This window comes from Panthera leo, chromosome A2, assembly GCF_018350215.1.
Source record: "Panthera leo isolate Ple1 chromosome A2, P.leo_Ple1_pat1.1, whole genome shotgun sequence".
Lineage (NCBI taxonomy): Eukaryota > Metazoa > Chordata > Mammalia > Carnivora > Felidae > Panthera > Panthera leo.
Window position 1 is genome coordinate 143,865,089 of NC_056680.1, and position 144,179 is coordinate 144,009,267.

The 144,179-nt window shown below is 42.0% G+C and overlaps 2 protein-coding genes across 8 annotated transcripts; one reads left to right on the forward strand and one right to left on the reverse strand.

The window, feature by feature from the left end:
• The first annotated feature begins 5,781 nt into the window (after window positions 1-5,781).
• On the forward strand, window positions 5,782-17,183 carry IRF5 (interferon regulatory factor 5). 4 transcript variants are annotated; one of them, XM_042924204.1, is made up of 9 exons: window positions 5,782-5,806; window positions 10,593-10,798; window positions 12,834-13,023; window positions 13,441-13,505; window positions 14,010-14,043; window positions 14,211-14,480; window positions 14,751-15,143; window positions 15,229-15,347; window positions 15,620-17,183. In XM_042924204.1, the coding sequence occupies exons 1-9, from the start codon at window positions 5,794-5,796 to the stop codon at window positions 15,866-15,868; spliced, it is 1,539 nt and encodes a 512-aa protein (XP_042780138.1). In that variant the 5' UTR covers window positions 5,782-5,793; the 3' UTR covers window positions 15,869-17,183. The 4 variants fall into 4 exon arrangements, with proteins under 4 accessions (XP_042780138.1, XP_042780146.1, XP_042780153.1 ...); XM_042924212.1 differs by lacking the exon at window positions 5,782-5,806 and adding an exon at window positions 6,438-6,540; XM_042924219.1 differs by lacking the exon at window positions 5,782-5,806 and adding an exon at window positions 7,308-9,284.
• Window positions 17,184-17,205: 22 nt separating this feature from the next.
• Window positions 17,206-94,779, reverse strand: TNPO3 (transportin 3). 4 transcript variants are annotated; one of them, XM_042924179.1, is made up of 24 exons: window positions 94,324-94,405; window positions 83,360-83,520; window positions 66,402-66,602; window positions 65,365-65,438; window positions 63,727-63,883; window positions 58,448-58,591; window positions 55,853-56,028; window positions 55,249-55,387; window positions 53,461-53,607; window positions 51,197-51,304; window positions 49,371-49,462; window positions 47,298-47,437; window positions 43,667-43,858; window positions 41,133-41,224; window positions 40,337-40,413; window positions 38,574-38,634; window positions 37,622-37,762; window positions 34,607-34,723; window positions 33,429-33,523; window positions 31,711-31,867; window positions 30,598-30,765; window positions 26,807-26,919; window positions 20,178-20,269; window positions 17,206-18,546 (listed from the first exon to the last, which is right to left on the reverse strand). In XM_042924179.1, the coding sequence occupies exons 3-23, from the start codon at window positions 66,522-66,524 to the stop codon at window positions 20,209-20,211; spliced, it is 2,574 nt and encodes an 857-aa protein (XP_042780113.1). In that variant the 5' UTR covers window positions 66,525-66,602; window positions 83,360-83,520; window positions 94,324-94,405; the 3' UTR covers window positions 17,206-18,546; window positions 20,178-20,208. The 4 variants fall into 4 exon arrangements, with proteins under 4 accessions (XP_042780113.1, XP_042780110.1, XP_042780127.1 ...); XM_042924176.1 differs by lacking the exon at window positions 83,360-83,520 and having other exon boundaries at window positions 94,324-94,779; XM_042924193.1 differs by lacking the exons at window positions 83,360-83,520; window positions 94,324-94,405 and adding an exon at window positions 65,821-65,910 and having other exon boundaries at window positions 66,402-66,488.
• Between the last annotated feature and the right edge of the window lie 49,400 nt (window positions 94,780-144,179).

The following is a 144,179-nucleotide window of genomic DNA, read 5'->3' on the forward strand; positions in this document are numbered from 1 at the left end:
ATTGACCCTATTTTTCAAATGAGGACACTGAAGGCTAGAGAGGGTGAATACCTCTCCAGGCCATCCAGTTAGGACCTGAACCCCGGTGTATCTGACTCTGGCATGATCAGACGTCACTTATGGTTTAGTGTGGTTCAAATCCCAGACTAGTTGCTGTGTGCCTTTGGGTGAACCACCTAACTTTGCTGAACTTCAGGGTCTTCGTCTGTAAAATGAATGCGATACATTCTCCTGGCTTCTACGGTTGCCATGAAAATCAAATGTGACCCCAGTGTTTGGTGCAAAGTAGGTTACATGTTAAATATTGGTAGGGGGTGCATTATTTCCCCTCAAATCCGTACGTTAAAGTCCTAACTCAGATCCTCAGAATGTGGCCTTATTTGTACATAGGATCGTGGCAGATGTAATTATTTAGGTTAAGATGAAGTCATTAGGGTGGGCCCTAATCCATTATGACTAACATCCTCATGAAAAGGGAAATTTGGACACAGGACACAGAGATACGACATGGGGAAAGGCACCATGTGAAGATTGAGGCAGAGATCGGGCCGGTGCTTCTATCAGCCGAGGATGATACTAAGACTACAAAGAAGTTCATAGATTAACTTGTCCAAGTTCACGGGGTTAGCAAGTCTCTCAGCTTGCCTCTTTGTAAAGGGAGATACTAATAATGCCCACTTCATGTTGGCTGCTCATGGCAATTAAATGCAGTAATAACATGAAACGTGCTTAGTAGCGTGTAGCATGTATTAAGGACTCATTAGGATCGTCTGGTTGTAGCTGCTCCTCAGGTCAGCCCAGCATGGGGCCTGCCCCCTCCACACCACATGCATTTCCAACACCGCCTTGACCCAGCATTCCCCCCTCCCTGGTGCTGCAGTGGGGCGGGCGGTGACCGCTCCTGGCTCTTCTCCAAGGCCTGGGATAGGCTGTTCCTCTGCAAGGGGCCTGCGCCCTACCGTCTCTCCCCTGAACCCCGGGCCCCGAACCACAGTGAGGATGCAGGATTGAGCGCTTGCTCTCTGGATGGCCAAGTCCCAGGTGGGACCCAGGAGCCCTGGGATCACTGTCCCCCTGCCCAGTTCTTTTGGACGCTCTGTGACCTGCTACTTGCAAAGCCAAGCCTTTGCAGTGTGTTGGGGGGTGGGGGGTGGGCATGATGAAGAAGCCCCTGGGAGCTCTTTCCTGCTTGAGCAGGTAGCTCGTTCTTCCTGTCTCCGTGATGGGCCCCGGATAACTGTCAAGTCATGTCAGTCCCCCTGCAGATCTGGAAGAATGCGCTGCCCCAGCAAAGAAGAAGGAGGATAGGCTGAGAGAAACAGGACATACGTGGCCTTCCAGACTGGCACAGATCAGTGGAGACTCCTGAATCCCACATGCCCACCAGCATCCATGTGGCTGCTGTCGGCCTGGCATGGGGACTTGGGCGGGCATCAGAGTTCCAGTTGGCTCCTGGCTTGGAGACCTGTGAAACAATGAGGTTCCAGAACACTGGCCTGGTAAGAACCACCGCCGGACTCCCCTTCAGAGAGGCCTGACAGCCCCCTCTTCTCTGGGACCCAAGAGAGCAGGGTAGGCCTGTCCTAGGAGCCTCTCAGGGTCCTTTAGCCCCTAGAACTTTGTGCTTTCTTGACTTTTCACTGCTGGCATCCGAAGCTACCAGAGCAGTAATCTGGGGACACCCCAACCCAGCACCCCCCCCAGAGGCCTGACCCCCAGGAAATAGTCCAGAAGTGTCTGCTTGGCAGGAATCAAGCACCTGTTCCCACAGTTCTGTTTGGCTCCCACCAGCCCCCAAGAGCTCCAACTCCTCCCCCCACCTCTAGTGGGAGGTGCTCAACCCACACCCCCCCACCCAGCCTGCCTTGTAGAAGGCCAAAGAGGGGCAGCGGACATCTCCCTTCCGCGACGAAGTGTTGACAGCCCCATCCCATGACCTGCTTCAGCTGCTCCAGGCCAGAGAGCACCTCTTCCGGAGTCCCAGAGCCAACCCTAGTCCTCTGTCATCTGCCTACCACCCTGAGGGCTAGATGTGAGTTGGGAGCACCCCTATGCCTTTGGGTTGACCCTGACATCCTAGACAGAATTGACTCCCTCCCTCACTTCTCACCTCAGATGGACACCAGTCCTGCCCCAGGCAGGGGGCAGGCAGTCCCATGCACTGACTGGTTCTAAGCTGCAGGGACTCGAGATGGGTCTGGCTGATAAACCCACTGCAGCCTGTGACCACAGAGTCCCCTACCTGCCAACCAATGATGGGTGGGCCTCATGGACCTGGATGGGACCCCTCTCCCTGGTGGGGACATATAAAGAGTCTAGGCTTCAGTCAGGTCTTTTGGGGGACAAGAGAGAACACCAAGGTCCACAGCTGGATCCTATGAGGCCAAGTGGCGTCTGTCCCCATAAAGCAACTATTTGCACTGCAGAAGCCTAGAAGGTTTCTTCCTCTTTCTTTTCCTTCTTGTCCAGGTGCCTCATGCTCTACCAACAGGCAGGAAGGACGGGAGCCCTGATCTCTTCTGTGACAGAGCCCAGCAGTGGGGACGGAAGTGGTTTGAGTGAAATGCTGAGCTCAGCAGATTTTAAGAGTGCTAGAATCAGCACCTGTGCTGCAGTGGGGGCGGGGGTGGGGGTATCAGGATGTCTGGGTGGGGCATTCTGGCGTCTAGAAGGATACGAGTGGGGGAGGGGTCAGCAGAAGAACCAGTGACAAATGCACTGAGACGCAGGGCAGTACCAAGGAGGGGGGACGACAGGAAGGCTCTGAGCTGAGCTAGGAGAGTCTCCACCATCTTTCTTTAAAGAGCTGATGAGACCTCCTGGCACTAATGAAATCCCAGGCAGGATCTGAGAGTCTAAGTGAGAGAGATGCTGAGACTGGAGTTTCTGAGGCGTTCCCGGGAGTACCAGGGCCTGCTTGAGCTGTGGAACCAAGGTCCAGAGCAGAATCCATGGGAAAGGCGTGGAAGCCAGGCTACAGGGGGTCAGGGTGAGGAAAGGTGCTGACCACGAAGGAAAAGGGAAGTAACATTTGTTCTTAAAAGGGCCAAGGGAGCAGAGAGCTGGGGCCTGGGATGATGGATGCAGGAGACAGCGCAGGCGTCTTAGGCCTCAGGCCATGTGAAGAGGTAAAGAGAGCTGCAAATTGGGAGACGAGGGGACATGAGGTCTAGAGACGTGCATGTGACTGTGCTGGCCAAGTGGGGGACTTCCAGGTCATGCCCCAGAAAGCTCTGAGGAGGTGGCAGTTGGTAAGAAATGGAGAAGAAGGGGCGCCTGGGTGGCTCAGTCGGTTGAGCGGCCGACTTCGGCTCAGGTCACGATCTCACAGTCCGTGAGTTCGAGCCCCGCGTCGGGCTCTGTGCTGACCGCTCAGAGCCTGGAGCCTGTTTCAGATTCTGTGTCTCCCTCTCTCTCTGACCCTCCCCCGTTCATGCTCTGTCTCTGTCTCAAAAATAAATAAACGTTAAAAAAAAAAATTTTAAAAAAAAGAAATGGAGAAGAAGCCCCGATATGGCCTCCTGGGCGTCACTAATAATAAAGCTACCACTTGTGTGTTTACAAAGTCAAGAGTGGCCAAGTTAAAACCTAAGTCCGGTCATGTCGTGCCTCTGTTATCCTGCACAGTGACCCACGAGGACCCCCGATTTTGTTACTTAAGCATTTACTATCTCTCACCATAGATAGGGCAGGGTATTAGACAGAATCGACTTTTGTTCTCTGTTTTATCCTGGCCTGAAGAAGGTGCTCACTGAGCATTTGTTGAATTTAGGCCCCACAGCCAACCTGCTACAGTGCTGTTATTCTCGCTTTACAGGTGGGAAATGGGGGTTCCAGGAGAGTTGGTGGTTTGCTCGAGGTCACACAATGCCTCAGTGGTAGACTGGGGAGTGACTCGCGCCTGTTAGACTCCAGAGCCCGGTGTTTAGCCAACAAGTTTCCAAAAACAGGGGATATCCGAGGAGAAGGCCAGCCTGGGGAATCCCAAGGGCTGGGCCTGAGGGGGTGGGTCTCCTGGAGGGGAGGGGAGGGCAGCTGTAATTTGCACAGAACTGCATTGACGGGGGCGGGTCCAGAGTTGGGTGGGAGGTCTTGTCCCACTTACCCCTTACACCTCTATCTTCTCTCCCTACCGCTCACACTAGGCTTCTTTCAGTTCCCTTTGGTGACACAGCTCCCCCCACCCACATACTCATGCACCCTGGCTTCTACCGGAATCAAGCCTCTCACCACACCCTCAGTATGCCACCCCAGTCAGGGGAAGTGGGGGCAAGGGCTGGCTTACTGCTGGGAGTAAGGCTCCTGGGGCTGTGGAGGCCAATTCTCTCTGCTCCCGCGTGGCCGGGCCCCGGTGGGGGGGTGCGGAGGTGGGGTGGGGGATGGGGAGTGATTGCATGGCAGGTGGTCAGGTGCACCCTCACTTCCCCTTTGCTTTTTCTTCACCACAGACAGCGTTGGGAGGCAAGGGGACCCTTCTGTTTTGGAAGAGCCTGAATGATGCTCTCTGCCCCTGCCCCTTCCTCGCCATGCCATGTCTCTGTCCCAGAGTGGTTCTTCGTTCAGGTTCCCTCGGTCTGGACAAGGCAGGACCCTAGTGGAGCTCCCCTATTGCTGGAACCTCGCGCCAATGCTATGAGCTTGGTAATATCATCTCCCCTTTACAGACAGGGAATGAGATTCACAGGACCTGCCCAAGGTCACTTAGCAACAGAGATAGATGCCAGCTCAAGCGTGGTGAACTTCAGGTACACATAGCCCCCGCATGGTTCCTAACAAAGTCAGAGTCTCTAAAAGTCGGGTCCTCACCTGAGCAAGAGGGACAGTGTATAGGGGGCAATGTGCAGAATCCTAGAGTCTCATGGTCCCTCAGACTCTGTGTGGGGCATCTGACAATAAAAGAATTCTCTTGATGGCTATTGTTCCAGATAATTTTTTCTGGACCAAATAGAATATTGTTTATCGAGCATAACTGGTCTCTGGTAAAAAAAAAAAAAAAAGAAAAAAAAAAGGTTCCCATTTTGTGATGGCCACTTTCAATTAAATGGCAGTTTCATTTTTACAGAAAAAAATATAAAACAATCTACCTACCCACATTTTCCCCATCCACACTTTAAATTTTAAAAACTATGAAATAGTGAAATATGCAGCAGATACTATTAATAAAACCCTTGTACATAATTAGATTTCCATTTTACATTAGGGCTGGGGGTTGGGGGAGAGGGAGAGAGATGCAGAAAAGAAGAAAAAAGACAACACATAGTAAGTAATGACACAGATTAGTAGTAAAGACAAACCCAGGTATTCCTAGAGGGAAAAGGGGAGGGGAGGGGAAGGCCAAAGTTCTGATGCATCAACTAATACTGGATTTGTGAAAAACACAGGAGCCTCTAAACTATAAAGGGCAAACAATACTATCTAGAACTTATATATTTTAGTTGCTATCTAAAATTTGGTCAGTTAACTCGGAAATCTTCATTTATAAATTTTTTTTTAATTACTATAGAAAACAATGAAAAAACAAGAGTAATCCCCGAGTAAGCTGATTCCAGTGGGAATCAGACTTTAAAATAAGAATTTCATATGGGAAACCAGTGAGGATGAACTCTAGAGCTCAGAAACCCGAGGAAGGAGAGGAAGTCAAGGTAGGCTTTCCAGAGGAGGCCATGCTGAAACAAAATTCGGAGAACAGTCATTATCAAGCAAAGATCGCTCCAGGAGAAGGAACAGGACGGATGAAGTTTGGGGCCAGTGAGTGAGACCCACTTGTGAAATCAAAGAACGTTCAGAAGACAGATGGATGGTCAAGGTAGCAGTTAAGTGTGGGACAAGAGACCACGCACTGATCCTGAGAGGTCCCAAAGGCAACCAGGGAGGGAGAGCTGGGGCAGGCAGGTTGAGACTCAGAAAAAGGGACAGAATGGCTTGAGGATCCTTGTCTGCCAGCACGTCGAGGAGGGGGGTGTCCGGATCCAGGTGCCAGCAGCTTGGCCCTGGAGCGACCCTCCAAGGAGCGCGGGCGGGCAGGGAGAGGACCGAGAAGCTACCTATCGGTCGGCCCTACCGCGCCCTCGTTCGTACTTTGTTGACGGCCTGTGTCTGACCCGAACTTGAACTCCCGGAGGGCGCAGGCTGGGGAAGTTCCCGGGCCCCGCCGAGCACTTTGGCTTCGTGGGGAGGGGGTCTGGGGCTGTCAAATGACTATTTTGCGGTTCCAGATTGCCGAAGGAGCCCAGTAGTCGGTCCAGGCCACCGCTCGGCCTGCCGTTTCCCCCAGAGGCCTTGGGCAGCCCTGGGGGGCCCGGCCTGGCCCGCTCTGCAGCCCTCAGTCGCCGGGTCAGAGCCGGGGGCGCCCAGGGTGGTCCGGAGGGGCAGGGCGGGGCGCCGCCGGCGCGCAGAGGCTCGGCGGCCGCGATCCAGGGGCGGGGGCGGGTGATGCGGAAGTGCCAGGCGAGCGGGAGGCGCAGCTCCGGGAGAGCGCAGCTCGGCCCCGCCGCCCGGCCCGTGCTCCCGGGCGCAGCCACGCGGGTGCATCGGAGACAGGTAGGTCTCGGCCGCCCGCGCTCCTCTCCGCGCCCTGCGGGCACCGGCCGGCGGCGGGCGGGGAACGGAGGTACGGCGGGCGCGCGGGAGGGGTCCGCGTCCGGCTCCTCCGGGCGCTCTAGCTCCCGCGGTGGCGGGGGGCAGAGGGGGCGCCCACGGCAGGGCGTGCCCCTCCGGTCTGGCGGCCTCCAAGGTGCTTCCTACGTCCGGATCAGTCTGGGGTGCCTCACACCCGCAGCCTTCGTCCCTCAGGCACCCGGGGAGCCCGGGGACCGGCGGAGGGGTCACCGCTGTCAGGAGCCCCAAGTCAACTCTGCTCTCCCTCCGTCTCGCCGCCGCAAGGATGGGGAGCGCCCGGGCGCCCGACAGCGGTCCAGCTTGGGTCGTAGAGGGGTGAGCCCCTATTCCCCCCTTTTGCACGCTTCGCATCTCTTCCCCGGGCACCTGCCAATGACAGGAATTCGGGCAGAGTGTGTGGGAAGATGGTGTCGGGTGGAGGCGCCGTCTTTTGACTAGTGGCCGAGAACAAGAGGCACTGACCCTCGTAGCAGAGAAGAATCACGGGGCGCACTTCTTGGACTAGTTTCCTTACATACTTCCCTCGAACTTAAAAACAAAACGAGTCTAAAAGTAGAGGGAAAGTGAGATGACTGTGGCCGACGCGGGTAGAAGGTGCCCGCCACCGCGCGCGGTACTCTCTGGGCAGTCTCTGAGCAGGGGCAGGGGATGGGCGGCGGGCACGGCAGGGTGGGGGAAGAGACAGGGGGCGCCATCAGCCCGCGGAGCGTTCCAAGAGGCAGAAGCTGAGCCCGCGCCCCGGGGGTGGATCCGCGGGATTGGCCGGGGCTCCCCGCGCGCCCCAAACGGGGATAAGTGACCAGGACCTGCCAGGACGCAGGCGGGGCCGATGGAGGAGAATAGAGGGGCAGCAAGGCCACAAGCATCGTCCCGCCCTCCCTGGAACTAGCCGGTGGGGGCGCTAAGGCTCCGTCAAGTGCAGGGAGGCACTGGGAAACCACCCTTTTTTGCCTAAAGGCCTTACTTTGGGGTTTCCCCCTGCGCCCTGGCCTTCCCCTGAAGGAAGCCTAGAGAGGCATCTGGGCCTCAGCTTGTCTCGGGATGTGGTCAACTCACCTGGAGGCGGTGGGATTTAGGGTCACGCCAGGCGCAGGGAACCCTTTGCCTTAGCCCTGAACTTCGTGTGGGATTTACCGGGAGGCTGTGTGAATCAGACAGGTAGCAAGGGGCTTGCTGCTCCTCCCACTACCGGGCTGCAGAGCTCCTCCCCTAGGGGGTCCCTGGTCTCCGCAGGGTTCCGGGCTCCTCAGGTGGTTGGCTCCGGGGATTCCAGGGCCTTGGTGTGAATTGTGGGGCTTTCCTACCCCAGCAGAGGTTCCTGGGCTGCCCTTCTCGATGCTTCACTGTTACAGAATTCACCCATAAGGGCTTTCTCAGGTCCTCAGCAGCCCACACCTTTTCCTTATTTCCATGGAAACTGATGCAGGTTCTTCTGGCTTTCCCCACTCTCCGGGGCTCAAATCCTAGGTGTGGGGGCCGCAGAAATGTCACCCCAAGTCTCCAGAAGGCACACGTGTTCAGCTGTCAATGAGTCAGGGCAGACCCCCTAGTCAAGCCCCGCCTCTACTGAAAAATCAAGTCCTCCCACCGGCAGAGCACAGTGTGGATGGACTTTCTGAGAGCTGTGCTATAGCTCCTGAGGTGCCCGGGAAGTCTGGGCCACTATTTCTACCTGGAGGGAAAGTGGGACGGGGCCCAAACGCATTGAAATTCAGAACTCTTGGCATTAGGATAGTCTGAATCAGATCTAAGCCCACCTCTAGGCAGGAGGAAGCCTCGTTGGGAAACACACTGAGCCTGGGCCTGGTGCACCCGAGGCAGAAGATCTTTCTTTGGCCTGCCTGCCGGATACCCTCCCTTGGCCCTGGCTGCTTGTTATGGGAGCCTTTTCTCCATACTCCCCTCCTTAGAATACCCGAAGCGATTGTGCATTACTGCCGTGAATAATTTCAACATCTTTCTACTGAACAGCACTGCTGGGCCAGGCTAGGCGGCCGGGGAGGGAGTCACCCTAACTTCCTCCTTGCCCTGGGCAGAGAGAGGAGTAGGCCTGTCTGGTGTCCCAGCTCCATCACCCCTGGCGCAGCTGCGGGCCTGACCGTGTCGGGGGCTGGTCGTCAGGGAAGCTTGCCTTCCCCTCTGGGTCACCAGAGCTTTCCTCTGTCCACTTCACATAGCCAGAATGGCAGCTCTTGGTGGCTATCACCGGTCATTCTAGGACCACGGCCTCTCGTCTGAGGATGCGGGTGGGAGCTACAAATACAAATGTGGGTGGGGATGGGTGAGGCCATCCCCAAAGCTGTGAACCACACCAAATGTACAGTGACCGTCAGCGGGGGACTGGGGAATGGGCTACGGGGTGAGGGATTGAGAATTTGGTCTTGGGGACCCAAACGTGAATTTTTCCATGTAGCTTTCCCCCAGTTCACAGTGAGTCAGATTTCCGAGTTGTCTGTTCTGGCCACTTTCATTTCCCCTGGGGCTGGGTGGAGGCTGGTGTAGAAAGGGGAACTGAACCCTCAATCTTTTAAGGCCTGGGGGCAGGGCTGGGGGCTCTCCTAAACTCCCTGTCCTAGCCCAGAGCTGGGCACTGCCCTGAGGAGAGGCCCGCAGATGGAGACGTCTTAGCAGCGTGGAGGTGGCGCTTAGCAACCACAGCCAAAAAGGTACTGGGCAGGGAAACCGAGGCCAGGGCTCCCAGCAGGCCTGGAATGATAGGGTCCAGGCCTGAGAGATCATCTTGGTCAATCTGCCACCTAGGGCAGGCCACCTGGAAGCCCACCTGGGCGTAGGTACCCCCCAGAAACCAGTGGCTCCCAGGCCGAGCCTATTGATTGCATAGCTTTAGCTGTTAACATTTTTTTCAACCTGGGTCTAGTCTGCCTCAGTGGAGGCTGTCCAGGTATTGACTCAAACCCTAGTCCTTTTGTCACATGGTGGTGCCACAAAGGATAGCTCTTGTCCCTACCCACTAATCCAGACGCCCTAGTTCCTTCAGCCATTCCTTCCCTGACAGGCCTGCCCCCCCTTGGACCCTCGCCTGTGTCACAGCCCCAGCGGCCTTCCTCTTATGTCTGGTCTTAACCCCCCTCAGAGGAGAGAGCAGGGCTGGTCGGGGAGAAGTAGCTGGAGGACAGAAGCTTCCAACATCTGAGGTATATCAGTTGGCTGGTATTTCTCAAGTCCCACTTAAGGCTGCTGCCCTGGTGAGGCAGGAGGTAGACTGAGTGGGCTGATGGGATTTCTCTCAAGATGTCCAGGTGTGGGGAAGCTTCATCCTTGGAGGGAAACTGAGGAAGAAAGGAAGCTCTGAAGAGTGGGTGTGAAAACCCTTCCTCCATTCACATGCTGGGACTTGGTCTTTGGCCAAGTTTCCTAGAAGGGGGCATAGTGAGGGAGTTCTCCGGATAAGGACAGGGAGGGCAGAAGGGGTGGGGAGAGGAGGGGAGCAGGGTGGGGCAGGAAGAAAGCTAAGCAAGGAAGTGGCATCGGCTGCAGATGGCCTTCGGTTTGACCCCACACAGAGCTCTGGAGCGCCTGTTGCACCGGTTTGCCCCATCTGAAGCAAGGGGACTGGCTTTTTGTCCCCGTGTATCAGTCACTCACCGGCTGTGGGCTGCCTAGCCGTGGAGTGAGGCAGCAATGGGCCGCCCTGTGCCTTTTGGGCCGCTGCGGCCTCACGGCAGCTGGGGAATTGATGCCCCACCTGGTCAAGCATGCCTGGCCGGGGCACGCATGCATCCCCTCTATCTGAACCCCACCCCCTCTCCCACCTCCCAAACACAAAGCAGATGCAGTGACCCTGTGACCAGAAAGCTGACAGCTGGAAAAGAGAATTGGCCGTGAGCATCTGGGCAGACCAGAGAGGAAGAGGAAGCCAGCAAATCCCTGGCTTGGCCCCCTGCACATCTTCCTGCTGCAGGGAGCGGCCAGCTGCAGAGCTTCTGATGTCCCCCTCTGGCTTTCTCCTGCAGATCCCTTTGCCATGAACCAGCCGGCCCCCAGGCCTCCCCCTCCACCCCGCCGTGTGCGACTCAAGCCCTGGCTGGTGGCCCAGGTGAACAGCTGCCAGTACCCAGGGCTTCAGTGGGTCAATGGGGAGAGGAAATTCTTCTACATCCCCTGGCGCCATGCCACACGGCACGGCCCCAGCCAGGACGGAGATAATACCATCTTCAAGGTAAGCCCAGGATGGGGGTACTCCTGGACTTCTGATGCACCCCCTCCCTAGAAGAGGACCTCCCCATACATCTTAAACTGACCGCTGTCCCAGCTGCCTTGCTGCAGGCGACCCCAGGCTTGGACTAAGGGGATGCAGGCATAACCACCGTGTGCCTTTTTTTTTTTCTAATGGAGCCAAGAGGAGCCCCTAAAGTGTGCTTTAAAAAAAATTTTTTTTTTATGTTTATTTGTTTATGAGAGAGAGAGTGTGTGTGTGTGAGAGAGAGAGCAAGGGAGGAAGAGAGAGAGAGAGAGGGAGACAGAGTATCTGAAGCGGGTTCTATGCTGACAGCAGAGAGCCCGATACCGGGCTCAAACCCATGAACTGTGCAATCGTGACCTGAGCCTAAGTCGGACGCTTAACTGACTGAGCCACCCAGGCACCCCTGCAGTGTGCCTTTTTTTAACCTTGTGCCCAGAGCAAGGTGGGGACTGAAAGGCCCCCAGGAGACCTTCCTGTAACTCCTCCTCCTCCTCCTCCCTTTTCTTGTCACTTTCTCATCACACGAGTATGTGTGCAGTGTGCGTGTTTGGAGTGCACATAACAACTATGGATATTTTTTGCTTGTATGTTCAGTTTTCTGCATGTGTGTCTATAAAATTCAAAAATGGAATCAACCTGGAATATCCTGCACTTTTCACCATCCAACATTGGAACCAGCTTTCCTCTGCCCTAAATGCCACGTCACTTTCCGTGACCAGTGCGGGGCTTAGCAGTTTAGATATCCAAACCCAGTTTTTGGACACTTCACATTGCTTAGTGCTTAGTGTTTCAGTGTCGAAGACCCGTTGCCACGGATACCCTCTAAACTCTTACCCTTTGTACATCTTAAATGATTTTCTTTGGGATTAGTTCCTAGAGTTCAACATTGCTGCGTCGAAGAGAATCCTTATTTTTAAACATTTGGATAGGGTCTCCTTAGTCTTTGCAGGTTGATATTTACCCTTTGAAGGTTCTTTTCAAATCCGTTTCTTATTTTTGACGAGGTAACACAATTCAAAATTTAAAAAGTGTAAAATGGTTTGCAGCAAAGTCTCCCTCCCACCCCTGTCTTCAGCCACCCATTCCCTCCCTGGAGGCAGTTAGTATTGTCAGTGTCTTGTTTATCCTTCCTGAGAGATTTTTGTGCATGTGTGCAGATATGTACCTATCTTTTCTCCTGCTTTTCACAAAATCATAGGTGTATACATACCCTCTGGTACCTCGTATTTCTTGAAAATTATGACGTTAGGATATCAAAAGCCCCCCCCTCCTTTTTTTTCTTGCTGCCCACTATTCCGTTCTAAGGATTGGCCATAATTTAACTAGTTCCCATTGAGGGACATTTATTTGGGGTCTTCCGCTTTTACAAAGAGTGCTGCAATGAATAAACCTTGTTTATGTGCAGAATTTTGTGCGGATGCTTCTGTACCCCTAGGATAAATTCCTGGAAGTCGAATTGCTACGTTAAAGGGAAGAAACCTTTGTAATCCTGGTATTAGCCAACTGACCCTCAAAAATAATACCAACGGCTAAAGTGTATGGAGCCCATCCAAAGTGCAGGCACAGTTCTGAGTGCTTTATGGGCCTTGGAGTCTCTGCTACCACCCTGTGAGGTGGGCACTCTGATGAGGACATCACAGCAAAAAGAGGCAAAGTGACATGCCCCTGGCACAAAGCTGGTGGGTGGCAGTTTCCAGATTCAAACCCGGTCCCACTCCAGATCCTATGTTCTCATCCACCATTCTCCTTAGAGATTTTACCTTATTTACCCTTGCAGGAGCAGTGGATAAGATGCCTTTCAAAGCACTTGGGTTTCCTTTAGTTTCTTGGAGCCCTAAGGGCTGGGAAGGCCTAGAGTCGTATCCCTACCTTGCAGAGGGACACTCAGGTCAGGCTGTGTGTCCCTGAAGGTCTCACTGGCTCAGCAGTGACTCCCAGAGGCCAGGAGGAGCTGGGGCTTTGGTGAGGGTCGAGGTTCTCTGTGGTTGCCTTATCTTTTCTTCCTGCCCAGGCCTGGGCCAAGGAGACAGGAAAGTACACCGAAGGGGTGGATGAGGCAGACCCGGCCAAGTGGAAGGCCAACCTGCGCTGTGCCCTTAACAAGAGCCGTGACTTCCGCCTCATCTATGATGGACCCCGGGACATGCCACCTCAGCCCTACAAGATCTACGAGGTCTGCTCTAATGGCCACGCTCCTGCAGGTATCACCCCTGACCCCATGGGCCACCTAAGGAAACTGTGCGGGAAGGCCCAGGGCCCTGGGCCTGCGAGGTCATTACACCCCGGGCTTCCAGGAGTGGCCTGCGACGGACCATTTGTGAGGCCCGGGATGGCTTGGCACAGACCAGGCTTTGTGTCTATCTTGCTCACCTTGCCCTTGTTCTTGGCTCCAGTGAGTGTAGGTCTAGTGGCCTAAGGAGCTTAGTGCCATGGGGTCGGAGAGGTCCTTAGTGATTCCTGGTGGCTGTGTGGCCTTCCACCTTCCTGTTTGGGCAGCTCTCGGCAGGGAAGAAGCCACAGCAGGAGCTGCCCCATGGAGCCCTGATGGCCTTCTCCCATCTCCTCCTCCTCCTCCACTGACTGCGTTTCTGTTTTTGTTTTCTCTCCCTGCTCTGCAGAGTCACAGCCCAGTGAGGATTACGCTTTTGGTGCAGGAGAGGAGGAGGAGGAGGAAGAGGAAGAGGTGAGCTCCGGGCCACTCTTGGCAGTGTCTGCCTGCACTGACATGCTGGGCCTTGTTACGGCCTTTCTGCTGTCCTGCTCTGCTTTAGGATTAAGCGGCCCCTTTCCTCCGGGGCCCTACTGCCCTTTCTGTAGCTCTTCTCTGGAGCTTCTTCTTGGGAGTTCTGATAGGAACACAGTCAGCACCCTGAATCTCCTTAGGGTTTTGTTGGTACAAAACATGACCAGATGTCATCTGACACACCCTCAGGAGTTGGGGCTGAGTAGGTATTACTACCTGTAGAAGGCAGATGAGGAAACGGAGGCCCTGAGAGCTCACTGACCTGCCTGGGAGGGCAGAGCTGGGACTGGAGGCAGGGTCTGGCCTTGCTAAGCTGAACACTGGGGAATTGCCTTTTGTGGTGCTCATGTGTTATTTCTTTAGCATCAGATCAATTCATTAACCTGGCCTCCCTTCTCTCTCTCTCTGGCCTCTTCCCTTCTCCTTTGCCTGTCTTCTCTTCAGCTCCAGAGGATGTTACCAAGCCTGAGCCTCACAGGTGGGGCTGGGAGGTGGTGTGGTTGGGGGCCTAGAGTAAGGAGAAGCTGCAGGTACCACAGGCACCTGGGAGGGGGCTGAAGGGAGGCCCAGGGCCAAGAGTAGGTGGGCCTAGGGGGCAGTTACCAGAAGTGGCATTAAAGCTCTGTTTGCCCCCACCCTCTGTAGAAGCAGTGCAACCTGGCCCCCCCATGGCACCCTATTCCTTACCCAAGGAGGATGTCAAGTGGCCACCCACTCTCCAGCCACCTGTGGTGCTGGGCCCTCCTGCACCAGACCCCAGCCTCCTGGGCCCCACCCCTGGCAACCCTGCTGGCTTTGGGGAGCTTCTCCCTGCGGTCCTGCCGAGCCTGCAGCCTGGGTCCCTGGCTGCCAGCCTGCCCCCCACAGGCGAACAACTCCTGCCCGACCTGCTGATCAGCCCCCACATGCTGCCTTGTAAGGACCCACAGGAGAGCGGGGGGGGGGGGGGGGGTGGTGGTTGCTGTGTCCAAAAACAGTGCTGGGGGGGGGGGGGGTTGGTTTGCAAGAAGGGTGGAGGATGAAGAGCAAAGATGCTCAAGCCAGTCCCTCCTTGGGTTGGGGGGGAGATCTAAGTGGGAGAGCTGACGAGATGGCCTGGCTGCTGGGCAGAGAGCAAGTCAGTGGGCTGCAGAATGAGGCGGCACAGGGCTCACAGACTGGGTGGGCCTGCCCTCTGCCCCACAGTGACTGACCTGGAGATCAAGTTCCAGTACCGGGGGCGGCCACCCCGTGCCCTCACCATCAGCAACCCACAGGGCTGCCGGCTCTTCTACAGCCAGCTGGAGGCCACCCAAGAGCAGGTAGAGCTCTTTGGCCCCGTGAGCCTGGAGCAAGTGCGCTTCCCCAGCCCTGAGGACATCCCCAGCGACAAGCAACGCTTCTACACAAACCAGTTGCTGGATGTCCTGGACCGCGGGCTTATACTCCAGCTGCAAGGCCAAGATCTGTATGCCATCCGCCTGTGCCAGTGCAAGGTGTTCTGGAGCGGGCCCTGTGCCTCAGCCCACGGCTCACAGCCCAACCCCATCCAGCGGGAGGTCAAAACCAAGCTCTTCAGCCTGGAGCATTTTCTCAATGGTGAGGGACCCACATTATGTTCCTCCTGGCTTCCTGTCGCCCGGGAGCATGGTTCTAGCCTCTAAGGGTCTTGATCTTGCTGCAGAGCTCATCCTGTTCCAGAAGGGCCAGACCAACACCCCGCCACCATTTGAGATCTTCTTCTGCTTTGGGGAGGAGTGGCCTGACCTCAAACCCCGAGAGAAGAAGCTCATCACTGTACAGGTATACCACCATCTCCTCTCTCAAGCCCCCACTCTGCTTTGGCTTGAATATTGGGAAATCCTGGGGCTCAGCTCTTGCCCCAGGGTGGAGGCTCAGGGCTCTCTGAGCAGTGTGAACTTGGCGGCCAAAGATAATCAAGGCCCAGGGCTGTCCACACGTAACTAGCCTTTGTATGAAGGAGAAATTGGTAGCCCTTCTTCCTGATGGATGCCTCAGGCACAACTAGATTTGACAGTCCCGCCAAGGTTCTCCTGTCCCTCTTTGCCTCCCAGGTGGTGCCTGTAGCAGCTCGGCTGTTGCTGGAGATGTTCTCAGGGGAGCTTTCTTGGTCAGCTGATAGTATCCGGCTACAGATCTCAAACCCAGACCTCAAAGACCACATGGTGGAACAGTTCAAGGAGCTCCATCACATCTGGCAGTCCCAGCAGCGGTTGCAGCCTGTGGCCCAGGCCCCTCCTGTGGCAGGTCTTGGTGCTGGCCAGGGGGCCTGGCCCATGCACCCAGTCGGCATGCAACAATGAGACTGCGGATAGTGACTGGCATGGGCTTCCCAGGTGTCTGTGTGGATTCATGTGGAGGTGCAATGGCCCCAGTTGGCACCTGACTGGCTTGCAGGTCCTCTTTCTGGGTCTTCTGGAAGTGGATTTGTGCTAAGGAGAGGCAAGAGAGCTCTGTGTTCCAGGCTCTCCTCGCAGCATCTGAGGGAAGCTAGAAGCCACTTTTGCTTTCAGGGCTCAGTCTTCCTGGATGTGCCTCGCCTCTGCTCACTCTGGAGGAACTCCGCCATCAGCCCCGGTGAGCAGAGAACTCCCCCAATCCTAGGGGCCTAGCTGAGAGGGATCTGTCCCAGAGTGGCCCACCCTTGTGGTTGCCCCCCAGTTCCTCAGGCAAAAACAGTCAAGTGCTGTGGGCCATGCTCTCTCAACAGGGCATGGGCCTGATCTGATTTGGGGGTTCCCTAGTTTGAGCCTCACACCCTCCTATCTGAGACAGATATGCACATAGGTATTATACCAGATGCTTAAGGCTGGCAGCTACCTCCTTGAAAGAACATGGAATAGAAGTGGAATTTTATGTATTTTTCAGTTAATAAATATTGAAAAGATCCAGTCGCTTCCATGCTGTTCTACCAGACCCGATTTCTGATATCAGCTGGCTCTATTTCCCCTAGCACCTGCCCTCCATCTCTGGGGCCATGACACAGGGCGGGTCTGCCTTCTAGGCTGATGAGTCAGTAGGGCGCCAGGAGCACTGAACTGGCTGGCTTTGCTTTCCAGGAGGAAGCTAGCTGAAGTAAGGGTGTGGATTTTTAAATGTATGCAGCCCAAGATCCTGTCCAAGTCAAACTCTGAGTACAACCGATGTTATGCAGGAAGGTTTGTTTCGTTGGTTTCAATATTAGATAGAGCTCTGCAGTCAAGCTTATTAGCTTAAAACCCAATTACTTTAACATACTGAATGATCCTATTGATATAAAACTAAAGAAAATGCAAACTAATCTACAGTGACAGAAAGCAGATCAGTGCCTACTTGAGCATGGGGTGGATGGTAAGAGGCATGAGGAAACTTTTGGGAGTAAAGGTATGTTCACTATCTTGTGTTAATGGTTTCATGGGTGTATCCTATGTCAAAGCTTATCAGCTGTATAACTTCAATATGTGCAGCTTATTCTATGTCAAGCATACTGCAATACAGGTTTCTTTTTTTCAAAGACCAAATATTGTACTCAGTAGGTTAGGAATTAATCCATCTACTTGGGTGGCCACAGGAGAAAGAATATACGTACCACAAATGTAGCATGAGCTTTAGGGTGAACTAGAAGAATAAAAGATGCAGAATGAGCCACTCCCCTGAAATATGAAGGGTCCGTGGCACCAAGAGCAGGGGCCTGCTGTTTAAACTCCATAGGCAGCCGTCTACCAGGTAGTGGCTAAGACTGCTCACTCGTGTCGTCTAGCTGTGTCATTTCAGAGCTCTGAGGCAGTAAAAGGAAGGAAAAACAAACACTGATTAAATTTTAAAAATTTATTTCTTTTCTTTTTTTTTTTTTTTTTGTTTGTTTTGTTGCTGTTGATTTGTTCTTGAGATGGCTGTAACACCAGACAGAACAGTGCCCTCAAATCTAACACCTGTGCAGGGCTACAACTCCTTTAAAACATTAAGATCAGCTTTGGGCTTCCCTCTCCCGCCTCACCCCCCAACAAAGTCAAATAATTTCCACATTTTTTAGTAAAATACAGTTAGCCCTGTAAACACTTTCCCTCATATTTCCCACCCACCCTCCTTTTTCCCTCTCTCCTGTCTGTGGGTGAAAAATTAAAAAAAAAAAAAAAAAAAAAAAAAAAAATCTTAAAAAAACCTAAAACTCAGAATATACATTTATATCCCACTCACCCTAATTTTGGCTGATGACAACCCACTGTGGATTGGAAGTGGATTTAGAGATTGGACAGAGTCAGGGTTGGGATATACATGAATTTTGGCCCTCACAGGTCCTGGTATCACTGATGTGACCATGATATAAAACAAACAGGCTCCTCGTCTGAGCAACTCTAGAGGTGGGAAGAAACGCTGGGAGAGTGCGATAAATTTCTACTCGTTTTCGTTAAAAGAGGAGGGGGAAAGGGCAAGAAGGGAGGGTGGGAGAGAAAGAGAGGAAAAAAACAATAGAAAACCTTAAGAGAGGATCCTGACCCTTTTCTTCCAATTGCAGCGATTTCATCTGAATTCCCATTTTCCCTAAGTAAATGGTTTCTGCTTCATAAAAATTTGTACTTTTATTTTATTGTATGTGCACATGCATGTTAGCATGTGTGTGTAGGTACGTGTGTGCATGTGTGCATGTCACTGCTGCCAAGTGAACGTTTCAGTTCTGGTTTCAGTTTAGTTTTCCTTTTTTTTGTTTCCTTTTTTATTTCTTTAAAATTACTTTTCCTTTTGAAACAAGTTCACCAGGAAACCAGCTCCCCTCCCACCACACCGGACAGGCCACAGCCATCTTTTTTTTAAACCGCGCTGATTTTCCCTCACACCCCCAAACAGGAACTCCTCAGGATGGCCTCTGAAGGCTGGAGTCTCTCCCTGTCTGGCGGGACGCCCTGGTGGCGGTGAAGGCCCCTCTGCCACAATGGAGGTTTCTGATTGTGGGACACAGTCTGGTTTTTGTTTTCTTCCTGTCTTCTAATTAAAAAAGACATTCCTGACAAAAGAGAGGAAACAGTCAATAATTGTGGTCCAGGACATAGTAAGCTTCTTACAAAGTCAAGGCAGACGTTTCTCTACTTGCTCAGGTACCTCATTCTACCCTCTGCAACAAGGACTCAGTTTAAAAAAAAAAAAAAAAGAAGTTGGATGTTTTACTTGTGATTTCAAGACAGCTTCTGCTTTAACGATACAGTCTGCAGCCCTTTTCTGATTCTGAGTGTGCTGTGGAAACTAGGGAATGTATGTTGGGGGTAGAGCGAACCAACAGGTCCAGGCTGCCCACCCCAAACCAACCACAAAATATCGATTTCAGTCTGTTTATATACTGGGGTTTCATGCAAGAGTTTAGCCTGAAGGAAGACTCTGCCTGCTCACAAAATTTTAAAAACCACTGTTTTAGTCTGTATGAAAAGGTACTATGTAAAAGTATGAAGTACCATGGTTAAAAGTGAGGACTCTGGCACCACAATGTCCACACCTGAATCGTAGCTCTATAAATTACTGACTGTGACAATCACGCAAATCGTTTAACATTTGGAACCTCTATTCCCCTGTAAAATGGGACTAAAAACGGTCACTAACTCACAGAACCGCCAGAGGATTATCTTATAAAGCACTGGAAACAGTATCTGACCCACAGTAAAGGCACCATAAACGTTAGCTATCAACATTCATAGCTGTCCACTGAGAAGCCTGAGTGTATCAATGTTAGCTATTCCTGACACTGCAAAACTTGAAGATCCCAGATGATATCACTACTTATTAAAGAACCAAAGTTTAGAAATAATTTCTGGTGTGGTTAGGCACTGCTGAAGAGTCCCTTAATCTACTGGTGCATTTAATAACAGAAACCGCCAGGGAGGTGCTGCACATTCGTTGAGAATTGCCTCCTGGGAGAATAAATTCTGCCTAAGACATCAAAGGTGGGGCTTAAGAGGAGAGCTGCCTTTCTTCTCTCAGTGAAGAAATTGGCACCCAAATCCCACTACCCAGTCCTTTCTGTCCTCAGTTAAGCTTCTTGCTTTACCTCAGAACGAGTGTTAGGAAGCACATGGGAGAAAAACTGATGATCAAGAGCTAGACAAAGAGGCTTTCCTACACCTTTCCTATACCTCTGGCCTTGGTCATTTCAGCATTCAGACGATAAAAGTGATAAAAACCTGGCATTTCAGCATCTAGACTATAAACGTGGTAAGAATAAGTATCTTTGCTCATTGATCTAGAAGGTCAATTTTAGGAAAATGGTGTCAGGTAATCACAGTCGAAATAGGTCAGCACTGTTTTCACCAAGGTAGCCAGGTTAAAAAATACTTAATTCGTTTAATATACACATTTACCACCCTAAAATGTCTGTAAGAAGATTACAGGAAGATTTTTATTTATTTATTTATTTTAGCTCTTCTATAATAACTTTCCTGTGGGGGTGAAGACGGCATGCAAAAGCAGCTGACAATACTGGCTGCCTTAGCCCAAGAAAATCAGGGCCCTGCATTTCCTAGCTGTTCAGCAGTGTTAAACTGTTAAGTCCTTCCCTGACCAGCTATAGTATAAGTCCCATGATGGGCATTAAAACCTACGTCATCCCCAAGCATTCCTGACAGCCAGGGAAAAAGGTGAGACACTCACCTGGGTGACAGGCACAGTGCAGGAGTGTGAGCTATCGAAACAACCTGGTGAAGTCTCGCAAGGCCCAGCAAACTTGTTTACATTCCTCAGCACTGGAAAAGAAAAGGCAGGATGGTTCCCTGACTCAGGAGAAAGATACAATATGCTGAAAAACAACCGCAACACTGAAGTACACAGAGAAGGATCTCAGCTCTGCTTGGAGCTCTCTCTACTGTCTCTTGACTGCTTCTGATCTTTCTGTAACTCAAAGGCAAATACTAACTACTGCATATGAGAATAATTATATGCTGTATGCTTTCCAAAGAGTGTATGGAGAAAAACTGCCAAGGTTTGAATCTTGGGTCCACCGCTCTTGGGCGAGTTACCAAGCTGCTTCAGTTGCCGCATCTATTACTGACCTCATAATGTCTGGAGGATTATATCAGTTCGACACTTCGTTGAAGTCCCTGACATAAACACAAGAAAGCCAGAACTCCCAAGTAAAAAAGCAAGCATATCCACCTAAGGCTGATAATTTTAACTCTACGAGCTGAACTAAGAGACCCTGGTTTCCTCGTTCTCTTCCAAAGGCAGATTTTGTTTACAAAGCCCAGTCCAGCAACTAAGCCTCTATCAGTCATTGATTTTCTAGTTGAACAGGCTGCTCAGGGTTTCCTCCTGTGGGAGGAGAAGGGAGAGGAGATAGGAAAGGCTTAAGACATGTAGAAAGGGAGAAGGAGGAAGCAGGACTTGGTCCTTAGGCAAGCAGTGAGATGGGGTTTGAATAGCCCAATATTCATCTGACCCTGTTTTTTCAAAAGGCCTCTTTTGTCCAAAACAGTCACCAAGACATCAGTTGATGCTCGCTTCATTCTTTTGTTGTCAGTCTGCATAACCAGTGTTGGTAACTAAACACAAAGCTAAGCTAAAAACAGTGGAAAAGGAAGTACTTCCTAATACGCTCATCCTTCTGCAACCCTCTCTTTGGCTCAGAAAAACTTAGGAACCACAGACTCCCACCTAGGGTTCATCTTCAGAAGAAAAGTGCTCTCTCCTTCTCTTAACAGTTAAACACCCGGGAAGGAACTGCTAACAATGACTCCACAGAGAAGAAGGTGGAATGAGAACTATCCCCTTAGTGCCTACATCTGGATTTCCCCACCTATTATAAGGTCTGAAATATCATTATGAACCTTGATTTAGACTCCAGGATTCGATTCGACAGAATATTCTAGAAACTTTCTTCCAGTCTCTCTTCATCTTAACAATGTAATGAAAATGATGAAGTCTTCTGGGTTTATTGGAATTCTGCCATTTGTGAATTTAACATATTTCAAATACAACCATTACCTTCCTCAGTCTATTTCCAAATCAATACTGACTACAAAGGAGGTAGTTGGGGCGGCGAGCACATATCACTCACGCTTCCACTGTCACAAAGGAAAAAGATGTGTAACCCAAAAGAAGCCACTGTGAGGCATTCTATTGTAACGAACTACGATAACAGGAAACAGTTAAACCGTGGGACAGCAATGGGGACTGAAGATTCTTTTGCTATCCTAAAGCCTTATGTGTTTTAAATTCGACCCTTCTCAAACAGACAGCTTGGTTTAATCTGGAAGAGCACGATAACTCCACTCCTTGCCTCTCTTGTGACACAGGAGGAAAAGTGCCGAAACCAAAATGCAAGCACAGAGATCTGTGGTGAGCCAGGGTGAAGGAGGGGTAAGGCCAGCATCTCGAACCAGCTCAGCTCCACTCCTAGTCCTGTGGGCAAGTGCTCTGGTGTCCGGAGCTGCAGCCAAATGTTTAATGTGTCCTTCCTTGGTGATTAAGCCCAAAGAAATGAATTTTTTTAAAAAAGAAAAACGTAAAAGCCAGAAGTATTTTGTTTTCTGCCTCAAACCTTCTGGCAATTATTTTCCATCTCATTCATTTAAAATGGCCACTATTTTTCTAGGTTCTATTTTCTGGCTTCCAGTCCCACAATTCCAATCCTTTCACCATACTTCTGAATACTTTTATGGTGACCATTCCTCAAACCCCATAATCCTAGTAGCGGTTTGCTGAGAAATGCAACCCTTTTCACCCAATGTTCTGGTGCATAATGGAGAGTAACCAGGCTCTAACTAACAACTTGAGCAAGAAGACAGCCCCATACTGGCCTCTAACTCTAGTGTCCATGCTTCCTTTTATTCAACATCTTCTGACCTTGAGATCATCATGCAAGTGATAAGAGTCAGAGAATAAACACCAACATAGAGAAATGGGAAATGATGGCAGGATTTCTTCTAGTCATAATTAGTGGTGCTTGGAGACCAAGAATGATTATTGCAGAATGAAAAGCCCCAGCAGAAGCTGACCAACTAAAGATGTTAGGGAATTAATTAATTACCAGTACTATGTGAAAAACAGGCTTGGACTTGCTGAAATGAAACTGAACCAGTTTACCTTCCCTGCTAGAATGGCAAACAAAGCAACATGTTGAGGCAGGAGTTACAGGACCTCAACTTCAAAAGGGAGACTGAGTCATGCATGGAACAGAAGGTTCAAGGGCAACGTGCATACTAGAGAAAGAGAATTACTATGAGGAGGTGAGCAATCTCAAACCTTTTCTCTAGCACCTTAACATTACAACTTCTGTTCATTTCCCACCACTGTCACAGCCTACTATAGGAGGAGCTGCAAAACTTGTTCAGCGGTGAGAGATCAAGTAGGCCAAGTTGGTAGTGCATCTTCATTTCCCCCTATCACAGGGCAAAGATCACAGATGTTTTTGTTTGTAACACTGCATTGTCTGGGTTCCTTTTCCGTGCCCCTCAGTTCTCCTTAAGTTAGGGAATTCCATGACTTTTCTGACTTTCTCTATCATTCTATTTGTCACAGATTAGCCCAGATAAGGGAATACAGGTTTGGTGGAGACTTATTTTAGAATGTGTGGGTGGTTGCCTTAGAGCTGTCAGGAGACATGCTCCGGCTAGCTTTGTAAGTGCATAATGACATTCCAGCAGGTTCTTTTCCATGGAGAAAGTTAACATTCACTGATCACCTACTACGTGACAAATCTTCAGATTTCCATGTGGTATCTCATAATAACCCTTGTGAATAAGATAGGTATTACTAACCCTATTTTGCAGATGAATAAGCTGAAGTTCAGTGACAACATTCAAGCCAACAGCCTTGACTGTAAGCCTAGTCCTTTGAAGGTTCTCTCCCCAGACTCCCATTTGCTTTATGGAAATTAGAGCCAGTCTGATCCTGCTCTTCTACTGACCAATACTAGATGGAATACAGCAAAAAATAGCAGAAAGAAGCCACACTCTTTCTCCTGAGGCAGCTTGTAGGTGGAATTCTACTTCTACTGTGAAGACTCATAGTGAAAAGAACATAATTTTGTGAAGTTATCCCAGTCAATACACACCTATCTAGAAAAGGGGAAATTCCCTTCTTCTGCCAAAATGTGGCATGAAGGTAGTCACATGCTATGTTTCAGTCATGCATGTCACTTGATCTGTGGCTAAAAGTCAGTTACTTTGGGGACATGATGTTAAGACACTTAGTAAGCTGCAAAATAACATCACTCATAGGTTTGGGATTTTAACAAATTAACACAATTACTGGAGAAACTCCGGGAGATGAGAAAGTAAACCATTTTGCAAAGTAAGATTAAGAAATCAAGTCTCAGAAAAGAAAAGTAACCCCTGTACCATCGCCTAACCTTTATTTTCTTCCCCCTTTAAAAACTAGGTCTGGGTTATTTATAAAAGTATATCACATGCTCCTGAAAAAAAGTAGAGAAAGTTATGAAATAAAAAGTGAAAAGTCTTCCCTCCTCTCCGATCCTGGTCCTAGCTGTGTATCTTTCGAGAAATTTACTATGTATATGTATAATATATACAATAAAACAGCTTTTAAAAGTGCAAGTTGGGGGGTGCCTGGGTGGCTCAGTCGGTTAAGCATCCGGCTTCAGCTCAGGACACGATCTCGCGGTCCGTGAGTTCGAGCCCCGCGTCAGGCTCTGGGCTGATGGCTCAGAGCCTGGAGCCTGCTTCCGATTCTGTGTCTCCCTCTCTCTCTGCCCCTCCCCCGTTCATGCTCTGTCTCTCTCTGTCTCAAAAATAAACATTAAAAAAATAAATAAATAAAAAATAAAAGTGCAAGTTGAGGGGCACCTGGGTGGCTCAGTCGGTTAAGCATCCAACTTTGGCTCAGGACATGATCTCACGGTTCCTGGGTTTGTGCTAACAGCTCAGAGCCTGGAGTCTGCTTCAGATTCTGTGTTCCCCCCCATCCCCTGCCTCGACCCCTTCCTGACTCGAAAATAAATAAACATTAAAACAATAACAACAACAACAAATAAAAGTCTTTAGGGGCACCTGGCTTGCTCAGTTGGTGGAGCATGTGACTCTTGATCTTGGGGTTGTGAGTTTGAGCCCTACACTGAGTGTAGAGATTACTTGAAAATACATACATATCATACATGAAAATTATATTAAAAAAAATAAAGTACAAGTTTGTTCATTTATAGATGCATCAAAAAGACTATAATACTTAAACTATAAAATGTTACTGAAAGAAATTAAAAACACCAATAAATGTAAAGACATCTCATGTTCATGGACTGGAAGACTTAAATTGTTAAGATGTCAATACTACTCCAAGCAATCTATAGATCTGATGCAATCCCTATCAAAACTTCTAATGACTTTTTTTGTGAAAATAAAATAATCTACCCTAAAATTCACATGGAATCTCAAAAGACCCCGAATAGCCAAGATAATCTTGGACAAAGAACAAAGTTGGAGGTCTTACACTTCCCAATTTCAAAATTATTAGAAAGCCATAGTAATCAAAACAGTATGGTACTGACATAAAGAGATCAATGGAATAGAGGAGAGGGCCCAAAATAAATCCCTTGCATATATGCTCAAATGATTTTTTTTTTTTTTTAAATTTTTTTAATGTTTATTTTTGAGAGAGAGAGAAGAGAGCGAGCGAGCACAGGCGGGGGAGGGGCAGAAAAGAGAGGGAGACATAGAAAGAATCTAAAGCAGGCTCCAGCCTCTGAGCTGTGAGATCATGACCTGAGCTGAAGTCAGACGCTTAACCGACTGAGCCACCAGGCGCCCCTCAAATGATTTTCAATAAGGGTACCAAAGACCATCCAGTGGGGAAAAGGACAGTGTTGAGAATTCTTCTCAATCCAAAAGAACTGAAAGCAGGATCTTGAAGAGATATTTGTACACTTATGTTCATAGCAGCATTACTTACAATAGCCAAGAGGTAGAAGCAGTCCGAATGTCCATCAACAGATGAGTGAATAAATAAAATGTAGTATATACATAAAATGGAATGTTTTTCAGCCTTAAAAAGGAAGGAAATTCTGACAAATGCTACAACATGGATGAACCTTGAGAACATTATGCTAAGTGAGTCACAAAAGGACAAATACCATATGATTTCACTTGTATGAAATATCTAGAGTAGTCAAATCATAGAAACATAAAGTAGAATAATGGTTGATGGGGACTAGGGGACAGGAAGAGAGGGAGCTGTTTAATGGTTATAGTTTCAGCCTTACAAGATGAAAAAAAATTCTGGAATTGTGCAACAATGTGAATGTATGTAACACTACGAACAGCACACTTAAGAATGGTTGAATGGCTGAAACGGTAAATTCTATGGTATTTTATGACAAAATGTTTTTAAATTGTCAGTACAAGTTGGGTTATATGATACTGTTATTTTTTCCCCTGTATCATACACTTTCTATATCATCACATGCATATTCTTGCATCTTTTTTTAGTGCCTGTTTAGTTACATTCTATTAATTATTCTCTCTTGATGGGCAATTAGAATATTTCCAGTGTTTTCACTATCACCAAACCTTACTGTAACACACATTATCAGACCTATAAATCATTCCACCACTGTATGAATATAAGTCAATACCTAAAGGAGTGTCTGGGTGGCTCAGTTTGTTAAGCAATCTCACTCTTGATTTTAGCTCAGGTCATGAGCTCATGGTTCGTGAGATGGAGCCCCACGTCAGGCTCTGTGCTTACAGTGCGGAGCCTGCTTGGGATTCTCTCTCTGCCCCTCCCCGGCTCACGTACATGTGCACGCCCCCTATCTCAAAATATTAGAATTTCAGTATCTTTAGGCGTGGCGAAAATTTTCCAACTCACTGCAGCTTACATCATCTACGCTTCACAACTAATGCTTCACCTATTCACATCTGCATTCCTGACACCTGAATATGGATGAGAACAGAGAAGGACTTCAGAAAGATAAAGACAGATCTTATGAAGGGCAGTGGGCTGCTCAATGCACTTTTCTTTTGGAAGAAATAATGCTTCCACTTACCCATTAAGATCTGATACCAGTTAATACATTTGTACAGTAAAACTGATGCACACCTATACAGCATGATGATATGTCCCCCCCAGACTGGTTTCTTTCTAATGCCAATTTGTGCAATTCAATGTAAACAGACAGTAAATTGTGAGTTTACAAAGGCACACAAGAAATATACTCTTAGGTAAATTTGGTATGAGAAACAAAGATGTATTTTTTCCTGCACACCTCCAGCTTCTGTTTATATTCCTTAAAAAGACAAAAAAAAACCCCAAAACCCCACATCACTCACCTAGTGACTTGTTTGTGGAAATCTGTAAGTTGTTTGTGTGTCACTGTGACGGCTCCCACGGTTGTCTCCTTTGGCAAACCTTTCAAGGAATTCTCTAACCATCGACAAAAAGTCTGTGCAGAGAAGAGGGTTAAGAGTTATAAGAGGAGACAGGACTTACTCAACTGGACCCTACAAGTAATAACAAAGACTCACAGGTTTTTCTTAGCAGCATTAGTTCTTCCAGACTTGGAAGCAAGTAAAGGAATTAACAAAGCAGTACTATCTTTAGGCCTTTCAAACCTCTGGGGTTTGGAACAGTTTGCAAAGGAAGGCAAACCTAGACTTCCATTCAAAGAAGTAGTAGCAGGCATCATTTCAGAAAGAGCCCTTCTACTTTGGAAGTGAAGTCTTTTCTGGATGATGCTACTGCTCTATTCCTATCATTAAACTTCTGCCAGAAGTTTAATGATAAACTTTTTAATTTCAAAAAAATTAAACAGCTGCCAGAAAACTCTTTGGTGAAAAGGTCAAAGGCAAAAGTTCAGTACCACAAAAAGCAAGGGCAAAAAGTACAGTAAGTAAACATGTCAAAATTATATATACATAATATAATATAAATCCAGAGCCCTAAGGATTTTAAGGTCATCTCTCTTAGGAGAACAGTCATTTCCAGTCACTTCTTTATGATACCTACCTGTACTCTGAGTCAGAAAATTTTGTTGCTCACTCTGGTTGCTATTTAAAAGAATATTATTTACTATCTGAGCATAACCTGATAGTAACCTGTCTGCCCCTATTCCCCTTACTTCCTTCCTCTTCAAACTAATAATCAAAATTCTAGAGACTTCCTCTGGGTTCTTATTTTCAATGAACTGTTTTTCTTTGAGTCCGCTCTAATTTTTCATGCCTTTCTTAAATAGGATGTATACTTTGGTCAGTTTTCAGCAGTAAGATAACCTTTTTTATAACTAAACTTTTACATTATATATTCCCCCGATATGTTGACTTATGATAACAAACCAGAGCAAAAGTAAATATTCCATTATAAATGCTTAAGAAGTATCGCTCTCCAAATGCTGCCCCCAAGAAAGACAACACTCTACTAAAGATAAAAACACACAGGGAAAAGAGATACAGGAAGAACGCTTAATTGATAGTTTTGGCATCCAAAAATAGCCTGTGAGTTAACTACAGTACACCCCCAAACAAGAACAATAAGAAACAGAGCACCTGGGTCCATTAAGCGTCTGATTTCGGCTCAGGTCATGATCTCGAAGTTCGTGAGTTCGAGCTCCACGTCAGGCTCTGTGCTGACAGCTCAGAGCCTGGAGCCTGTTTCAAATTCTGTCTCCCCTCTGCCCCACTCTGCCCCTCCCCAGCTTACACTCTCTCTCTCACTCAAAAATAAATAAACATTAAAAAAAAAAAGAACAGTAAGAAACTAAACTAAAAAGCAAAAACTAGCTAGCACACAATGGGTTTCAGCATCATCTGAAAAATTTGGTTGGAAACAATGAATAAATTTGCCAGATGGGTATCCAACAAAGAAAAGGAAGAACAGAGGTAAGAGTTTAAATAGTTTATTCAAGTCACAAGCAAAGATGATATGCCATCTTCTACTGAAGAATTTGTGTGAATTTTGGAAACGGTATGACTATGAAAGTGCTCAAGAATGCAAATTTTCGGGTGCTTAGGTGGCTCAGTCAGTTGAGCGTCTGACTTGATGTTGGTTCAGGTGGTAATCTTGCAGCTGTGAGATGGAACTCCATGCTGGGCTCTGCTGAGCGTGCGGCCTGCTTGAAACTCTTTCCCCTCCCCACCACTCGTTTTCTCTCTCTCTCTCTCAAAAATAAATAAACTTAAAAAGAAAAAGAATGTAAATTTTCTTTGGGTTTACATCATTAGAATTTTAATCAGTTGTTGGGGTACAGGCAACCCAAATTTATGTAAGAGTTCCTTTACAAAAACTCCGTTTCAGGTTGATATTTATATAAAACAATCACTTTAAATTTCTTGACACACATTCTGTGGGTATCTATACAGTAAACTCTTAAGAGCCTATGGCTATCTGGTTTTTGTTCCTGCTTAACCTTGCTGTTCTAATTTTCTTCTTCTGTTAGCACTTAACCACATGTTTAGAAATCAAGAATGTTTTTATAAAGTTAAATTTACAAGTTTTGTTAGTTGGGAACCAAGTATATTTGTAAAAAAGTGAAAAGAGCATGCAAATTTTTTTTCTCATGTCAATGACTTCTGGAATTAAACTTGTTGGTCTTGAGGGGCCCACTGAGTACTTTCTTCAGAAAAATACAAAAATATTGCTGTATAAGATTGAAACAGAACATACTGAACAACCAGCAACAGGAACTGTAGACACTATTTTATTCCTGAAGCAAGTTCCCATGGAAGAACTGCAGAGGTATCTGATGGAACCAAAGTCACATAGAAGTCTCAGAGTTTGATATATAGGAATTAAAGTTCAAGTGGCTATTTCTGAAGTATAAATATAAAGAAAATGTTAAAAATTTATTAAGCATCTGCCCTATATATGACTGTCTTTTGTTTGATTGAGCCAAAGATCAAGTAAAGCAAATGCTAAGGCAATATACATTAATCGCTGAACTTTGGAGATGAACACATAAATTGAAGGCAGAACTTTCAGCTCAGTGATAGAGATTTTTTTAAGTTAAAATAATGTTTTTAGTGTTTACTTTTGAAAGAGAGAATGCAAGTGGGGGAGGGGCAGAGAGAGGGAGGGAGACACAGAATCTGAAGCAGGTTCCAGGCTCTGAGCTGTCAGCACAGAGCCCGATGTGGGGGCTCAAACTCATGAATTGCAACATCATGACCTGAGCCGAAGTTGGACCATTAACCAACTGAGCCACCCAGGCGCCCTTCAGTGACATGAGATTCTAACAGTAAAAGTATACTTTGTTTTGTGAAATTGCTGAAACTGAGGCTAACAACTGCCATCAATGATACAAAGTAGGAGACAACATTGAGATGTAACAGACTTAAAGGTTACAATAAACTTGTATATCTGGAATTTTCTGTGGTTCTGGAAGACAGCTAGCTCACTTTAACTAGAACCAACTATGCACTTTTCTGAACTGCTTTTATATTAATATTAAAGATTACATATCCTAGTGTACAGGGTATATATATACTTTACCACTATGCTCAAAACTTTCATGCAGTACACATAACCCCGATTTATGATCATGTGGCCCATACTGAAATTACTTGGACATTACTTGGAAATTACTTGGACATTAGGCTATCCTAAAAAAACATTCTGTGCTCAGGTGATAAATGAGCTGGTGCAAGAACTGAAACAAGATGCAAATTAATCCAAAGAAGAAACAAATCCAAGTGTACATTGTGAGCTAATTTTATATTTCTATATCCCCAAAAGCTTTGGCTAGATTTACCAAGGAAACTCATACAGTGCTATCTAAGGAGCTTGAAGTGAATTAACACTTCTCGAATAACCCGTAACACTGTATAACTGATATATGGGCATCTCACAAGTGAACAAATTTCTCAGTCGTCAGCCACATAGCTGAATTCAAAGCTTAGTATTCACTTCAGGGAATATAAACCCTATGACAGTGACACAAACATACTTTCAAAAACCTAATAATGAACTATTGGCCTTCCACAGGCCCCTTCATCTAATAAACTTAGTAATATATTGCCTAGGTTAAGCCCCATGGATATACAACAGGGCTGGTTTCAAAGTTATAGTCAGCCTCCCGAAACCAAAGTTTAGAACTGTGAGAATGGGTTCTTCATGAAAACAAGCTTACCGGCCTGTCAACCTGCATGATCTCCCAGAGCACTTCAGCCACATCCGGTAGGGTATAGGGAGGGAGACAAAAGCAGCATGTGTGGAGCAGCTGGCTGACAAGTTGCTGTCCAAGCTGGTTCATCACCTGTCCAATCAGTTCTTTCCGTAATTCAAAGTCTTCTTCGTGCTATAAGGAAGTAAGAGCAAAAGATATGTTCTAATTTCAACTTTCCACCTAGTAACTCCTCTTTCCTGGAGAAGAAAGTGTATACTTAATAGCTGGATTCAAAAACTTATTTTCTTCCTTCCTATAGTCTTTGAATATATATGTGTATATATATATACACATATATATATATACACACACGTGTATATATATACGTATATATATACACGTATATATATATGTGTATATATATATATATGTGTGTATATATATTTCTAGTATCTCAGAAAAAAATAACTTTTTATAAACTGCTTTTCATTTCTAGTTTCTTAAATAAGTAGCCCATTCAAATAGTGGCTATTTCTCCACTGCTGTTACCTTCAATTCTATTCCACATTTACCCAAATCTAACTTTGAAAATTTTGTGAACCATTTTACTACTCCAGCCAAACAGGTCTCTTAAATTGCCTAACATACTTAGAACTATCCTGACTTTCTCTGATTATGATTTATGCCCCAGTTAAGACTATCTTCCCCTCTCCAATCCATCCAAATTCTACCTATATCTAATGGCCCCACTGAGGTCCCTCTTCGTCCAGAAATTAACCCACTTCCCAACCTACTTCTGACCAAAAAGCTTTCCCTCCTCTGATCTCATAGCAATCATGACTTTTATCACTCATTTGGCAATCAAATACTACCTTCCTATTGTTATTTAAATGTTTATATCTATTTATCTTTTCAGCTAAACACTGAATGACATGGGAGGAGAAATATTTTTATACTGCTTTATACAGCTTACAGCACTTAGTAGAGGCTATAAATAGTTGATGTTTTGGTTAGTGAATGGTATGTACAAATCAAATACAGATCAAAAAGGAGAATTTGGAAATTCTCTAAGGAATAAGGAAGAGCTATGAAAAGATGATGAGCTGCAAAGTAGAAAGGTACAATGTTTCTACTTACATCATTGGCAACCCCTGTATGGATGAGGTCTCGTAGGAACCTCATGACACTACAGTTGGCATCCCGGTGGTCCAGGGTAGTAGAGGCAATGGCCCACTGCAAGATAGGGATGACCACTTGGCTCCTCAGCAAGGTAACAGGACTACGCTGAATAAACCTGGGTTGGAAAGACAGGCCAGGTATAAGTGACAGGATTAGACTCTAAAAGCAGCCAGACTAAATGGCAAAATTATAGATAGAGACAGTAAAAAAGGTCAGTGGTTGCTAGGGGTACAGGGTGAGGGAGGGCTGAACAGGTGGAGCACCGGGAATGAGGGTATTAAACTATTCCATGTGATATTATAATGGTGGATACATGCCATTACACATTTGTCCAAACCCATACAAGGTACACCATCAAGAATGAATCCTAAAGTAAATTATGGACTTTGGGTGATAATGATGTGCCAATACAGGATTCATCAATTCCAACAAACAGACCACACTAGTGGGGATGCTGACAGTGAGGAAGACTGTGGAGGTTGGGGGCGTGGTGGAGAGGTGCAGTGGGTACATAGGAACTCCCTAAACTTTCCACTCAATTTCCCGTAAGACTTTTCAGATCCTTTAACATACATGGAGAATCTCCATGAAAAAGATACTATATATTCTGAATTTATTTCACCAGGTAAGCATTTGTGTAAAGAGCATCTCTGGGGATTAGTTTTTCAAGGAAGACACACTGGGAAAACAGACACTGGAGAGCTCACCCAACAGTTCTCTCATATCAACAACAAAGGTGTTTCTAACTTGTCCAAAAACTTACCAAAGAAAGTGTTTGATATTTAATCCTGAGATGAAAGAGTCGATACTACTTTGCATTTATAAATGATAAAACATACACTACTTGTATAATTATATATAACAATTTAGTTTGAATAATTTTTAAATGATTTTATGTTCAGGGTGCCTGGGTGGCTCAGTTGGTTCAGCATCTGACTCTTGATTTCAGCTCAGGTCATGATCTCACAGTTTTGTGAGTTCAAGTCCCAAGTCAGGCTCTGTGCTGACTCTGTGGAGCCTGCTTGGGATTCTCCCTCAGTCTCTCTCAAAGTAAATAAACAAACTCAAAAAAATTAATTAAAAAATGCTTTTATGTTCACTAACTGATTTGTTTTCAATTCTTTTGTCCAGGGACTAAATAAGTAATAATATTCCTTCAGTGTTGGGAATAATATCATCAGTGTTATCGGTAAAAGGAATTTAAGCAATAATGGGGGTGGAAGGCTGGGGGCAGAACTGCAAAGTGAACTTCTAAGGCACCTTAAAATCCTAAAAATTTTTTCACTCTGAGATATGATATCTAAAGGATGCCAAGCTTCCTCAAGGAAAATGTGAAGTGAAGCATGATATCACGGCATCATAAAAAGTTAAAACCACAGGGGATTCTGGAGATTTTCTATTCAAATGTTTTTACAAAGCTGGTTTTATTGTCTTGTGCATGTTCCCTCCTTTGTGACAGAAACCCAGCTGCTTTCTCCTGCTCCCATCCAGCTCCTCTTCCTCACTTACAGGGATATTCCAGCTCACAACTTAACTTTGGGCTATGAATCACTAACCTACCTCTACTCCACTGACCTCATTTTATAGAGAAGCAAACAGTCAAGCGTTATGTGACAAGACGAAGCAGTGATGGGGATGAGCAATAAAAGAAAGGGTTGCTCTTCAGAAGGACTGACCTGGTGGCCAGCCTGAACAGGTCATCCACGGTGTCAGGGTGATTCTGGAGCCCATTCTGCTGTTCTAGCAGCTGAAAGGTGGGGATGCACAGTGCCTAAAAGAGAACAGTGATTTTAGAATAAACGTGTATATAAATGCAACAGCATCCAGACTTGTTAAATATCACAATATACACAAAAGGAACAAAGGGAGGAAGAATGGATAGGAAAAGAAAAAGACGGATGAAAATCAGTTCAAGAAAAGGAAGACAGAAATCTTTCTCAGTTGATACAGTTTTTATATATGAAGTCCACATTTCAGAAAGGGTTAAGGGTATAGATTTCAGTTGATGAAACTGGATAGATGTCCTCTCAAAATTTTAGAATTTTCTCAAAGTAAAGACTGCTTATGTATTAGACATGGTCTAGTCCGCTAAGGAGATTTTTATAAATTTTAATAATAATAATAACAATGAAATGTCAGTTTAAAGGAAAGACATCTTGGGAAAGAGCATCATAATTTAACTCCCTTATATATTTTCTTCCCTATGACGAGAAGGGGAAAAAAACCAATATATCAGGAGCCTTTTCCAATGCTTGCTATTTACTCTAAAACCATCCCTGCTAAGTGAGCTAGTTCACTGATTTTTCCAGGCAAGAAATTAAAAACAGAATTATGCTTGAGCTTAGAGATCCTTTGTTTTACATCCATTTGTTCCTTTCTCTACCTCTCAAAAGACCGTATCTCTAGAGAGTATAAATAAGTTAGGCCGTAATAGCTGTAATGATCTTTACATTCATACGGTCAATCTCTTCTCTCATTCTCCTAAGCCATGTCTGTCCAGAGAACAACTAAAAAGTTTCTACCTCCCAGGGCACCTGGGTGGCTCAACTGGTTAAGCGTCTGACTTCGGCTCAGGTCATGATCTCACAGCTATGGAGTTCAAGCCCCAAGAAGGGCTCTGTGCTGACAGCTCAGAGCCTGAAGGCTTCTTTGGATTCTGTGTCTCCCTCCCTCTCTCTCTGCCCCTCCCTCTCTCAAAAATAAACATTAAAAAAAAAAAGTTTCTACCTTCCTGTTATTAGGAAATCAACATGACTGGAGGAGAGACATAGAGAAGGAAGAGAATTCAAGAGATGGTGAAGAACACACTGCTAAGCCTATAGACGCTCCAAGATACTGCCCAGGGAAAACAGACCTGGAGCATGTCTAGTAGTCCCTGCCGACAGCCCTCTTCCATGCCGTATTCATCCACAAGGATACTGCCAAGGTACAGGAAACAAGAATGCTGATGTACGTGGTACACATTCACCATCTGCCAAGAGAGAAACCAGTTAATTCAATTCTTGTACCCCAAAAAAAGTATCAACTTAGGAAAGTGTCTGGAGGAAGACATTCAGACACAGAGTGGTTTCTTCTCTTTAAGACAATATAGTAAAGCTTGTTGGCAACATTTCCTAAAACACAAGGCTCAATTCTTCAATAATTTTCAAGTACTCTCTTTAGAGTCCTATCAAGCCTTTTACCTTTTATCTTCCCAAAACAATGTTGTAAGAGGGTTGTATAATACATCAAGCTGGAAGCCATTAGGATGCTATCATCCAAGCTATTTGCAAACCCGTAGCATAAATCCCAACACCTAAAGGTTGTTCCTTTTGCCTTGAAGATGAACTCTTAAGGAAAAAAAAAAAAAAAGGCACATATAGCCATAGGAGGGCTAAAAATACCAAACATCCTGAAGGAGACTCTGAAGGCACTGTTTAAATTTTGAGTTTCTCCTAAACCCCTCTATTTAAAGTAAAACAGTATTCCCAACCAAGATACCTGGATCTCAAGAAAATAAAAATGTTAATACAATATACATATTTAAATTAAATGATTTGTTTAGGATTTGTACCCTACTCTCCTCCAAAAATTAAGAGGCATCTGTACATTCATATGTTTAAAATGCCATCACAACACACGTATTGATTTTATTATATAAATTCAACTCAATGAATGGGGTGGGGGCTGAAAGACAAAGTAACTGACTCTTACTAGCATGTACCATGGAATGGAATGGGCAGGTGATGGGAGCTATGAATCTGTTTGGTACTGGGTACTCAACTGTATGCTCTACTGCTTAATGAATGATTTACGTCAGTTGCTGACAAACTTTTTCTTCAAGGGCCAGATAGTAAAAATTTTAGACTTTGCTGGCTTTACAAGTCTGTCTACGCAACTGCGCCACAGTAGCACAAAACTGGCCAATAGAGAATACTTAAATGAATAAGCATGGTTACCTCTTCTTTGTAAAACTGTATTTATAAAAATACGTGGCAGGCCCACTGGTTCTAGTTTGCTACCCTGTGAATTTTGGATTTAAAAAAATACTTTTTTCCCCCACATGTACTGACTTTAGAACATACTTCCTATACAAGGTGCTCCTCTATTAGGCTGGTCACATACTTAATTAGCAGGAATTAAATAAAAAAAAAAAAAATCCAAGTCACGAGGGTATCCTCTAACAGCAAAGGGCCATTAAATCAAGTTATCTTTGACCCAGAATGTATTACACTAAAGGGGACACTTAACCAAAGGTGGAAACATATGCAGTGCAAACATATGGCATCATCAGGATATAGTAAATGTAAACTTTACTCAAATCTGCAACATAAAGGAGGCAGGGTTATGCCTATGTCAACTGATAGGCACTTACTGCAAATGCAAGGTTGACACTCTGCCTTGCCTCTTTTAATTTTGTACCCATGGCACCTCACTTGCCTCAATCCAGTCCTGGCTCTGCTGTAAGGTTAACATCAACACAAATTACTTAGTGATCTAAGTCACTAGCTATAGGCATCTCATACAGAGTAGTTCTTGATGTGAATATGATCTTGGAGAACCTCATACAGTGAGTCACACCATTGCAATTACCTATCAATCTTGGTGATTAAAAGAGTCAAACTTGGGGCATATGGGTGGCTCAGTCGGTTAAGTATGTGACTCCGGATTTTGACTCAAATCATGATCTCGCGGTTTGTGGGATCAAACCCCGTGTTGGGCTCTATGCTGAAGCGTGGAGTCTGCTTGGGATTCTCGCTCTCCCTCTATCTCTCTGCCCCCCCCCCCCAAAACAAACGAATGAACAAACATTAAAAAAATAAGAGTCAAACTTATTTTTTGACAAATAACAGACTTATGTGACCAACTGTGGTTGAGATTAAAAAAAAATCTCTTTGGGCCAAGAGACAGCAAATTTTGACAGGACACATATTTTCCTTTGAGAGAGCGCGCGCGCATGAGAGAGCACGAGTCGGGGAGAGGGGCAGAGGGAGAGAGAGAATCTTAAGCAGACTCCATGCTCAATGCAGAGCCCAAAGTGGGGCTTGACCCCTGGGATCATGATCTGAGACAAAACCAAGAGTCAGATGCACAACCAACTGAGCCACCCAGGTGCCCCAACAGGACCCATTTTTAAAAAGAAAACTAGTGGGGTGCCTGGGCGGCTCAGTCAGTTAAGCGTCTGACTTCAGCTCAGGTCATGATCTTGTGGTTTGTGAGTTCGAGCCCTGCATTGGGCTCTGTGCTGACAACTCAGAGCCTGGAGCCTGCTTTGGATTCTGTGTCTCCCTCTCTCTCTGCCCCTCCCCAGCCTGTGCTCTGTCTCTATCTTAGAAAAAAAAAAAATTTAGTATAAAAATGCCTAGCACTGCTACAGAAGAGCTCAGCATTAAAGTCATTCTCTTTTCCTGGGGCGCCTGGGTGGCTCAGTCCATTAAGCATCCGACTTTAGCTCAGATCATGACCTTGCAGTGAGTGGACTCGAGTCCCGCATCTGGCTCTGTGCTGTCAGCTCAGAGTCTGGAGCCTGCTTCAGATCCTGTGTGTGTGTGTGTGTGTCTCTCTCTGCCCCTCCTCCACTCATGCGCGCTCTCTCTCTCTTCTCTCTCAAAAATAAACATTAAACAATTTTTTTAAAAAGTCATTCTCTTTTCCTAATTTCACACGGAAACGTGTTACTATTTAAACTATCACTACACAGAATAGATTACAGGCTGCTTCCCTCAGAGGCACCATACTTACCATGGGCACTACTTATTGCTTCCAAATATTTCTGAGTTTGTATTTAATACGTACAAAAGCGTTTCATTTCATCAGCAGAGTTATTGTACTAAAGACTTCTATGTCAAATCCTGTACACGTTACACTTTCCCGCTTCGGGAGAATTTACCTGTGTAACTAGCGGCTGCAGTAGGGCTGCAGATCCTTTGCCTACACAGCGAACAGCAAAGCGGAGGCACCTGCAACAACGCTCTACAATCCGATTGTCAGCCCGGTGTTTATTTAGAGTCTCAGATAAAACTGGCCATATCTGAGTCAAAGAGCACAAGAAAGAAAACAATGAACTAAGAGCTGAAAAAAATGCTCCCAAGTTGATAACATCTGATTTGGTTTTCAAATAATTTGGAAAAAGCTTTCTTTACAGAAAAAGTTCAATACAGTATCCATCACCAAAACACAACCACTTCTTGAGAGAAGCACAGCGACTCTTTAGAACAGGAAGAGGAGCATGTCTAACTTCACTAAAAGATACATTTTCCTGAACTTTGGACTTTCTGATTTAGGATGAAAAGGGTTAGTACGAGCTATAGAGAAAGAGATGGTTAAAGATTATAGTTCCAACTTAGAATATTTTGAACAGAAGGACTGGAGCTAATGAAATAGCATTATGTGATACTGGTGAATATTTAAGGATACTTGGTGTTTCCCCCCCGAAGTCTGAATAGCACTTCTCAAAACATGCCTTTTGATCTTCATATCACCCTCAGTGAAAAAAGAAGTGCGTTTATATTGGGGAAACAGAAGCCATGAGGAAGAAATGGCTTTGTCAAAAAAATTTCTGCTAGTATTAATCAGGCCTCCTAGCAACTCTAAGATTCACGTAATCTCTCTCTACTTCTTTGGGTTTTCGGTTCATTACCCCACAGTCTGTTTTCTTATCAAATCTAAAGTAAAAAATATTTGAATAGTTCTATTCTTCTGTTGATTGAAATTTAAACTGTATCAACAAATTGGATCTTCCTATGAACCCAGAAGACAGTACCGTCTCACTTTAGTTACCCACAGCCTTGTAAAGAAAAAGGAAGAAAGCCTTGTTGCACAGGCATCTGTTAAGCACTTACTTCCTGTATGACTTTTTGGCACGGATGAGTTTGTCCATTTTCCACAATAGGATTGGTGTGTCTGGGGAAAGGTAACAAACCAAAATAGTTAAAGAGCAATGTAACTGAAATTCCACAGCCCCAAAGCCTGCTAGCTTACTTAGTCACATTGTCACCATAAAAAGAATGCCAAATAATTAAGTTATGTATGACTCAATACCTTTCCTTTCTACTCCATTCAAACATGAGCACAGAGTTCAAACCAACCTCCTCCCCTTCCTTTGCCACGTTTAAGCTACTTCCATTAGAATATGCAAACTCAATCCAACTCTAGCTTAAACGGGTTGTGGGGCACTACAATTATCTTTTCCATTTTTTCCCTTTAAAAATCAGAATATATAGGCTCTTCCAAATTAATTGAAAGTATTAATTAAAAACCAGACTGTCTACAGGGGCCTGGGTGGGTCAGTGGGTTAAGCGTCTGTCTGACTCTTGGTTTCGGCTCAGGTCATGATCTCACAGTTTCATAGGTTCGAGCCCCACAGTGGGCTTGCACTGGCAGCGTGGAGCCTGCTTGGGATTCTCTCTCTCTCTCTCTCTCTCCCTCTCTCTCTCTCCCCACTTCCCCACTCATACTGTCTCTGTCTCTCTCAAAATAATAAACTTAAAAAACAAAAAACAAAACAAAAAACCCACAGACTATCTAAATCCACTATGAGAAACCAAGTACTGCTCCATTCCCAGCATTAAAAGGCAAAAGCTTTAGGAATCCTAATTTACCAAAGATGTTTCTCATGGTTCTAGTATGAACCCAATGACATAGAATATGAGCCCACCCACAATATGTCAAATCCAATTATTTGCCTAGTTCTAGAATCCACTAATTTGAAAGAAAGCAGGAAAAAACAAAAACAAAAAACCCTGTATGATTACCAACCTCTTCAAAGGAAATTCTTTAATTTAAATGAGCTCAACAGCAACTTAACAAAAATCTCATTTTCTTTAAATTGGGGGATTTCCATCTATTGCAGATTTTCTTCCACTTATTATGAAATAAGGACTATTGTTAATAGGCTTTCAGAATGTCATGTTAACAGGGCTATCATAATTATACAAGAAAAGCACTGTACCAAATTAAAAACACCAGCTGACAAGAAAAAGCTAAAACACCTCAGTTTTAACTTACTCCACATAGGCTTTTTACACAAGTACTCTTATATTCCAATTGTATTTGTGGGTCTCACAAATTATGTAACTCAATAAGGATCACTCTTTCTCTTTGAACATTGTTACTCAAATGCCTTTTTAATCATTAGGCTCCTCTTGACTTCAAAGAAGGATTAATTTCACCTGATCAATATTTTTTTGCACCCCTACAATCTATAGCAATAGTTCTGAAAGCGTGATCCTACAAATAGCAAGCAGCAGCAACAGCTGTCAATTCTTGGGTCCTACCCCAAATCCAATTGAACCAGACACTCTGGAGATGGGACCCAGCAATCTGTTTTGATAAGCTGAGCCCTGAAGGTGACTGTGATGCATGTTAAAGTTGGATAATGACTGATCTAATTACATTTTACAGGTCTTTTGACAGAGGTCTACCAAAAACTAATTCTTAGAATTTATCTTTGCACCAAAGTTTCAGGTAATGGGCTTATCGGTCCTCTAACAGAAGATTGTCAGATGTACCTGGAAGTTTAGGAAAAAAACACTTGCTTTCTTCAGTACATAATCATCTTATTTGAGCTTTTAACCTAAGGCAGGCATCCAGTCTCCCTTCTTACCTAAATATTACTGCAAGGCGATCTAAGAACACAGTGGGATCTGAGGATATGCCATTGCTGGGCTCCTGAGACAACAGCTGAAGAGACAGAAAGACATTAACACTCTGTTCTAACACATACAAACCTACAGCAAACACTGTAACATACACCTTTAGACATAAACCTCCTTCTCAATCTCTGCTTATTTCCCTAGAAGAGATTCCTGATAGTTACTCAAATGGTGCAAACTTTTATAACCATTAAGATATTATATATACTATAGTTTATATATGACATTACTTAATCTATTTTAATTTCACTTTCTATTATAACTTTTAAATTATTATGGCTTCATAACATATATTAAGAGATAAGGCAAGTTGCTTCTTATTCTTCTTTCCCAAAATTTCTTAAATACTTCTACCAGCATATTATTAGAGATAAACTTTAGAATCACTATGTCAAGTTCTCCTATTATTTTGCTGTAAATATAAATGTAACTTGGTAAGAGCAGACATCTTTATGATATTCTTTAACGGAACATTGTAGGTTACGGTTTTGGGTGCCAACTTGGTGTTTTCCCTGTTGTATCTCCTAAATGGTACTACTGATAGTGGAAATCTACTGACTTTAGAATACTTATCCCACTTATGCAGCTCCTTTGATAGATTTACTAATTTTAAGAACATTTTAGTTCATTGCTCTTGACTTATCTAGGTAGACAGAAGAATACCTGTAAATATATAATTTTGTCTTTTCCTTTCTAACCTGTAATCATGATATATAGGTATAAAACCCCTCATTTAATTGGGCTCACCTTTTTCAATGCCATAACCTGAACAGAACAAAGTTCACTAAGGCATTCAGTAATCTTATCCAAAGGTAATCTGGCTAGAACAAGTGCTGTCCCTGCAAGACAAAGAAAAATACAAATAAAATAAAAGCTGAAACTGAGGTAACTCACTGGTCTACATCATTGGCTAACAGAAGAGGCTGGCTGGTTTCATTCTTTTAAAAAGATCATCACTTTTTTTCAGGTCCAGTATTTTGTTATTTAGGGCTGATTTTTCTTTATTTAGCTTAGACGACTAAGTGACTTTCACACTAACATTTACAACTGAAGTTAATATTATTTCTCCTCAGTAGCCTATGGACTTAAAGACGTTTAAATACATCTCCCCTTCCAATTCTTCATATACTTTAAAAACCTCCTTTACAAAACCAATGCCAGGGACACCTGGGTGGCTCAGTCGGTTGAACGTCTGACTTCGGCTCAGGTCATGATCTCGAAGCTCGTGAGTTCGAGCCCTGCATCCGGTCTGTGCTGAAGCTCAGAGCCTGGAGACTACTTCTGATTCTGTATCTCCCTCTCTCTCTGCCCCTCCCCCACTCATGCTCTGTCTCTCTCTCAGAAATAAACATAAAAAAAAATTAAAAAAAAAAAAAAAAAGAAACAAAACGATGCCAAAGCTATTTTTATACGGCATGGTACAATGGTTCTCAAACTTCCCAGAGATTCTGATTTAGGAGGTAAAGGAGAGCCTTTATTTATTTTTTTACAAGTACAGACAAGACATAATTTTTTTTTTTTTTTTTTTTTTTTTTGGTAAAAAGGGCTGAAATTAGAGATCTGATTCTAGTTATACCTAACAGAATCTATGAGCTAGGTGAGGTATTATCTCTGGGCCTAGTTTCTTTATCTGTAAAATTAGTGATTTGAACCAAAGAGTAAGTTAAGTGTGCCTTTCTTTCATTTTTCAAATCATTGAAAAATCACTTTTTTTATTAAATAAAATCTTAACTTGAAATTCCAATAAAATAGGTTAAAAAAAAAAAGTAGCTAGGTTAAATTAGAAGGCCCAGACCCTTCTCACTCAGCCTTCCTCTTGTCATACTCCCCACCAAATGCTTAAGCATATCCCCCAAAACCAAATGATTACATATTAGCCTAGGTTCTCTCAAGGTATAAAAAAAAAAAAAGAAAAGAAAATCCCTTGACTATGATTTTTCTCATCTCCCAAAATTGCATTCAACAGAACAGTCACAAAACAGAACAAACAAACAAACAACAACAAAAAAGAACAGTAATCAATCCATATGTCTTCAAATGTGAATTAAAAAACTAAATGATTTCTTCCGGTAGTCTATAAGCCATAGATGAGTTAGACTTATTTAAAACTGAAAGGGGGAGAAATCTAACTTAAATATGACTTTTCCTTTTAATTCATTCCTACAGAAAAGAATGTTACTACAAAGTTTTATCTAGAAGATAAAGATAACTGAGATGCCACATCCTACTACAGTTAGACATCACTTCGGCATCAAGGTTCAATTTCACTAGAAAATTACAAGATGGCAACAATAACCACTAGGTCATAAGAAATAAGGATATTTGACTCCGATTTAATGCCTTATTATCTATGCTATGAAGGGAAACGACAAAAACCCATGCTACAAAAAGAAAATGTCTTGGAAAATGCAAATACACCAGAAGGAACTTCGTCAGATATAAGAACGAACAGTTAGTTCACACACAGGTCATCCAATCTAGCCAAGACTAACTTGTTTGCTACTCACAGAAGCTTAAATGATGCTGCACAGGTTATGTTACCCAATCCTTTATTTGCTATATCCTCAATCCCCTCTAACTACCAGCTGTAAGGATTTTATTACCTCACAGGGCACCCCAATCTGCTTTTAGAGTTTAGTTAGAAAGCATTTTCTTTCTAAGAGCCAGTAAATATCAACAACTGACTACTACTCATAAAATAAATCTGTCCCCTCTTTTATAAGGTAATCTTTCAAATATTTAAAAATAGCCATCATGCGTAAAGTCTCTTCTGTCTGTGTTCCTAGCCTTTAATATCTCCGGTTCTTCTTACTCAACTTTATCACCACTTCGGCTGCTTGCCTCTGGATAGGCTACCACTGAGTGTAAAGCTGATCCATACTGGATCATACTGCTAAAAGACCAAGTTTCTACTACAGGACTGATCCACACACACTACCTTTAAATTTCCACCTACCTCTTTGGTATGGCAATGCTATTTGGTCTCCCTTTTTATTCTCCCCCCAACTCAAAAACGAACTATGTTTAGTTGGAATGTGTCGTCTCTGCCCAAAATCTAGGTCTGTGCTCTACACACTGTAAGCAGTTTTAATTAGTTATATAGCCTTAAAACATTCTAAGAGATGAACGCATGTGTATACAATCAACACCCTCCCCTGAGTGGAAAGGTCACCTTCTCCATCAGTAAGTATGTTGCAACTGAAAAACTGGGATGTGATTAATGTAAGATAACCCCCAGAAGTGGCTTAGAGATGTTACTGGTTAACATCTGAAGTAAATACCTTTTAGCAAGCCCACAGCAGCTTCCGGAGACAACATGAAGGAATCAAGGGAACGGGCAATCTCCAGGAGTCCATTAAAGTGCTGAGCCATGTGGTCTCGGCAGACAGAGCAAATGTTATGAATGGCTTTGGCTGCAGCAGAAGCCAGAGGCTTTTCACACAAGCCCTTCATCAAATAGCCCAAAACAGGGTCTAAGGAGAGAAGCCACAAAGTAAAGATTAGGTATGTGAAACTCAACGAAAACTTCTAGTTTCTTAGAACAGAGGTTTATATCCCCCCTCCGTTTTTTTAAAAAGCAAAAGAACCATTAAAAAAACTTTAATGTTTGTTTTTGAGGGAGAGGGACAAGGAGGGGAAGAGGGACAGACACAGTGTGAGCGAGGGAGCAGCAAAGAGAGGGAGACAGAGAATCTGAAGAAGAATCCAGGCTCCTTGAGCTATCAGTGCAGAACCCCATGCGGGGCTTAACCTCACGAATGCGAGATCATGAGCCGAGTCAAAGGAGGATGCCTAACCAACTGAGCCACTCAGATGCCCCACAAAAGAACCATTTTAAAAAATGAAATGTGGGGATGCCTGGGTGGCTCAGTCAGTTAAAGCCTCTGACTCTTGATTCACGCTTGGGTCATGATCTCATGGTTCATGGGTTCAAGCCCTGCATCAGGCTCTGGGCTGACAGTGCAGGTCCTGCTTGGGATTCTCTTGCTCTCTTCCCCACCACTCTGGCCCTCTCCCTCTTGTGTGCTCTCGCTCTCTCAAAATAGATAAATAAACATTAAAACACACACACACAAATGGAGCTTGATTTTGCTGACTTAGTGTCAGGAAGCCCTGGGTCCTCTCTATTCACCTTCTATTTCTTTCTTCATGGCTAAGCCTTCACACAAAACAGTCTGAAAACCACTAGTGGATATCATCATCCAAGTATCAAGAATAAGGTAATGTAAGAAAGAATATAAAGTTCAGAGAGTTACCATTATTTATACTCAGAGATAAGTCATTATGTAAAAACAGCCTACATTAATTAGGACAATGGCAGTTATCTAAAGTGGACACTTTTATACTTGCTTCTTTATAGTTACAAAAGGCCTTAAAAACATGCAAATGGTGCTTTACTGCTTCTGGAAAATTATGTTTTATCTTTTAAACAATGGAAGTATACCAAAGAAACTGATTATGAAAATGAATTTCTACAAAACAAATTTTATTTATTTTTTACCTTACTTTATAAAAATCAGAGTGATTTTCTACGGAAAAATCACATATGATTAAAGAGTACTTCATGAGTACTTTAGAATAACCTCACACCAAACCATAAAAGGAGTAAATAATGTCTTCAAGCGCACTAAAAAGTTATTTCCATTTCCAGTCTAATAACCAATATAATGTACCAACCAGGATGAAACCCTGGCCCTCTCCACAGAAGAAGCCTTTTTGGGGCACCTGGGTGGCTCAGTTGGTTAAGCATCCAACTTTGGCTCAGGTCATGATCTCACAGTTCGGGAGTTCTAGCCCCACATCAGGCTCTGTGTTGACAGCTCAGAGCCTGGAGCCTGCTTCGGATTCTGTGTCTCCCTCTTTCTCTGCCCCTCCCCTGCTCATGCTGTCTCTGTCTTTGTCTCTCTCTCTCTCAAAAATAAACACTAAAAAAAAATTTTTTTTAAAGAAGGCTTTTTAAGCCTAAAAATGAGAAGAAGTAAAATGTAGAACCTAGTATAGGCAAACCATAATATTATAGACTTCTGTGATTCTCAAATGGAATATTTATTGTTTTGACTATTGCAAAGTACGAACATCTGTCTTATTGTCAAACTGCTTCAGGATTTGTCTTACTGCTGAAGCACACATTTGAATCCAACACTGCAAAGTGGTACTGAATGATAAAGCTTTTTTTTTTTTTAATTTTAATGTTTATTTTTGAGAGAGAGTGTGTGAACAGGGGAGAGGCAGAGAAAGGAGACAGAACCCAAAGCAGGCTCAAGGCCCCAATGTCAGCACAGCGACCTACGAGGGGCTTAAACCCACGAACTGCGAGATCATGACCTGAGCCAAATGAAGGTGGCTGCTTAACCAACTGAGCCACTCAGGAACCCCTGAATGATAACTCTTAAACAAAAAAAACCACAAACCTACTCTGTTTCCTGTGGGAAAATCATTCAGAAAAGAAAGCCAAATAATGGAAGTGAAGAAATCTAGGAAACAGGTATTTTGAAAAGATTTTTAAATGGTATGTTGAAAGTATCTCAGCTATAATGTGAGGATATCTAGGCTCTGTATACAGAAACAAGAAAAAAAGAAATATACATCACTTTTTTTTTTAATGTTTGTTTATTTTTGAGAGTGAGCACAAGCAGGGGAGGGGCAGAGAGCAGGTGAGACAGAGGATCCAAAGTGGGCTCTGTGCTGACAGCAGAGATGCGGGGCCTGAACTCACAAGCTGTGAGATATGACCTGAGCGGAAGTCAGCTGCTTAACCAAATGACCCACCCAGGCGCCCCAAACATACATCATTTTTTAAGCAAGAGTTTCAAACAAAAAAAAGATATGTAAAACAAAATCAAGCTGAAAAGTGGTAATAAACATATAATCCACTAATTCCACTACTGAGTATTTACTCAAAGAATACGAAAACACTAATTCAAAAAGATATATGCACCCTCCTATGTTTAATGCAGCATTATTTACAAGAGCCAAATTATAGAGATATCCCAAGTGTCCATCGGTAGATGAATGGATAAAGTAGATGTGTGTGTGTGTGTGGCGGGGGGGGGGGGATACATATACATACAATGGAATATTAGCCAAAAAAAAAAAAAAAAAAAGAAATAAAATCTTGCCATTTACAGCAACATGGATAGATCCAGGGAGTATAATGCTAAGTGAAATAAGCCAGAGAAGGAGAAATACTGCATGATTTCACTCAAGCACAATTTAAGAAACAAAACAAAGGAATAAAGAGACAAACCAAAAAACAGACTCTAAACTATAAAGAACAAACTGATGGTTACCAGAAGTGGGGTGGGTGGAGGAGATGGGTGAAATTGCTGATGGGGATTAAGAGTATACTTATCTTGATAAGCACTAAGTAATGCATAGAATTATTGAATCACTGTATTGTACACCTGAAACTAATGTTAACACTACTACTATGTTAACTATACTGGAATTTTAAAAACCCAAAAAGGTGGTGATTAAGATAAGTATAGGAAATATATCAAACTTAATGATATAATTAATGATATTCACAAGTTTGGTTGGGGGTTCTTAAAATTCTCAGAATATATCACTCTTGAACATCAAGGGGGCTTAATATATACTACTCTGGATAGTCTCTTTGGATTGTTATCTAGAAAATGAGAGGGATAAAAGAAATGATTTCTACTTTTACTCTCAATTCTAGAAGCAAACTGTTTCCCTATATAGAGATCTTATCTTTCAAAGATGATTTTTCCAAGGTCTGATCAGAGTATAAATGTTGTGTCAAACTAAACAATAACTCATATCATTACTCTCAATGTCTAGAAACATTCTGCCTACCCATAAAAACAGAAAAAGAACGCGAGCAAAAGAGGAAGAATAAAATCAGAAAAATCAGACACAGCAGCTACAGAGGGGTGAGTTCACACATACCAAGAAACTGAGGATTTCGATCAACCACTTCGCTCATCTCTCCAACCAATTCAATGCTGGTGTATCGCACAGCTGTATGTACAGTCTCTGGAAGACGGACAACTCCTTCTAGGACCTCAACAAGTGTTGGATTGTTCTCCCTGAGTACAAAAGGCAAGTATTCACAGTTACTGATTTCAGAGGTTAGGTTCTGGCCTGTTAACAGGCTGCAATGAGACGAATCATTGCTAAAGGGCTTTTTTCTAAAACAACCATTTGGATAAAAGTGCTTAACAGCTGGTATGAAAGTTTATTTGAGTCCTCGAAAAAAGCGAAAAGACAGAAATGGAAGATATCATTGTTTAAAGAGAAGCATTCTGCTCCTTAATCTTCTAAATGACAGTAAAGTGTCTAAAGACACATCCTGCTATCAAATAAGGCTCTTTAAATTGGAGAAGCAGGCATTTACTGTGGATGAATGTCTTCTTTTAAAGAATCCATTTTATTTATTCCTCTATCTGCAGTTCCTAGAACAGTGCCTGGCACATAGTGGGCACTCAATAAATATTGCTGAATGGCTAAATTAATGAATGAATAATTCTCACAGACCACTTGCTATTGGTTATTCTCCAAAAGATTTCTTATAACTGGATACTGAAGACTTTAAGAACAGAGAAGTATGGATGAGCCAGCTCACTATCTAAAGGAACAAGAATACAAGCTGCAGGAAGAGGTAAAGGTGCCCTGACGTGGAACATGAGGGAAATTAACCAAATACTCTCCACAGCTCCATGAATTTATTTTTTCCCTTTCCTTTTCTTTTTTCCACTCCCCAAGAATACTGGCTGAAATTCTTTACAGAGTGGAGGATGCCTTCAAAATGGTAGGATACGATCCAGAAATGAAAGATGTTTAAAATCCAAATAATGTCCTGGATTAGAGCAAAAGCACTCCCTGCTGATAAACTAAGTCTATTGAATCCTTTATATACACTAAAAAACTGTAACCAGGCAGTTCACTTGAAAGGTGGTAAAATAAAAAACAATGTAAAATCTTCTCTCGTTTATGCCTTATTGTTTCCTGGGGGCACTAAGCTAATTTTTGAGACTCTCTACCCATCCTTTTTCACATCAACACATATCAGTTAGAATATTAGTGATTTTAATATCAGACTATCACTGAAGGTTCCCAAAGATACCAAAACGAGTTTAAGAGCAAATAGCGGTATACAATTCAGGACCAGAACTTCTTGACAGAGAAAAACAAACCTACTCTATCTCCTTGAATATTTACTGGGTTAGAAACAATGTAAGATTTCATTGACTAAGCCCTGAAAAGCAGCTAATAAAGAAGCACTATACTTTTCGTAAATACATGCCAACCAAGGCTTTGGATAGAGAGCTCAACTGCAGGTATCTGATCACAATACAAGAAAACTTGATAGATATCAGCCTCAATTTATAAACTCAGAGCACAAAGTAAATTCTGCTTTTAGGAATTCATGTTAAAATCATAAATAGAATTTCTATGCTTATCAATTAGGAATCAAATTCTAATTAACTTAAACATTTCCAGTGGCAATAGCAAAATAACTGCCCCTTAGATTTTGCTCCTCTTTTAAGGTGAAACAGTGTCTATGTCTTGCCTCTCTGAAACTCGCAAATGATTCTCTAAGGCAGACAAAAAGGAGAATATAATGAAATATTTGTGAGAATAACTTACTGAAGGTCGCAAAATCAGATGAGAGCCAATTAGTGCCTATTCAACTGCTTTTAATCAAGTACCAACAATTTAACAGCCTAACAAATTTTTGATTGTACCAACTTTCACAAGGGAGCCTCGGTTGGAAAGATAAATCAACATTCTCTTCCTAGCATCAAAAACAAAACAATTTTAACTCTAGGAAATGTGGTTAAAACATGGATATCAGCAATGCATGCTACTCTAGAATAGACTCTGGAAGTCAGAAGACTAGGCAGCATTATAGAAGAAGTTCTAAGAGAATTTCCAAATATATACCATATAAGAAAAAAATGGTAATTTTCCTTCCTTTGATATTTAGAGTTCCCAGCAAAAGACTTATTAGACACTCACGGATCAACACTCTTTGCTATAGCAGCCATGATAAAGAGAACCGCTTCTGTCACCTCCCAGGGTGGGTTGCCTTCTTTCAGAGTAGAATATAACTAGAGAAGAAGAGGTGGATTATGGATCCATTAAAAGGAAAACAGAATAGAATTCCAAAACAAACAAAACAAAAAAATCCTGTTAGTTAAAATAAATCTAGCCCCTTGTTTCTAAATCTAATTATCTCTCAGAGCCAGGGGAGAATATTATTTTCTTTTTTCACATCTTCACTGACTATAAGTAAATGTTATTTTAATATCTAAAATAAACCCAGTTAGATCCCCAAGAGTATATCAAGGTTATCATCTGCGCCCACAGAATGAATATTATGGAAAAGCAAAACATAATACTTAAGTGTCTTTTCCTGATCATAGCTGATAAATACATATATACACTTATAAAACTGAAATACAATGTGAATTTTTTATGTATGTATTGATTTTACATTTCTATCGTTTTAAATACTTGTCTGCATCAAAACTGGCAGTACAGATTAAATTCCAAAAAAAGCAGCTATTTAGAAGTATCTATCACAATCCTATATCCAAGCAAGGGGAAGAAAAAGGAGACCAAGCAGAACACTCAGAGATGTTCTAGTCCAGAAATTTCCCAGGGCATATCCATCTGTGGAATGTGACTGGGTGTTATTCTAAATAGGATTCCTATAGTCAAATAACAAACACTGCTAAGTAAGAAAATTAAAGAATTCTCTTGTTGTAGGATTTCACAAAGCCTTTCATAGACTGCTTCAGTCATTTCCTAAATTTAATTGAAGATAGTTTGGTGTTTTGTTTGTGGGGTGTTTTTGTTTTTACCAAAAAACATCATTTACGACTGGTGCTCCACAGAAAATATCTTGGATAACACTGTTAACTTATGTAAATTTGTAAACTGAGGTCTGAAGAACAAGTAACTTGCTCAAAGCCACATTGCCAATGAGAATGGAGTTGAAATCTGAACACAGGTCATCTGCCTGTGATCTGGTGATCTCATCGAATCTGCTTTCTAAGAATCTCCAACCCTTTGTAATTAGATCAATAAACACACTTTGCTTAATATAAAGAAAATAATTTTAATTTTATTAACACTTTCTAAATCAGATTATGCCCCAAATACACAAAATGGCTGGGTTACCAAAAATAATAAAATAAAATAAGGGTTAGTCAGTATTGCTGACAAAGCATCAAAACTTGTATTTTAGAGCTTAGAGCATGATCCAGTAATATGAAAACCACCTGAAATTATGCTAATGTTAAGTGATGTGGAATGGTGATGACTGCAACCTCATGAGGGAAAATGTTACTGATTGTCAGGAAAAATCACAGGACTATGAATCTTCTACTCTAGTATAGTCACCTCTGGGATGAAACTGCACAGGAATCCAACCGTCAGTGTGGACAAAGGAAAAGCCAAATAACTAAAAGAGTTGCCAGGAGTTGGTACATAATTATTAAAGCAGAAAAACTTGCCTACTTTTCCTGGCTAGGTCCAAGTTCCCTATAAATACTTGGGGCTTTAAGGTTCATCTATGATTTTCCATTCCAACTGGACAAGTGGAACAGCTTTCATTACCAAGAATAAAAACCGTAACTGAAACATCCATAGTCTGCAATTTGCTTGTAAGATACTAAATAAAGCTACTATATGCCAGGCAGTGTGCTAGGCACCTGCATATCTACTGTCCCATTCAGCCATTAAAACCGAAGAAAAAGGTGGAACATTTACAGAAGACACAGAAGTGAACACACCTAAAGTGATCAGTAAAACTGCTAAGCATCTCCAAATGGACTTACCTGAGCAAAACACTCCATTGACCCAATCAAGAAAATCAAGTCTTTCACCAGGTCTGACACCCTCATACGAAACTCTCCAAAATCATCAGTTTCCTCAGGAACTCCCTCCTGAAATTTCAAGTCAGATAACATTTGTTTTAAATTCACTAAGGCTTTCACTGACCTCTAGAAAATCGAGAATAAAGAAAAAGCCATTCAGCAGTTCAGTACCAATGAACAAGAGATAAGTTGCCTAAATCAGAGGGTATTTTACTATACAGGGTGTCCTAAACTTTTAGGTATGTCAAGTCAATACAACCTATCTTTTACCTTTACTATGAGAAACTGTTCTCCCTTTTTTGCTCCCCATTTCCAAGTCATACCTTGCTCTGTTGTTGGAAAAATTTGGAGTGGTCAGAGTGGGAAGTGATCTACTTTAAGAGCTTTTAAGTTTATCTAGAAGTTTAGTACTGAAGAAGCCTCTGAAACTTCATGGTTCAAAATTTACCAAAATCAGGGTGCCTGGGTGGCTCAGTCAGTTAAGTGTCTCACTTGATTTTGGCTCAGGTCATAATCCCAGGGTCATGGGATCAAGCCCCACAATGGGCTCCAGGCTGAGCATGGACTCTGCTCAAGATTCTTTCTTTCACCCTCTGCCCTTCTCCCCAGCTCGCATGTACTGTCTCTTTCAAATAATAATAATTAAAAAAAAAAAGATTCACAAAAATCATTATCACAACTAGATGCAAAACTGAATTAGACTTTAAGAAGAATTTTATGTAGGTAGACAGATACTATACTGTAGATAGATACAGTATAGTAAAATATTAATGGCAGAATTTAGATAATAGGTATAGATATTCACTGTAAAATTTTCATCTTTGCCAAACATTTGAAATTTTTCATTAAAAAATAGATCATTTTTATTTCATGCTTCCAATTGTGAGATGGTTAAGGGCATGTATAAGAATCTTTATCCATGACTATCTGGAAAAAAAACCTTAGTACTATTGAGAATTGCTGATCGAGTCCAACCTCCTTGCTTTAAGATAATGTAGTTGAAGATAAGATTCCTCAATTAAAAAACTACAGAATGGTGCCTGGGTGGCTCAGTAAGTTGGGCGCCCAACTGTGGCTCAGGTCATGATCTTGCAGTTCGTGAGTTCGAGTCCCTCGTCAGGTTCTGTGCTGACAGCTCAGAGCCTGGAGCCTGGTTTGGATTGTGTCTCCCTCTCTCTCTGCCCCACCCCGCTCGCATTCTGTCTCTTTTTCTCTGTCTCAGAAATAAACATTAAAAAAAAACCCAAAAAAACAAAAGAACACTAAAGAAGGAAAGATTGAAAACCACCAGACTACATCATCATGAAGATTCTTGGAGATGGAAAATACCATGACTCAAACAACAATGTTAACACTAAAATAAAGAGAACAAAGACAGTTACAGTTTTCATGTCAGATTTAATTGTAAGCAATGGAAAAAAACCTCTCCAAGTCCTAGGTTAAGGGACAGGAATTAAACCAACTAACCAACCAACCAAAAGGATGAAATAAATGCTGTAAGATTTGAATAAACTAAGCAAGAAGGGGGTTAAAGAGTTTTCCAATGGACTATTTTATAGTATTTCTAGTATATATTCTTCTAGGCAAGTAGATTATTCCTATATTTTAAGTTATAAAATCAGTATAAAGAAAAATGTGTATTTTGTGTGGGGGGGAGGGAAATCATATATAACTCTCCACCTCCTCCAATACTTTACTTTTGTGTTAGTTTTAAACCAACCATTATACTATTTAATTATACTATTACACTATTAAACATTATACACTATACTATTATACTATTAAAAATACAGCATATAAAGTTTTACATTCTGATTTTTTTCATTTAGCAAACCAACTCCTACTACTTCAGAAGTCACTACATTTAACTGTTGCATAATTGTCCATCAAGTGGCTGCATCATAATTTACGTAACTCTTCTTATATTGTTGTACATGAGTTCACCGTTTTTTTATTTTACAGATAATGCTTTGTACATAAAATAGCCATTTTTTTTTTTTCTTTAAAATTATTTAAGGTAAATTCCCAGGAGAAGGATTCCTGGCTCAGCAGAATTGATTTCTTTCTATATAAGCCTTCTACTCTTCATTATACTGGTATTGATTCCTTCAGTGTAAGCTACAGAGTGATAGAAAACCTGTGGATTCCTTTTTTCAGTTCATTTTCAAATTAGCACTGAAAAGTGTAGGAAATTAAGATTTGAAGAAGTGGAGAAGGAAACTTACATGGTCTGGTTCTAGCTGGCAGTGTCGAGCCAAGGCATGGAGCAGCCTCTGAATGTAAGCTTTGAAGATTCCATGAATAACTTCATCATTAGTTTTGTACAAATGTTCCCCAAGTCGGTACCAAAAGTTAAAGGAAATTTCTACTACCTGTCAAATTAGAGAAAAAGAAAAGATTTATTTGAATCAGAAAAGGAATGGAATATGAAGACAATTTTATTACCAGAGCCTTACAGGAAAGAATATACACTTTAAAATATTATGAGTAAAGTTAAGAAGGCACCGGTTTTCTCTAGCAGATTTATTATTATCCTCCCAAACTATCTTCCCATGTTAGGACCCAAACTCTATTTAGGATGACTGGCTATGCAGTCCCTATATTTAGCTGATAACTTCCCAACAGTAGATTCTGAATTTAGAGAAACAGATACAGAAATGGAAGTCTCTTTTAAAGTCTTTTTTCTCAAATCTATAACCCTTTCATTTATTTATTTTTTTAAATAGGATTCACGCCTAGAGCAGAGCCCAATGTGGGGCTTGAACTCATGACCCTGAGATCAAGACCTGAGCTAAGATCAAGATTCGGACACTTAACTGACTGAGCCACCCAGGCGCCCCTAAAATCCTTTCGTTTTGAGATTAACACACCTTTTGCCAGACAAACCATCTGCAAATCCCTGAAAATACCAACCTTATGTCATTTTTACTCCCCTACTTTTTTGAGTGGGACAGAAAGGGAAGAGTCTGGGACCTTATCCACAGTTCATCTTACTCATGAACTATTTAAAGGAGTGATAACTATTACATAGTGCTGTACTTCCTCCCCAAAATGTTTTGCGTTTCATCCAAATCTAGATATCCTCATGAGATCAAGCCAAACAAATAAACATTATTTTTTATGCAATAAGAGAAAAAGGGATGAGAATCACAGCACTCCTGTGCTTCTCCCTAAGAGGGGCCTTACCACCCTTTTCCCATCAAGGATCCAAAACAGATCTATTTAAAACAATATCCAATTTGGGAGTTCCTTCTCACTTCTTATACTATTAAGAGGAGGCAAAATTTCTTGAATAGACAAGATTTTTAAAAATCTAGCCAACTCTTTTAAGAGGCAGGGTATTGTAGAGATTTTGGAATGTAGACTTTTAAATCTTTTCAATCCCTCCCCCCACCTTTTTAATGTTTATTTATTTTGAGAGAGAGAGAGCGCGCGCATGTGCACAACTGGGAGGGGGCAGAGAGAGGGAGGGAGTGAGAGGATTCCAAGTAGGCTCCATGCTGTCAGCGCAGAGGGGGCTTGATCTTATGAACTGTGAGATCATGACCTGAGATAAAACCAAGAGTTAACACTTAACCAGCTGAGCCACCCAGGCACTCCTCAATCTCTTTCTCATTCCCACCCACAATTTGGAGAAAAACTTTGGATGTTAAAACTTATAGATGCAGAGTGAAGATTTTATATGAGCTGTAAAGCTCTAAAAAGAATAACTGGATGTAGAGAAGGGACTCAGTAAAAAAGTATTACACTTTCTTTCTAATGGGTTCCCTAAGGTGCCCAGGGCAGTCAGCCCAGCTAACCAGGTAAGAAAACAGAAAAGAATTCAAAGCAGAAACCCAAATATAATTTAAAAAGAAAAAACTCCAATACAGAGGAAATTCCTATATCACGTTTATCAAAAATGAGACTACAGTTTCGCACAAATAAAAAGCGGGACGAGTGGCAATGGAATATAGGTAATATGCAACATACAGCTTGGGAGAATAGTGGCTTTAGCATAATATAGACACTACCTCATACTGAGGATGTCCTGCACAAATGAGCAGCAGTTCCAGAGTTCGTAGGTCCCCGAGACCTTGTCCTGGAGTACAAACTATTTTTTCAAGAAAAGTTTCACACAGTTCAGTGAAAATACGGCAGTAATTCAGAACTCTGTAGATGAAAGAGTAATGAGAACACCACGTCAGAAATCTGTATATTGTATGTACAGACTCAGTTAATTAAATCAACAAAAGGATCCTTACCCTAAGGGACATGTGGTGATTATTTGCTATGTTGTATCAAAATCTCCGTTAACAGCTACCTTTTTTTAATATTTTATACAGATAAGCAAATGACTCTTAAGTCAGTTCAAATTCTCAATTACTAAAACATCTGAACCAAATTCTTATCAAATCATACTTGATACTCCAAAGTTCACCCCTAATTCTTGGAGCCTTATCCTTTGTGAGGATCCCTTCCATGATTACAATCTCTCTTTTTGCATCCAATTTACCACTCTAGGTTCAGTTGAGAATAGTAGACCATCTTTAGGATGTGGTGTCTTTATTTACAAATAGAGTCATAAAGAATCACGAAGGATGGAACCCAGGGCTACTGCCTGAAATAATTACTCACTTGTCTAAATCTTCACGTGCCACAGCCATATGATATGCAGTCTCCAATGTCAGGACTCCTTGAAAAAGTTGCATGGCTAACGGCAAGTTAGTCTCCACATTCTCAATGGCATAGAGAGCTGAGCACACACAATCTGAAGCAGCTTCATGTAGGTTGGATGAGGTCTTATCTTGTTGCTGGGAGATAGCAGGAATGGGGAAGTATGAAGTATGATCACTGGGCCGTAATCCAAGTACTAGCAAAACAATTACAGCCTGTTTCTGAACATGTACTTTAAATGTATAGCCTAACAGTCATGGCCTTCAATCAGACAATATTCATCAATCTTCCCTGTCCTATTTCTATTTCCCTATATGCCAAGCAAATCAGCCTTTTTGTACCTTAATCACAGTCACATGACTTCTAAAATTCCATGTGTTTTCTCCCCCCATACCAGTTCCTTCAAACAGAATGCCATGTGTTCCCCGCCCCCTGTTTTAGTCTGTGGAAATCTTTTCCATCTTTTTTTTCCTTCTGATATTCAAGTACTACCTAAAATAAAAGCGTCCAACAAGTCTCAAACACCCATACCTAACACATTATCATGCTATTTCAGAATATCAAGGTTCAACGGAGGTTCTTGTAACTTCTGGGGATGAGAGGAGAAGGTAACTTTGAAAGGAGCAAAGATCAGTTATTCAGCTTCTCATTAGCAATGATGCCTGTGAGTATACAAGAGAGAAAGGCCTGGGAAATCTTGAAGGGAAAAAATATTGAACCTAGAACTCTATATCTAGTTAAACCACCAACCAAGAACGAAAGCAAAATAAAAATGTTTCCCAGGAATGCAAAAATCCAAAGTTTATTTCCCACATATCCTTCTGAGGAAGGTATTTAAGGAGGTTCAAGAAACAATCCAATCCAGAAGCATAGTAGAGAGAAGTTCCAAGATGACAGCTGGAGAGCAGATCTAAAGAGCAACTGATACAAATTAGAGCAGATCAGAAGAAGGTTCAAAGAGCGAGACCTCTAGGGTTTCTATTCAGGAGAATACAGTTGAGAGGATGGATAAATTTAGTAAAGGCATATTAGTCTTCTGTGAATAATAAAATACAAGGACATTTAGAATCTCCAGAGCTGTACTAGCAAGGTCAGGAGAACACACAGATATATGTAAATCATTCATTAGATTATTCTTAGGTTAAGCGGTAGATTCATAAATATTTCTGATTGTTACTACCTTGTAAAAATTAAATGTTCAAATTTATTCTTTTGTAATGTTATATGAAGTATCATATTTGTAAAAGCTTTTTAAAAAAGAACTATGGGAGAAAAGGCTGTATTTATAATAAAGTTGTGGTCAAACTCTAAAGCAAACTGAAATATGCCATGATTTTGAACCACAATGAATCTAAGAAGAATGAGAATATATTTGACCCTGACCCTAAAATCGCTCTTCTTTTAAGTGGCAGAGAAGTCCTGACACTGGATCAGTAGAGAAGATGGTATCATGCTGGTACACTACTGAGCTCATTCCTTACCCCAGTCTTACTTCCCAGAAGTAACACTGTCTTGAGTTTGAAGTGTATCCTAGACTGTGCTCCTTTCATATGTAATCAATCATAATCATGAATTTTTCAGCCAACAGTGGGATTTTAATTTTATACTGACTACTCTTCACACAACTTGGTGACACGAGAACACAAATTACCATTACTAAGGTAGGGCATCAAGACATGATAGCAAAATAATTATTAGCATCCTAACTTTCCTGAGTCTTAGCTCCTGATGCAAAAATGCAGCATAAATACACTGATGACAATGAAACACAAAAATGTCTCCTTGAATATGCCTTCCTTTTTCTTTTCTTTTCACAGCAGTATCAATCGAGTATCATGCTACCATCTTCTAAATAGTAGTGCACCAGCACACAACCAGTATCCACAGAGCTTCCATACTAATGACTTCATGGAAGGTAACTATCCAGGAAAACGGGACAAAGTCACTCCCATCTCCAAAGACCTGTTCAATATGTCCTTGAGATATTGCTGTTCCTTGTGTTAAAAAGTAGTCTTATTCCACATGCTTGCTTAGTCCTATCTACCAAGACAAAGGAATGTATTAGGAGGCATTATCACTTTCACAGTTTATGGAAGACATGCATAAATATATAAAAAGATACTACTGTTTATTCCATTAATCTCAAAAGCCCTAAATCTACCCTATGCTTAAGTGAACCCTGATGCTTAAGTGAACTATCTCAATTGCGAAGATAATATTCTCACCTATAACTGTCTGAGACCCAATGACCATTATTATATTTTTAAAACAGGTAAAAAGAGACCAATGGTTTTTTGTTACTTAGAGTTTAATATGTAAATCACGGATCTATGTATAAGACCGCTTTCCTATTAAATCTAACTACATTCTATTCTGAGTATTAATACTAATACCTTAATTTGGTACTTGGTAACAAGGAAGGGACACTGCTGCTTTCTTACTATACACCTTCCAATCACCGTGCAGAAATCTGAAAACACGATGTCCCAGAAGGTTAGTTATTACCGAAAGCGACTATGTGGTAGAAATACTTTCATAAACAAAGCCATTCCTTACCAAAACCTCAAAAAGGAGTGCTAGTAACTTATTGTTAGCCATGAAGTTACTGTCCAAAACTCCTAAGTTAAACCAACTTCCCAAACAGCGAAAGACCTTCATAAGCATCTTCTCATCTGTTCCTGCTTTTTCTACACAGGTCATCTGAAAAAAAGGAAAAAAAAAAAGTTAAATAATGCCCAACTTTATATTTAAACCACTAGGTCCAATCACCTTATAGGTGTAAAAATGAGAAGGATAATAATAACAGCTAACAGGCAAAAGTGCTTTGTAAGTGTCGGATGCTGCTCTCAACACTCTTCATTAATCCCCACTAAAGCTACAGGCAGGCACTATTATCTCCACTTTGTCAACTGGGAAGCTGAGATAGATTACAGACTTCCCTCAGAATAGTTGTATTCCAGAAATAACTGTTTCTTAGATCCCACTTCTTCATTAATGTAATCTCATCAAAAAATTGTCTATAAGGGCAACTAGGTGGTGGCTCAGTCGGTTAAGCGTCCGACTCCTGATTTCAGCTCAGGTCATGATCTCACAGTTCATGGGATCAAGTGCCCTGTCAGGCTATGCACTGACAGCGTGGAGCCTGCTTGGGATTCTCTCTCCCTTTTTCTCTGCCCCTTTCCCCGCTCATGCACGCTCTCTTTTTCTCAAAATAAACATTTTTTTTAAAGTGTCTTTAAAATAGTACTCGTCTATGCAGTTGATTTTACAGAATAAAAATAAGCTAGCCCGACTAATGTACATCCCCACATGAAAAGCTGACGTTTCAGCTTCAGCACTTGAACATTCTAGCAAATACGCCATTCCACATAAAGTGACTCTACTATAAATATGGTGGGTTGATAAAAGAGATAAAATGAAAACTCAGACTAAAACTCACCACTGTTTCTCTCTGCAAACTTTTTGTGATGTATATTTTTTCCAAAATCAAGTGTAATGTAACTTTTTCTGGATGAAAATAATGTTTCAAAATAACTTTTACAAGTAATGGATTAGAAATATAATTGCCATGGGGTTTGGGGGGCATGTGTTGGGGTTCAGAATCCCACAGTGGTCTAAATGTTGACCCTTGTACTTCTAGGTAGCCACAGTCCCCTTATGTTTGCAGTATCATCAGGCCAATTATAATTACGTACTTCCCAATTAGTATGAATTGTACTGAACTGAATTGAAATCAAAGAAGAAAAACAGAAATGATTCAAGTTAAGTTCACTGCAACCACACATAAACTTGAATTGACGAAGCTCTTGATGTAAAGTCATCACAGAACCATTTGGCCTTTACACTTCCTGAATGACATTTCAATTTACTAAGACAGGATGTTTACAAATGGAATGTATAGAATGACTATACATTCTAACTTCTGACTCAAAAACAGAATTTTGAAAAAACCCTACATCTAAATCTAGTTGCTTTGAAGGGAAAAAAAAACTGCTAATTAAATCAAACACACGCCATAAAGCTTCAGAACTAAGTTACCCTGGGTTCCTCTTTAAGAACTGTATTATTGGGGCGCCTGGGTGGCTCCGTCGGTTAAGCGTCTGACTTCGGCTCCAGTCATGATCTCACAGTTTGTGAGCTCGAGCCCCGCACTGGGTGCTGTGCTGACAGCTCAGAGCCTGGAGCCTGCTTCGAATTCTGTCTCCCTCTCTCTCTGCTCCTCCCCCGCTCATGCTCTGTCTCTGTCTCTGTCTCTCTCTCTGTCTCTCCTCCAAAAATAAATAAAAACATTTAAAAAAAATTTTTTTGAAGAACTATATTAAGAACTCTGTCTCTGAATAAAACACAAAACAAAACAGAACTGTCTCTTAAAGCAAAGCCTCAAAACCTGAAAGATAAATGCCAGAAGAGTTCACCAGTAAAAATATAGCAGAGGTAAGAATTGATCTTGGATTAACAAAATGAAGCATAAATGAAGGGAAAAAAATATATTAGAGGACAGGCTCAGTTCAACTGTAAGAAAAAAAGAATAATATTTGAAATTTTTAAAAGTTCAACACAATGTTTAGGAATGGCTCCCCCTGAATAGAAGACAAAAGTATAATACTGACAAAATGAGATGGAATAGAACGAATAAGGGAATGTGGGGGAAACCACGAAAAAGGTTTTAAGAGGTCTTTGGTACCTTGGATTACAGCCAGCCTATTTTTCCTGGCAATTACGGACTAATTTCATTTTCTAGATTCTGTAACATGACAAGCGACATGACACAATTATAGACCTTATTAAGTTTATTAAGTACCACAGGGAAAAATTTTTCAGATGTCATCACAACAAATCAAGCTATTGTCTGTTGTCAATTATGAGGAAGTGTTAGTCAAGCATATGACTGGAGAGTCCAAGCGGCTGCTGCACTTGACCACTGTCCCAGTAATGATGACTGCAAGGACTGTAGTGTCAACTGGATTCTTCTGACTTCACTTAAGTGCTTACAAAAAGAAAATGACAGGGGTGCCGGGGTGGCTCAATCAGTTAAGCATCCAACTCCAGCTCAGGTCATGATCTCTCAGTTCACGGGTTTGAGCCCTGAGTCAGGTTCTCTGCTGTCAGTGTAGAGCCTGCTTCGGATGCTCAGTCCCTCTCTCTCTCTGCCCCTCCCCGGCTAGTTCTCTCTCTCGTTCTCTCTCTCTCAAAAATAAATAAACTTTAAGAAAGAAAAAAAACGAAACAAAGAAAATGACAAGCTCGGGTCCCTTAACTCAATTTAAGCCACAGTCTGAGAACCAAAGCTTCCACAACCACTGTGAATGAGGCCCTTATTTTGTGTAGCTACAGGGCTAATATTTATACACAAAATTGTGTGGCTTGCTGAATTACAAACAACAGCTGAAATCACAATCTCATAAGATTTCTCATGTGGAAAGTAGGAAATTGTAAAGCATGGGATTCTGAAACTTGGAATGGAGACATCTGGTTGGACCCTAATGAAACAATCTTGAACTCCCAGATTACCACATCTCCCTTACTAGAAGTAGTCTGCCTTCCAGTGTCTGAGAAGATGCCTTCTTCAGCTGGAAAGCCCTGCAATAACCTTATCTAAGATAGGTGCTTTCAAAGGGATGCCTATTCTCTTCAAGACCTACCACAACCATTTCCTGTGCTACCCCTAATTATGGCCAAATCTTAGCACGTTCCAGGGGACAGGTACCCACAGAGGAAATAACTTACTAAGAGAACTCTGTAACTTTGCCACCATGTATATGAAGAAACCTAGAGAACATATGCGGAAGTGATTCTAAGGGTGTTAGACCAAGAGACACTGGAACATACCACTAAACTGAGGTAAACTCATTGATATGAATGTACTTCCTAGAGAGTCTGGATTTAATGAGTATATGGCACCCCTGAGAAGTACCAATAGGAAGGAAAATCACAGTACAAATATCTAGGATTTGGGAGTAAACCTATACCTTCTCTTTTGAGAAACAAGCTTCTGGCTTGCTACTGATTCTTGGCAGAGATTAAACATATGCCTGAGGTTCCCATCATGAACTGAGTATTGTGTGAGTTACCTAAACATAAGGTTGGGTATGCATAACAGCAACCTGTCATTGAACAGATATGGAATATAAGAGACTGAGTTCAAAAGGGTGTAAGAAAGTTGCACAAGCAGGTAGATCAGATTCCTCTGACACCAACTCTTCTTGCACTGATTCATCTCCCTCAATCCATGCCTGTTGCTTCCTGCCTCTAGTGATGCTCCTTAAAACTAGATAACTAAAGAAGAAAACTCAAGCTTGGATTACAGATGATCTGTCCAACATCATGCTGGTATCACCTAAAGGTGGACAGCTGCAGAATTACAGGCCCACATAGGGGCTGTAGTGAAGGACAGTGAGTGGTTGAAGAAAAATTCTTATGGGCAGAACTTCAAGCAATAGAATTCATTGTTCACCACATGTGGAGTAAGAGATGACTGAAAATATGGATCTACAATATGGGGCACCTGGGTGGCTCAGTTGATTAAGTGTCCAACTTCAGCTCAGGTCATGATCTCACAGTTCGTGGGTTTGAGCCCCTCGTCGGGCTCTGTGCTGACAGCTCGGAGCCTGGAGCCTACTTCAGATGCTGTCTCCCTCTTTCTCTGCCCCTCCCTGTTTGCACTCTGTCTCTCTCTCTCTCTCTCTCTCAAAAATAAATAAATATTAAGAAAAAAAAGAAAATATGGATCTACATGTATTTATGGACAATTTTCAGTGCTATGGATGATCAGGGATTTGGAAGAAGCATGGTCAGAAGATTGGTGACAAGAAGTCTGAGGCAGAAGTACATATGAATGGTATACAAATAGGCCCAGACTGTGGAGTGATTTCTGTCCTGTGTGAATACAGAGGAATCTTTCAATGACAGAGGGACAAAATGACAAACTCTATAATATCAGTCTCTTTCCCCAGCCACCCAGTGCTTACTCAATGGCCTCATAAACAAAGTGGCCACATTAGCAGGGATGGAGGCTACACTAGAATTAACATGGACTTCCACTAAGTTAAAACTACTGATGAGTATCAAACCTGCCAACAGCAGAGACCAACACTGAGGCCCTAAAATGGCACCATCAGCCATAGGAACCAGATTGACTGATTATGTTGCACTTCTATCACAAAGGAAGCAGAGATTTGAAGGACAAGACTCATAGGAAGAAAGGAAGGAAGAGACTCATATTCTGGATATGGATATGCCTTCCCTGCTTGCAATGCTTCTGTCAGCAATGTATCATTTATGGATTCACCGAATGCCATATCCAACCATCATGGAATCCTGTCTAATCAAGGAATTCATATCAGGGTAAAGGATGTATAGTAAACAGCGAATCTGAGCTCTGTTGGTTTTGAGATCTTGGCCCCCAAGGAAGGAATGCTTCCACCAGGAAAACACAAACATGATTCCAGTAAATTGGAATATAAGTCCACCATCTGGACAATTTGGGCTTCTTATGCCACTGAACCAATAGGGAAAAAAAGGGCAGGGGGTTAATCTGTAGGCTGGAGTGACTGATCCCAAAAACCAAGGGAAAACTGAGTTCCTTCTATACAATGGAAGCAAGAAGTTCTTGGTCTGGAACCCAGAGAATTTTCTAGAGAGCTTCTTAGTAATTCATGCTCAATAGTAAAGATTAATGTAAAACTACAGAAGCAACAACAAAAAACAGCGGGATTGCTGATGGCTCAGATTCTTTGGGAATGAAGGTGTGGGTCACAATACTGATATTGAATTAGAAAATAACAACCATGGCTTTTTGCCTCTAGGGAGCAAGTTAGTATTTTAAGCTTCCTCACCAAGAGAGATACCACTGTACTAGAGTAGAAAGCCAAATCTTCTATAATTTCTGTGCGCCGGTTAGCTCCAATTCGTAAGGAACGGCTATGTACTTCTTCAGGTAACACTGTAAGGATCTCCAGCAAAAAAGGCAGAGAAGTTACATCATTGCTATATCTGGAAAAGAAAAGGGGAGAGACAGAAGTTATTTACAGTCAGAAAATAATCACATAAGATAACAACAGGCCTCAGAATAACCTACAAAAGCAGCATTTTTACTACTGCTAAAGTGGAAAAGATATATATGTAATTTTTTGGAGAGGTATCTGGAGATCAAAATTTCAACTTGTATAATCTTTGACCTAGCAATTCCACTTCCAGAAATTTCTCTCAGAAAAATCTCGCATACACATGCAAAGTATACAAAAATATGCACTGTGGTATTTTTATAATAACAAAAAACTGGGAAAATATAAAGGTCCTCCATAATTAGGATAAAAAAGGTTACAGACAGTCATACAATGGAACATAGACAGCCATTATACTGAATGAAATATCTACGTCCTAACATGAAAAGATGTCCACAATGTATAAAGTAAAAAAAGTATATGGAATATATTACATATGAACAAATGAATACATAGTACATTAAAATGCATATGCACTTATTTTAAAATGCTTAAGAGAAAAGTCTGGAAGGCTATACAGCCAATCATTAATAGTGATTACTCATGAAATATAGGAATAGGGAGACAGAAAGGCTTTTACCCTGAAACCTTCCATACTATTAGAATTTTTTCAAGAAGCATGTGTTAATTTTCTCAGTAAACATTTTCTTAAAACAAAAAAAATAAATTATCCATATAAAGGCCTTAATGATGCACTGTAGTGGGAGGTAAAAAGGACATCCACTTTGTTCAAAAATAATTTTCTTAACCAAAATGCAAGCAAATACCAAGATTATCTTGCCAAGACCATGAGGAAATGCTTTTATTCAAAGTAGTAGGCTCTGTGTATCTAAAAATGATACTGTCCTTTTGAACAGATAAGAAACAAACCCCAATTAATAAGAACTTTTATGCATAATGACTTTAAAAAAAAAATTTAATGTTCATTTCTGAGAGAGAGAGAGAGAGAGAGAGAGAGACAGAGATATAGATGAAAGCACGCATGGGGGAGGGGCAGAGAGAGGGAGACAGGATCCCAAGTGGGCTCCACACTGACAGCAGAGAGCCCAATGGGGTGCTCGAACTCACAAACTGTGAGATCATGACCAAAGCCAAAGTTAACTAACTGAGCCACCCAGGGCCTCATATGACTTTCAATTTAATAATCTTAAAACATTCTGACAATGTTTCTATAGAACTGCTGACATGTCAGTTAGTGGGAGTGACCCACAAGACCGCGAAAGACTTTGCTGCAGTTAACTCAAGGAACATGTGTGTGTGTGATTTTAAGGGCCTTTTATGTCCCACGCAACATACTTCTGTAATACTTAAATTTTAAATGATTTTCTTTTAATCCAACAAAAGTTAATAATAAATAATTCTACGTTAAGGGTTTGGGAAAATACTCCAAATGTCTAGCTAATGCTAATAAATTTCTCTTTGTAGCTTAATAGCTATTCCAAATGCTAGTATACAGTCAGTACAACTTACTTTTCCACCAATGTTTGCACACATCCCTTCCAGGAAGGCATCTGTAGTGCAAGATCTGCTATTGCTAAAGCCAGCTGAATAAGAGAGAATAAATAAATGAATCGATGAACAGATATAGGGTTACCATCAACACTAGTTGGCAAGCAAAGAAACTAAACTTTTTCCAAACAATATGACAACGAAGACTGACACCCCCCTACCTCTCCTCACCTCCACAACTACATATCCATGTAAACTCTTCTGGGCTGGCTACCAATTGCTAGGATTTAAAAAGTTAACCTCTAAAAATGAAAAAACCAAAACAACAAAAAGAAGCCAGAAAGAACACACTATAGATTTTCCTCAGAATACATTAATACTTACTTTTATTTGGCAATACCATAGAACTTCACGGACAGATAAATTATACTTTGCCAAAAGGCCAAAGCTACTGACAAAGTCAGCCCTTTGACTCACTTCTCAAGTAATGGAATGCCATTTCCCTTCTCTTTCCATTTCTCATCTTGAAGCCTTAGGCAAAAGCCTCCTTCCTCTTCAAGGGCACTTCTACGCCAGGCAGAGAACACATGTGAGTATGTATTCACTAAAGCTTCCAGTTTTCCTTTCCAATGTATTTCCCAGTCTAAGGGGGAAAGGCCAGATGGTTCACTATTTCATTCATGAGAATTTTACCAGCCAATTGATCCAGAAAGGATTTTTTTTTTAAAAGCAACTATGTAGACTTCTGACCCAGAACAGTAAACAGTACTTTTATCATCTGCAATTTTAACAGTGGGGTGGGGGGAAGGGCACATTCCTGCCTGTGAAAACTTCTACTCACCTCCCCCACTTCTGGTATTTAAATTGGTTTTAAATCAAATGAACTCTAAGATTAATATAGAAGATTTACATTTTCACTTTCTATCCACTTAAGAATATAGCAAGGAGTCTGTAATAAAGTTAACATTACTTAACATGGCCTAGCAATGTCAATCAAAATTAATTTGATGAATCCAAATGACCTTACAAATTTCCCTAATGAGAAGCACAGGATTTACCTGCGTTACAATGACAGGTGACAAGTCTTTCAAGTTCTGGATATGGGTTAGTAATGAGTCCCGTAAAGAGGCATGAGAGTCTGTGGGGAGCTCATAAAATGAGGTCTGAATCTTCATTTTCATGGTCTGTGCAGCAAAATAGCATGATTCCACATCCTGTCGGATCTGTAACAATTGGTCTGAAATCTCCCATGCATGAACCTGAAAGCAGACCAAACAAAAATGTCTTAAAGATTATTTTACTAAATAATTTTAATGTATCTCAATACACATAAAAACACATATAGACCAAAGTATAACAAAAATCTGACAAGCTAAATCACCCACTAATTCAGCCAATACCTCAAACTATGTATTTATAGGCCCTGTTCAACAAAAGTATTACCTAAATTCTTCTGACTCATTCTGGGAAGGCATGAGAGTTATCAATCAGGTCAATAGATCTAATCTTGCTGATCAGAATCATTAATTGTGTAGGGGGAGAGTATGAAGAAAAAAAGTCCCAAAAGATCCTACTAAAACTGGCACTGTGTAACTTCCAAACCTATCTATACGTTGGATGTTTCTTTTCCACCTGAATAAACTTTTGTTCACTCTGAGAATGGAGTCTAGAAACCATTTTAATATATCTATAAATAGGAGAATAGATTTCATATTGGTCTCAATAAGCCTACCTTTCAGTCTTTAGTTCCTGAATAAGACAGCAAAAAAATTATCTCACCCCAAGTGAATATTTCTCATACTTCTATTATTTTCTGATGTATTTATGTTTGGCATAGTACTACACATAATGCTAAAATCATTTTCACAGGAGAAAATAAATATATCTATTAAAATAATAATGGAACAAAAGCACAGGAATTGGTCTCTAACAGCCAGTCACAGTTATAAAAGAGAGTTCTATTTTGAAAGATAACTTTGAGAACAAAGTCCAGTACTACACAGAAGACAACTAATTAACAACTGATAAAATTCTAATCTAATTCTACTAAACTGCCTCTTCTTGGGAGAAGGCTAAAATGTCTGGCAATAAGGAACTGAAGAAAAAGTTTCGATCTTAGTTCAGGAATAAAGGCAATTGTGAAAAGAGATCACATAGATCTGCCTAGTCAATTTCTTATGATGATAGAGTACTTCACAAGTAATATATAATGATTCTTCAAGATCTTTCCAAAGATAAACAGAAGTTAAGGAAGAGAAACAGGTAGAATAAATGGTCTGCACAAATTCCCAAAGTAAACTGAAAACAGAGAGACCCTGAAATTCATGACAGGTTTATTAACATAAAACTGAGCTTTCGGGGCACCTGGGGTAGCTCAGTCGGTTAAGCGTCCAACTCTTGGTTTCGGCTCATGTCATGATCTCATGGGGTTTGTGAGTTTGAGCCCTGCATCGGGCTCTGCACTAATAGTGCTTACTGAGACTGCTTAGGATTCTCTCTCCCTCCCCGCCCCCCCCCCCCCCATGTTCTCTCTCTCTCCCTCTCTCTCTCTCAAAATAAATAAACTTAAAAAAAATTCTTAAAAAAAACCCCAAAACTTTAGCATTCAAATAAGATGGTGGAAAATAAGCATGAAACATTGTATCACAAAAAATCTTCCAGTCACCTAAGTTTTTAGCTATTCAGTATCTAACCAGTAACTCAAGCACACCTGTAGTTTAATGACATCAAAATATATTTTGCTCAAACTGATATTTTATAATCGAGTCTTTTTTTCTTTTTTTATTATTTAAAAAAAAATTTTTTTTAAGTTTATCTATTTTTGACAGAGACAGAGTACAAACATGAGCGGGGGAGGTGCAGAGAGAGAGAGGGAGACACAGAATCTGAAGTAGGCTCCAGGCTCCCTCCAAGCTGTCAACACAGAGCCTGACACGGGGCTCGAACTCAGGAACTGTGAGATCATGACCTAGGCCGAAGTTGGACGCTTAAATGACTGAGCCACCCAGGGGTCCAGTCTTTTTTTTTTTTTTTTTTTTAATGGTTATTTTTGAGAAAGAGAGTGCAAGCAGGGGAGGAGCAGAGAGAGAGAGGGAGACACAGAATCCAAAGCAGGCTCCAGGTTCCGCTTAACTGAGCCACCCAGGGGCCCCTAATCTTTTCTTTTTCTTTTTCTTTTTTTTAAAGTAAGCTCTATGGCCAACATGGGGCTTGAAATGATGACCCTGAGATCAAGAGCTGCGTGCTCTACTGACTGAGCCAGCCAGGCACCCCTCAAACTGACATTAAAAAAAATAATTGCAGAAAGATTCTATGAAGCCTTGTAATCTCCATAAATGCCCTCATAAAAACACACCAATTAACGAACAAAATTAAAGCACTATGGACATTTAAAACAAAACCGGATATTATTTAGTTATCTCTAAGAACCCCAAAATATAAGTTGCTGGAGACAAACCAGTAATATCTATAAGACCCGTGTAGTTTCAGCTTCAGTAAAAGCAGAAGCAGAGGAAAACAACAGGGTATCTAATGGATCTAAGAGCAGAGGAAAACCTATAGAGCCAAAAGATATTCAATGGAAAGAAAGAACAGAGAGACAATTTGAGAACTGAAAGTGGAAGAGTTTTGTCTAATCCAAAAGCAGGTGGGTAGAAGAGGCCTACATAAAATCTAAGGAGATGGTGCAGTCTAGCTTCTATAAACTCTTGTGACTGGAAGGACAGGATAGGACTCCAAACTGAGGACAAGTGCTGTGAACTGAGTCAAAATAATGCAGGACAAGTAAAATGAGATAAAGGAAGAAAAGAAGAAGGTAACAAAGCTAAGAAATCTTAGGAATCAAACTACCATATTTGTAAATACTATCAGAAAACAACAGAAAAGGAAGTTCTTTGAAGATGAAAATACTACCCATAACCACACCTCCTAAAGTTCAGAAAGACTAATTTCACCCACAAAAAAACAACTGAGGTCAAATGCTATATAGCTATAGGAGGAAAAAGAAAATAATGAACAGAATAACATCTTTACAAGGAAAGTAGGCCAGAAAAACATTAAAATTTTTTTTAACGTTTATTTTTGAGACAGAGACAAACAGAGTATGAGCGGGGTACAGGCAGAGTGAGAGGGAGACACAGAATCCAAAGCAGGCTCCAGGCTCTGAGCTGTCAGCACAGAGCCCAACGTGGGGCTCGAACCCATGAGCTGTGAGATCATGACCTGAGCCGAAGTCAGATGCTCACCCGACTGAGCCACCCAGGCACCCCTAGAAAAACATTTTTCAAACTAGCCTAAAGTCCAAAGGACATAGAAGCCAACATGAAAGGGCTCAATGGCCAAAGATAAAAAACCTAGTGTAAGAAAGTAGATTATTACGATAGTGTTGGGTTATAACTCAAAAATAAGGCAAATACCCATGAGTCCACAATGATGTGAATAATGATCAAATAAATAACTGCAGAGAAGTTATCTGTAAGATGTAAGACATCTTTTTTTTACAGAAGAATGCTTAGTTAATAAATGTAAGAAGGAATGAGAAAAATAGACAATCACTATTTCAATACCACAGTAATAATTGCTACAGCAAGATTCATGGATGGGGGATAAAATCAGTGCACTTTAAAAGAAACAGGGTATATCAAAGCATCTCCCCAAAATATTTATTGGTCTTAATGCATGTCCACAAATTCTTGGACAATTACTATGTAAGAACTCGGACTACTCTGCTGGAGAGACAATGTAAAGACACCTAAAACTACATGTAAACAAGAGGAGCCCAGCTAAGTCCAGCCTTCCAGCCATTTCTACCAGAGTGTCAGGCATGTAAACAAAGCCATCTTAGAACCTCCAGACCAGCCCATCCACCAAACTTCATGGAACAGAATTATCATCTACAGAGCCCTGCTAGAATTTGTGACCTACAAAATTAAGAGATACAATAAAAGGATTTTTGTTTTAAGTCAGTAAGTTTTAGGGTAATTTGCTTCACAGTAGATCACAAGAACAAACCACCAAATATTATGTGCATCTTGATAAAAGAGGATACCAGAATGACAACAGGATCAAATCTGTGTGTCATCAAGTCTCTGGATTCTCTGGCAATTTGCAGGAAATACAGAGGAGACTAGAACTGACTCATAAGTATACAACTGGCAAAATCCACACTTAGGAAATTCAACAAGTCAAATGGCCCAGATTCTTCAACAGTTAAATAATCTATATATAAAGAGAACCTACAGATTAAAAGACACTCAAAACACATATTCTTAAAAACAGCAGCAAGGGGCTCCTGGGTGGCTAAGTTGATTAACCATTTGACTTCGGCTCCGGTCATGATCTCACGGTTCTTGAGTTCAAGCCCAGCACAGAGTTCTGTGCTAACAGCACAGAGCCTGCTTTGGATCCTGTCTCCCTCTCTGTGCTCCTCCCCAGCTCATGCATACACACACACACTCTCTCAAAAATAAATATTAAGGGGCACCTGGGTGGCTCAGTAGGTTAAGCGTCTGAGTTCAGCTCGGGTCATGATCTCATGGTCCGTGAGTTCGAGCCCCACGTCGGGCTCTGTGCTGACAGCTCAGATCCTGGAGCCTGCTTCAGATTCTGTCTCCCTCTCTTTCTGCTCCTTCCCAACTCATGCTCTATCTCTCTGTCTCTCAAAAATAAATAAATGTTAAAAAATTTAAAAAAATATATCAAAACAACAACAGGGGTGCATGGGCAGCTCAGTCAGTTGATTGTTGGACTCTTGATTTCAGCTCAGGTCACCATCTCACGCTTCATGGGTTCGAGCCCCCCCATCAGGCTCCACGCTGACAATACAGAGCCTGCTTGTGATTCCCCGCACACTCGCTCATAAAAATAAATAAAAAATAAACTTAAAAAACAACAACAACACAGCAAGACTAAAAACTATAAAGAAATACAAAGAAAGAATTACTATGAAAGGACAGTGGTTACTGGTTACCTTTAGGGAGAAGGAAGCAGTTATGTCAAACAAAGCACAAGGAAAACTTCTGGAATGGCCAGTAGAGTTCTATTTCTTGACTTGGGTGGTAACTATATGGATACCCACATTCAGTAATTTACCAGGTTATACATTCTTCCCATGCTGTTTTCTGTATCTGTGTTTAAAAACCAAACTGGAGCGACAAAACAAACTAAAAACTTCAATGTAAAAGTTCATTACTGGGGTAAGCATCCGACTTCAGCTCAGCTCATGATCTCGAGGTTCATGAGTTCGAGCCCCACGTTAGGTTCGGTGCTGACAGCTCAGAGCCTGGAACCTGCTTCAGATCCTGTGTCTCTCCCTCTCTCTGCCCCTCCCCCACTCATGCTCTGTCTCTCTCAAAAATAAACATTAAAAAAAAATTACAAAAAAAGGAAAAGTTCATTAATTGTACAATGAATGCCATACTGTGCTTTAATCTGAATGGCAGAAACCAGTAAAACTTCCAATTGTATCATTATGGGTTATCTATATTTCTAACTTACATCTTTCTACCTCTTTAAAAGTAGAGATCTTGGGGAGCCTGGGTGGCACAGTTGGTTAGGCATCTGACTGTTGGTTTCAGCTCACGTCATGATCTCACAGTTCATGGGTTTGAGCCCCACATCAGGCTACATGGTGTTGGCGCAGAGCCTGCTAGAGATTCTCTCACTCCCTCTGTCTCTGCCCCTCTTCTACTCATTCTCTCTCTCAAAATAAATGTTTCAAAATAAATAAAACAAACATAGAGATCTCAAAAGGAAGGGCAGAATCAAAAGTCAAAACAAAACAAAACACTACTTCCTTGTGGACTGTTAAACTTGGGGGTAGGGGTGCAAAGATTTATTTTTCAAGCATCTTTTTTAGACTTTTTTTAAAAGTAACCTCTACACCCAATATCTCACGAACCCAAGATCAAGAATAGCATGCTCTTCTGACTGAGCCAGCCTCATGGCCCAAAAGTAACACATACTAAAAACAACCAATGGGACAAGAAACAACAAGAAGGGAAATTGAAAATATCTTAAAAGAAACTGGAAACACAACATACCAAAAATTTTTTTTTTTTATTAAATTTTTTTTTTTTAACGTTTATTTATTTTTGAGACAGAGAGAGACAGAGCATGAACAGGGGAGGGTCAGAGAGAGGGAGACACAGAATCTGAAACAGGCTCCAGGCTCCTAGCTATCAGCACAGAGCCCAACGCGGGGCTCGAACTCACGGACCGCAAGATCATGACCTGAGCCGAAGTCAGCCGCTCAACCGACTGAGCCACCTAGGCGCCCCTCAAAATTTTTGAGATGCAGCAACAACAGCCCCAAGAGGGAAATTTATAGTTACACACATTTATGTTAGAAAAGAAAAAATATCTCGGATCAACAACCTAACCTTATACCTTAAGGAACTAGAAAAAGAACTACTTAGCCCAAAGCTAGCAAAAAATAAATATTGGAAGAATAAAAGTTGGAGCAAAGATAAACAAAATAGAGAATAGAAAAACAAAGATTTGATTCTCTGAAAAGATCCAAAAAATGGACAAACCTTTATCTATGTTAACTAAGAAAAAAGAAATAAAATTAAAATGGGGACATTACCACCAATTTTACAGAAATTAAAAAAAAGATTTTAAGAGGGGTGCCTGGGTGGCTCAGTAGCTTAACCATCTGACTCCGGCTCAGGTCAAGATCTCAAGGTTCATGGGTTCAAGTCCCGCATCGGGTTCTGTGATGACAGCTCGGAGCCTGGAGCCTGGAGCCTGTTTCGGATTCTGTCTCTGTCTCCCCCATGCTCATGTGCTCTCTCTCTCTCTCTCTCAAAAATAAACATTAAAAAAAAATTTTTTTTAAGATTTTAAGGGTTACTATGAACTATATACCAACAAACTGGATAGTCTAGATGAAATGGATAAACTGCCAGAAACATACAATGTACCAAGACTGAATCCAGAAGGAATAGAAAATCTAAATAGACTATATTACTATAACTAATAAAAAGATTGAATCCAAGTCATCAAAAATCTTCCAATAAAAAAAACAAAAAACTTCCAATAAAGAAAAGCCCAGGGCCAGATGGCTTTACTGGTGTATTCTACCAAACATTTAAGGAAAATCAACTTTTCTCAAACTCTTCCAAAATACTGAAGAGAAGAGGGAATACTTCCTAATTTATTTTATGAAGAGAGCACTACTCTGATACTAAAGGCAAAGATATTACAAGAAAACTAGACTGGGCACCTGGGCGGCTCAATCGTTTAAATGTCCAACTTTGGCTCATGACATGATCTCTATGGTTTGTGAGTTCGAGTCTCACGCTGGGCTGTCTGCTGTCAGCACAGAGCCCACTTCAGAAGCTCTATTCCTTTCTCTCTCTGCCCCTTTCCCACTTGCACAGTCTCTGTTTCTCAAAAATAAACATTAAAAAAAAAAACCCAAAAACTACAGACCAATATCCCTTACAAATATTCATGCAAAAAACCTCAGCAATATGCTAACAAACCAAATTCAACAGTACATTAAAGGATTATCCACCACGACCAAGTGGGATTTATTCAAGGAATGCAAGGTGGTTCAACATACAAAAATCAAAGAATGAAGAATGAAGGAGAAAAAGACATAAACATCTCAATTGATGCAGAAAAAGCATCTGTCAAAACTTAACACTCAACAAACTAGGAAAAGAAGGAAACTATCTCAACATACAAAAGAACCATATATGAAAAACCCACAATGAACATCTTACTCAATGGTCACTGACAGCTTTTCAAAACTCTTAGACCAGAAACAAGACAAGGATCCCCACTTTTGCCACATAAATTCAACACAGCATTGTGTTGGAAGTTCCAGCCAAAGCAATTAAGCAAGAAAAAGAAATAAAAGGTATTCAAATTAGACAGGATGGGGTAAAATGATGGTTACTCACATATGGCATGATCTTCTATGTAGAAAACCCTGAAGCTTCCTCAAAAACCTGTTAGAACTAATAAATGAAGTCAGCGAAGTTGGAAACTACAAAATCAACACCCCAAAATCAGTTTTTATACATTAACAATGAACAAGTTGGAAAGGAAATTAAGAAAATTGCATTTACAATAGCACTGAAAAGAACTGAATACTCAGGAATGAAGAAAGAAGGCAAAGAGACTTGTTTTGTACATTGAAAACTATAAAACACTGCTGAAAGAAATTAAAGACAACATCAATAAATGGAAAGACATCCTGTGTGCAAGGACTGGAAGACTTACTATTATTGTCAATACTATCCAAAGCCATCTACAGATTCAATGTAATCCCTATCAAAATCCCAATTATGTTTTTTAGCAGAAATGAAAAATCCATCAGAAAATCTACACGGAATCTCAAAGGACCCCCAGAGGGCCCAAACAGTCTTGAGAAAGAACAAAGTTGGAGGTCTCACATTTCCCAATTTCAAAAGTTATTATAAAACCAGAATAATCAAAACAGTATGGTCCTGGCATAAAGATACAGATAAACCAATGGAATAAACAAAGAGCCTAGAAATAACCCCCCACAAATATAGTCAAATTATCTTCGACAAGGGTGCCAAAACTGCACAGTGGGGAAAGGAGAATCTCTTCAACAAGCAGAGTTGGGAAAAGTAGACATCCATATACAAAAGGAAGAAGGTGGACCCATGTACAAAATTAACTCAAAATACATTAAATTAAGACCTAAATATAAGACCTGAAAACTGTAACTCCCCAAAGAAAACATAAGGGGGAAAACTTCATGACAATTATTTTGATGAGGATTTCACGGATATAACACTAAAAGCAAAGGAAACAAAAGTAAAAATAGACAAAAGAGACTATATCACACTTTGAAGCTTGTGCATAGCAAAAGAAATAATCAACAAAGTGAAAAAGCAACCTATGGAATGGGAGAGACTATTTGCAAACCATGTATCTGATAAAGGGTTAATGTCAGGAATATATAAAGAACTTCTACAACTCCAAACAAATAAACCAAATAACCCAATTTTAAAATGGACTTGAAAAGGCATTTCTTTAAAGACAATATAATAATGACCAGCAAACACATGAAAAGATGCTCGACATCATTAGTAATCAGGGAAATGTAAATCCAAACTACAATTAGATATCACTTCACACCTGCTAAATGGCCACTATCAAAAGAAAAAAAAAAACAAACAGAAAATAAGTGTTGGTGAAGATGTGGAGATACTAGAACTCTTTGTGCACTGTTATAAAACAGTAAATGTAAATAAAACAGTACAGATGCTATGGAAAACAATATGGAGGTTACTCAAAAATTAAAAATAGAATTACTATATGATCCAACACTCCACTTCTGGATATATATCTTAGAAAGATATTTACACACCCATGTACACTGCAGCATTGTTCACAATAGCCAAAAGTTGAAAACAACTCAAATGTTAACTGACAGATGAATGGATAAATAAAATGTGGTATATACTTAGCAATGACATATTATTCAGTCTTAAAAAAATAAGGAAGTACCATTACATGCTATAACATGAATAAACCTTGAGGACATTATGTTAAACAAGTAAGTCACAAAAAGGCAAATGCTGCATTATTCCACTTATATGAGGTATCTAAAGCAGTCAAAATTAGGGCCAGAAGGAGGGTGAGGTGGGGTATTTTTCAGTTTGTCTAGAATTTCAGTCAGGCAGAATGGGAGTGGGGCTCAAGGGATCTATTATACAACAATGTATATGTGGTTGACAATATTATACCACATACCTGGAAACTGCTGGGAGGGTAAATTCATGTTATGTGTTTTTGGCCACAATTAAAAAAAGTATGGTATTGGGGGCACCTAGGTGGCTCAGTTGGTTGAGCATCTGACTCTGGAGGTTGAGCATCTGACTCTTGGTTTCAGCTCAGGCGTGATCTCACGGTTTGTGGGTCTGAGAGCCCTGCACTGGGCTCTGCACTGACATTGTGGAGGCTGCTTGGGACACTCTCTCCCTCTCTCTGACCCTCCCCTGCTCGCATGCTCTCTCAAAATAAACAAACGTTAAAAAAAAAAAAAAAAAAAGTGTAGTACTGGCATATGACAGACACAAGACCAACAGAATAGAATAGAGAACCCAGAAATAAATCCTTGCATATCTGGTCAAATGATTTTCAACAAGGACAACAGGACCCTTATTTTACATCATATACAAAAACTAACCCCAAAAGGATCACAAACTAAATATTTTTATAAAACTATAAAACTCTTACCAGAAAACATAGGGGAAAAGCTTCATGAATATTGGATTCGGCAATGATTCTCAGATCAAAAGCACATGCAGCAAAAGTAAAAGATAAACTGGACTATATCAAAATTTAAAATTTCTACTTATTATCAAAAGACAGGATAAATATGAAAAGGCCACCCACAAGTGGGAGAAAATATATGCAAATGATAAATTTCATAAGACGTTCATATCCAGAATATATAAAGAATCCCTACAACAAAAAACCTCAAACAACCCAATTAAAAAATGGGCAAAGGCCTGAATAGACACTTCTCCAAAAAGACACACAAATGACCAATAACCACATAAAAAAATGTTCAACATCACTATTCATTAGGGAAATGTAAATCAAAACCACAATGAGATACTTCATTCTCATTAGGATAGCTACTATCAAGAAAACAAAATGGTATTGGATGTGGAGAAACTGGCAAACTGTGCATTGCTGGTAAGAATTTAAAATAGTACAGCCACTATGGAAAACAGCATGGCAGTTCCTCAAAAACTTAAAATTACCATATGATCCAGCAATTCTGCTTCTGAGTATATGCCCCAAACAATGGGAAGTAGGGACTCAGATATTAACACACCAATGTTCGTAGTAGCATATTTCAATTTATTTTTTGAGACAGAAAGTGAGGGAGGAGCAGAGAGAGAGAGGGACAAATGATCCAAAGCAGGCTCTGCACTGACAGGCTGACTGCAGCAAGGCTGACTGCAGCAAGCCCGACGTGAGGCTCAAACTCACAAACCACGAGATCATGACCTGAGCCAAAGTCGGAGGGTCACCAGACTGAGCCACCCAGGCATCCCATAGCAGCATATTTCAAAATAGCCAACATTGAAAACTCAAATAAATGCTGACAGATGAAGAGATGAACAAAATGTGGCATATATACACAATGGATTATTATTCAGCCTTAAAAAGGAAGTACCATTAAAAGCTACAGACACAAAAGGACCAATATTGTAAGAGTCCACTTATATGAAGTACCTAGAGTAGTCAAATTCATAGACAAAGTTAGAATTTTGATTGCCAGGCATTGAAAGGAGAAGATAATGAGAGTTACTGTTTTTTTCAGTACAGTTTCAGTTGAAGAAGATGAAAAGTTCTGGAGATGGATTGTGGTGATGGTAATACGTTGATGTGAATGTATTTAATGCCACTGAATGGGTACTTTAAAAGTTAAAATGGTGCTAAGTGAAATTAGAGAAAGACAAATATCATATGACTTCACTCATATGAGGATTTTAACATACAAAATAGATGAACATAAGGGAAGGGAAGTAAAAATAATATAAAAACAGGGGAGGGGGACAAAACAGAAGAGACTCATAAATATGGAGAACAAACTGAGGTTACAGGAGGCATTGTGGGAGGGGGGATGGGCTAAATGGGTAAGGGGCACTAAGGAATCTACTCCTGAAATCATTGTTGCCCTATATGCTAACTTGGATGTAAATTTAAAAAATAAATTAAATTTAAAAAAACCTGTATGCACCATTAAAAAAAATGAGATGAGAACTCACTCAACTTGTGGAAATTATATAGAAATATAGAATGCAGTTTGTGTACAAAGGAAAAAATAAATAAATAGTTAAAATGGTAAATTTTGTTACCCACTGAAAGAAAGAAACAAACAAACACAGTTTAGAATCTGCTCAATCTCTTCTTAAAGGGATTTGGCCCTACTATAAAGATCCACCAGAAGCAAAAGAACTCATGTCAAGTGGAAAACATCATTTATTATCTGTTAAACTTTTCATAAACAATATATCCACTATCAAATAAAAGCAAAACTAGTAATAACAACAAAAGAAAAAGAAACAGACAATAGAAAATAACATATCTAGATGGACTAAAACAACTAGGATGCCTTAAACGAAGTGGCAAAATTTAATATCACCAATAATGGAACAAACAGATTTTATGCTACTCCTGATGTGATTCACTGAAAACAATAAATTATCATCCATGTAGTATTCCTCCAAAAATTGTTTCACCTGAATGCAACCATGAGAAAATGACGACACAAATCCAAATAGCAGGGCACATTAAAAACAAAGACAAAACGAGCCTGGATTGGTTTTTTAATGCCATTATCATAAGACAAACAAAAATACCCCAAAGAACTAAAAAGACCAACTACAAGCAATGCATTTTCCTTGAATGAATCCTAGATTAGAAAAATAAACACTTTAGAACTACCCTACGACCCAGCAATTGCACTACTAGGCATTTATCCAAGGGATACAGGTGTGCTGTTTCGAAGGGACACATGTACCCCCATGTTTACAGCAGCACTATCAACAGTAGCCAAAGTATGGAAAGAGCCCAAACGTCCATCGATGGGTGAATGGATAAAAATGTGGTGTATATGTACAGTGGAGTATTACTCGGCAATCAAAAAGAACGAAATCTTGCCATTTGCAACTATGTGGATGGAATTGGAGGGTATTATGCTAAGTGAAATTAGAGAAAGACAAAAATCATATGACTTGACTCATATGAGGACTTTAAGAGACAAAACAGATGAACATATGGGAAGGGAAACAAAAATAATATAAAAACAGGGAGAGGGACAAAACAGAAGAGATTCATAAATATGGAGAACTGAGGGTTACTGGAGGAGTTGTGGGAGGGGGGATGGACTAAATGGGTAAGGGGAACTAAGGAATCTATTCCTAAAATCATTGTTGCACTATATGTTAACTAATCTGGATATAAACTTTAAAAAATGAAAAAATAAAATTAAAAAAAAAGAAAAAGAAACACTTTAAAAGCAACTGGGAAATTTTAATATAGACTATGTATTAGATAATACCATTATACCAAAGTTAAATTTCTAGAGCGTAACAATGGTTTTAGTTTAGTTTAGAAAAATGTCCTTGTTCTGACAAGATAAATGTCACTGTTTAGGGGAACAGCATTATAAGGTCTTCAATTTACTTAGGAAAGATTAAAAAGATACATACACAGAAGGACAGAGAGAAGCAAATGGAGCACTGTCAAATTGAGGAAAAGGGTTTATCCGTGTTCACTGTACAATTCTTTCAAGTTATGAACTTGTCAAAATAAATAGTTTGGGGGGATGCCTGGGTGGCTCAGTCAGTTAAGTGTTTGAGTTCAACTCAGGTTATAATCTCATAGTTCACAAGTTTGAGTCCCACCCCGGGCTCTGTGCTCTCAGCTGACAGCTCGGAGCCTGGAGCCTGCTTCTGTGTCTTGCTCTCTCTCTCTACCCCTCCCCAGATCTCACTCTCTCACTCTCTCTCAAAATTAAAAAACCATTTAAAAAATTAAAAATAAATCGTTTGAAAAAAATTAAGTAGCTAATTAATATACTCAAGGAATTAGAAGCCAAATTGGAAAATTTCCATTAAGAAATGAAATCTATAAAAAATAATCAAATAGGGGAACCTAGGTGGCTCAGTCAGTTAAGCTTCCAACTTCAGCTCAGGTCATGATCTCATGGTTTATGAGTTTGAGCCCCAGGTAGGGCTCTGTGCTGATGGCGGAGAGCCTGGAGCTGCTTTGGATTCTGTGTCTCCCCCTCTCTCTCTGCCCCTCCCCTGCTCGCGCTCTCTCTCTCTCTCTCTCTCAAAAATAAATAAACATAAAAAAAAAAAAGAAATTCTAAAACTGAAAAATACAGTAACCAAAATTAAAAACCAAATGGAAGGGTTAAAATAGCAATCAGAGAACTGAAGAAAAGATTACTATGCTAGAAATAGATCAAGAGAAAATAACGAGACGGAAGCACAAAGTCAAAAAAGATGAACAGTAAAAAATGGGAAGAATCCGAGTGACATGTGGGACACAGTGAAAAAGTTTAACATACATATAATTGAAATCCTAGAAGGAAAAGAAAAAATGGGGCAGAAGTACTAAAGATAATGGCTAAGAAATTTCCAAAGTGACAGAGACACCAACCCACAGACTTAAGAAGCTCTATAAACCCTAATGACAGAAAAACCAGACCTATGCACATCTTAACACTCCTAAAAAGCCAAAGAGGAAAATCTACAGGGCAGAAAAAAAGATGTATTACCTTTAAAAGAACAATTAGACTGATAACTGACTTATCAACATAAACAATGGGAACCAAGTATCTTCAAAGTACTGAAAGAAAATAACCCCCCATCAGTTATTCTGTACCCAGCAAAAAACTCCAAAATGCAACAAAATTAAGATAAAAGGGGAGCCTGACTGACTCAGTTGGTAAAGCATGTGATTCTTGATCTCCAGGTTGTGAATTTAAGCCTGATGTTGGGCCTATTGCTTAATCGCTTATTTGCTTGCTTCCTTTCTTACTTACTAAATAACTAACTAAAATAAATTAATTTTTTTAAAAAAATAAAGGAGAAGAAGACAGTTTATAACCAAAAGACCCAAAAAGAAGAAAATACTAAAGGGTGTTCTTCATGGAATAGGAAAATAATTCTGGATGTAAACATGGAAATAGAAGAAATGAAAAGTAAGGGGAAAGGTTAAGTATGAGAGTAAATCTTTATGGACACTGACTATATAAAGCATATCATCTTGTGAGGCTTAAAACATATGAATACAAATACCGGAGAGGAGTTCTATACCCATGTAAGAAGTAGAAAGTCAGAAAGAACACTGCTTTTGCATTAACAATAAACGAAAGCAAATAAACTACAAAATAACTTTTCTTAAAATGCATCAGAAAGCTGAGATCCCAAGGCAACCAAGTAGACTGAAATCTAAAGACAGACCTCTCCAAGGAGACAGGAGGCAAGCACTGAATCATCTGTGGCAGAACATATGAGGAAAACACTCAGGGCACCAGATAACCAAGTAATAAAAATTCTGCTAAAATTATGAACAAATTGATGAATGCTGAGTGTGGGCTAATGTGAACATACAAAATCCCTAGGGCTCACAGGCACAAGGGTCACAACCACCTACAGGCTCCTCTGCACAGACCTCTCCCAGAAACTCAGAACAGACTGGGCATTAGGGCAAAAGACCGGTGAGAACTCCTTTGGCAGGATGATCCTGGACAGGAACAGCCTTAGCCGCAGAAAAGGCACAAAAAGCTGACTAGATAGACCCTCCCCCTCCCCTACTGAACAAACGCCTCAGACTCCGTGGGGACAGCAAATCCTGTCACCCTCAGGGCACAGGCTAAGACCTATCCCTGATGCACAACCGTGGAGGTCTCCTACGACTGAGGGAGGGGCAAAAAAATGTATCCTGCACAAGACCTGCCAGATGCAAGGCAGAGACAGACTTCCACAGGTGAGGCCAGGATCACTGAGACAACCCACCACTGAAAACGGCAGCACTGCAACTGTCTAAGAGTATGGTACACTGGGGCAACAGAGAACATTCCCGTCCCCTGTTCCCCCACACAAATAAACACTGAACACATCACATTCAAACTCCTGAAACACAGAGATAAGGAAAAAACACTGGAGGCAGAAATCCATTTACATTGGCTCTGTAACAGCTCAACTGTAGAACTTTGTACTGTAATTACTTAGGCCACCGTTCATCTTTTCTAATAGGCTGTAAGCTCTTCAAAGGTAAAGAAAGACCTTAACTGTATCTACATCTCTCAGAATACTCTGGCCCTAAGAGGTACTTTAAATAAAGTATGTATTAAATTTTTAAATATAAAGTGAAACGACACAACACCATCATCTCCTAAGTCCTTAACACCTCTTTGTTTTCCCAAACGAAAAAGCCCATCCTTTTACTAGGTAGCTAGATACTTACTGAATGGGCAGTCAGCTCTAAGAACAGAATCCAAAATGTTTAGAAAGAAAGAGCAACAGAGAACAAGCAAATCAGTTCTTTACAGATAAAGAAAACAAAGACCCTGAGAGGATGAGATGTTTTTCATTCAGAATCTTCACTTGTAGAACTTCACTTGCCTTGCCCAGATGGAGCCTTGGTTTTGTTTTGTTTTAAACATATATTTTGTTTTAGCAATGAAAAGAAGCTCAATAATTTCCTAGCTAAAATCTGAAGATTTAGAATTTTCAGAAAAACGTCAGTGAAGAGAACCTTAAAATCTCCCTAAAATGGGAGTCTTCTGAAATGAGTGTACTTTAAAATATTACCAGTATTTCTGAAATAGGAAAAAAGAGAACAGCACTGAAGCAACTAAATCAAATATAAAACTTATATCTTTTCATGCTCATTATGTAATTATCTTGGGTTTTTTTTTTGTTTTTTAACTAAAATATAGATGGCAGCTATATGAATTTCCTAGGACACTTCTATGAGAAACTGGTCTTTGAAAAATTCCCAAATTGCTCTTTGTGCAAATACATCTGGTAGAACCAAAGCAAAAGAGCTGTCTTCTCATTTCAACCACTCTTATCGTCAAGCTGCTTCACCCACTGGTCAAATGTGCCTCTCTTTTCAACTATTTGTCTTTTGGAATAAGAATAAAATACAAGAGTAACCTCTAAAGAAACCTGGCAAACTTAAATATCATGGCTACTAAGTAAACTATCAATGAAAAATTACCTGGGATGATACTGTCAGTACTATAGATTAAGGGGTCATAATTTATCACTTTCTTTTGAATTCTAGGAGTTTCAGCATTGTCGGCATCCCCAAACAAGTAATCTTGTTTTGGTCACTGAATCATAAAGAAAATGCATCTAAATCCTGATATCCTAGACACTATAGTGCACTGCTCATTGTACTTCCCCTCTGCTAAGGCTGAAGAAGGAAGAGAAGGAAGGAAGGAAGGAAGGAAAAGGGATTCTTGACAAGGAGAGAATAAAGCACTTACACTTCATGGGACTTTCTAGCCACAGATGCCAGGTGCTACCCACTGAAATCCAGGCTTGGACTAAGCTCCACATTTCTGAAAGGACCATCTCAACCGAAGCCTGGGGCTCAGAGTCAGCAGGAGGAAGCTGCAGCTCCCACCAGCAGCACATTTCAAAGAGGCTGCAACAAGAGAACATTTTCCATTTAAGCATCTAATTCCAATCTTCCATTTCACATAGCAGTAGCAGAACAGGCCTGTGTATCAGTCTTTTCAAAGATATTTCCATGACTATGTGATGAATATGAATGAAGCAGGCTATGGCCCAGCAATCCTTTCACTAACATACTCTAAGTCTTTCATTACGCTTCACAGCAGATCCTAATAGTACTTGCCCTTTCCTTTCTTTAATGATGCTCTGTTGCTCCAAGACTCACTTCTATACCAACAGTTCTAAAACTGCCGAGAATCCACCTAAACCACTGAGCTGGCGGGCGGTCAACAATGCAAGCACACACCCAGATGGAAGCCTAAGGATTCCTTAGCTGCCAAGAATTAGAAGTGGATTAGAGCTGCTAGTTAATCCTACAAAAAACTCCTCAAATTAAGCAGAATTACTTAAAATACTTCACTGAGGACAGAAGAGCCCTGGCAAATGGAAAATGAAATTCTGTAAATACAAATATTTCAGTGAAATTTGAAAAGTAACATAAAAGTGTCAGGTTGCTGTACTTTTTTAAGCATTTCAATTAGTGAATAATATATTTATTAAATAAAGACTTTTAAAGATTTACAGTATATTGAGGGAGGGGGAGACTAAGAGTAGAGTGAAAAGAACAAAACAAAAACAAAAAAACCTATCAAAGAACACATTTTAGGCACATGTCCTATAGCAATGTGGCATAGAGCTAGAAAACCAGAATTTCCCAGATCAAGAAAAAAAAATCATTCTCATGAGACAGGTAAAAAAAAGAATAAGTCTAATTTACCTGAAACAGAGAAAATAACTTTTTAACTCGGTCAACTATCTTAAGTTTTTGTACCTAATCTTTTATGAGAATTTTACAAATTTAGGACAAACTGCTGGGTCTGTCACAAGATACCTTCTGATGGTTTTCTAAGACAGCAGGGAAAGAAAATGGTTTGAAGGGGGTATTATGAAAAACTCAAACTATGGGCTAAAAAGATTACTACCTAAAAATTATATTTTTCAAAATAACTTGTTTTGTAAGACGGCCTGAAATGCAAAACCCATGATGAAATGAACTTAGCTAATACCTTCATCACAGCAGTGATGAGTACACAACCCCCAGCTCCAAAAGGAGTGTAAATGAAAAATAGTCATATAAAGCCCCTAGCAAGCTCCCAGACCCACAGAATACTCTTGTGTGCATAAATAACTTTTTTAGAAGCAAAAAGGCTCATTTAGAGACAAATTCAGCCAACTTACATTTTGACAGCCATCTCTATAATGACTGAGTAAATAATTAAAAGGGAGATATTATTTCTCTTCTGGGAGGGAAGAGATTCCAAGCTAAAAATAATTCTTTAAAAAATCATAAGCAAAAAACAACAAAAACAAACAAACAAAAACATAAGCTATTCAAATTCCGTAAGAAATACCCACTTTTAAGTCAGCTTTTAGACTAGCACCCATATGCACTGTTCCATCTTGATTTCAATGAAAGGAATCCGTAAGATCAAATGACAAGACTGCACCCTGTGGTCTCCTCCATTTCGGATGATATCCCCGTGTTTCTGGGACAAGCATTTTCAAACAATCCTCAGTCGTAATAAACTCTGCCAAATGAAACTTGGCTCAAATTTGTGCTACTGTGGCTGTCAGTCATGTATAATATGGTACTGAGAAATCTTGCCGAGATGTTTTCATGACAAGAGTAAAAAATCCCTATCCAACTTTAAAATCCTTAATAACCTATGTATGTGAAATTTAGCTTCAAGAATGGCCCTGAAAAAAGATAAATCTGGATCCATAAAATCACCTTGGGTTGGGAGTGACCGAAGTATGCATTGGTAATCACCTTGCTGTGGGCCTTACTAATTATACCAGGCAGCCCTACATTAAAAGTAGAAAATGCCAAGCTTGAAACCATTTGAAGCAAAGCCGATGTCAGTACTTCCTGAAAGCCAAAAATAGAAAAAGTGTATTTCCTTTTATCGCTGGTCCCTATTGCTGCCCATCTGAACAAGTTTTATAACAACTCATCTAAACCAGAAGAATGAGAATATCATCAGACATATTAAGCAATATGTTAACAACGTGCTTAAGATTCAACTTTTTCAAACTTATAGGAATATGAAATGTCTAGCTTAAAGTACTGTTTAAAAAAAAATGCACTGTAGTGTTAAAAAACTCTGAATCCTTATATAAAAAACATGTATATTTTCAGGTCTCATTCCAAGTATATTCTTCTGTTTGGGGGCTACTTAAATAGGATTATACTATGGCTGAGACAAAATACAAGGAAACAATGAACACAGAGGAAAAACTGAAAAGAAATGGGCTATGGGCTTGAGGAAAAAAAATAGGTAAAAAAAACAATGTAAACTCCATTAACAGAAAATTTCTCACCAAAGGAAAATAATATATGTTTCATAATATTGTCATTTTAGAAACTCTACAAGAAAGGAAAATTAAGTCAGTATTTTTAAGTGACTTTTCTCTTTTTTTATGTTTATTATTTTTGAGCACGAGTGAGGGAGGGGCAGAAAGAGAGGGGAGACACAGAATCTGAAGCAGGCTCCAGGCTCTGACTTGTCAGCACAGAGCCTGACGAGGCGCGGGGCTCAAACCCACAAACCTCAAGATCATGACCTGAGCTGAAGTCCGACGCTTGACTGAGCCACCCAGGTGCCCCTAAGTCAGTATTTTTAAGGAGTTCTGCACGTCAAACACTACAAAATTATCCCCTTTAGCCACACTATGAATTTCCAATTAAAGACAAATAAAGCTTCTGAGACTTCACTTGTACAGCAGTAAAACACTCTGGTAGTATTTCAGTACCTGAGTGCAAGCTAGAAAAATACAGGAGTGATAATCTGAGCAATCTCAACCTCCTATGAATTAAATGCTTATAAATTCAACAGAGCTTAAAATTCTATAAAATCTGGAAAACAGTATGGCGGTTCCTCAAAAACAAACCAACAAACAAACAAACAAACAAACCCACTCGCAATAGCCAAAAGGTGGAAGCAACCCAGTTTTCATGGATAGATAAGTGGATAAACAAAATGTGGTACATACGTTATTATACAGTCTTAAAAGAGGATGATACATTATTATACAAACTTAAAAGAGGATGAAATTCTGACACATGATACACCATGGATGAACCCTGAGGACACTATGCTAAGTGAATAAGTCAGTCACAAAAGTTCAAATACTGTATGATTCCATTCATATGAAGTACCTAGGGTAGTGAAATTCAGAGACAGAAAGCAGGTTGCTAGAAGCTAGGGGTGGAGGGAGGGGAAAATTGGCAGTTAACTTTAATAACCAGAGTTTCAGTTTTACAAGAGGAAAGTCTAGAGATGGATGTTGGTGATGGATGCACAACATTAATATACTTAAACCCACTGAACTGTACACTTTAAAATGGTTAAACGGTAGGGGCGCCTGGGTGGGTCAGTCGGTTGGGCATCCGACTTCGGTTTAGGTCATGATCTCACAGCTTATGAGTTCAAGCCGCACATCGGGCTCTGTGTTGACAGCTCAGAGCCTGGAGCCTGCTTCGGATTCTGTGTCTCCCTCTCTCTCTCTCTCTGCTCCTCCCCCATTCATGCCCTGTCTCTCTCAAAAATAAATAAATGTCAAAAAAAATTTTTTTAATAAATAAATAAAATGGTTAAACAGTGGATCTTATGTTACGTATATTTCACTGCAATTTGAAAAAAGGAATGAAACTGACACAACCTACAACCAGAACAAACATTAAAGATATTATGTGAAGTGAAATAAACAAAACACAAAAAGTACAACAGTGTAAGATTCTACTTATATAAGGTACCTGAAATAGTTGAATTCATGGAGACAAAAAGAATGGTGTTGCCAGGGGCTGGAGTTAAGAGGGAAAGGAGAATTACAGTTTACAGATAGAGTTTTAGTCTAGGAAGATGAAAAGTTCTAGAGATGGGTGGTGGTAACAGCTGCACAACAGGAAAGTATTTAATGCCACCAAACTTTATACTTAAAAATGGTTATTTATGCTATGAATATTTTACAATAAAAAAATCTATACCATCTATTTTCCATTTCCCTGATAAACATCAGTGCAAACAATGTGAAAAAAAAAATGCTGAAGGAATATCTGTAAAGCTTTGGAAGAAACCTGTGTTATAATTAGAATATACAGCACTGCCCTGATAATTTTACATCCTGAATCACACCACCAACTCTAGTGCAAGGCCTGGGAAGACAAAAATTAAACTAATCCAAACATGGACGAATGCCACCAGATAACAGACTACCATGCCAACATAAATACCATCACAAATGCTCATTCACAGGCTCCAGTACACCAAAGACATGAAATGTCTATATCTGCAAGGTCCAAGACTTGGAATGTGGGAAATAAGGAACTGATTTTAACTTTTATTTAATTTTAATTTAAGTAGCCACAATAGCCATCTGGCTAATGGCTACCATATTAGATGACACAGCCAGATTGGTCAACTCTGGAATAAAGGTCTCTAGTTTTTATCATTTATGTTTTTCTAGTTTCCAGCAAGGCAAGGCAGAGAGTAGTCCTATGTTCATTGAATTTACTGATCCACAGAATTTGTAGATGAACATTTTCTCTTTTCTAGAAGGTTTTTCTTTCAAAAACATGTTACAAGAGTCACTTAATTGGAGGATGAGAACAAAAGCATTAAAAAAAAAACCCAGATTTTTAGATGTCAGCTCAATAACTGCAACTGCTAAAAGGAAAACCAAAACACTGGTTTTTTGAACTAGGCTAAACAATCAACAAATTCCAAAAACGAAAACTAAGAAATTTGAAACTGAAATTCCATGATCCCTGACTTTCCTGATATGATATGTAGAAGAAAATTCCCAAGGATATGTGATAAACCAAACATGACAATGTCAACATAGTCCATCAGAGCATGATTTGACTTATCCTTTTTATGATTTCGTCATTCCTTTTCAGTTTCCAGACTAAAATTTTTGAGGTAACCTCTGACCCACAGATTGTATTTGTAAAAGTAGTCTATAATCTAAATTACAAACTTAAAACAAATGCATAGCATCATTCATTAGCCATATAAAGAGATGGTCTTTCCTTCCATTGCTTTCTACGCTGTCTACTGATTTGGGTTACCAGAGGTAAACAAAGTGTTCAGAACAGTTCACTGATAAGATAGGCTTCCTTTAAAATCTGTCTCAAAATAACCTTTTTAAAAATACACTGGAGGGGCACTTGGGTGGCTCAGTTGGTTGAGCGTCCCACTCTTGATTTTGGCTCAGGTCATGACCTCTCAGTTCATGAGATGGAGCCCCACAACAGGCTCTGCACTGACAGCCTGGAGCCTGCTCTGGATTCCCTCTCTGCCACTCCCGTCCCAACCACACTCTCTCTCCAAATAAATATTTAAGAAATAAATAACAATTAATAAATGAGGGTGATACAAATTTATCTCACAAAGATAAATTTGTTTTTTAAATAAAGGATGAAAAGACTGAAAGCAGAGCATCATAGGACACTGAATAATAATGTTTATTTTCAATTACCCATAGGTATGGTAGAGAGGCAGCAAAAATAAATGAAATTCATAAAGACAAATTTCAGATATCCAAGTATCCCTTTGGAGATGCCTACAAGCAGCTATTCATTCAACACACATTTTTAAGAATCTGTCAGTCATCTTGATCACTGCTTATTTAATAACCATTAAGTTATTCCCTCAACTGGGGCGCCTGAGTGGCTCAGTCGGTTAAGCTTCCAACTTCGGCTCAGGTCATGATCTCACACTCCATGAGTTCAAGCCCCCACATCGGGCTCTGTGCGGACAGTGTGCCTCCCCACACGCTCCACCCTCTCTCAAAATAAACTTTAAAAAAAAAAAAAAACTTAAAAAAAAAAAAGACTTCAAGGAGAAAGAATTTAGGCTGGGGTTTGAAAAGATAGGTTAGTTTCTTCATTTGAAGACAAGATTGCGAGGGTGCCTGGCTGGCTCGGTTGGTAGAGCATGCGACTCTTGATTTTGGAGTTGTAAATTCAAGCCCCATCATGGGTGTGGGCATTACTTAAAAAAAAAAATAAAATAAAATCTTAAAAAAATAAGTAAAATAAAATAAGACAAGATTGGGAAAGAGTAACAGCATAGACGTAGTAAAAGAATCAAAGAAATCACAAAATTGGACAAAGGTGGCATTCTCTACCACCACCCCCTCAAAACCATTTGCTTACTATTGGAAATATTACAGCTGTATGAATGCTGATGGGAAGGGCCCAGTAAAGAGGGAGTCTGAACGAAGATGCAAGTGAGAGGGTAACCAAAAGATCAAGGTTCCTAAGAATTCAGAAAATGAGATGCAGAGCACCTAGAGCTGACAGGAAAAGGGAGAAGCAGTTGATTACAACTATGCTAAAGTTTTACCAAAAATGAGAAGTGAAGAATTGATATTATAGTATATTTAAGAAAATGACTAGGGGCGCCTGGGTGGCTCAGTCGGTTAAGCGTCCGACTTCAGCTCAGGTCACGATCTCGCGGTCCGTGAGTTCGAGCCCCGCATCGGGCTCTGGGCTGATGGCTCAGAGCCTGGAGCCTGCTTCCAATTCTGTGTCTCCCTCTCTCTCTGCCCCTCCCCCGTTCATGCTCTGTCTCTCGCTGTCTCAAAAATAAATAAACATTAAAAAAAAATTAAAAATAAAATAAAATAAAATGTTGGTAACCAATATAGAGTTGCCAACTTTAAAAAAAAAAAAAAAAAAAGAAAAGGACTAGAATGATAAACCCTGTAATCCAAATTAGAAAGAAGTAAAGACAAGACCTAATAAAGAAAAAGTAGGAGCCAGTCAACTGAATAAGGTTTTGATGAAATTCAAGAACTAATGCAGGGATTTGTTTAACATTATTAAGCTGACTGAACACATCTGTTTGCCCATAGGTCCCTTCCAAAAATCCATTAAAATCAGTGTAAACAGATTATTTTAAAGAGGGTGGGGGTAATGCTACAAGGACAAAAATGGATTTGTCCATTGATTGTTAATCAATCATTTGATTGATAAACAAAACAAAACTAGAAAGCTAATGGAGGAGTTAATTGTCTTAGCAGGTCTGAAAAAGTTGATACTTTTTCAGAGGAAGGACAGGATGAAAATGGGGAAGCCAAGGGGCAAAATGATTCATGTTGCAAAATCCTAATCAGGCTCAGGAATTACAAGTACCAGGTACATCTGAAGGCAGACGCACAGGTAGAACAAAAAACAAAGTGGGTTCAAAATCTGCATAAGCAGTTAGACCAAGATTTTCTCCCTAACACAGTGGCAAGGCTACTATCCTCCCACCATCACAGAAGACTCAAGAGTTACTTTGCAAAGACTGATGCAGAGGGACTCTGGACTCTTAGTAGACTCACCTAAGGACAGGAATATCATACTGAAAACCAGTTAAATTAAAGCCAACATACTCAGTGGTAAGATCCATCCCTGGCTCATTCTTTCACCTGCCACCAACAGCCTCATTTATATCCAGAGGCTTGATCTCAGGATAAAAGTGGTCCAAGAAAAAAGACCAACAGAAATACAACAAGAAAGAAGGAGTGAAGGTTCTCAATTACCCATCAAATGAGGGAGTATTCCAAGAAAAGATCATGGGATCCAGGATTCAGTGCATCCATCCAACACAAGAAAGAGAAGGGAATTCCCTAAGAGTGTTAAAGAGATCCCAGGACAATAATTATGCAACAGACTTGGAGAACAACAAGGCCAGATTGGAGGAGAGAGATAGAGAGCTCTCAGAAGAGGTTTCCTTCCACTAAAAAAGGAAACAGATTACCAATTTGAACATACTAAGAGGATATTTACATACTAACATAGAATTTGGGACGAATTATTGCAGATACACAGAAAATGAAGCAAATGTGAAAGAAAGAAAAGGTAAGGACTATCACCAGGAGGAAAAAAAAAAGTTGCACAAAAAGGGAAACATTACCACAGTACACATGCTACATGGTGCACAATGTGTATTTATTTAACCAAAACTATGTTAGATACAATGGAAGAGAAAGTAGAGGGAGCCCAAATCCTCATCTTTCATAGAGGAAAGTCTACACATAACTTCTCTTTTACATCCTAGGCCTTTTTCTTGTAAAGTTTCCATTTTATAACTTTTTAAAGTTTTAAAAATTTTTAAATTTTAAGTTTTAAAAATATAGATTTCAAAAAATAAAATTATATGAGATTACCTAAATCCTTAAGCCAACAAACTGGAAGAGTGGGTTGTGATCAGAGCAAATGTCTGAGTTAGTGATGTGGGGGGGACTGGTGACTTTTTTTTTCTTTTACATGTTAAGTTCTACATACAACATAGGTCTTGAACTCACCATCCCAAGATCAAGAGCCACATGCTCCACCAACGGAATCAGCCAGGGACTCAGGGTGGTAACTTTTTAATAATGACAAGATCCAGGGTTTGACTGCGTGACCATGTGGCTGAGTTAGTGACTTGAGAGGTTGGTGACTTCTTAGTAATGACAAGATCCAAGATGTGACAATATGACCACATGGTTGAGAAAAAGAGGTAAAGGAATTAAGGAGCTAAAATGTTAGCTGTGTTGTGAATCCAGATGCCTAAAAATGATAATGTGGGACTGTGCTAGGCGTTTTCCAGTTCTATTCTTCTACCCTCGCCTACCATGCTTTTTGCCTCAGTATGCTGATCTCTATGGACTGTATCAACAGGTTCTTGCATCCCCTAACTTCTGGTTGGGTTTGCCCAAAGAAGAATCCCACGAGGTTAGGAGAATAAGGTCAAGACATTTATTCCTCCAGCCCCCTCCCTGAAAAAATCACCTCATGATGATTGTGTCCCTTCAACTGCCATTCCTCTCAAGGCAGCCAACTCCATAGTTTCCTTAATAGTTCAAGTAACCACTCTTCTCCTACTCTTTCTGGCCTAGAGATGTTAACAATTTGGCAACAGGTTACTACACTATTGCCACATTATACCAACATCTTTGGAAACAATACTTTTATAAAATAAACCCTTTTTGAATTACTCCATTTCAAGCTTGCCATCTTTTCCAGTTGGGGCCCTTACTGCAAATAGCAATAATGATGATAATGTAAGGTTGTAACAGAGCATAGCGGAAAGTAAGAATAGTGACTACCATTTAAATAATATTTACTAACTTTAAAAAAAATTTTTTTTAATATTTTATTTATTTTTGGGAGACAGAGTGCCAGCAGGGGAGGGACAGAGACAGAGGGAGACACATAATCTAAAGCAGGCTCCAGGCTCCAAGCTGTCAACACAGAGCCCGATGCGGGATCATAACCTGGGCGGAAGTCAGGATGCTTAACAGACTGAGCTACCCAGACACCCCTAATTACTAACATACTTTAAGCTCTAGGTTCCAAGAGTTTTTCTAAGCTCTTTGTAGATATTAACTCAATCACCACAAATCTATGTGGCAGACATTTTTGTCTGGATCATTTCCATATACCATCCCCTAGCACAATTTCTAATATAGGGTAAGCACTCATTATTTAAAATACACACAACAATAAGCAGGTTTAGTAGGGAAGAGATGACTTTTGGTATGGTGTACGAGACTTGTGACTCCCCAAAAACTAAACACTAAATAAGACCATATATGAGTGATTTTCTTGTGTAGCCTACAGTGAGTCTAATTCCTTTATCTTCCCATGAGGTTATCCAGAACTTGAGGTCCCAAATTTTTTAATGTAACATTTAAACCCAAAGTTGAGAAATTTTAAATATTATGCACCTGAAACCCAGAGGCTCACTTAAGAGGGCAGAGCACCTCTAAGTACCAGTTACAAGTTTTTCAAACAAAGGGAAGAATTTTAAAAATATGCTTGGGAATATAAAATGCAAAAATAAGAAAGGTAGAGTCAGCAAAATCATTAAGTATACACACACTCTCTCTCTAACACAACACACACACAGAAATAAAGCATAAAGCACAGAAAATGTGAATATAAAAATTAGAGGAAGGATAAGACATGTGAATCAAAGAATGCAGAAATACAGTAAGTATAATAGGTTGAAATTAAACCCCTCACTGCATGTTCACACAATCATATGGAATAATCAAGGCAGCTGTGATAAAGAATCTAAAGTCAGAGAAAAAACAAGGTTAGAGACCAAATAGGCAGCAAAATGTGAACTGGAAAGATCTTCTGAAACCAGAATTGATTTTTTCCCTTCACATCACATTTCACTCGAAAACACGGCGGAAATTCACGTGTATAAGAATCTAGAAACCTGAGAAGTTTCGAGAATAATAGACTCAAACTAGAGTGAAAAATCAGCAAGGAACAGTGAGGTGAAAGCTACGACTGAAAGCTACGAAGGAACTGCCAGGTGCTACACTGGTACACCGAGAAGAGACGGATAAAAAAAGCATCCCTAAGTGGAAGATGGAGAAAGACTGGTATTGGATTCAGTTGAAAGACTACACGGAAAAGCAGAACTGAAGAAGCATGTAGCGAGCTTAAAACTTAAACAGGACCAAATCGATGCCAAGAGCGAGTACAGAACCTACAAATCAGATTCTACGGGGTGGGGAAAGGGCCAGTCCGCGACCGACCAGCTGCGACTAGTTTCCGAAAAGCGGCGTAAATGTAGCTTCGCAGCCCCACCCCGCGGCAGAGCAGCTCCTCCCTAAGGAGCATCACACGAGGCCAACCGCCCGGCTCAGGCTCCAGTTCGAGCCTAGGTCCCACCCCGCCCTTGCCCCGCGGCGCAGAACGGCCTCTCTCTGGGCCCCTCACCGAACGCTGCAGCTCCCCAAGCCAAAACGAGGCGCGCTCCTTTCCGCTAGGATCTGGGTCGTGGTAAAGCGCCTGCACTGCCTGGTACACGAGCTGCAAAGTCGGCTTTGCCCCTTCCATGGTGGTGGCAGTGGTAGCGGCAGCGACGGCTCTGGCGGTTCTCCCGAGGGTTCTCCGGTTGCTCCGCCTTCAGGCTTCCTCACTGTGTCGGCCACGGCCGCTCCCTGACTGGCGCCATCTCCTCTTTGGCCGTTACCAGGGCAGAGGGGTTCCCGTGGAAGTTGCCCCCTCGGAAACAGAGGTTAGATTGTATTCGGGTTCCTGGCCTTTTTTCTTATCCTCCCCCTAGACGCCAGACTTCTAATTTCAGCCGCCGTGCTCGCCTCTTTACCCACCGACTTGTCCTCAAAAGTCTGTCCCGGCGCGACACAAACCACGCAGCGTACCTAAGCCGCGTTAACCCGGACCGGAAGCCGCAGCACCGATACCTTTGGTACACTTCCGCCTGGTGCGGCGCAAACGGCCTCCTTCCCGGCACGCCTCCTCCTGTCTCCCCGCCCCCTCCCGGAAGTGGCCCTGCCAGGCCAGGAGCCGGGAAGCGGCAGTCGGTAGCGGGTGTCTCGATTACTCGCGCACGACTGGAGCAATAGGACCGATGTGTGTTCCACACCTGAGCCGCGCATCCCTGCTTGGCAGCGGATCCGAGGTCTTTCCAACCTCTTTCGGATTTCTCTATGCCCGTGGACAAGGCGCCTCAATTCAACTATCCCAGCAATGTCCACCGGACTGGAAGTGCAAAGATGACTAAAGACGGGGTTTCTGTACTGATTCTAGTGGATGAGACAGACACGTAATCAAATAATGTACAAAACTGAAATATGTGCCACATTGAGATGAATCCAAAATGCCTTCAATCCCTGTTCAGCCCCCCTTTCCACCAAGTTCTCACCAAAAAGGATATTTCATTCAATTGCCAGGATGCTGAACTCCAGAGTATTTATTTGCATACATCTTTAGGGTCATTTCCATATTGAATTGAATTTTTGTGTATGCCTTGCTTTCCGAATCAAAAATCAGCGGTGTAACAATTCTCAATTCACAAAAGAAAATAGGATTCTTGGAATCTGTTCTCTGAAAAAATTTTGGACATAAGGTAGTATGTAAAAGGATTTCCCAACATTGCTGCTAGTCCTTTGCAATAATAAATGCCACTATCTGATGAATGCTTACAGTGTGTTAAGCACTGTAGTTAAAAGGTCTGATTTGATGCTTTTAACAACTATATCAACTAAATCCCCATTTTGTAGACTAGGTAGGTAATGTACTTTGCCCAAGGTTACACAGTTCTTAAATGAAAGTCAGGATTTGAATCCAAATCAGTTTCACTACCTCAAAGCCTGTTAAATAATACAATTCCTATTATCTTGTGAATTAATTTCTGAATTGTTATTGTCAACAGATTAGAACAGAAAACATCATAATGAAAACTGTGTTAATGCACAGAATTGATATAATTTCACACAAAAGAAAAGAAACGATATTAAGGCTACCTAACTCACCCATTCATTAAGAAAAAATTTAAGGACATCTGGATGGTCCTGTGGGTTGAGTGCCCCACTCTTGATTTTGGCTCAAATTATGATCCCAGCCCTGTGTCAGGTTCCACACTGAGCATGGAGCCTACTTGAGATCCTCTTCCTCTCCCTTTGCACCTCTCCCCTGCTCATGCTCTCTCTAAAAAAATTTAAAAAAGAAAAAGAAAAAATTGAATAAGGCCATTTTGGTGTCTGCCCTCATGGAGTTTACAGTCTAATTGCAAAGAAAGACAAGCAATTCAATACAATTGAGAACAATAAAAGTTCTGGGGGCACCTGGGTGGCTCAATCGGTTAAGTACCAGACTTCAGCTCAGGTCATGATCTCATAGTTCGTGGGTTTGAGCCCCGCGTTGGGCTGTGTGCTGACAGCTCAGAGCCTGGAGCCTGGAGCCTGCTTCAGATTCTGTGTCTCCCTCTCTCTCTGCCCCTCCCCAACATACACACTCTCTCTCTCTCTCTAAAATAAATAAACATTAAAAGAACAAATTTTTTCGAGTTCTGTAAACATTCACAAGCTAAAAAAATGACATTGGACCTACCTTGCACATATACAATAATTAATTAATTAATTAAAACTATAAAACTCTTGGAAGAAAATAGGACTATATCTTCATGATCTTGGATTAGGCAACAGTTTCTTAGATACAATAACAAAAGTACAACAACAAAAATAAAGATAAATTGGACTTAATCAACACTAAAAACCTGTGTGTCAAAGGACATCATTAAGAAAGTGAAATGACAATCCACAAAATGAAAGAAAAGGGGTATACCTCAGGGGTAGAACATCTGACTGCACAAAATGAAAGAAAAATTTTGCAAACATCTAAAGGATTAGCATCCAGTTCAGCACTCAGAGTTCAACAATGAAAAGACAATTCTGTTTTTCAAATAGGCAAAGGATTGGAACAGATATTTCCTCAAAGAAGATATGCAAATTAACATGCAACTATGCTCCACAGCCTTAATCATCAGGGAAATGCAAATTAAAACCATAATGAGATACCACTGCACACTCAGCAGAATGGCTAAAATTAAAAAAAAAGACATTGAGTGTTGGTAGGGTGTGGAAAGACTGAAACCCGTACACCATTGTAGGATTGTAGATTGTAAATTGTAAATTTATAGGATTGTAGGACTGTAAAATGGTGCAGCTGCTTTGGAAAACAATCGCTATTCTTCAAAAGGTTAAACAGAGTTACCATATGAGCCAGCAGCCGTAGATGAATGTTCATAGCAGCATTTTTTGTTAATAGCCAAAATGTGAAAAAAACATAAAACAGAAACGGATAAACAAAATGTGATGTATCTGGATGATGGAATATTAAATATTAAAGGAAGGAAGTACCGACTGCAGGTCAAAGAGAGAATGACCTCAGGAGAACTTAATCCACCAACATGTTGATCTGGGACTTTCAGTCTTCAGAACTGCGAGAAAATCAACTCACGTCAATTAGTTACAAAAATAAAGGAATGAAGTGCTGATACATGCTACAAGTTGATAAACCTCAAAAACATACTAAACGAAAGCAGCCAGACCCACTCCCTCCCCCCCAGAAAAGGCCACATGTTATAAGGTTTCATTAATTTGAAATATAAGAACAGGCAAATCTCTGGAGACAGAAAATAGATTAGTGGTTGCCAGGGAGAGAGAAAGTGGAGAGAGATGGAATATTCTGGAATTAGACAGTGATGATGGTTGCACAACTTTGTGAATATACTAAAAACCATTTAATACATCTTTAAGATGAATGTTATGGTATGTGAATTCTAGTTCAATAAAATCATTATTTTAAAAAGCTTTGTGAGGGGCGCCTGGGTGGTTCAGTTGGTGAAGCATCCAACTTCAGCTCAGGTCGTGATCTTGTGCTTCATGAGTTTGAGCCCAGTATCCGGCTCTCTGCTGTCAGCGCAGAGCCTGCTTCAGATCCTCTGACTCTCTCTCTCTCTCTCTCTCTCTCTCTCTCTCTGTCCCTTCCCTGTGCTCTCTGTCTCAAAAATAAACAAACATTTTTTAAAAGTTTTGTGACTAAAATTTTTTAAATGCCATGTAGATGTTTGGCCAACATTTGCAAAAACAAACCAACCATCCCCCACACACACACATAGTGTCCTACTCTGTGTCCTCAAACCATTGTCTAACATATAGTGGGTATATACTAAAGGTTTTAAGCCTGTCTCTTAGCACTTTACTCAGAAAAATCAATCTAGTTGCAACACTAAATGGCCTTAGGGAGGGGCGGGGGAGGTTGTGGGAAGGACAGAAATAAAGGAATTTTTAATACCCCTGGTGAGATGTGGTGGGGCCCTAGAGTGACACAGCAGTGCTGATGGAGATATGGATGTTCAAGACGAATTCAGGAAGAAGAATTTTGATATGGTGATTGAGCTGTAGGGCATGATGATAAGGAAGAGAAACAAGGCTTCTGAGTATGGAACCCAGAAGAAACAGCTTTGGTGGCAGTGGGGAGGGGTGCAAGGGTGAAGACGGTGAGTTTAGTCTTAGCTATGTTGAGCATGGAGGTGTTTGTGAAAGGGCCAAGGCCGGAAGACCATAGCAGGTGTGATGCTGAAGCCAGGGACTGGTTGAAGATCCAGAGTTGAGAGTCATCAGTATACACTGGTGGGGGGTGAAGACAAGGAAATGGTTGAGATGAGCTAGAGAGAAGAGGGACGGAGGCAGGGCCTTGCAGATAAACACTAAAGGATTAGCAAGAAAGCGGAAGCTAGGAAGGAGTAGCCAGAGGGGAAGATGGGGAATCAGGAGCATGTACTGCAAAGGGATCATCTCTGAAGCAGCATCAAATGCTCCAGAAGGGTAAAATACTGTGAGAATAATAAATCTGAAAGAAAATGTTAGAAACGTTTTAAATACCTGGGGTGCCTGGCTGGCTCAGTTGGTAGAGCATGTGGCTCTTGATCTCGGGGTTGTAAGTTCCAGCCCCATGTTGAGTGTAGAGATTACTTAAAATCTTTAAAAGAAAGAAAGAAAGAAAGAAAGAAAGAAAGAAAGAAAGAAAGAAAGAAAGAAAGAAAGAAAAATATTTGAAATACCAAAAGCTCTATGATGACTTTTGTCCTGAGGCACAATGGCCACGCTAGGAACATTGAATTCTGGTGCAAAGTTTAATGTGCCCGACCCCACTCCCAACAAAAAGGTCCCCACTTCTTCCTTCTGTAAACCAAGAAATATATTCTATTTAAGAAAGAATGTTTTTCTGTAGGAAAGAAGAAAGAGAGGGTGTTTCTTTTACTCACTAGTGGTGAGCTTACCCAAAGGTTGAATATCATACTTCAATAAATAAGTTCCTCTCCAGTTCCAGGCAGGTGCTGCCGTGGGGAACTTCCATAAAAGCTTAGGTCTGCCATGGTGTGGTACTTCTGACTTGTGGTGAACTTCAGGTTACATTAAGCATAGATCATGGCCCCACACAGTTCTCCGTAATTCCTTCTCTCATCCCCTGACCCCTACTCCAAGCCCCAGGGTGAAATGAGCCACGGCACTTTGGGGATAAGTTGCAAAAGCAGTGATAGGGGAAAACCTGTTATAAGATGGCCGACAGGACTGATAGGGGAATACCAGTTCCTGCCTGAAGACTCCCCTTCCAGGTTTTTCTTCCCACACCACTTACTGCACCCAAACAGACTATATATTGTCCCCTCTGCTTATGCTTGGGACTCAGACCTCTGGAGAGTTATTTCCTCTGAGCCCTCCGGTGGAAAATAAACCTCCTGCCTTCCAAGACCTTTGAGTGCTGCTTGATTCGTTTGCTGTGTGATCCAGACCAGTTTCCATAACAGCAGCATGGCAAAGTCAATAGCTTACCCCCAATACAGATACCTATTCTTTAATTTTTTTTTAATTTTTATTATTTTTTTAAATTTACATCTAAGTTAGCATATAGTGCAACAATGATTTCAGGAGTAGATTCCTTAATGCTCCTTACCATTTAGCCCATCCGCCCTCCCACAACCCCTCCAGTAACCATCTGTTTGTTCTCCATATTTATGAGTCTGTTTATGTTTTTGTCCCCCTCCCTGTTTTTATATTATTTTTTGCTTACCTTCCCTTATGTTCATCTGGTTTTGTATCTTAAAGTCCTCATATGAGTGAAGTCATATGATTTTTGTCCTTTGCTGACTAATTTTGCTTAGCATAATACCCTCTAGTTCCATCCATGTAGTTGCAAATGGCAAGATTTCATTCTTTTTGATTGCAGAGTAATACTCCATTGTGTATATATACCATATCTTCTTTATCCGTTCATCCATCATTGGACATTTGGGTTCTTTCCTTACCTTGGCTACTGTTGATAGTGCTGCTATAAACATTCAGGTGCATATGCCCCTTCAAAACAGCATACCTGTATCCCTTGGATAAATACCTAGTAGTGCAATTGCTAGGTCATAGGGTAGTTCTATTTTTTATTGTTTGAGGAACCTCCATACTGTTTTCTAGAGTAGCTGCACCAGTTTGCATTCCCACCAGCAGTGCAAAAGAGATCCTTCTTCTCTACATCCTCGGCAACATCTGTTGTTGCCTGAGTTGTTAATGTTAGCCATTCTGAGAGGTGTGAGGTGATATATCATCGTGGTTTTGATGATGAGTGATGTTGAGCATTTTTTCATTGTCAGTTGGCCATCTGAATGTCTTCTTTGGAGAAGTGTCTATTCATGTCTTTTGCCCATTTCGTCACTGGATTATTTGTTTTTTGGGTGTTGAGTTTGATAAGTTCTTTATAGATTTTGGATACTAACCCTTTATCTGATGTGTCATTTGCGAATATCTTCTCCCGTTCCGTTGATTGCCTTTTAGTTTTGCTGATTGTTTCCTTTGTCGTGCAGAAGCTTTATATTTTGATGAGGTCCCAATAGTTCATTTTTGCTTTTGTTTCCCTTGCCTCTGGAGACGTGTTGACTAAGAAGTTGCTGCAGCCAAGGTCAAAGAGGTTTTTGCCTGCTTTCTCCTCTAGGATTTTGATGACTTCCTGTCTTACATTTTTGTCTTTCATCCATTTTGTGTATGGTGTAAGAAAGTGGTCCAGGTTCGTTTCTCTGCATGTTGCTCTCCAGTTTTCCCAACACCACTTGCTGAAGATGCTGTCTTTACTCCATTGGATATTCTTTCCTGCTTTGTCAAAGATTGGTTGGCCATATGTTTGTGGGTCCATTTCTGGGTTCTCTATTCCGTTCCATTGATCTGAGTGTCTGTTCTTGTGCCAGTACCGTACTGTCTTAATGATCAGAGCTTTGTAATACAGCTTGAAGTCTGCCCAATACCTATTCTTGTTTGGGTTGTTCAACCCTTCCTAGAGTTCCCTCTAGGAAGAATACAATACTTCCTTTCCTAATTCAAATTGAGTTTCTGTTACCTGTCATCAAAAGAGTTTTGATTAAATACTCTGCTGTCTTACTTTAGGCTGCCATAACAAAGTACCTTGGACTGGGTGGCTTAAATGACAGAAGTTTATGTTCTTATGGTTCTGGAGGCTGGAACTTCAAGATCAGGGTGCCACCATGGCTGGGTTCTGGTGAGAGCTCTCTTCCTGGCTTACAGATGGCCAATTCTCACTGTGTGCTTACATGGCAGAGGAAAAGACAGTGATCTCTCTCTCTCTTCCTCTTCTTATAAGGCCACAGTCCTATCTGAATAGGGCATCACCTTTATAACCTCATTTAATCTAAATGACCTCCTAAAGATCTTATCTGCAGTGCAGTCATCCCATCAGGATTAGGACTCCAACTTTTGAATTTGGCAGGAAAGCAATTCAGTCCCTAGCATTTTCTATTACCTCCACTTGGCCTTGGAGAGCTAGGACAAGGCCCTTATATTCACCCAAAGGAACCAAACAACATCAGATTTCTTCGGCACACGGATGATACTAAAAACTCAAGCACAGCTGTGCTGACTCTCAAGGACAGAGATACACTAGGCTTAGCTAGAAGACAAATCCTTGGATTTCACTGCTTCCTGCTAGGAACAAACAGCCACAGTTTTCTCAAGTAGTGAAAGGATACTTGTAGGGTTGAAAGGTGCACACATAGGAAGGTTCATCCCAGTGTGGTTTGCCTGGTGAAAAATGAAAATATCCTGCATTTCCGTCAATAAGGAACTGAACATTAGGGTGCATGCCTACGTTAGATACTAGGCAGCCATTGAAAATCGAGTCAGAAGTATTGTTACTCTGTTACATAGGGATGAGGGATAGAAGCAGGAAAATACTCACCTTTAGCCCAAAAGGCTGACCTATAGCCTACATAGTTCTGATAAAGATCAAATACATGCTGGTTGCTACATTCTCAAAGGGCCTCATGACTGCCTGTACATGTCACTGATAATTAATATCAAGCTGAATGAGAAGCACCAGAGAAATCTTGTGAAAGTACTTTTAAAAGTAGAAATTCAAAGAAGACATTATGATCTAATACTCCCTGCGGGTCCCCTCCCCCTTGAGCACTAAGCATATAGCCACCAGCTTCATACAGCAAAAGTGCAGCTCTTTTTGCCCACAGGTCCTGTCCCCATGCTATAATAAAAGCACCTTTTTGCACTAAGACCATCTCAAGAATTCTTTCTGGACTGTTCTTTCTTGACCTCACATCGCATATGATAGTGGTATTTTGGTTATATAGAAAAATGTTCTTATATGTCTATTTTTTTTAATGGTTTATTTATTTCTGAGAGAGAGAGAGAGAGAGGAATGAGCAGGAAGGGGCAGAGAGAGAGGGAGACACAGAATCCAAAGCAGGCTCCAGGTCCTGAGCAGTCAGCACAGAGCCTGACGTGGGGCTCGAACCCATGAACTGTGAGATCATGAGCTCAGCTGAAGTCCGGTGCTTAACCGACTGAGCCACCCAGGCTCCCCTATATGTCTATTTTTTTTAAGCGTTCTTTAAAAAAAAAATTAAAAGCTTATTTATTTTGAGAGAGAGAGGAGGAGAGGAGGAGGGGGAAGGGCAGAGAAAGAGAGAGAGAGAGAGAGAGAGGGAGAGGGAGAGACAGAATCCCAAGCAGGCTCAGGGCTGTCAACACAGAGACAACTTGCTTTGGGGCTCCGATCTCACTGACCATGAGATCATGGCCTGCAGTAGGAAGCCCAGCCAACTGAGCCACCCAGGCACCCCTGTCCTTATATACATGTACTGAAGTATTTACAAGTGATATGGTATAAAAAAAGAATATATCAGGTCTTTGTCCCCAGTTCCTAACAAAGTGCTTCAAAAACTCTTGGAATTTCCTGAGTGATAAGAACGTCTTTGTTATTGTAATGAAGTGACTTGTGGTGGGTCCCTAGAGGGTCCAGGATGCAGGTGGGTCACCGGAAAGACCAATTCAGGAGTTGTAACTTTGGACCTGACTGATCTCTTAGGAGGGAAAAGGAGCTGGAGATTGGTTTCAATCACATGATCACAGATTTAATCAAGCATGCTTAGTAATGAAACCCTGATCAAAACCCTGGACATTGTGCCTCAGTGGAGCTTCCTGGTTGATGAAGAAATTGATGTGCCAGGAGGGTATCACACCCTGAGTCCATCAAGAGAGGGCATGGGAGCTCTGCCTTCCTCTCAGACCTCACCCTAGATATAGCCTTTTAAAATAGAACTTTAATCATAAGTGTAGCACTTCCTTGAGTTCTGTCAGTTGTTCTAGCAAATTACTGACCCTGTGGGGGCTGTGGGAACCCCTGAATTTGTAGCCAGTTGGTCAGGAGTGCAGGTGGCCTGGGATCCCTGAAGTAAAGCTGACATCTGAAATGAAGGTGGTCTTGTGGGAGACTGAGCTTAAGACTGCGGAGTCTGATATTAACTCCAGGTAGTTATGTCAGAATCGAATTATAATCCATCCAGTTGGGGTGGAAACAGAAGAGGTGTTCATGGGGCGCCTGGGTGGCTCAGTCGGTTAAGCGTCCGGCTTCAGCTCAGGTCATGATCTCACGGTCCGTGAGTTCGAGCCCCGCATCGGGCTCTGTGCTGACAGCTCAGAGCCTGGAGCCTGCTTCGGACTCTGTGCCTCCCTCTCTCTCTTGCCCCTCCCCTGCTTGTGTTCTCTCTCTCTCTCAAAAAATAAATAAACATGAAAAAAAAATTAAAAAAAAAAAAGAAGAGGTGTTCATGAAGTCTATAATTTAATCTAACAGACATAAGCCACTCCCCACCCCCCCATAGATGAAGCAAATATGAGAAAATGTTAATAATTGTTAAATGGGGATTAGTAAAGTGTCATATCATTCTACTTTTCCTTTTTTTTTTTTTTTAAGTTTATTTATCTATTTTGAGAGAGAGAGAGAGTGGGCAGAAGGAGCAGAGAGAGAGGGAGAGAGAGAGAGAGAGAGAGAGAGAATCTCAAGCAGGCTCTGCACCTATAGTGAGTTTTACTTTCCTTTACTATAGTGCAGAGCCTGATGTAGGGCTTGAACTTATGAACTGTGAGATCATGACCTGAGCTGAAACCAAGAGTCAGACGCTCAACTGACTGAGCCACCCAGGTGTCCCTTTTCTCTCTACTTTTCTACATGTTAGAAATTTTCCAAATTAGACACAGGGCCAACATGGCGGAGAAGTAGGGGGATCCAAAGTTCCCTCATCTCACAAACAAAGCAGGGTTGAATCTAAAGTACTTTGAACTCTGAGAGTCCGGGAGGAAAAGAAACAGTCGCTTCCAGGGACCCACCTGGACAACCTGACGGGCCATAGGGCTACTTCAACGAACAAATCAAAGCACACCTAGTGGAGTGTTCAAAACCTCACTACGAGTAGGGAGATAAAGTAACCAGATTCACGAAAACAGAGAGCAAGTAACACTCTCCAAAAAACACCTGCTGAAGGGCCAGGCCGTGGACAGTGTATGACCCCTCTTTAATATGGTAGTGCTCGCAGGTATGGGACACATCACAAGCTTTTAAAACACATAAGGGACAGAAAACTAGCCAAAATGATGAAACAGAAGAAGTCTCCTCAAATGAAATTTTCCAAATTAAAAAAAAAAAAGTCAAAACCAGGGGGAGAATCATGTCAATTTTTATTTATTCACATGACAAGATGTCAGAAAATATTATTAGAAACATAAACAGGTTGTGCCCAGCCTATGAAAATACCCGTTGATATAAAATTATATCTATATTTGTACATAAGCAAGGAGAGGTGTCTGTGAGGCTATTCACCAAAATGTTAACAATGGTTATTTCTAGTGATGGGATTTTGAGCGGCTTATACTTTCTTATCACCACTTGACATATCCCATATTTCTTTATTTTTTGGCTACTCCTCCATTAACACGTAGGCTGTATGTAGACAGGGGCTCTATTTTGGTCACTATTCTATCCCCAGTGCTTTGAAAGGTGCCTGGCAAATGGCAGGTACAAAATAATTATTTGTTGTATGCATTAATGTTATATAAATAATAATGATTATATAACTTGAATTTTCTTTATAATGATGATTTACATTTTTGACAAACATATTTGATCAAAACCAATACAGCTGGGATGCCTGGCTGGCTCAGTCAGTAGAGCGTGGGACCCTTTTTTTTTTTTTTAAGTTTATTTATTTATTTAAAATTTTTTTTTTTTTAACGTTTTATTTATTTTTGAGACAGAGAGAGACAGAGCATGAACGGGGGAGGGGCAGAGAGAGAGGGAGACACAGAATCGGAAGCAGGCTCCAGGCTCTGAACCATCAGCCCAGAGCCCGACGCGGGGCTCGAACTCACGGACCACGAGATCGTGACCTGAGCTGAAGTCGGCAGCTTAACCGACTGAGCCACCCAGGCGCCCCTTAAGTTTATTTTAAGAGTGAGAGTGCAAGCACATATGCATGGGAGAGGGGCAGAGAGAGAGAGGGAGAGATTCCAAAGTAGGCTCTATGCTGCCTGGATGCAGGTCTTGATCTCACGACCCTGAGATCATGACCTGAGCCAAAATCAAGAGTCGGACTTAAGTCACTTAACTGACAGGTGCCTCTCGACTCTTCATCTCAGGTTTGTGAGTTCAAGCCCCACTTTGGGCATGGAGCCTACTTAAAAAATAAATAAAAAGATAAAAAAACCAACAGCTGTTTTTTTTCCCAAATGATACTATAAACGCAAAAAAGTCATAACCATCAGGGAACCAGTGTTTACTAAATCTTGGTGGCTAGTTGCCAAAAAAGGCTGCACAGCCCAAGTCTCTCCTGGCCCTTCTCCTGACTACTCAGCCCTTGGGACACATGTTCTAGACCAAATGCTTTCCAGCTTCACAATGCGAGACAGCTATAAACCCAGCATCGAACAAATCTCTTTTCCCTCAATTAAATCCACATGCAGGGCTCATGCGCTGAGGACAGCGTCTGCTTTTGTCCAGCTCTCCCCTCAGAAGTGCCCTCAGTCCTGGCCAACCTTTCACCCGATTTTGCTTGCAAAGCAAATTCAAACTGGTGGAAGAGGCTGGGGGAGGGGGGGGTGGTGGTGAATAGAGATCATGCATTTCTTTTTAATTTTTTTAAGATCGCGAATGTCTGTGGAATAATGAAAGCACAAATTAACTGCTTGCAGTCCAAAGAAGCCTTGTTTAAAGATGTTCTGAGGGACAATTCTGATACATTGGGTGGGAAAGCACTGAGTCAGTTTGAATTGTTCTCCACATTAACAAAGTGGGAGGTTTATTTTATTTTATTTTATTTTATTTTTATCATTATCTTGTGCCTGGTATCCTGCAGTTCAGAGACCAAAAAAGGGAGATATGTTTTAGCAAAGGAAATACATTCCTGCACAGAGAACCCAGGGGCAATGGAGAAAAAACACACAGTTCAGCAAGGGTCCACCAAGCTGCCCCTGAATCCTCCTCTTTTGTTTCCTACAAAGTCTTCCTCTGTTGAGCTCTTCTCTTTGGAAGCCAGACATTGGGGTAGAGGGAGTAGCTTTCTCTCAACAAGATTACTTTTTGTAAGACATGTTATATCTACATTTCTTGACACTTAGCCCAGTTTTCTTTCAGGTTTTTGAGCAATGCATTGGGACTGGTGTGATTCAAAATGTTGCCCAGTCAGGCACTTCCAGAAGAACGCACTTCCTCGAAAATGCAGAAGGCCTCACTCTCTCTCTCTCTCTCTGTCTCTCTCGCACGGCTTGGTAGAAAGAGGGCTGTCCTAAAATCAGACCCCCTGGTGCCCATCCCAACGCCATTTTTTTCTAGCCATGTGACTCTAGCTGAGTAACTATTTTCCTTAGCTGGCCTCTCCGGCCTAAAGGGGTCATGATAGTTACCTACCACACATAAAGAGGACCAAATAAGATAATGTGAAAGTGCCTTGGAACTGGCCTAGCGGAAACGACTGTTAAAGTAGTTAAATACCAGTTTACACATATGTGGAGTCCAACAGTCACTTCTGGTCTTGTTGAGAGACTTAGAAATCACAAGTTTTTACCCTCATCAAAAGGCTTTTCAAATACTGGAGGAACAGCGTATTTAATGAACTTCCCAGGCAGTAAACAAACCAAAGGCTTGGTTCATCCACGAGCCAAGCACCTGTCACACCTGTCACACTGCCTGCATCTCCCCGCTTCTCTGTGCTTATCGGCCAGTTCTCACTTCCTGAAGAATTTAGGTATTTAGACCCACTTCTGACTCTCACCTTCCCTCCATTCTGCTTAGTGACCACCGAGCACATACCTGCTTTCGTTCCAAGCTGCTGGATCTCAACTGCAGGACTTCTTTCCATGAACAAACCCCAAGCCCTCATCATGCCCCAGCCTTCTAGATCTCTCTACAACCTCAGACATTCCAACTTCCCTCTTCCCCCAACGTCCAAATAATTCACCTTTCAGGACTCCAACCTCCATGATCGATCCCTCTCTACTTGTTACTTTGATTCGCCCTGGTCCTATCAACCCAGCTGCACACTAAAATCACCTGGGAGAACTTTAATTTTGGCCTTGACTACCTCCTTAGACCAGTTAAATCAGAAACCCTGGGGCTAGGGCTGGAGGTCCAATCTGGGTACTGTAGAGCTTTCAGGTGATTCTAATATGCAACTAGGTTAAAGGTCATGCCTTCGTTTTTGTTACAAAAGTTTCTCAGCAGGAGAGCTACTGGCATTTGGGGCACAATTCTTCCTTGTGTAGTTTTCACTCAAGTATCACAGAATGTTGCTAGCACACTCCAGACATGGTGACAACCAAAAACGCACCAAACATCTCCAAATACCCCCATTTGGGAGTCTCACCACCTCCTCTTTCTTTTTTGCACCCTCCCTTCTCCCCCATGAAGGCCCTTCCCTTCCTGCCTCGGCCTTCAGTTCTCAGGTGACCAACTGTAGCTTGCTCAGGACGAAGGGGTTTCCCAGGACGTGAGACTTTCGGCACAAAAGTAGGAAAGTCCCAGCTAAATCATGATGGTTAGTCACCCTAGATTTTCTTCTATCACCTCCCATAAAGGATATTCATTGTTTTTTCTCCCCTTCTGAACCCCAGCCTTCCTCCTTTCAAAGGTCATATTGAGAGCAACCTTGAGGAGGTTGCTAACACAAACCAGGCCACCTGAGTTTCTCCCTCAGACTCTGTAATTGGAACTGGATGCTAGTCTCAATTTGGCTAGTGCTAAAAAAAAAAAAAAAAAAAAATTAAATTTGGGAATCGTTGGTGGCCATTTTCTACCATGAAAACTACAGTGGTCTGTGGGGAGAATGGGGAGTGTGGAGAGTCTGTCTGTAGCAACAGAGAGACATATGACTGGAAAGAACAGAGGTGAGGTAGAATCTTCCTGGCTTCCCCACAGTGCTCAAGCGATTTTCAAACTTGAGACTGTACCAGTATCTATCACCAGAGGGTTCCTTAGAACACAGATTGTTGGGCCCCATGCCCAGAGTTTTCAATTCAGTAGGTCTGGGTGTGGCCCAGAGATCTGATTTTCTAAGAAGTTCTCTGGTGGTGTTGATGCTGGAAGTTAGAGACTCCTGCTCTGGGCCAGAGTCCTCAAAGAGTCTTTTGAGAGCCCAAAAGACACAGCCCTGCCCTAGAGTTACATGAGTCTTGATCTTTCCAATAAATTTTTCCCCCCTAAATAGCTTTACGGAGATATAATTCACATACCATGCAATTCACCCCTTTAAAGTATATAATTCAGAGACGCCTGGGTGGCTCAGGTTAAGCGTCCGACTCTTGATTTTGGCTCAGATCATGATCTCACAGTCGTGAGACTGAACCCAATGTGGGGCTCGGTGCTGGACTGAGCCGTGGAACCTGCTTGGGATTCTCTCTCTCCCTCTGCTCCTCCCTGGTTCACGAGGGCGCGTGCGCATGCTCGCATGCTCTTTCTCTAAAAAAAAAAAAAAGATAAATTGTACAATTCAATGATTTTTAGTAGCTTCACAGAATATGCACAACCATCACTAGTCAATCTTAAAACACTTCATCACCTCAGAAGAAATCCCATCCCTTTTATTCCTCTTCTTACCTGCTTCCCTCCCCATCCCAGCTGTAAGCAAACACTTATCTATTTTCTCTAGAGTTGACCCTTGAACAGCATGGGTGTTTGAGGCACTGACTCCCTGAACAGTTGAAAATCTGCAATTTCACTTTTGATTCCCCGAATACTTAACTCTTAATAGCCTATTGTTGACTGGAAGGCTTACCAATAACATAAACAGTTGATTAACACTTCGCATGTTATGTATATTTCATATGCTCTATTTTTATAATAAAGCTAGAAGAAATGTTAAAATCATAAGGAATTTTCTGTGGTATTTTCTTACAGCGGCTCCAACGGACAAAGACAGGGTCCTCTGAAGAATTTTTAACCTTGTTGAAGTCCGATTTATCTACTTGTTGTTGTCGCTCATGCTTTTGGTGAGGAATCCTTTGCCAAATCCAAGATCATGAAGATTTACCCTTACATTTTCTTTTCGGAGTTTTATAGCTTCATATTTTACATCCATTTTGAGGTCATCTTTGGATACTGTGTGAGAACTTTGTTCGTTTGCTTGTGTGTCATCAGTTTTTCCAGCAGCATTTGTTGAAAAGATTATTCTTTCCCCATTAAGTGATCTTGCACCCTTGTTGAAAATCAGTTGACCATAGATGGGTGGGTTTACTTCTGGACTCGCACATCTATTCTACGGGTCTATAACTATTTTTATGCCGATATCACACTGTGTTGATTGCCATTGCTTTCTTTTAAGTTTTGAAACTGAGAAGTGTGATCCTTCTGCTACTTCTTTTTTCAAGATTGTTTTGGCTTCTCTGTGTCCCTTACTATTCAATATAAATTTTACAATTAGCTTGTTAATTTCTACAAAGAAGTCAGCTTGGACACTTAGAGATTACACTGAATCAGACCAGTTTGGGAATATCCCCACCTTAAAAAACTCATGTAAATAAGGGCCACCTGGGTGGCTCAGTCAGTTAAGTGTCCGACTTCAGCTCAGGTCATGATCTAGCAGTTTGTGAGTTTGAGCCTCACATCGGGCTCTGTGTTGACAGCTCAGAGCCTAGAGCCTGCTTCAGAATCTGTGTCTCCCTCTGTCTCTGACCCTCCCCTGTTCACACTCTGTCTCTATCTCTCTCAAAAGTAAATAAACATTAGGGGCACCTGGGTGGCTCGGTCGGTTAAGCATCAACTTTGGCTCAGGTCGTGATCTCACGGTTCGTGAGTTCGAGCCCCGCGTCAGGCTCTGTGCCGTCAGCTCGGAGCCTGGAGCCTGCTTCAGATTCTGTGTCTCCCTCTCTCTTTGCCCTTCCCCTGCTCACACTGTCTCTCTCGCTCTCAAAAATAAATAAAAAACATTAATTAAAAAAAATTTTCAAATAAACATTAAAAAAATTCATGTAAATAACATCTTCTATGCCACAAGAGAGTCCTGTTCATTTTAAGATTAAAATAATGATTTTTTTCAAGATAAGCCTTTACTATATGATCCAGCAATTTTATTTCTGGGTATATATCCAAAAGAACTGAAAGTAGGAAGCTGAAAAGTTACCTGTGTTGAACATGAACCCATGTTCATGGCAGCGTTATTCATAATAGTCAAGAGGTTAAAGCAATTCAAATGTCCACCAGCAGATGAATGGATTAATAAAATGCAGTGTATCCATACAATGGAATATTACTCTGCCTTAAGAAGGAAATTCTGACGTGTGCTACAACATGGATAAACCTTGAAGACATTAAACTAAGTGAATTAATCTGGTCACAAAAGATAAATACTGTGTGATCCACTTATATATCTAGGGTACTCAAATTCATAAAAACAGAAAGTAGAATGATGTTTGCCTAGAGCTTGGCAGAATGGGAAGTTGTTGTTTTCTAATTTTTTTTTAATGTTTATTTATTTTTGAGAGCTAGAGAGAGACAGGACACAAGCAGGGGAGGGGCAGAGAGAGACACACAGAATGTGAAGCAGGCTCCAGGCTCTGAGCTGTCGGCACAGAGCCTGACGCGGGGCTTGAACTCACGAACCGTGAGATCACGACCTGAGCCAAAGTTGATGCTTAACCGACCGAGCCACCCAGGCACCCACGGGGCATTGTTGTTTAATGGACATAGACTTTCAGCTTTGCAAGATTAAAAGATGTGGGAGATTGGTTGCACCACACTGTAGATATACTTAACCGCACAGTTCAGTACACTTAAAAACGGTTTAGATGGTAAATTTTATGTAATGCATTATTTACTTATTTTTTATTTTATTTTTTTAATGTTTGTTTATTTTTGAGAAAGAGAGAGAGAGAGACAGGGTGTGAGCGGCAGAGGGGCAGAGAGAGAGGGAGACACAAAATCCGAAGTAGGCTCCAGGCTCTGAGCTGTCAGCACAGAGCCCGACGCGGGGCTTGAACTCACACATCGTGTGATCATGACCTGAGCTGAAGTCGGAGGCTTAACCGACTGAGCCACCCAGATGCCCCTATGTAATGCATTTTTTAACACAAAGAAAAGATCATTTAGAAATTTAAAAAATTAAAAGAAGGCCTTATGATTTTATTTAAAGAAGCAATTAGTGTCTAGATTCAGCTAGAGCCAAATACACTTCTTTGGTTTAATTTGTGGAAACGTTTATACGGTCGAATTTTAATTATTCTGTAGGGACTTCTCTGCCCCGAGAATCATCCTAGTCCCCAAGCCAACAATAAACAGAAACTGAGACGGAAGGATAGAGCTATATGACTCTCAGTGTGTTTCTGTCATGCCAGGTGGGCCTTTCTGGGTCACCGCCTATTGTGTCTCAGGATTTTTTTTAAGTTTATTTATTTATTTTTTGAGAGAGAGAGAGAGAGAGCAGCGGAAGGGCAGAGAGAGGGGGAGATAGAGAATCCCAAGGAGGCTCCACACCATCCGTGCAGAGCCCAATGTGGGGCTTGATTCCACAAACCCATGAGATCGTGACCTGAGCCGAAATCAAGATCCAAAGGCTCGACCAACAGAGCCACCCCAGGCACCCCTGTGTCCCAGGATTTAAGGTGCATTCTACTATGTCACTCAGCATACGTTAAGGATTAGGCTTTATTAGGTAAGAGGAATTCTTACAAGGCTGGATCAACAAGCAAAGAGAAAGCAGGGGTCCCTCATCTATCTATGACCCGATAGAGTGGTATCCTGGGGTCAGGGTCCTCTGCTGGATCCACAGAACATGTCCATGTTCTGCCGAAGGGACATTGCCTCTCTGTTTTACCTTGTTCTCTCAGTGCTAATGAATCAGGAAAGAACGACTTGACAAATGTCTGACCAAACAGATGACTGGAAATACCAGCCTCTGGAGCATCCAGTATACCATTCCCTTCCCTGAGTTCACATAACAAATGTTCAAAGGCTCAGAGCAATAACGTTGCCCCTGCGCTACGTTTGTATTTCTCCTTAACAACAGGATCACCGTGTCCCCCGTGTCTGTATATGCCATGGGGAAAAGCAGCAACAAAGGAAAATCAATCAGAATTTTTAACAAAAGAAGGGCCAGCAGCAATGGACCCTCCCACCAAGAAGAAACCACGGTGAAGTTATTTCCCAGACAGCTCTAAAGTTCTCTCTCCCCTAGAAACAGCTACCCAGCCAATTTTCGGCACGTCTCCACCCTTGTCCCAAATATAAATGAAAGCAAACACTTACCTGTGCTTACCGCGTGCCAGGAACTGATCCAAGCTTCTTACATATATTAACTCATTTAATCATCACACCAACCCGGCGAGGAAAGCACTAATTTTATGCCCATTTCATTTATTTATTAAATTTAAAAAAATTGAGTATAATTGATGCACAATGGTGCATGAGTTTGGGCATACAACACAGTGGGTTTTTTTTATTTTTTTTTAATGTTTATTTATTTTTGAGACAGAGGCAGAGCATGAACGGGGGAGGGTCAGAGAGAGAGGGAGACACAGAATCCGAAGCAGGCTCCAGGCTCTGAGCTGTCAGCACAGAGCCCGACGCGGGGCTCGAACTCACAGACCGCGAGATCATGACCTGAGCCGAAGTCGGACGCTTAACCGACTGAGCCACCCAGGCACCCCAACACGGTGTTTTGACAAGTCTATACACTATGCTGTGCTCCCCACAAATGTAGTATCTGTCACCATACAACTCTATCCCAATTTCATTGACTATATTCCTTATGCTGTGCCTTTATGCCCATTTTATAGATAAGGCAACTAAGGCATATAAAGGTAAATGAACGCGAGTCAGGGTAGAAAAACCAGGACTGGAACCCAAGGAGTTTGTCCCAGAGTCTGTGCTTTTTTTTTTTTTTTTAAATGTTTATTTATTTTTGAGAGAGAGATAGAGTCTGAGCAGGGGCGGGTAGAGAGAGGGAGACACAGAATTGGAAGCAGGCTCCAGGCTCTGAGCTGTCAGCACAGAGCCCGACGCGGGCTCAGACTCACCAACAGTGACATCATGACCTGAGCTGAAGTCGGATGCTTAGCTGACTGAGCCACCCGGATGTCCAGACAGAGTCTGTGCTTTTAACCACCAAACTAAATCAGAAGTAAGACGCTGTGCTAAGTTCTGCAGGAGTCTTATATATGCATCATCCTAGGACCTGGACAGCCTTAGGGAGAAGAGCACCAATGAATGTGGCGAGAAAGGGGGTGCATCCTGGAATAGAGCAATGTGGATGGGAGAAATTGGAGAGCATTGGTGAGTGTAGAAGAGCAAAATAAGTTTTAGGGAGTACAGCTGGGAGGGAGCTTTCGGGTGAAAAAACGCTGACATGACAGAGGTGAAACAGCAGAGTCTTGTAAAGTTCTCTGGATTCTTTCAAAATAGTTTTATTGAGGGGCACCTGGCTGGCTCAGTCCGTGGAGTGTGCGACTCTTGATCTCTGGGTTGTGAGTTTGAGCCCCACGTGGGATGTAGAGATTACTCAAAAATAAAATCTTAAGAAGATAGCTTTATTGAAGGATAATTGACATACAATAAGTTACACTTGTTTAAAGTGTAGAACTTGACAAATTGTGACATATGCATACAACTGTGAAACCACAGCCACGGTCAAGATAATGAAAGTAAACATTACCACCAACAGTTTCCTTGTGCCCTTTTGTAAATCCTCTCTGTACCTCCCTCCAGACTCTCCATCTGGTAGTCCAGAATCTGTTTTCATAACTTTAGATTATTTTACATTTTCTAGAATTTTTTAAGAAATAGATTATACATTATTTACTCTTTTTTTTTCTTTTGGTCTGGTTTCTTTCACTGGGTATGATTATTTGAGACTCATCATGTTGTTGTTTATCAATAGGTTATTCCTCTGATAAGGGACTTATATCTACAAGATGAAAAGAACTCTTATAAGCAGTTAATAAAAGACAAATAATCCAATTAAATAAGGGGCAAAGGACCTGAACAGGCATTTCTCCAAAGAAGATACACAAATGCGCATGGAAAGATGGTCAATAGTCATCAGGGAAATGCAAATCAAAACCATAATGAGATACTACATTACACGCCCTAGGATGGCTGTAATGAAAAAGTCAGATAATAACAAGTGTTAGACAGTATATAGAGAAATTACAACCCACACACAATTACTGGTAGGAATATAAAATGGTGCAACCACTTTGGAAAACCGTCTTGCAATTCCTCAAGAAGTTACATATACAGTTACCATTTGACCCAACAATTCCACTCCTAAGCACACACCCAAGAGAAATGAAAACATATGTACTCACAGCTTACACACACATGCATATTGCCTCATCAGTCATAATAACCAATATGTGGAAACAACCCAAATGCCCACCACGTGAAGAATGGATAAACAAAATGTATAATCCACACAATGGAATAGTATTCAGCACTGAAAGGAATGAAATGGTGTTACATGCTAAAGCATGGATGAATCTTTTTTTTAAATTTTTTTTTTTAACGTTTATTTATTTTTGAGACAGAGAGAGACACAGCATGAACGGGGGAGGGGCAGAGAGAGAGGGAGACACAGAATCAGAAGCAGGTTCCAGGCTCTGAGCCATCAGCCCAGAGCCCGACGCGGGGCTCGAACTCACGGACTGTGAGATCGTGACCTGAGTTGAAGTCGGACACTTAACCGACTGGGCCACCCAGGCGCCCCATAAAGCATTGATAAATCTTGATAACATTATGGTAAGTGAAAGAAGCCAGACACACTAACGCACAAAAAAACATACTGCATGATTCTGTTTTAATGTTAAATGTTGAGAACTGGCAAATGTGTAGAGACAGGAAGTAGATTAGTGGTTGCTTAGGCCTGGGGGTGAGAAATTGAAGGCGATTGCTAAAGAGCACAGGGTTTCTTTGTGCAGTGATGAAAGTGTTCTCAAATTGTGGTAACGGTTGCACAACTCTGAATACATGAGAAACCATCAACTTGTACCCTTAAAATGGGTGAATTTCATTATATGTGAATTATATCTCGCGAAGGCTGTTATAAAAAATCGTTTATTTTTTTATTGATGAGTAGCATTTCATTGTTTGAATATACTTCAGTTTGCTTACCCACTTATCTGTTGATGGCGATTTGCTTTGTTTCCAGTTTGGGGCAGTTCAAAATAAAGCTGCAGGGTGTGCCTGATGGCTCAGTCAGTTGAGTGTTAGACTCTTGATTTCGCCTCAGGTCATGACCTCCCGGGTCATGAGATTGAGCCCTGCGTCCAGCTCTTTCTCACAGCGCAGTCTGCCTGGGATTCTTTCTCCGTCCTTCCCATGCTTGCGTGCTCTCTCTCTCTCTCTCTCTCTCAAAATAAATAAATAAACTTAAAAAGAAATTAAGCTGCTATGAACATTCATATACAAGTCTTTGTATAGAATATGCTTTCTCTGCTCCTAGGTAAATGCACAGGCGCAGAACGGCCAAATCATATGGTAGGTGTATGGAACTTTTTAAGAAACTATCAAATGGTTTTCTAAAGTGGTCGTACTGTTTTACATTCCCACCAGCAGTTTATGAGAGTTCCAGTTCTTCCATATCCTTGTCAACTCTTGGTATAATTGGTCTTTTTAATCAGACATCCTAATAGGTATGTAGCAATATCTCATTGTGACTTTTTTTTTCAAAATAAGCTCCAGGCCCAGTGTGGAACCCAACGCAGGGCTTGAACTCACAACCCTGAGATCAAGACCTGAGTTGAGATCAGGAGTCAAACGGTTAACTGACTGAGCCACCCAGGTGCCCTTCTTGTTGTGACTTTAATTTGCATTTCCTGGGGCACCTGGGTGGCTCAGTAGGTAAAGCATCCCACTCCAGCTCAGGTCATGATCTCACAGATTGTGAGTTCGAGCCCCACATGGGGCTCCGTGCGGACAGCTCAGAGCCTGGAGCCTGCTTCAGATTCTGCGTCTCCCTCTCTCTCTGTCCCTCCCCCACTCACACTCCGTCTCTCTGTCTTTCAAAAATAAATAAACAATGAAAAAATCTTTTTAAATTTGCATTTCCTTAATGACTAATGATGTTTAACATCTTCTCATACGCTTATTGGTCATCCATGGATTTTCTTTGGTGAAATGTCTGTTTATCTCTTTTGTCCACTTAAAAAAATTAAGTGATCTGTGCCATTATTGAGTTTTCAAAGTCCTTTATATAGTCTAGACACAAGTTCTTTTTTAATTTTTTTTTTTTTAACATTTATTCACTTTTTGAGAGACAGAGACAGAGTGTGAGCAGGGCAGGGGGCAGAGAGAGAGAGGGAGACACAGAATCGGAAGCAGGCTCCAGGCTCCGAGCTGTCAGCACAGAGCCCGACATGGGGCTTGAACTCACGAACTGTGAGATCATGACCTGAGATGAAGTCGGACGCTCAACCGACTGAGCCACCCAGGTGCCCCTAGACACAAGTTCTTTGTCAGATAAGTGTTTTGCAAATATTTTTTTCCCAGTCTGTGATTTGTTTTTTCATTCTTCTCACAGAACAGAAGGTTCCTGTTTTTTTTTTTTTAATGTATTTTTAGAACAGGAGTTTTAATTTTGATAAAGTCCACTTTATCGCATTTTTCTTTTATAGATTGTGCCATATCTACAAAATCTTTGTTTAATTACAGGTCGCAAAGATTTTCTCCTCTGTTTTCTTCCAGTAGTTTTATAGTTTTAGATTTTACATTTCGGTCTATGATCTCTCTTGACTTAATTTTTGCGTGTGGTATAAAGTATGGATTGAAGTTCATTTTTTGCATATAAAGATCCAATTCTTCCAGCCTCATTCATTGAAACAACTATCCTTTCTCTGTTGAATTGCCCTTTTAAAAATCAATTCTTGTCACTATATACATATACATATTTTTTCTCTGTTCACTACCATGGTCTATCTTGAGGTCAGTAGCACACGATCTTAATTACTATTGTTTTATAGGAAGTCTTGAAATCCAGTAATGTTAGTTCTCCAACTTTGTTATTCTCTTTTTGTTTCTGTTTGTTTATTTTGAGAGAGAGAGAGACCAAGTGCATGGCGGGGAGAGGGGTAGAGAGGGAGGGAGAGAGGGAAAATCCCAAACCGGCTGGGCTCAGTGCTCAGGGAGGAGCGCAGGGTGGGTCTCCGCTGGACCCCACGACCCTGAGATCAACCTGAGCTGATGTCAAGAGTCGGATGCTTAGCTGACTGAGCCACCCAGGAGCTCGGGTTCGTCTCTTTCAAAGTTGTTTTGGCTATTCTAAATCTTTTTCATTTTCAAATGAATTTTAGACAGTTTGTCAATTTCTACATTTGTTGTTGTTGTTGTTGTTTGGAGAAGACACAGGAATACAGCTTGTTAATGAAGAAAGCAGGGGTCTGAGGTCAGTGTGCTTAGGTTCAAGACCCAGCTTTATCTCTTCATAGCTGTTTGGCTTTGAGCAAGTTACCTAACTTCTCTGCAACTCTGCTTCTCATTCATAAAGCTGAGATAACAGCATTAACAATCTCATGGGGCTGTGATGGGGCTTAAGTGAAACAATGCATATAATGCTGAGGGACTGAAAATACAGACAATGGACAGACCATATATGACAACGGGACTCTGACCCACAGCCTCTGCAGCAACTAGTCTAGGAAGCCAGATCACAACCTCTGCACCAATCGGCCGAGAACAGTCAGGACTTGACCAAGTCAGTGAGTGCCAACTTCCCTAATTTTTGCCCGGGCTTCCAGCTCAGAGAAATCTGAGAAAGCAAAATATGCTCCCCAAACCAATCACGTAGGATGCCCCATTTCTAGTCAGCCCACCTCCAGCTTTCCCAAGGCCCAGAACCTTCCATCGGGGCACACCCGAAGTCTTCCCCACTTTCACTGTAAAGCTTTTCCACTCCCTGCCTTTGAATCTCTGCCAAATGCAAACGATGGTGGCTACCTCTCCGGCTATAGCCAAGCTTGGAATAAACAGCTTCGGTATCTTCTCATTTGGGGGATCTTCATTTATTTCCACAGTGGTTAATACTGTGTTCTTGGAGTTTAATGGGTGCCCTATAAATTTTATAGAGAGTGGCAGAATTGTTTTTTTTTTAATGTTTATTTTCGAGAGAGAGAGAGAGAGACAGAGTGCAAGCAGGGAAGGGGCAGAGAGAGGGAGACACGGCATCCAAAGCAGGCTCCAGGCTCTGAGCTGTCACAGAGCCCCATGCAGGGCTCGAACCCACGAACTGTGAGATCATGACCTGAGCCAAAGTCGGATGCTTAAAGAACTGAGCCACCCAGGTGCCCCAGAATTGTTTTGTCAAGTGAAATTTTAGACAGAATCCCAATGTATAAAACAGATAAAAGTGACTTTCAATAATTTATCTAAGCCAGCCAGTGCTAACACTGGTGGTGTTCTCAGTAATATTAAAAGGGGATAATGAGTGAAAGCTGTCGACACGGTATTTTTAAAAATCCTGATTCACACCATAAAAGTGGTAAACACTAACAGTTTTTTTTCCCTTTCCTTTAAGCAGATCCCCTTACAATCAATTATTTGCAGAACCCCCAAACACGTCTTCAAAACTCTAGGGCTCTCAGGAATATGGAGTAAAAACTGCAGATGTGAGATCAGGGTGCAGGGTCACGTTGGGCAAGTCACTGACTTCTTCTGTCTCAGTTTTGTTTCTTCCCCTGCAGATTGAGGAGGCTGAAGTAAGTCGGAACCCAAAATTCAGTGCGCATCGACCAGTGTGTAGTGAAGGGGGATGCAGTAGTGTGCTGTGTGCCTATTTAAAAATGCAAGTTTTCTGGTCCACATCGTGGGTCTAACGCAGTAAGTCTGGGGTGGCGCCCCGGAATCTACACTGTAAACACGCACCCAGCTGATTTGGATGCTGGTGATCCACGTGCACAACCCAAGAAACCCAGGAGTATTTGGTCTTTCAGGCCCCCTCTGGCTCTGGCATATGTTGCCCAGGCAGAGTTGGTGAAGTCTCAGGAACGGAACAAGGGGAGAGGAAAAGTGGAGGGGAAAATCTCTCAACAGGGAAAACGTTGATAGGGAGTGTTTTAAAAAGCCTACTGTATCAATATACCCTTTTTGAAAGCCCCCACGACTGTGGTCCAGAGAGAGTTGGATTCCCGGCGTTGGTCTCCAAAGAGACCTTGAGAAGACAATGCACATTTTATTCTCCATTAGCCCCCGGAACAAACCACTCCCAAACTTTCCAACCCCACGCCCCAGATTTGAATACACCAGAGATAAACTGCAATGTGCAAAACGCCTCCCCGCCCTCCTGCTCCCCGATTCCCCCATGGATCCCCTGGGGTAGGAGAAGACAAAGGAGGATTTGCACAGTCTGGGGTCGGGTTCTCAAAACTAGATTAAACCCTAGGCCATTGGGCGCTCAGGCCGAATCCACTCAATCCAGCCGTTGGCACCCTCGGCGTGGCCATACCGCCCTCTTGTGGCGGAAATCGGGATTCGGCCCGGCGAGGAGAACAAGCGCCAGGGGCAGAAACAGCCCACAAGGACCCAAAGTCCTTCCATTCCAAGGTTGGGTAAGAGAAGGAGAAAAATAAGATACCACCAAAGAGACACTCTCCATTGTCTCTTTCTCCTTTACCTTTCCTTTCTGCCTCCCCAAACCAGTCCTTCCACTTAGCTTTACCCTCGATGAATATCTTTTTTGTAATGCCTTGCAGTTTATGGGGTCCTTCACTAATACCCTCTCATGTGATCCATTCTGACTCCCTTTTCACTTCACCTCTCTTCCCCTTAGAGAATGAGAAGGCAAAACTGAAAAATAACAACCTGTGTAAATGCCTTTCTTGTATTTTGCATAAGGGTAGACGCGCAGACACCCTTATTCTTGGGTTGCAGGATCTTTGAGCTCTCTGTGTTCATGACCTTAACACCTGTAGGAGCCCATTAACTTTGTTCTGCCTTGTGGTCACAAACAGAACTTGAAATTTGCCAGGGCTTGGTCACTAGGAAAAAAGAAAGCAACTCATAGGACTAAAGCAGCACAAGCCCAGATAAACAATTATGTTTTTTGTTTAAATTTTTAAAGTTTAATCAAGTTATAATAAGAATAGAAACATGCTCAAGCCCTAAACGTACAGTTCAATTCATTTTGACAAATTGAGTGCATGTGTAACCTGCATCCGTACCAAGAAACAGAACATTACCAGCAGTCCCCTAATGCCCTCCTCATAACCCCATCCAATCCCAACTCACCTCTAAGGTAACTGCTATTCTGACTTTTTTTTTTAAGTTTATTTATTTTGAGAGAGAGAGAGAGAGAGAGAGAGAGAGAGAGAAGGCGAGCGACAGAGAGAAAGAGAATCCCAAGCAGGCTCCTAGCTGTCAGAACACAGTCCAATTTAGGGCTTGATCTCACTACGGTGAAATCATGACCTGAGCCGAAATCAGGAGTCAGATGCTTACCTGACTGAGCCACCCAGGTGCCCCCCCGCTATTCTGACTTTTAACACTAGAGATTAGTTTTGTCCGCTTTTGGATTTCGTATAGACGGAATCAAACAGTAAGTACTCATGCATATGACCTTCGCTGAGCATTGTGAAATTAATCTGTGTGGTTGCCCACGACTCATCCTCATTGCTGTGGTATACCACTGTGGAAATATACCACAATTTATCCCTTTTATTGATAGCAGACATGTCAGTATTTCCAGTTTGGGGCTACTATAAGAACGCTTCTGTTGGGACGCCTGTGTGGCTCAGTCCGTGAGTTCAAGCCCCGCGTGGGGCTCTGTGCTGACAGCTCAGAGCCTGGAGCCTGCTTCCGATTCTGTGTCTCCTTCTCTCTCTGCCCCTCCCCGCTCGTGCTCTCTCTCTCTCAAAAATAAATAAAAATTAAAAAATTAAAAAATTAAAAAAAAAAGAATCCTTCTGTGAACATTCTTGTACGTAGCCTTTAGGAAATATATGTACACATTTCTTCGATTGGTTGTATAAATGGGAGTGGAATCTCTGGGTCATAACATTGCTTTAATTGATATTGCCAGATTTCCAGAGTGTTGTACTAATTTACACTCCCATCAGCGATGTGTGAGAGTTTCCATTGTTTCATATTCTTGACGACGCTGGGATATTGTTTTTCATTTTAGTCATCCTGGTGGGTGGGTAATGGTATTATTACCTTGTAGTTTTCATTTACATTTCCCTGATGACTAATGAAGTTGAGCACCTTTTCATGAGCTTATCAGCGGTTTGGTGTGGATATCTTCTTTTGTCTTGTGCCTAGTTAAGGCTTTAAGGCAAACAACTTAAACCTGCATCACCCCACCATGAACGATCACAGCATTGTTAAGCGTTCAAGTTAATCCCAAATAAGCTCGTTCTATTATTGGGCTACACTGAGAAATATTCCTTACACTTGTATATACATGATGTCATACGTCATGTATTTGGTTAATACAACAAGTACTTTGAAAAGTAGAAGGTGGAGGTTTTGCTTGTTTTACAAGGGGGAGCCATCTCCGGGAAATTGAAACATGCTCAAAATAAGTGGCAGAACCAAGATCCTCCAGCAAGATTTTGCTGTTTCCTGGCTAAGTGTTCATTCCGCTGCAGGGTTTCTCAAACCTATTTAATCATCCTATCTTTTGTAACAAATATTTTGTATCACCCCCCTTTACTACAGTGAAATTAAATTTTGGGATGCCTAGGTGGCTCAGTCAGTTAAGCATCTGACTTCAGCTCAGGTCATGATCTCACTGTTTGTTGGGTTCGAGCCCCGCATCGGGCTCTGTGCTGACAGCTCAGAGCCTGGAGCCTGCTTCGGATTCTGTGTCTCCCTCTCTCTGCCCCTCCCCTGCTCATGCTCTGTCTCTGTCTCTCTCTCAAAAATAAATAAACATTAAAAAAATTTTTAAATTAAATTTATAGATAATTTCAAAACATAATCAATATGTCGCCCCTAAGTATAAAGGAGAAATAAAAGAACAGTGATTTATAACCAATAATTACTACAATTACAAATAAAATAATAAATTCTCAGGACAACTATACTCGAACATATAATCAAATAATTGATGCTTACCCCTAAAAGCAGACTCACTATAAATTCAAACAGTCACAAGTAAGACAAATACAATTCATTATACTGACAACCCTAAGCCCACACATCGCTGTTGCTGACATGATTTTCCAAATTGGAAATTTAACTTGAGGTTAAATTCTGAATGAAACAAAGTACAGTCATCCTTAACTTATACCGTAGTTTATTCCTGAGAAGGTCACTGTATTTTTTTTTTAATGTTTTATTTATTTTTGAGAGAAAGAGAGAGAGAGAGAGAGAGAGAGAGAGAGCATGAGCAGGGGAGGGGCAGAGAGAGAGAGGGAGACACAGAATCCAAAGCAGGCTCCAAGCTCTGAGCTGTCAGCACAGAGCCCGACTCCGGGCTCAAACTCACAAACTGTGAGATCATGACCTGAACTAAAGTCGGACACTCAACCGACTGAGCCACCCAGGGGCCCCCTGTATTTTTAAACCATGTCAAAAGTATTCTGTGTTTATATATAAAAAGGAGTTAGGTTTTAGCCCCAGATAATTCTGGACAATTTTTCACCTTCATGAATATCTGAGAATACGTTTAAAAATTGGACAGGATGCAGGACAATTTTTCATTTTGGAGATTGTCATGCTTGTTGCAGGACAACTTAGCAGTCCTGGCTCATGTCCTCTACATGGCAATAGTGTCCCCCAATCATCAGGACAACCCCAAACTCTTTGGGGGAGTTCTCCTGCGAAAACACTGCTCTGCATGCTCTGTTTAACAAAGTCCCTGCCTCAAATATGGAAGGCGACCAAAAAGCTGGGCTGCGGACTAGAAAAGACCTGGGTTCAGCACTCAGCCCAACTTGCTCTGCGAGACCTTGAGCAAGTCACTTAGCCTAAGTGTCTCCAGTTATGAGGCTGGCTTCTGTCTCCCAGAGCAGCAGCAACACTCTTGTTATGTTTCCCTGCACCTGAGGCAGGCTGTGTGGACAGAGCCTCTAGGTCTCACCACCCTGCCCTGCTCCATGTTGGCAGACCTTTGGGAGGTTGACCAGTTACACCTGCACGTAGTGCTTTTGCTATCCCCAGTCCCTGTTAAAAAAACATGTTCGGCAAGAGAGCACGTGGAAGATATTAGCACGAACTCTCAGAATACAAGTAGCAAAATACAAATCTAGTGCCTTGGTAGAAAATATTCCTTAAGTCCTTAGCCATTGAAAAAATACACTCTTTGATATGGGCCCAAGTCTGAATGAATTACCACATCATAGCCCAAATCTCAGTAAACGTATCACCTTCCCATCAGAATCCCAACTGCAAGCCTTGCTCACACATGCCTTTTTGAACTTGGTGATAATTGATTGCCTGAAAAAATAGAAATCCAATTAGTGAGTATGTGGGTTTGAATTAGTGCATTCAGAAGTATTAAGAGAGTCTGAATTCAAAGGCACGGGGGTGCACAATATGAACATAACATGATCAAATATAAACTATACTATAGTTGTTAAGTTCATAACATGAACTTATACAAATATAAAATTAACATGGGTCAAAGACTTTATTCAACTCATTAATTAATGAGGGAACCAAGAAGATGTTACCAGCAGTTCAAATGAGAATTTGATGCATTGGACAATATATTTTTACACTTCTAACAACAGAAGCCATTTGCATTACTAGGGACAAGAAGCATTCGTACTGCTATCAGTTTTCTCCAATTTAATTTCTACCCCTACAGGTTGTAAAACAACCTGGCATCAGTTTCCTACTGCTGCTGTAACAAATTAGCACAAACTTAGTAGCTTAAAATAACACATTAATTATCTCACAGTTAGCTGGAGTCTTTTACAGTTGGAGGTCAGAAGTCTAAAATGGGTGCCACTTGGCTAAACTCAAGGTGTCCTCACAGCTGTGTGCCTTGTGAAAGCTCAGGGCAAAAATAATTTCTTTGCTTTTTCCACCTTCTAGAGGCCATCGCCATGTCTTGGCACAGGATCACCTCTTTTCATCTTCAAAGTCAGCCCTAATTAATGGTCAACTGGGACTTTTTTCACTCTGCAACACCCCAGATTCTTGATTCATTGTCACATCTCCTTCTCTGACTCTCTCCTCCTGCCTGCCTCTTTCACTTATATGGATCCTAGTGATTATATTAGTCCCACCTAGATAATCCAGGATACTCTCCCGTCTCTAGATCTACCAGTGGTGGAAACTTCTATAGAATCAGATAATCCCTGCAAAGTCTGAGAGACTACATACTCTGTAGTCCCCTGAAAGGACACCCAATCATCTCTTTCGCCCTTTTTCCAGATGATGCCAAGGCTTATAACAGACCATTTTTCCTGATGATGCCAAGGCTTATAACAAGAGTGACTATGCAAAACACAAGGTCAGGAGCAGCTTTGGGACCACAGTCCCTGCGCAGGGAGGCAGCTGCCCCTTTAATTGGGCCATGGTCACTGTCCCTGCCCCACTGACTTGGCTTGTTTCCCTTGGCCTCTGCTAGCATTTGAATTTTCCAAACCCAGTTACTGATTGACCAAATTCCCTTTCCTCCACCCTGGAGAGATGAAAACAGAGCAGAAACACTTAGTCCATAAACTGGGGAGAAGGAGACAACGAAGGGAAAATAGGGATATGGTAGATCCCAGACAAAGCCGAGCCTTATGATTTCATGTCGACCTGGCATTGTCCCAGAGTCTGGGGCTGGGATTGGGGGCAAAAGAGAGTGGAGGAGATGTCTCTCCACACTGCCCTCTTCCTCCTGTCTGTTTGGCTCTCATGGAATAAGGGGGAGCCAAGAGTTCTCCTGTCACAAGTCCAAGTCGGCTTCAGGCTATTAACTAAATGGCCACAGGCATACGGGAAGCAGCTGGCCACTCTTGATCAATACAACAATTTTCAAACTGTTCTTGCTCAAAGTCCTCTTTGACACTGAATTTTCACATGGCTTAGTTACTCATCTCACCTCTCCTAAGCAAATCCTCTTAAATAAATGGCAATTAACCAAGACATAATGAGGAGCTGCCTGACGGAGCCCGGATGGTCACTTCAGCCAAAGCCAACGTAACTCATTCCTTCCCTGAGCAAACCCTGATTTAGCCTCTGCGGAATGCAAGGCACCAGGTCAGTCTCTGATGGAGACATAAGTCCTGCCTTCAAGGAGTTCCAGTCCAGGGGTAGAGAGGCAAGGGTGGAGTCGCATGTTCAAAAGCAAAGAAGGGGAAGAAAATTCCAGACGAATGGGATAGCAGTAGAGAAGACAGAGAGATGTGGATACAGAGGGTGTGTTCTTGGCTGAGAACTTCAGAGAGAAAGAAGTTCAAGGTATGAGCTCAAGCTCAGGACAAATGGCACAATGCCACGCAGATGAGACTGGAGAAGGGGAGAAGGACCAGATTAATACATGTGTGCCTTGAATCTTTGGTTGAGTCCTTTGTTCAATAAGTATTTACTTGGTACTTTTTATGCACCCAAATACTGAGTCAAGCACTGCTAACACAAATAAAAATGAGTAAGAAACGGGTCTATCTTCAATAAGCCACAGTCTAGGGATGTACAAATAAATAAATACTTTCAGTAGAGTGCAGAAAATGTGTTTCGGTGCTGAGCCAGAGACCCATAGAGTTTGCTCACAGGAACAGGGGAGAGGAAGGAGGGCCACTCAGAAAGTTTTGCAACAACCCCTACAATTAGTAATTCTGCCTGGGTAGCAAGTAGAAGACAGGAGAAATTATAGAATGACCACTCATAGTCTACACTGAGGGTCTATGACGATAGACACTCCAAAGGCACAAAACTCATCACATCTGGTGTGACTGGGTCCTTGATGGCTTGGTTCCCATTGCATCAAAACAATCTGAGGCTAAATTTAAACCCTGCACAAATTCACTTCTCTTCTGCTCCATTCACTTGCCTCCCACATTACGTGCCTTGGACCGGTTGCTCTTTGCCCGCAGCTCTGCAATTTAGCCCAGGATTTGGTTTCTCCCAGCTTTTGACCTTGGACTTACTGTCTGGTTGCAGCTCTTTAAATTGCTGATTCTATGAAAGGCCTTAGGGTCACATCCACTGCCTCTACCAGTTACTCAGTAACTAACTCCCAAACTCTGAGATTCCCAGTCAGGCGAGAAGGAAGAGCTTCCAGGCTCTCTGTATTCGCTCTGCTTGGCTAACTAGGCATTGCAAAGAAAGTTTCTCCTTCCAGAGGCGAGTTCCAACTTGTACAGCCAGCAGATCCAACAGTTCGGAGCCTGTGTCATTACCATCCTCCCTCAGTCCTGGCCAAATCCACGGTGTCTCCCCCCGACCCTCCCAATTATGCCAAAGACCCTGCAGTTCCATGGCATCTTCCTGTTGGCTGCATAATCTTTTGACTCTTTAGGTCCCACGTTTTTTGGACAATGAATACCACAAAATGATTTCTGTGTTCCTGCCCTACTGGGAATCTTTAAAGGGTTTGTGCCCCTCATGTAGCCAGAAAGATCCTGCACAGAATCCACGCTGCTAGATTCCTCATAGGACCATTTAAAATGAAAAAGACCCTGGCAGGCATTGGCCAATGGCCACTTTGGCTAAGGAAGGGGTTAGTGAGGCTCTCTTTCATGGAATTCTGCTTCCTGGCTCTCGATTTGACCTGTGTGCAAATTCCCAGGAAGTACTGAACATAGTGATGCCATCAACCAGCTTGGATGCTCAAGGAGGTGGCTTTACTGAAACGGTGGCCCTGACGTTGTGACAGAAAAGTAGGCTGGCTGTCTACACCTCTCCACTAGTCTGGCCATACCCAGAACTTGTCTGGGGCCTGTACACAGTGTGGAAACCCATGGGGACGACTATAAGCTGTATGTGTATGACCATAGAGGTAAGTATCATCGATGGTGTAGGTGGGGCTTGTTGTTAGCAGTTCCAATCCTATTAATACCTTCCTCTTTTTCTTCATGCCTCCCTATGTATCTGTAGGAATTTATCCATGGTTCCAGCCACAAAAGTTTCTAGGAATTGAGCCACCGTAACGAACAGGGTCAGTCCACTGGGCCCAGATACCAATTCACTCCAAGACTTCTGGTCTTGGTGAATGTCAATACCAGATGTGCTCTGCTGGGGGTGAGAGGTGAGATGTCATGTGGGGATGTCATGTGAGACCCCATGACAGCTGGTCACGGAACTTTTGAAGCCACTGACATTTTTATCACCTGCTTGTCGCAGTGATGCTGGCACTTACCTGTTTCAAGATGCCAAGGTAGTGCCTGAGACCTCAAGTGGGTGCCCCTCCTCGGCCCCCTGCTGCTTTCCAAGTCTCATAGTCAAGTGCACGACCACCTCCACCTCCCGCCCCCAGTGTCACCCCACATCCTGAAACATGCTTTCATCTGACTCATCTCACCACTGGCCAAATACGTGAGGAATAAATAACTCATGGGGCAGGGACTATGTCATTACCCTTATGCCTACCGGGCTCGTATTTATATAAAATGTTCAGCACAAGGGAGAGCAGTGAGCAGGCCCTTTCTAAACAGTATTTATTTCCATTATCATTATGCTGTATGATGATCCCTAAATATAGTTTTAAAATTCCAGAAACATCTGTCTTTTTTTTAATGTTTTTATTTCTTTTTGAGACAGAGAGAGACAGAGCATGAGCAGGGGAGAGGCAGAGAGAGAGACACACACAGAATCCGAAGCAGGCTCCAGGCTCTGAGCTGTCAGCACAGAGCCTGACACGGGGCTTGAACTCACGGACTGTGAGATCATGACCTGAGCTGAAGTCTGATGCTTAAGCGACTGAACCACCCAGGCGCCCCCAGAAACATCTGTCTTCTAATTGTCAGTTGGATATTCTTCCTTTTATGTCCTGCCGTGCCTTCGAATTCAACATGACTGCACCTGAACATATTCCCTCCAAATCCAGGTTTTCCTTCCTATTTCTCTATTTCTCTTACCATTCTCTCAGTCTTTGGGATTAAAAACCTGAGAGTCCTCCCTCCAAATCCACACTAACAATGGTCTCTGCTATTTTATCAGTTACCTGATATTTCAGATTCTTTTCAAATGCCTCCCTAACCCGTCAGTTCTCAACCCTGGTTGTACGTTAGAATTATTAGAGGAACAGTCTTAAAATATAGACATGGGTCATGTCTGGGGCTACCTCCCCCATACGGTTGTGCAGATCGTTCAATGCACAAGGGTAAGAGGGTGGTCAATCCAGTTCATGTTCTGCTTGTTAAGCCCCTGGCCCTGGCATGGAGCTACATCTGATGGCAGAAAGGAAGCCTTTTGAACTCATACAAAGGCACTAGATGGACCAAGAAGGCCCTTTGAACTCACACAAAGGCACTGTGCAGACCAAGAAAGCCCTGGCCATCCCTCTGAAATTCTGATTCAGCCAGACTCAGGATCTATGTTTAAAATAATTCTCATGAAATAGAAAAACTTTACCCCTAAATAGTTGCATTCCTTTCTGTCTCTTTTTCACATTCTTATTGTTAGACATATTACTTCTATGTGTGTTATAAACCCAACCGTACATTGTTATAATTATTACTTTTTAAAGAAGCTGAAGGAGAACAAGTATGTATTTATAGTGTTTGTTGTATTAACCCCGATTTACCCTTTTCTTCCTATGGATTTGAATTACCATCTGGTATCATTTCCTTTTCTTCAGCACAGATCTGCTCCCACCTGCCTCCTTTGTGCTATTATTGTCAAATAGATTACACTTTTTCATGTTATGGGCCCAACAATGTACTTTTAAATTTCTTATTTTATGCCATTGCCTTTTAGAGAAAAGAAATATAACTCAATATCATAAAATTAACCCTCTGATGACTTTTGATGACTAGTACTTATTGGTTATTTGCATATCTTCTGTCTATTCAGAGCCTTTGCCTATTTTTAAAAATATGTTTATTTATTTATTTCTGAGGAGGGGGGAGAGCAGAGAGAGAGAATCCCAAGCAGGCTCAGAGCCATCAGCACAGAGCCCAACGTGGGGCTTGAACCCATGAATTGCCAGATTGTGACCTGAGCCAAAACCAAGAGTCAGCTTAACTGGCTGAGCCACCCAGGGCCCCTGAGCCTTTACCGATTTTTAAATTGGGTTGTTAGTCTTTTGATTGTTGGGTTGTAGGAGTTCTCTAAATATTTTATGTACAAGTCCTCTATCAGGTATGTGATTTGCAAATACTGTCTTTCATTCTGTGGATTATCTTTTCACTTTCTGGATGGTGTCCTTTAAAGCACAAAAGGTTTTAATTTTATCTATCCTTTTTTTAATGTTTATTAATTTTCTGAGAGAGAGAGAGAGAGAGAGAGAGTGCACGCAAGAGGAGAAGGAGGAGAGAGACAGAGGGAGACATAGAATCCAAAGCAGGCTCCAGGCTCTGAGCTGTCAGCACAGAGCCTGACACAGGGCTCGAACCCATGAACTATGAGATATGACTTGAGCCAAAGTCGGACGCTTAATTGACAAAGCCAACCAGACGCCCCTCTATTCTTTTTTCTTTAAAAAAATTTTTTTAATGTCTATTTTTGAGAGAGACAGAGACAAAATGCGAGTGGGTTAGGGGCAGAGAGAGAGGGAGACACAGAATCTGAAGCAGGCTCCAGGCTCTGAGCTGTCAGCACAGAGCCCGACGCGGGCCTCGAACTCACGAACTGTGAGATCGTGACATGAGCCAAAGTCAGACGCTCAACTGACTGAGCCACTCAGGCGCCCCAATGCCCCTCTATTCTTAATATAAGTAAATTAATCTAGTTTTAATAATCTTATCTATTGTTCTTTCTTGTTGCTTGTGTTTCTGGTGTCATATTTAAGAAATCATTGGATTGCCCGAGCTTATGAAAATTTACCCATGTGTTTTCTTATAAAAGTTTCCTAATTTCAGCCCTTATATTTGATCCATTTTGAGTTAATTTTTTTAAGTTTATATATTTGTTTTGAGACACAGGGTGTGAGTGAGACTCGGCTGTCAGTGCAGATCCCGGTGTGGGGCTCAAACTAATGAACCGTGAGATCATGATCTGAGCCAAAGTTGGCTGCTCGACCAACTGAGCCACCCAGGCGCCCCTATATTAATTTTCTTTTGAAAAATGTGTCCTGTTGGGGCATCTGGGTGGCTCAGTTGGTTGAGTATCTGACTCTTGGTTTCAGCTCAGGTCATGATCCCAGGGATCGAGCCCTGTTTGGTGCCCCATGCTGAGCATGGAGCTTGCTTAAGATTCTCTCTCTCTCTCTCTCTCTCTCTCTCTGCCCCTCTCCCCAGTTCACACACTCTTTCTAAAATGAACATTTTTTGAAGTAAAAAAAATTCTTTTTAAAAGATATCAGCAGGGTTTATTCCTTCTAGGGGTTTTGAGGGGAAAACTGTCCCATGCCTCTCTCCCAGCTTCTTCTGCCTGCTGGCAGTCCTTGGTGTTCCTTGGCTTATAGAGATTCCAGTCTCTGCCCCCATAGTCACATGGCATTCTCCCTCTGTATCTGGGTCTTCATGGGTCCTTTATTCTTCTTATAAGGACACTAGTCATTGCATTTAGGACCCATCCCAATCCAGTTTGATATCCTAACTAATTGCATCTTCAAAGGCCCTATTTCCAAATAAAACCACATTCTGAGGTTCTGGGTGGACATGAATTTTCGGGGGGAACACTATTCAATCCAGTAAAGTCTACCCTCTGGTCCCCCAAATTCACATCCATCACCTGTGCAAAATACATTCACTTTATCCCAAGATCTCCAAAAATCTTAACCCATCCAGCATCAATTCTAAGTCCCAAATGTCATCCTAATATCAACTCAAGGGGCGCCTGGGTGGCTCAGTTGGTTGTGTGTCTGACTTTGGCTCAGGTCCTGATCTCACGGTTCGTGAGTTCCAGCCCCATGTCAGGCTCTCTGCTGACAGCCTGCTTCAGATTCTGTGTCTCCCTCTCTCTCTCTGCCCCTCCCCCACTTGCACTCTGTCTCTCTCAAAAATGAATAAACATTAAGAAAAATTAAATATCAACTCAAAAAGTCCCACTTGGGGGTGCCCGGGTGACTCAGTCAGTTAAGCATTCGACTCTCGTTCAGCTCAGGTTGTAGTCTCGTGGTTCGTGGGATTGAGCCCCAAGTCAGTTCTGTTCTGACAGTGCAGAGCCTGCTTGGGATTCTCTCTCTCCTTCTCTCTCCGCCTCTCCCCCATCCCTCACACGTGCATGTGCTTCCTCTCTCTGTCTCAAAATAAATAAGCAAACTTAAAAAAAAAGTCCCACTCATCATCTAAATTATCTAAACAAGTATGGGTGAGACTCTGAATATGGTCCACTCCAGGGCACAATTCTTCTCGGTACCAAAACCTGTCAAACCTAGAAAATGTGCTATCTGCTTCCAAACTACAATGGTACAATAGGCATAGAACAGACATTTTCTTTCTGAAAGGGAGAAAAATGGAAAGAACAAGAGGGATTATTGATCTAAAGCAAGTTTGCAACCCAAAAGGGCAAATTCCATTAAGTTTCAAAACCGAATCCTCTGTGATGTTCCCCAGGGTGAGCCCGGCCTCTCTGGCCTCTGCCTCCATCGCTCTGCCCGCAGATTCATTCTTCCCCCATCTCTTCTCATCTCTGTCCCTTTCAGTCCAGACTGGCAGTGTTTCTGCTGGCATGAAATTTTCAAAAACCTCGTCGCTCTTCTGTGATGTTGAGAAGATCCACGCCATGAGACCCCATTGCTCACCGTGGAGTCTTCTTGGAAAACCCACTTCTATTCCTTGTGTTTGCCTGAAATGGTGAATGGACTCTAATTCACATGACTACCCTCTTTAGCAAATGGTTGTCTAGGCACTGTTGGTATTCTCTCCAGAGCATGTCTTCTTGCCTTGTGCAATATGGATGGACCAAATCATCAAGCTCTGGTTCCTTTTTGCTTAACGGTTCCTTTTTTAATTTATCTCTTTCCTTTTGTATATTATTGAAAGCAACAAGAAGAAACTAGGCCACACCTTGGATGTGTAGATTAGCGCTTTTCATCAAATTTGAAAAGTTTCGATCATTACTTCCTTGGCTATTTTTTCTGTCTTTCTCCTCTCCTGGTACTACCTACATTATATATATATGTGTGTGTGTGTGTGTGTGTGTGTGTGTGTGTGTGTGTGTGTTAGTGCACTTAATGACATCCTACGTTTCTCTGAGGCTCTGCTCATTTTTATTCACTCTTTTTTTTTCTCTTTCTTCTTAAAATTGCATAACCCTTACTGATCTATCTTCAAGTTCACGGATTCTTGCTTCTGCCAGATCAACTCTACCGTTGAGTCCCTCTTGTGAATTTTTCATCTTGATTATTTTTCAACTCCAGAATTTCCACTGATTCTTGTAATTTCTACCTCTTTATTAGCATTCTATTTCATGAGACATTATCATATCTTCCTTTAAATCTAAGCATGGTTTTCACTAGCTTTTTGAACACATTTATAATAAATGCTTTGGAGTTTTTGTTGGCTAAATGCATCACCTGGGCCCCTCAAGGCAGTTTCTATTACCTGCTTTTTCCCCTGTTTTTTGTTCCATGTCTCGTAATTTTTTGTTGAGAAGTAGACAGTTTAGATAATATATTGTAGAAACTGTAGATGCTGATTCCGCACCCAGAATTGGGCTATTGTTATTTGCTTTGTCATTTGCCTGTTTAATGACTTAGCGGAAATAATTTTATAGTCTGTTTCCCTTGTGAAGTGCAGCCTTTGTTGTCTCTTCTCAGATATTTACCCCTTGTTTTTATCTTTTAGCCTGGCCACCTACAGATCACCCTGGGTTGGCATAATCTATTTATTGGTCACAGGTTGTACTTAAGGCTTTTTAGCCCGTTTTATTTTTACAGCTTATTGTTGGATGTGTGTGTGGCTTGGAGGCTGCAGTCATAGTTCAGGGAGGTTTTGCTTTTTGTTTTTGGGGGTTTGTTTTTTTTGTGTTTTGGGGGGATTTGGGAGGGTTTTTTCCCCCGATGTTTGTTCAGGACCTAGTGGCTTGGATGTGCCCTCTCTGATTACTCCTGAGAAGCTGCAGCCTTGGGTATGTCCACATGTTGGGCATGTCCCAACTTCCAGGAATGAGTGATTTTACTTTGAAGTCTGATTTCCTAGGAATTGCCCTGTGAGAAGTAAGCGAGATGATTCATTTTCAGAAATACCAAGTAAAGGCTGTGCTGTCTAGTTAACAGTAGGTTTACAATCTGTTGGAAATATGTACGAAACCCTCCCCCCCACCGCCCCCAACATTGGAGTCCCAAACGCTTAGACACTTCACTTCCTGGTGCTTCCCCTCTCCACTTCGTGGGCTTGTTTTTTTGCAGGCTTTGTAGTAAGCATGAACCAAAGAACTGAGGTCTCTGCATCACTTCAAGGAATGTACTTTTTGCCTTACATGAGCATAGGAGGCGATTTCCAGGTAAGGCAGTAACCTCTGTAGTATTCAGCCTGTGAGGAATCAGGGAAGGGACTTGCACGCTAGGAGATAAATTGCCTTCTGTAACCACCGTGAGTGTGCTTGTCCATCAGACAAGCTTTTGCAAGAACATTGATTAAAGCTTCACTTCACTGTGCTCCGTGTCTCCTTGTCTGTCTGCCTTGATTGGGTCAGTGGGTTTATTTCTCACACCCCTGGTCAGAATAGTTTACGGCTCAGTCATTGTTTGGTCAGAGATTGTGTTTAAGCCCCTTGTGCCATGAGGGGTCCTGTGTTAACAGGCCTGTGCGTGCCTTGAGGGGCATTTTCAAGTCTACCCCATGCCCTGCTCTGATTGCCCATGAGCGAGTGCAGCCAGGCACCTGTGCCATAGACTTCCTGATCCCGAGAGTCAAGTGTGCTTTCAAGAGCTTTCTTCTTGGCTTTCTCTTTCCCTGGTTCCCTATTAAATTTCTAACTGCTCTGCCATTTTGGTATTATCATGGAGCTATCAACCTCTTCTTCACACTCTGTTCCAGTAAAGTCAGGGTCTCAAGCAAAGCTCTAAAGCTCTTTTTTCCCCCCCGAGAGGGAGGGAGAGAGACAGAGAGATAGAGAGAGAGAACACACACGTGAGCGGGGGAGGGGCAGAGAGAAAAGGAGAGAGAGAATCCCAAGTAGGCTCCCTGCAATCAGTGCAGAGCCTGACATAGGGCTCCAATCCCACCAGCCTGAGACCATGACCTGAGCCGAAATCAAGAGTCAGACCTTTAGCCAATTGAACCACCCAGGCACCCCGAGTTCTAAAGCTCTTTACCCTTATGGGTTGCCTTATAGGTAGAACGCCTGTGCCCCTGCATCAGAGCTGGAGGTGGGGCCCACTCTTCCTAGAGTGCCACCCTGCTCTGTGAGGGGGTGGGGGGTGGAAACCACTGATCTTCTCTACTTCGTCCTCCCAGCCCAGAACCCTCACTCTATAGCCTGGCTTTAGAGAGGGGTGGCGTGATGGAACCCCGGGATTCTCAGCCTGCCATCCCTATAATCGGGTTTCTACAGCAGAGGACTAGGGGCAGCGGAAACCTCAGCAGTCTGCCTCTGCCAAGATGAGACTGTCGCCACGGACTGGGAGCTGGGAGGACTCTTCTTGTTGAGAATAGAGCTCTTGGGTAGAGCTTCCATAACAAGGAGCTGGGGGAGAAAGGCCAAGGGAATAATGGGTCATGGTTCAAATGCCTAAGATTTAGGCATTCCTTCCTACAATTTAGGTTTTGGTTTTTTGTTCGTTTTTATATTATGTCTCCATTTGCTCTATGACCTCAGAACAATTTCCAGGGATTTTAAATTATTGTGTTGTGTTCTTTATAATTTTTATCAGTTAAATTGTTGTTTTGTTGGCAAGAGGGTCCACCTAACTCCTGACTCTGCCATTCTGGAAGTTCCACCCTCTCTGTACTGTATTTAGAACAGTGCCCATCATGGTAAGTACTCCACAAATGATAACTGTGTTGTACTTTTGTTGTTCCCCTTTTATCCTTCAAGATTCAGTATTTTCCAACTCTTCATGGAAGCTTTCCTCAAGTGCATAGCTCATGACAGCCAGGCTGGCTCTGAAACCAATAACTTTTATTATGTGCTCCTTTGCCCATTCACTCACCTTCTGTCCACGGGTGCTGCCTCCTTGGCTGGGCCATGAGATGCTCTGCTGCTTTTTTTTTTTTTTTTTATATTCCCAACACATCTGATGCTCAGTAAATAGTTGTTAAATGATATGTAACACAGAGCTATATTCACGAGAGAGGAATAGTTTGGACTGGACAACTATATAAATAATCTATATTTATAACTATATAAATAAACTATATCTGTGTATAAATAATTAACACATCCACTCAACAGGCTATTTTTTTACATAATTAACATATGATACAATTCACCCATTTAAAGTGTCCAAGTTGAGGCACCTGGCTGACTCAGTCCGTGAAGCACGCAACTCTTGGGAGTCGTGAGTTCGAGCCCCACATTGAGTATAGAGATTACTTGAAAGAAAGAAAGAAAGAAAGAGAGAAAGAAAGAAAGAAAGAAAGCGAGCCCAGGTCAGTGGTCTTTAGTATAATCACGGAGCTTCTCAGCCATCATCACAATTTTAGAACATTTCCATCACCCTCGTTAGCAGTCATTCCCCATTTCCCCCCACGCTCCCAACCCTGGGCAAATGTGTTGCATCCACACGATTGCTGAAACAGAATGCTACGGGCACCAGTGACAGTCACAACAAAGTTTATTGCAATGAGAGGCAAGACCAACCGATCGGGACCGACACTCTTGACCAGAGTGTGGTCTCGAAAAGCAAGAGTACAGAGTTTTTATAGCCGATCACATCGTCTTATCATCACCTGGAGACAGAACAAAGAAATAGTTCCCAGATGGGGGTGGAAACAGTTCAGACATGGCCTTGCCCCAATCCAATCAAACACTAAACCAGTTGATTTTCCTTAAACTTTTGTTCCCTTGATTGATAGGACAAGGCTGTTATCTCTTAATCTACAGTGTTAAAACAAAGCTGTTATTTCTTAAGGCTACAGGTTAGCCCTACACTACAATTTAACCCTTACAAATGTACTTTTTATCTCCATGAATTTGCCTAGTCCAGACATTTCATACAAATGGAATCATTTGTATACAAGAATCATTTCGTACAACCCGGAATCATACACTATGTGATCCTTTGTGATTGGCTTCTTTCACTTAACATAATGTATTCAATGAATCCAAATTGTAGCACATTTCAGTACTTCATTTTTTATCGCTGAATAGTATTTCACTGTATGGATATACCACATTGTGCTCATCTGTTCATCAGTGGATGGACCCTTGAGTTGTTTCTACTTTTTGGCCATTATGAATGATGCTGCCAAGAACATGCATGTGTAAGTGTTTATGTGGGCACATTTTCATTTCTCTTGGTGATGAGGGAGCGTGAGGCAGGCTGAGGGGCAAAGCACAGGCTAGCACCCCACCCCCACCCCTGATGAGATCTGGGTGATATTCCCTGGACACTCCCAGCTACCCAAGAACAAAAGAAAAGGGTTTAGGTGCTTGCTGTGGTAATGTGGGAAACTAAGGCAAATAAACTAAATTCCTTACTGCTTACAGCCCATTGACAAGTCCTTGACCTTCCTTTAGGAGCTCAGCTGCCTCCAAAGGACACTTTGCTAGGGGCAAAAGAGAACCTTGGTTTAACATTGTCCCAACCTTGAGGATCCTGTAAATCTACTTCCTTTATCTCAATTGCCACAGGATGTATGCTGACAATCATGCTCCAAGCTTGTGGCCACCTGATATTGTATCTGAAGGGTCTTCTGACTGAGTTTTTATTGAATGGTAATAAATGGCATTTTCCTAGCAACAGCTAGCCCCTCGAGGTCCTGGAAACCCTGCTTCCAAAATTCCTTAGAGATTTACTATATCCCTGACCCCCTCCCAACCTGAGGGCAAATAATGAGTTACCCGTCCTGTCCCCATAGCTTCCTGCCCATGGGTCCTGTCCCCACGCTTTAATAAAATCACCTTTTTGCACCAAAGACATCTTCAAGAATTCTTTGTCGTCATCTGCTCTGAACCACCCCACCATCACCCCAAAGCTTTATCATTGGGAATATACCTAGGAGTGGAATTGCTGGGTCAGAGGGTAACTCTATGTTCAAACTTTGGAGGAATTGCCAAATGGTTTTCCAAAGCAACTGCACCATTTTACATTCCCACCAGCAGTGTGTGAAGGTTCCAATTTCTCTACATCTTCACCAACACTTGTTATGATTTGCCTTTTTGGTACAGTCACCTGAGTGAAAGTGAAGTGGGATCTCGTGGTTTTGATTTGTAGTTCCTTGATGGCAATTAATGTGTATTTGTTCATGCGCCTATTGGCCATTTTTATGTCTTTTTTGAAGAGATGTCTATTCAAATCCTTTCCCCATATTTATTTTTTTTTTTTAACGTTTATTTATTTTTGAGACAGAGACAGAGCATGAACGGGGGAGGGTCAGAGAGAGGGAGACACAGAATCCGAAACAGGCTCCAGGCTCCGAGCTGTCAGCACAGAGCCTGACGCGGGGCTCGAACTCACGGACCGCGAGATCGTGACCTGAGCTGAAGTCGGCTGCTCAACTGACTGAGCCACCCAGGCGCCCCTCCTTTCCCCATATTTAAATTGAGTTATTTGTCTTTTTATTACCTACAAGTACTTTATATATTCTAGATACAAGTCTCTTATCACAGATATGATTTGCAAAAAATTTCTCTCCTATTACTGGGTTATCTTTTCACTTTTTTTTTTTTTTTGGATGTTTACTTACTTATTTTTGAGAGACAGAGAGAGAGAATGGGTGGGAGAGGGACAAAAAGAGGGGGACAGAGAATCCAAAGTGGGCTCTGTGCTGACAGCAGAGAACCCTTTGCAAGGCCCGAACTCATGAACTGTGATATCATGACCTGGGTTGCAGGCGGCTTAACCAACTGAGCCACCCAGGCGTCCCATATCTTTTCACTTTCTTGATGACATCTTGTGAAACACAAAACTTTTTTATTTTGATGATCTCCAATTTATCGACTTTTTTTCTTCTTGCTGCTTGTTGCCGCTGTTCATCCTTAAAAATAATGAACGTCAAGATTGTACAGAGAAAGAAAAATGCTTCTGATGAATGTGCTAATTTGTTGAGATATAACATCTACCCAATTCAAATAAATTTTAGCAGAAAGGGACTTTATTGGTCATAAACAAACTCTGGCAAAGGTTGAGCAACTAAACCATAGGATGGCCAAGGTCATGGATCAACCTTAGAAAGAACTAGATCGAGAATCTCTAATAACACTAGGGCTCTCTCTCTAGCTCTCCTGTCTTGTTTTAGTTACATGGCCAAAAACACCATCCCCGGCAGCTCCCAAGTTTTACATTTTACAATTCTGACCCCAGGGAAGAGCTGCTCACATGGTCCGTGTGTCCCTACTCCTATCACATGGTCCCTGTGTCTGCACTCCTAACAGGAGCAAATCTACCGCTTGCCTCTACCCCCTCACTGCACATGCCAACTCCTGTCCCCAACTACATACCTTATATGAAAAACTAGTTTCTGGAAAGATATATAAGACTTCTATCACTGAGGATAAAGGCGGAGGGAAAGGCTGTTACTTTTTATTGTATACTTTTTATCAAGTGAGATTACTTTTCTTTTTTCTTTTTCTTTTTTTTTTTTTTTAATTTAAAACACAACAGGGGCGCCTGGGTGGCTCAGTCGGTTAAGTGTCCAACTTCAGCTCAGGTCATGATCTCACGACTCGTGAGTTCGAGCCCCGTGTCGGGCTCTGTGCTGACAGCTCAGAGCCTGGAGCCTGTTTGGGATTCTGTGTCTCCCTCTCTCTCTGCCCCTCCCCCGCTCACCTTGTCTCTCTTTCTCAAAAAAGAAATAGAAACATACAAAAAATTTTAAAACAGAATAAACCTTTAATGTTTAGAAGGAAAAAATGTGTGTAGGAGAAAGATGGGAAAGAATCTTCCAAATGCTAGCAGGAGACAGATGTATTAAGAAGATAGTCATATATGATTGTTTTCTCTTTTTTTTTTCAATTTTTTCCCCACTTTTTGCTAAAGTGATTATATAATTTTATACCAAAGATAATCTTTAAAAAAAAAAAAAAGCCAGAGAAAAGCTGAAGAAACCCTTCAGGGATGCTTTTAAAAAGCAAAAATTAAATAAATAAATCCATAGTCACCTCCCAGATTAATCATTTGGGGTAAAATCTGGATCTCCATATCTCTGTTTTGCATAAAACAGAGCTGACCCAGAGTCACTCTGCCCTTTTGGTGCTGTGGTTGTGACCTTGCTGGTAAGTGTGTGGGTCAAAGAACTGAGGAAAGAACGTTCTCTGTGGCCCACATAAGCCCCACTCTGGTTCTGGGGTAAGAAGCTGGGAGAGGGTGGTGAGGTTTTAGAAGCCTAGAGATGATGATAAAACTCCTTTATCATAAGAGAAGTGAACCACGTCGGTTTGGCTGCTCCCAGTTTTGTCGCTGGACAAGGTCCTCCTGGATTCACTCAGCTACACGAATTTCCTCAGCCACAGCCGCGGCTGCAGGGGTGACCTTGGAATGTGCTTCACTGGCTAGCAGATTTCCTTCAGGCTCGGCACTAGCCTTCCTCTCTCTCCTTCCTCCTTTACAGCGGTGTCTCCTTCTGTGTGGTCTCCACGAGTCTCCCAGCCTTTGTGATGGGACCTGACACAGGTTTGAGGCGCTTCCCCCCTCCCATGGGTTTGCCACGGCTTTTACCGGGTCGCCCACCAAATCAACATCAGGGAGCAGAAAGGACAAGGTGACTGAACAGAAGGTGACTAAGGGGACCACATTTCTAACCAGCAAGTTTAGGGGCAGACCTGGCAGAGCCAGGCGGGGTAAATGAGGGCCTGGGAGACCTGGTTCTTTCCCTTCTCTCTGGCTCCATGACTCAGCAAACAACCTCCCCCCCCCCCCCCGCCCCCCCCCTTGGCCTGTGGGAATGGGGGAGGGACAGTGCATGGGGTAGTTCTGGTTTTCCAATGTTATTTCAAAATTTTTTTTTAATGTTTTATTTATTTTTGACAGAGAGAGAGAGAGAGAGAGAGAGAGACAGAGCATGAGTGGGGGAGGGGCAGAGAGAGAGGGAGACACAGAATCCGAAGCAGGTTCCAGGCTCTGAGCTGTCAGCACAGAGCCTGACAGAGGGGGGCTCGAGCTCACAGACCGCAAGATCATGACCTGAGCTCAAGTCGGACGCTTCAACCACCTGAGCCACCCAGGCGCCCCTCCAATATTATTTCAGAATTCCAAACTTCAGAAAGACTTTAACATTGCTTACATTATTTGTTTATTCACACTATTACTTTAGCACGGCCGTCATGTTTTATACATCAGTGCAGATTCCTTCCTGGTTTTCCTATACTTGCGTATCCACACCAGCACAGGGCGGCAAAAACCAGAGCTAACGCTTCCCCTCAAAGAATTAAACTGACTTCCAAGTTTAGGGAACTGGGCTGGTTCCTATTCACAGGAATATTCTCAACCTTGCTGTGGGGAATAGGGTGGGAGGAGATGATTGGCAGAGTACTGGCCTGGGACCAAAAACCAGAGTCGGCAAACTACTGGAATAGAAAGTTGCCCCCTCCCCGCCTCTTTTTTTATGTTTATTTTTGAGAGAGAGAGAGAGACAGAGCGTGAGTGGGGGAGGGTCAGAGAGAGAGAGGGAGACACAGAATCCCAAACAGGCTCCAGGCTCTGAGCTGTCAGCACAGAGCCCGACACAAGGTTCAAACTCACCAACTACAAGATCATGACCTGAGCTGACGTCGGATGCTTAACCGACTGAGCCACCCAGGCGGCCCAAAAGTTGTCCCTTTTTAATGGAGATCTGGAAGCTCCTGGAACTCAGTTGGTCTTCTGGTATTATTTCAAGTTTGGTTTTACTTAATACATTTTGGTCCCTTTCTCTGGTCCGGTTTTAAACTCAGGCCATGATGCCCTGGGGCTAGAGGTTGGATTGCAGGATACTCCATAAGGGGCACAGGAATGGTGTGTCAAGGGGCACAGGGCAGGCAAATCTGAATTCTCAGACGGTGCCAAGATTCCACATCCCAGCCTCAGACAGTACAACCACTATACAGAGCCAGGGGCATCTGACGCTGGGCCAGGATTTTAAGGAGAAAAAGAGGAGATCCCAGAATCAACAAAATAATATTGTGAAATGCAGGGAGGTTGGCAAATGCAATGAGGCCGGTTTTGTTCTGGGTCTTAAAATTGCAGAGCCGATTATGAATAGCTATTGGCTCAGGGGAAGGCCTGATTGGCCAGGCTGCCCTGGTGAGCTCTGACCTCACCAGCACCCAGCCTCCTGTAGGTGATGGGCCAAAAAAAGGCCCTTCCTTAAGGACAAAAAATATCTCCCATCATAGGTCTGATGCTGAAACAAGTTTGCTCCTTTAATGGGATTGGATCTGCCAAACTGGGTCCAGCGTTCCCGCTAAAATGCAAATGTTAAAATGCAAAAATTTGGAGCAGTGGCGGGGGGGATGGGAAGGTAATAAGTCTTAGCAACTACCAGCACTTTAACATGCATTTGTTGGGCAGCAAAGAAAAATTTCCTAAGAAAAGATACGTCATGGGATGAGGAAGGGGTTTTGTTGTTATTAATGGTGGTGGTAGTTAGTTGTTTTGACTGGGAAGCGGGGAGCCACAGCGGAGGGCACAGGTTGAAGGAGGGCTCAGAGCCAAAGCTGTGCGGAGAAAGATAGGAGGCGGTCTGAGGCCTCATAGTCCATGCTCGCAAAAAGATACATAATCCAGGCACTGGTGAGACAAGATAAACCATCTTGTTTATTATTTTTTTCTTTTTTTAATGTTTATTTATTTTTCAGAGAGAGAGAGAGACAGAGCACGAGCAGGGGAGCGGCAGAGAGAGAGGGAGACACGGAATCCGAAGCAGGCTCCAGGCTCTGTCTGAGCTGTCAGCACAGAGCCCGACGCGGGGCTCGAACTCACAACCCGTGAGATCTCGATCTGAGCCGAACCCAGACGATTAACCGACTGAGCCACCCAGGTGGCCCATAGTTTCTCAAAGTAGTCGTTGGAAATGGAAGCCAGGATATATGAGAGTGTAGCCACACAGAAGGGGCTCATGGAGCTGGGGGATCCATTCGCCTCCCCACTGGGCAGAAAGTCCTTGCTGAAAGAAAGAGTTGTACAGAGAAGTTTGAAATCAGAAAGAAAAAATGGGCTAGTCTCTGTATTGCTAAGTAGGACCTGTGACCCTGGCTGCCAAGGCCTACACAGGCCACATCTCCAGGGAAATGCCAAGGTTCTACTTCCATTCCAAGAACTAATCTGATATACACTTGTGCTTCATCCCATAGGCCACAAGGTTTCCCGATCTATCAAGCGGCCAGCACTTTGTGAATGTCAGGTACTCACCCTTCACTTACCCAATTAACAACTGCCGATTAGCTACAACTTTGGAAGAGGGCCTTGGGGTCTCTGGGGAGCCAGTCGTGCTCAGCTTTAGATCCCACTGTGCTATGGGTCCTGGCACCCCTGGGCAGGGGATCTCCCCTGCACACCCCAAAATAGCAGCCAGGCTCGTGAAAACGTGCCAACTTGCTTATAAATTCCCCTTTGCAATTTATAATTCCCCAAACCATAAAACCTCAGAGCTTTAAAGGCCTACAGAAAATATCAAGGCCAATCCCCCCTGGAAGGCTCAATGCCACCATTTTACAAAGAAGAAACCGAAGCACAAAGAGATCAAGGAGCTTGTCCAAATCACACAGCTACTTGGTGGCAGATGTGGAACTAGAACCCAGGTTTCAGCTCCCACTCCGTGTTCTTTCCTCTATAATCTAGCCTCTGCCCCTTATTATTTTTGGCATGAGAGAGAAAGATAATATCTGGGGCTCTAGGAAAGCTTTGCTCTTGGATTGCCTTCTGATTTTCTCCTCTCCAGGCTCACAGAAAGCCATATAAAAAATTTTCTCCACTGGATTTTAGTTTTTTAAAAAAAATACAAACCCGAAGGGAAAAAGAGCAACTCTGGTATCCTAATGAGATAATGAATGCACAAGTACTTTGAAAGAGGTACAGCACTTCACTGCTTTTCGAATATAAGGTATCATTATGCTCTTGAAAGAAATGCATAGGCCTTACTGGCGTGGGGGTGGGGTGGGAGCCTGCTAGAGACAGACTGTGGGAAGTTTTCTCCAGAAAGCTGACTCATTTCTGGGTTGTCCTGAGCTTGAGGAGCCAAACTTCTAGAGGTTATTCCCTACCTCCTACCTCAGTCAGGAGTTGGTGATGATAAGTTCTTTCTGGGTTCTGGGTGGGTTCTTTCCAGCACCGCAGGAAGGGTGGCCTACAGGATGGGGGTGGGTCATTTGCTTAAGGACTGCCTAAGCCAACCTCGGTGACTGCAGTTAGCTGCGGTTAGCTGTCAGCATAACCAGTCTTTGGG

Coding starts and splice junctions, on each gene's coding strand:
- TNPO3 (XM_042924176.1), bottom strand. CDS start 94,443: ATGGAAGGGGCAAAGCCGACTTTGCAGCTCGTGTACCAGGCAGTGCAG. Junction 56,029..58,447: donor CACTCCTTTTTGAGGTTTTG/GTAAGGAATGGC, acceptor GCTATCTCCCAG/CAACAAGATAAGACCTCATC. Junction 51,305..53,460: donor GCCAGCTAGAACCAGACCAT/GTAAGTTTCCTT, acceptor TTGAAATTTCAG/GAGGGAGTTCCTGAGGAAAC.
- IRF5 (XM_042924204.1), top strand. Junction 10,799..12,833: donor GAGATAATACCATCTTCAAG/GTAAGCCCAGGA, acceptor CTTCCTGCCCAG/GCCTGGGCCAAGGAGACAGG. Junction 14,481..14,750: donor CAGCCCCCACATGCTGCCTT/GTAAGGACCCAC, acceptor TCTGCCCCACAG/TGACTGACCTGGAGATCAAG.